The 144,179-nt window shown below is 31.3% G+C and overlaps 7 protein-coding genes, 1 long non-coding RNA gene and 2 pseudogenes across 12 annotated transcripts; 3 read left to right on the top strand and 7 right to left on the bottom strand.

Annotated features, from left to right (window-relative positions):
• Positions 1-2,175: 2,175 nt before the first annotated feature.
• On the top strand, positions 2,176-5,657 carry LOC129310952 (uncharacterized). The gene is made up of 5 exons (XM_054952887.1): positions 2,176-2,587; positions 2,677-2,732; positions 4,444-4,567; positions 4,664-4,771; positions 4,862-5,657. Exons 1-5 carry the CDS (start codon positions 2,191-2,193, stop codon positions 5,506-5,508), a joined length of 1,332 nt encoding a protein of 443 aa, XP_054808862.1. The 5' UTR covers positions 2,176-2,190; the 3' UTR covers positions 5,509-5,657.
• Positions 5,658-6,391: 734 nt separating this feature from the next.
• On the bottom strand, positions 6,392-8,917 carry LOC129310860 (wax ester synthase/diacylglycerol acyltransferase 4-like). The gene is given in 7 exon segments (XM_054952792.1): positions 6,392-6,752; positions 6,845-6,982; positions 7,105-7,158; positions 7,160-7,459; positions 7,614-8,180; positions 8,565-8,813; positions 8,901-8,917. Coding segments are annotated over 6 exon segments (1,443 nt in total). The 5' UTR covers positions 8,787-8,813; positions 8,901-8,917; the 3' UTR covers positions 6,392-6,590.
• A 28,815-nt stretch (positions 8,918-37,732) lies between these two features.
• On the bottom strand, positions 37,733-41,282 carry LOC129318743 (wax ester synthase/diacylglycerol acyltransferase 4-like). Its single transcript, XM_054963714.1, has 5 exons — positions 41,035-41,282; positions 40,075-40,641; positions 39,569-39,922; positions 38,173-38,310; positions 37,733-38,059 (listed from the first exon to the last, which is right to left on the bottom strand). The coding sequence occupies exons 1-5, from the start codon at positions 41,236-41,238 to the stop codon at positions 37,898-37,900; spliced, it is 1,425 nt and encodes a 474-aa protein (XP_054819689.1). The 5' UTR covers positions 41,239-41,282; the 3' UTR covers positions 37,733-37,897.
• Positions 41,283-46,556: 5,274 nt separating this feature from the next.
• LOC129310671 (wax ester synthase/diacylglycerol acyltransferase 4-like) lies at positions 46,557-48,811 on the bottom strand (annotated as a pseudogene).
• Positions 48,812-69,127: 20,316 nt separating this feature from the next.
• Positions 69,128-70,166, bottom strand: LOC129301726 (glycosyl hydrolase 5 family protein-like; annotated as a pseudogene).
• Positions 70,167-83,977: 13,811 nt separating this feature from the next.
• On the bottom strand, positions 83,978-94,139 carry LOC129301717 (receptor-like cytoplasmic kinase 176). The gene is made up of 7 exons (XM_054940311.1): positions 94,028-94,139; positions 89,018-89,212; positions 87,343-87,617; positions 87,044-87,179; positions 86,755-86,891; positions 86,542-86,665; positions 83,978-84,450 (listed from the first exon to the last, which is right to left on the bottom strand). The coding sequence occupies exons 1-7, from the start codon at positions 94,137-94,139 to the stop codon at positions 83,978-83,980; spliced, it is 1,452 nt and encodes a 483-aa protein (XP_054796286.1).
• An 855-nt stretch (positions 94,140-94,994) lies between these two features.
• On the bottom strand, positions 94,995-97,137 carry LOC129291033 (homeobox-leucine zipper protein HAT7-like). Its single transcript, XM_054928138.1, is given in 4 exon segments — positions 94,995-95,596; positions 96,304-96,367; positions 96,369-96,675; positions 96,765-97,137. Coding segments are annotated over 3 exon segments (585 nt in total). The 5' UTR covers positions 96,551-96,675; positions 96,765-97,137; the 3' UTR covers positions 94,995-95,257.
• An 11,666-nt stretch (positions 97,138-108,803) lies between these two features.
• On the top strand, positions 108,804-110,645 carry LOC129293027 (uncharacterized protein At5g39865-like). Its single transcript, XM_054930827.1, has 2 exons — positions 108,804-108,885; positions 109,180-110,645. Exon 2 carries the CDS (start codon positions 109,208-109,210, stop codon positions 110,408-110,410), a length of 1,203 nt encoding a protein of 400 aa, XP_054786802.1. The 5' UTR covers positions 108,804-108,885; positions 109,180-109,207; the 3' UTR covers positions 110,411-110,645.
• Positions 110,646-120,309: 9,664 nt separating this feature from the next.
• LOC129293789 (transcription factor PRE6-like) lies at positions 120,310-122,174 on the bottom strand. Its single transcript, XM_054931900.1, has 2 exons — positions 121,714-122,174; positions 120,310-120,918 (listed from the first exon to the last, which is right to left on the bottom strand). The coding sequence occupies exons 1-2, from the start codon at positions 121,843-121,845 to the stop codon at positions 120,763-120,765; spliced, it is 288 nt and encodes a 95-aa protein (XP_054787875.1). The 5' UTR covers positions 121,846-122,174; the 3' UTR covers positions 120,310-120,762.
• Positions 122,175-141,428: 19,254 nt separating this feature from the next.
• Positions 141,429-143,703, top strand: LOC129290363 (uncharacterized). 5 transcript variants are annotated; one of them, XR_008588330.1, is made up of 5 exons: positions 141,429-142,150; positions 142,247-142,402; positions 142,803-142,954; positions 143,157-143,502; positions 143,590-143,703. It is a non-coding gene; the product is annotated as an uncharacterized LOC129290363 (long non-coding RNA). The 5 variants fall into 5 exon arrangements; XR_008588334.1 differs by having other exon boundaries at positions 141,429-141,600; positions 141,723-142,150; positions 143,157-143,601; XR_008588338.1 differs by having other exon boundaries at positions 141,429-141,750; positions 142,059-142,150; positions 143,157-143,601.
• Positions 143,704-144,179: the final 476 nt, after the last annotated feature.

Genomic DNA, 144,179 nt, shown 5'->3' with positions numbered 1-144,179 from the left:
TCTCAGAACACCACTTTGACTAGACTACAAATCCGCTTTCTTCTCCTTTGGGCACACAAGTGTAGACTATTCCTCATAGACAAATCCGTAGTCTAGTTTCCAACCTCGTCCCGCTAGTTGCTTCGTGTCTGTGGCAATCTCACATCACATTTCGCTTTTGAAACGGATTTGGGAGATTTTTTAAAAATCAAAAGCCTTTTGGCTTGAAAAAAACCCTCCCAAGCTCATTTCAGACAGCATATTCAATAAATCCTAAAATAAAATATTAAAAAATAATTTTTATAATTTTATCATGTTTTACTTTTAATTTTTATAATTTTCTTGTAATATTTTCAATCTTTATAGAAAGTAAAAACATTACAAAATGAAAATTATAAGACCTGAAAAATAAAGATCACAATTTTTTTTAAATTATAAAGATTAAAAAATATTTTAAAAAAAACTATAAAGAGTAAAAATAAAATTTGATAAAACTGTAATTACCCATTATTGTATTTTCCCTAAAATATTTAAAAGTCTATCACTTGAAAGTGACTTTCATCCACTTCTTGAATTTCTGACACCACATTCATTCGTGTATCTCCATCCTCAATTTCAAGTGCAGTGTCATAGATGAAAAAACTGAACAATTGGTCATGTTTTATTTTTATTTTTAATCCATATGCAATTATTTATATAATGAGGCAAAAAAATGTTGTTTACATAATTTTTTCAACATATAAATATGTTATTTTTTTTTTTTATTATTCAATATATAAAATTTATTATATTTAATATTTTTAACACACACATATATGCAAAACATGTCAAATATATATATATATATTATATTATATGTATAACAAAACTTGTATATGATAAAATCAATGCTTTTTGAACTATTATAATTTAAAAGTACTTTTTATCCTTTATCAACCGAACAAAATTTAGTTTGCCAAATTAATTTTTCAAATAAAATATCCAGACACAGACACTGTTATAATGACTGCCTTTAGCCAAATTAATTATTGTTACAAAGATTCTTACAAGCAAATTTTCAACAAACGAAAAAACAAACTAGTACTAAATATTAATAGTAGTCACAGGATGACACGAAAAATGGTAAAACTCACTTTCAAGTTTTTTTTTTGCCCCTTTTATGAGACGCATTTTGATAAATACGTGGTTCCAAATATGAGGAAAAATTACGAAACACCCACAAAGCATTGAGACTCTCGGTTTGGAGCATACATTTTGAGATTTTCCAATTAATTAATCCGTTTTTCTTAAAACACTGCACTGGCGTTTACGAATTATTGCTGTCCCAATAATAATTGCTTCAATTGTCAAACAAACATCACATGCTCTTGGCCACCCAACCCCACCTCTTTCTTTTTGCCAAAAGTTATGACCATTTTTTATTTAATTACTTGGCGAAAATGTTTAGATTCTTCTTGTCTGTGGCATTAAATTAATAACGTATTCATTCGAAGAAGTAAACTTCCAAAATTAAAAGAATAGGCAGTAACGAAACCCATGGGAAAGAGTACTACTTAGTAAACGCAGATCCTCTCAGTGCAGCACTAAACAGTTTAGTAACAACGACGTTTATGTTGAATGACATACAGTTTAGTGAAGTTAATTACCTCTTGAAGTTTATAACCCCAACCCCCTCCCCCCCCCCCCCAAAAAAAGGAATGTTAAAAATGAAATGAACTTAATTCTTACGGAGTTGGGGGACTTGGATTGTAAATACTAAATACTAAATCAGCCTCAAAACATATTTCGGTCGATTTTTATTAATTTGAAAAATCTAAAGCGATGGACCCAGGACTACTAAAAGCAGACCCTCTATCGTTGACTTGGATTATAAAATTTAGCCTAACATTGTTTAAAAAAAAAATCAATCAATAATTCGATATCAATATATCTATATATATAAATTATAATATTCATGAGTTCAATACAACTCCAGCTTCTATAATTTCTCAAAACTGAACATATTAAAGTGAAATAATTTATCAACTCAATGATTTTGGGTTTAGGGTCACGCTGGTGCATAGATATTTAAAAGGGTTTAACAGTATTTGAATCCAAAATGGATTTTTAAAACATAAAAAAGGCAGTCCAGTTCAATTTAGTTAGGACCACATATAGGGAAAAAAAAACAAATAAATAAATAGATTAATAAATAACTAAATAAATAAACGTATGCCAAATGTGGCGTTAGGCCCCTCCATTATAATACAAGCACATCGCCTTCAATCCACAAAGAGTAGAACCTTGCACATTTGCACTCTGTTCCATTTCCAACTTCCCTTTCCCTTTGCTATTCTCTTCAGAAATCTTAATAACCCCTTGAGCTGCATTCAGATAATACTCGGCCACCATAACCTTCTCTGGTTTTTCTTGCCTGCTATGATGTTACCGCATCAGAAAATGGCCAAGACCTTTCTGCTCCTGTGTTTTCTCTTCTTGGCTGCTTTTGGGTTTGTGTTTGGCTATGACAAGGAGGAGCGAGTTGGAGTATTTGAGCTCAAGAAAGGTGACATTTCCTTGAAGGTCTCCAACTGGGGTGCTTCAATAATTTCTCTGGTTCTTCCGATAAGAATGGTATAATGACATCACTCTACTTACTGTTATTCTTGTTCTGGATATTTCTCTGAATCTTGAATCGGTATGTGAATAATTTGGTTTGATCAGGAAAGATGGGCGATGTTGTTCTGGGATATGATTCAATCAAGGATTACTTTGTGAGTCCTCTGTACTCCTATTGAGTTGATAATAGTTAATTTTCCCAGATATCTGACAAATCTGCTTCTGCTTTGTTTTCTCAACTCGGCCTGGTTCATACTTCACACTACTTTCTCTCTCTATGGCGGAAGAACGAGACTTAGGACAAACATGTTACTGCTAAGATTAGATGACAATTTTGCCGTTCCCTGTTATATTTGTGTTTGTTTTTTCAAATGATTTGACTAGTATCACTCCCCACTTGCGTCCTAGGATCTGCATCTTCTCAATAATTTAATCTTAATTTCTTAGCAATATTAGAGTCGTGGATCCAGATGGGATATGAGGATAGCTTTGAAGTTTTATGGAAAATTGAATGTGAAAAGGATAGCTTTGACGTTTCGTCCTAATAAAAATAGTAGGGAGGGGAATAGATAAACCAGAGATGTTTAAATTAGCTTTGAACTTGGACGCTCGGAATTTGATAATTTTTTCAAAGCACGTGTCTAACTTGGAGGCTTCCGCTTTGACATGTCTGTTGACGTGACTTGCTTAACTAAAATTAAAGCAAGTGATGTTAAATTGTTTACTTTTCAGCGCGACTGGCTCGCTTTGAAGTTAGGAGAATTACGGTTGGATCCATAGTGCTGAATTCACGACAATTAAATCTTTAATAAAATTTATTAAAAAATAAATAAAAAATATCAATTTTGGTAATTATAAATTCCGTTTTAATTATAAATAAATATTTAAATTTAAAAATTAAATATAACTTTTAGATTATAACATAAGTGTCTGTTTGTAATTATTTAAATTGATATTTATAATTTATTTGTAAAAAATTTTGTTAGGAATCTAACCGTTATTAATTTATTTTTTTGAGATCTAATTGTTATTATCCATTAAATTTAAGGTGTACTTAAACTTTGATTACATTCAAAATACAATCCGGACTGATCATTGGATTTGGTTAAAAATTAATAGTTAATCGTAAATAAACAATGATCAAATTGATCATAAATAAATATTTTATTAAGCTAATTAAAATATTTAACAGTTTATCAGTTTAATCAGGGTGATATTGCCAGTCTATAATTACATTGCAACCAGGCATGGGTTGATTTACTTAATTAATTACGCAGTCATTTCCATCAAGGGGAGCTATATTTCACCACGAATAGGAACTGGGGAGGTAATAAGTAAGTATCTCAAAACTGTAGGCACGCCTCCTCAGGACCTTCAGGGGAATCATTCTTTGCAATGATGACAGTTTACTTCCCCACCCCCCACCCACTCCGGCAAATGGGAGTGATGTTTGTTCGAGTTTGTCAGCTTGATGTATTTTTTTTTTAGATCCTTTTTGAAGTAATAAATTATGTTATATGTAATTTAATTAAAATTTTCAATTTAAAATTTACCCAAAAAAATGTCAATTCAAATACCTTTTATAAATTTGAAAAAAAAAACTCAAAAATTGAAAAGGAGTTTTGAAGTCAAAATTTTAAAATAAAAGTAAAATGTACGAGTAATAAATAATAAGAAAAATTGTGGAAAAGGACCCAATAAGCAAATAAACTGAAGAAAAGGGCTAGATCTAAAATCTGTGATTTATTCAATTAATTTATTTAATAGGTTATTTCTGATATATGTTGGATATGACAAAGTTTTTCTTTTTCCTTTTTTTTTTTTTCTTTTTGGACAAATGGATATAACTCAGTTGTACATTGGCAGAATGATTCAACATACTTCGGTGCCACAGTTGGTCGTGTTGCTAATAGAATTGGAGGGGCTCAGTTCACTCTCAACGGAATCCATTACAAATTGGTTGCAAATGAAGGAAACAACACACTTCACGGTACACTTACATTATCCGATTATAGTTCCTCAACAAAACCCACACTTTCTACCTTAAAATTCCCTTACTCTGCCAGCCACATTGTTTGATTATTAGGTGGATCCAGAGGATTCAGTGATGTTGTTTGGAAGGTCAGAAGTTACCAAAAAGACGGTCACCATCCCCATATCATCTTCACTTACAGAAGCTTCGATGGTGAACAAGGTAAAGTAATAACAACATTCATAGTTCAAATTAACCTGTTCTAAATTCCTGAGAAGCTGTTAAATGGAACTAGCATGATGTGTTCTTCAGGTTTTCCCGGTGACCTCGTAGTCACAGTGAGTTACAATCTAGTTGGGAAAAACGAGTTGGCTGTAATCATGAAAGCAAAAGCTCTGAACAAGCCCACTCCTGTGAACTTAGCCAACCACGCATACTGGAACCTTGGTGGTCACAACAGTGGTAATATTCTGAGCGAGGTGGTTCAGATCTTCGGATCCAAGATCACGCCTGTTAATTCCCAACTCATTCCCACCGGAAAATTTCAATCAGTCAGAGGAACCCCATATGATTTCCTTAGACCCCATACTGTCGGAAGCAGAATCAAGCAGCTTCCTCGAACCAATGGCTATGACATCAACTACGCGCTTGATGGTGAATATGGAAAGAAATTGAAGCTTGCAGCAATAGTACAGGATCACAAGTCTGGCAGAGTTTTGGAGCTGTCAACGAATGCTCCTGGGTTGCAGTTTTATACTGGGAATTATGTGAAGGATGTGAAGGGCAAACGTGGGTGTGTGTATGAGCCTCATGCAGGGCTGTGTTTGGAGACTCAGGCCTTCCCTGACTCTGTGAATCATCCCAATTTCCCTTCAACCATTGTCACCCCAGAAAAGCCTTACAGACATTATATGCTCCTTAAGTTTTCCACGAAAGCTCCGTACGGTTCTGAGGGTTAAGGTTTTGTCTTTCCGTCTCTCTCGATGTACTTTACGTTGTTGTATTGTTCTCTCAGGCATTTCACTACCCCTGGGTTATGTCAAACTCTGGTTCAGCAAAATAAAGAGGGAAGAGAAAAGATAATAACAGGGACTTTGTTGTTGCTCTAGATTGGCATTAATTTGTTAATTAAGGGTTTTAATTAAAGAGGGTGTTTTATTTGTGGCCACAATAAAAAGACACAGTCGGTGGCATATTGGGTAGTAAACATACATTTTTAACAACAAATTCACTTATTCCCTAACAATTATTGCCTGGCTTTAGATTGTGTGCACAGTGATTTATATATGATCTTCACATGCCAATCACCAAGCACAATGTGCCATAAAGAACTCGTTCATTTGAGTGCAGTTTAAGGAAATTATTTTATTTAACCAGGGCTTAATTAAAGAGAGTCAGATTGTATGATGATCTTGGCAATTGATTCCGAATTAGATTTGAGGGCAAAAGGCTGGCTGGCTGGCTGGCTGACAAATGCACATGCATTATATATCCAGCCTACATCATGATGGCACTTGTGCAATCATTCAGCAATACGGCCTTCGAAACTGTCTTCTTAAATAAAGAAATGGAGGCACTTGTGCAATCATAGGTTTTGTCCTCACGCAATTGTTTGCGATTGGTTAAAGAACATGCCTTATGCCCAATTATTGTGAATTAAAAATTACTGGGCTAGAGATGATCACGGGAAGGCACATCCTGCAGAATTTTTGTCCTCGATATGGTCCTCGTCAAGGGGCTAAAATTAACTTTTTCGTCCCTTTGAGTTAATCTACGGTTCTATTCCTGTGTTTTATAATTTTTTTTTTTGCCCTTAAAAGACTCTTTTTGTTCTCTTTCCCAAAAGCTCACAATCTAGGACTCAGATTCTTATTTAACAAGTTAACATTTCTTTACACATATATGAGAGATGATGAGGAATCGACAAATAAAAAGGACTTCCTTGTTAAAATTTTACATGCAAACATACAACAATGATAAAGACTGGAAAAACCTGAAAAATTATTATTTTTCCTGTAGGAGGATTTGCGGCAGGAAGCTTCTAAGTTTTGGCTTGCTGAGAAAATTCCAGAGCTGCGTCGAATATTGTCTCGAAAGCACATTTGATGCGGGAATTCAGTTTGTGTTCGTCAATGAAATATTTTTCTGCCTTGAGTGTCACTCTTAGCACTCCCATGTAGCTCATTACTGATATCACAAGGCTCTGTCACCCATCAAAATTTAAATGGCGGTCAGCAATATAATGCCAAACTAAATAATGTAATACCACAGAAATCAACAAGAAAAATAAAATACCTCAGGACCTCCAGCAAGGGTGAAATACAAGCCTTTCACAGGATGGTTAGCCAAAGACATTGGTTGCGTCGGTCCAATCAAGTTTGTGATTACCGTACTTGATTTTGACAGCGTCCCATGAATGTGCTTAGCCACTGCCTGCAACCACAACAATATTCCACACAAATCATATTTAACACTTTAAACAAATCCCGTTTTTGAGAAAATTTAAAAGGGATGTTTTGTGATATTATTTTATGCTACACACACACCCCCCCTACCTCATGTCCTCTGAATTTACCCTCCATCTCTAGAAGAATACCGGTGATGGGGACAGCTAAAGATTTTTTTCTTCCTCTTGATTATATTGTGTGCTTCCCAGATAAATTCTAGTGGATTTGAAATCCTGTCATGTTCTAACTTTGGAATCGGCACATGTAAGAAGGAAATTCGATTCCCCCATGGTCCTTTAGCCTTAGAATTCAACATTTCATCGATGGATTGATAACCTTCGGTGTTCCTCGTTTTTAGCAGAACCAACGCCGTGGAGTTTGCAGAGCTTGACTTCTTATTTATGTCTTGCATGTACAATCGAGTCCCATAAAAGATAATCCCAGTGATCACATCATTTATTGTCTGTACTTAAATGGGCCAAAAAAAAAAAAAAGAATACAAGAGTAGGTCACCTACTATATATATTTGCGAGTTGTTTTGAGAAGTCAAAAGTCAAAACTATAAAATGAATTTTCAACCAACCATAGAAAATGAGAGCTGAGTTGTTATTAATTACCACTCCAAGCCTTGATTTGATTAATTTGATTTGGTCAATGGAAAAGGTCATGGTTGATATGGTGAGTGGGCGCACTTCTGTACCTTCAAAACCTGACCTGATTGGTGTCTTATCATCTTCAATGATGGTACTCTTCAACATGCTCCAGTAGAAATCTACCACAGTATTGTAAGCTGAGGACATGACCAAAGAAAACGTACTAAAAAAGTTTTTGTTGGCAGATTTTGATGGTTTGAGGGAAGGGAAAGACAAAGGAAGAGAGGGATCGTCGGCTCTTTGAAGACAAGAGAGAAGAGCACCCATGAGAGAGTATCCATCTCCAAGGGCATGATGGAGTTTGAATATGAGGCTACTTGCTGCACCGCTTGTAGGGTAATTCACGACGTGAATTTCCCATAATGGTCTGTTTTCCGGAAGCTTCTCTATTGCTATTCTCGACAGATAATCAGTGAAATACTTATCATATGGTTTCATTGAATTGAATTCAGGAAATAAGGGAATGTTGACATGATCTTTCAAGTTTACATCAACTTTCTTCCATCGTTTGTCCCCACTGCTGTCTTCAACCTGCTCTCAAAGAATATCATTGCCTGTAAATTATATGTTACGTACACTAAAAATGAAATGCAAACAAATTCTGAAAGTTGTAATACGGTTGGTGATTTAAGTGAAGAACCTAAAGATACATATAAGTAGTGATGCAACTCTTAGATGCTTTCGCTCTCCAGTACATGTCAGGCTACTATATCTATCTGACATTTTTATAGTTATATTTGTGATGATAGTCTCTGTTGGACAGCAAATGTAGTGGCACAATTCTTCAGTTTCTTATGTTTATGTATCACATGAAGCGCAATTTTGTGAAACTAAAAAAAAATGAAGAATAATGTAACTTAGATATAAATGTAGAAATAAGAGAGAGAGAAGCAAAGGAAGGAGAAGGAGGGTGACCATGATGGAGGAGAAACGAGGGTTGATGGGAAGGAAGAGACGTTGGAGGAGAGGAATTGCTTGCGATTCATCCAAAGGAACTTGGAACTCTAAAACGCCAATAATGTAAATGCAAAGCGCTGAGCTGTTGAAGTATTGTCCCACAGGACTCACCGGTACCGCTTCTTCGTCGTTGTCTTCTTCTTGGTGCTGATTCGTCATCCTCCACTGTTGATCAGCCATATTAGGGATCACTATTATATTGCGGGGCTGCAAAAGCAATCAGAAACAGAAAGCATGGGAATGTGAGGAGAGGCTGGCATAGTTATATAAGTAAAGGGAGAGGAAGAGGCGTACAATAGACGTGGTGGCAGACAACCTATATGGGAACTAAATGGTTTCTGGTTCATCCGTAATTCTCCAAAACTTAAGCTTATAGCTTTCAAATGGAATCACTAATCTAAATTGATGAAGCCAAGACATGGCAGGAGCCACAGAGTTCATTGTCGTTCGATTATTTAGATCTAATTTTTATAGCCTAAGTTTACAGTTTTTCAACTGACGTTTTTTGAATTAAAAAATAATTTTTTTAAAAAAAATTGACAGTTAAAAGATTGCCATTAGTTTATATTCTATATTTATTAAAATAATTTTTTTAAAAAATAAAAGTAAAAAATTATAAATTTGAACCGTTCAAATTAAATTTGAATAGTTTAGAGGCAATGAACTTTTAGAGTGTTTTTGGTTGAAAGTTTTTGAAGAAAAAAAAAGAAAAATTACCCCTCTCTTTCCCTTGTTTAGCTAGTAATTAGTAAAGGAAGGAAAAGGAAACACCTTATTTAATTAAAAAAATTAAAGGACAGAGGAGGGGAGCAACTCCCTTCTTAACCCTCCCTTTCAATTTGGAGTTTTTTGGAGGGGAGGGGAGGGAGAAAATAATTAAAACAACTGATACATTTATTTTAAAAATTTTAAATTATTTTTGATATTAAAAGATTATGTATTATCTCTCTCTTTTTTATAATAAAATAAATTTTATCACCCTACAAAAATTAATATATAATTTTTTAATGTATAAAATTTTAATATTTTTTATTAGACTCACTGATAAAATATAATTTGTTCTTCAAATTTTTTTTATTAATATAAGTTCATATTCCTAAAATAAAAATTAATAAATTTTGATATAACAATTTTTTTTCAAAAAAATAAAAATTTAAGTTAAATTTGATAAAAAAATTATTAACTTATTTTTAATTTGCCTCCCTTCTCCTCCCATCATAAACCAAACAAAAGTTTATTAAACTGCTCCCCTCCCCTCCCCTCCCCTTCTCTCCCTTCCCTCCCCTCGAACTAGAGTGTTTATTTTTATGATGAGTACTTAAATTGATTCTAGGCATGGCAATAACTTTTTCTATGGATCACACTACCCCAATTATTTAGTAATTTACTTTTGGATAAATAGATTTGAATTTAAATTTTAGATTTAATACATTTAGAATTCATATATTAAAAGTCTTTTGTTTGTTTGGATATTTTTAAAAAATTTCAAATGGAGAGCAAAGTTGAGTTGAAATTCAAAAGAAAAACAAAAAATTGAAAGTGATGAGTTTACTTATATTTTTTAATTGACGAGAGATAAAAGATTAATAATTAAACAGGAAGAGAATATGGTGTTTAAATTGATTATAATTTCAAATGATTAGGATATAAGAGGAATTTAAAATTACAAAGGAAATGTAATGAAAGATGCAAGGGATTTGGTTCAATTCAAATCTAAATCTAAATCTACATTAATCCAATCACACCATAAGAGTATTTGGAAAGTTAAATATTGTCACTTTTTTTTAGTACTTCATCAATCTCAAATTATAAGATATTTTTAGACAAAATTATATATATCAATAAAGCTCATTAAATATACTTTATAACTTTTTTTTTCAAAATAAGAAATATTATAAAATTTTAGAAATATCATTCATTTATGAAAGAGTATTAAAGGGAGAGAATATAATAGAAAGGGTAATATTGAAAAAACATTATTAATGAAATTTTATTTTTGTCAAATTATTTTATATTTTGGACATCATATCTCTTTAAAAATATCTTATAACTTGGGATAGATAGAGTATTATAGAGCATTTTTAATTAACAAGCTCATGTAAATTAATGCAATTAGTTAATGGTATTAAAATATATTTTGATTCTTTTTAAATACATATACCTTTCGTTAAATATATTTGACTCTCTACAATGAGCCAAAATATATGGGGTCAAGTGCAGTTTTTATTTGTCAATAGTATTTTAAAGAAACATTAATTACTCTTGTAAATATTTTGCAAAATGCCTTCTAAGGACTCCCTCCAATCGTTGTTATAGTAAACCTTTTAAAATATTTTTTTATCCTTAATATAAATTACAATATAAGGTACTAATTAATTTTTTAATATTATTTAAACTATGAGAAAGATAATTGAATTGCAAATATAAGATTTTTTTTTTCATTTAAATAGGTGTCTTATCCTTAAAGCACTCGAGAATGACTATTTCCATTTTCCAGCATTTATGAAATGAAATTGAAAAACAAAAGTAATATTTTTTATACTATTTTAATCACTTGCTTAATAAAAAAGAGTTATTTGCTATTTTAAAATTGTCATTTACTTTCAAGATTCAATATTTACAAAATTGATAAAAAGAAAATAATTATTTCCTATATTATTTCAATCACTCGTTTAATGAAAGTAGTTATTTATTACTTTGAAATTGTCAATTCATCTTTAAGGGTACTATGATCATTTCATAGAAATTTTATTATAATGTCAGATAATGAAGTTCCAATAAGCTTCAAAATAGTAAGCCTAGAATACATATGACTTTCCTAAACCTTAGGTTAATTGTATATAACCTCTCTAATCTCAAGAACTTGATAAAAAATTCTCTTAAACCTTTTACCTTTGAACACATAAAATTACCTTCCCTGAGTAACTCTGTTAAATCATCAACAGAAAAAAAAAAAAATGATTCATCAGATTTCACTTAATATATGTGGCAACTTACATAGCTTTATTGATACTTAAATTATTTTCTTTTAAGACCAAAACGCAGATCATGGCGTAAAATAAGGAGTGAAATGTCATTTTCCTATTAAAATTAAACATCATCTCAACAAGGCAGACTCCCATGACCCATCCATATTCGTTGCTTTGGTAGGTGTGGTGTGTGGATATGGCAATGACGATCTTCGGGGCACGGCCTGACGCACAGGGACTTGAAGCCGTATTCCGTACGCGTTTTTCAAAACATAATAATTAATATCCTAGAAAAAGTAAAAGATGCACTTATCAAATTGTCATCTTTTATATGTACCTTAAAAGAATATTAAATATATAAGATAAGCCATATCAGATAACCCCGTGATCTCATTAAAATCTTCGGAGATTCAAAACATAATCTGAGAGATATTATCCAACTGAAATCTCAAGCAAATTTCCTGAATGCAGGCACAAAGAATAATGGAAAAAGAAAGTCACTGAGAGAAAACTGCGTCCAGGGCCACCCTCCATGCACGCTGAAGCATCTGTAGGACGTCGTGAAGCAATTCATTGTCCGGATGCGTCACCAGAGAAAACTCCTAAACGACAACGAAACTCCTCACCCTCGCGTACGGCACCTTCAATAGAACAAGTTTGCCGCATTTTCCAACGGATCCAAGAAGGAATTGCCCAACAAAATGATACTTAAATTTAAATCAGTGCATCATAACATTCAATACTGTACTCCCTTCATTTAATAATATAAAATATTTTTTTAAAATGTTAAATATTAAAAAATATAAAGTATTTTTAATGTTTTAAAGTATAATTAATGTACTTTTTAAAAAAGTGTCCATAATAAATAAATAAATTTATATTTATTTTAAAATATGGCACTCTATTAAATAAGAGTAATTATAAAAAATTAGTATTAATTTAAAAATAATTAATTACTTTATTAAGGGAAAATTTGATTAAATTTTTTTAAATTTTTTAATAGTATCACTCCTTCCGTCTTCAAATAACCAAATTTATACAGTTTAAGAAAATTAGTTAAGTTGAATAATTGTAAATTACGTATGAAGTTAAGTAATTTGGACTAAATTATCCTTATAACTAATGAAATAAGTTTTCTAATGAAAATAAACATTGACTTTATGAGGGGCAAATTAGAAAAAAATGTGATAAATATTTCTTGATATTTATAATTTTGTTTATAAATAATTAAAAAAAAGATATACGGTGGTTCTCTTAAATTTAAAAATAGAGGGAGTATACTGATCAAAACTCGGATATAACACGATTGAACGAGCATGGTAACTCAAGTGATGAAGTTGACCAGCAAGATCATACGTCGGCAACGGTGAACCTTGATAGTATTATAGGCGAAGGAGAACGAGGTCCGGCAATGATAGTTAGCCGCAATTTTTGTGAAAATATTACTGCATCACAATCAAATGGATCAGAAGGAAGATCGACACTGAAATCTCAGTCCTTCCAAACCAAGGATAACGTGATGAAAAATCTGCATGGCAAGAATAATGGTAGGGATAGCATCAAGGGAACACGTGGCAAGGATATCTGGCGGGTGAAGGACGGGGATAGAGTTGGTGTTATGAGCCATGATACACGTGGATTCGGGAAAGATATTCAAAATAAAAAATATGATTAGGTGTTAGTTGGAGAGAAAAGGAAAAGCTCCTCTAAGCCCAAAACTCGAGGGAAAGAGAACAAATTGCTCGTTGGAGTAAGGCCTAATAGATTGGTCACTAGGGATCAATTTGTTAACCTGCTTTTAACTCTAAACTACTTCAAAGCTCTAAACGACCTGTCTTCTTCTACAATTAATGCAAACTTGGGTAGTAATTATGTCAAAGGAGGGGAAGACAGTTACACTATTGACTCGATGCTGGTGGAGGAGAATACGGTTACTGTTCATAAGGCTGATACAGAATGTGTTGCTCACATATCCTAGGAAACTAAAGATAATACAAGGACTACGGATCAACAACCTTCCAACATGGAGGCTGTGACTCGTGATGAAGACAGCGGTATAATGGTGGGTTTGAGAGAGGCTAACTCCCATAATGACTCGACCAGGTCTTGATGATAATACAAATTTGGAATTCCAGAGGTACCGGGAGCAAAAGCTTCAAACCTTTGGTTTATGAAATGAAGCATCATTATAAGATTGACTTTCTAGCGATCTTGGAAACTCATTGCAATACCAAAGGAGTATAAAAGAAGATTGCTTCATTGGGCTTCTAGTTTAACATGACTGTCGATACGGATGGCTATAGGTGTTATTTGGTGCTTATGGAATGATAAAGGGTGGAAGATCAGGGCGGTGGAAACTAATTTCCAATTCTTACACCTTTGTATCGAAATGAACAATGGGAGTTGCTAGTTTCTTACTGTGATATATGGTAGTTCGAATCCTACGATTTGTCGTAGTCTGTGGCACGAGTTAACTAAGATTCAAGAAAATACTCTTGGCCTTTGGATTCTTGGTGGTGACTTCAATGCCACCCTTTATGACTTTGAGAGAAAGTCCTAGGTGCGACACAGCCTCTCTAATGACAAGGACTTTATTTCTTAGTTTGACAAAAACCAACTCTTTGACCTGGGATACTATGGTCCTACTTTTACATGGATTCGAGGTAGCACTACAGTGAGAATTGATCGCTTTATCTGTAATGCTCAGTGGTATAATTCTTTCCCTAATGCCACGGTGACTCATCTACCTTTCTTTAAATCTGATCACCAACCAATTATGCTCAAGCTATGTTCGAAGGAACCTTATACCAGACTTAATTACCTCTTTCGATTTATTGCTTCCTAGGCTTTACATGAGGGGTTCGACGACTTTGTACGCAAAGAATGGCATGAAGAGCTCGGATAGGCTATGAATATTTCTAAATTTTCTAAAGCTTTCTCTCATTAGAATCGTCAGTCTTTTAGGCATATAGGAAGGCAAAAACATCAATTGTTATGAAGACTTGATGGCATTACGAGGGCAGTAGCGAGAGGAGGAGATACTAGGTTCTTGGAAGACCTACAACTTTCTTTGTGGTAGGAGCTTGAAAGTATTATCCTTCAAGAATCTCTTCTTTGGGCTCAGAAAGCACAATTAGAAAGGAATATTCATGGTAATCGCAACATAAAATTATTTCATTCCCATGTAAATAAGAGATGGAAAATGAATCGCATCAACACCATCCGTAATGATAAAGGACATGGTTATATGATCAAAATTCTATTAAAAAAAAAGCTACATACTTCTTTGCCAACCTCTTTATGGATGACATTTTGTGTAGACAATCCCTTGTCTGTCTTGTTTCTTTTCCCCTATGGAGACACAGCTGCTGGATTTTTGCGAAAGGGAAGTGAATGAGATGGAAATTAAAGAAGCCCTATTTAGCATAGGGGCGCTCAAATCACCAGGCTCGGATGGCTTTAATGCTTTTTCCTTCCAAAACTAATGGAACACGGTGAAGGGGTCTATCATCCACTTTGTCAAATGAGCTTTTGAGAACCCTCATTATATCCGAGATATTAATAAGACTCTGCTGGTCCTTATTCCTAAGAAGGATCCCCCGAAGTCTTTCAAAGACCTTCGCCTGATCAGCCTTTGTAATGTGTTCTATAAGATTATCACGAAGATTGCTGCTAACCGGATTAAGAGATTCTTCCCTCAAGTTATTTCTCCTAACTAGTGCAGTTTTATTCCTAGCAGGCATAGTGCAAATAATATTTTTGTGGCTCAAAAAGTTATTCACTCTATAAGGAAAATGAAAACGAAGAAGGGCTTTATGGCTATCAAAATTGATCTGGAGAAGGCTTATGATAGGGTAAACTAGGGATTTCTTATGAACTGTTTGAGAGAATTGAATCTCCCGGCCCAGTTCATTAATCTCATTCACTATTGTGTATCTATTACTAAGATACAATTACTTTGGAATGGCGAACAAGCTGAGGAATTTGATATATTTCTTTTAAGGATGACATTATGATATTCACAGAAGCTTCCTCCCAACAAGTCGATGTGATTAAAAGATGTTTGAATGAATTTTGCGCTTGCTCGGGGATGAAGGTGAATAATGCTAAGACAAGAGTCTTCTTTTCTAGTAATGTCAGTCCCAGCCGAAGAAATGACTTAAGTGCATCTTCAGGATTTATGCTAACTGGTGATCTTGGGAAGTATCTTTGAGTTCCATTATATTACCAATGTATTTCAAAGGATACCTTTAAGAGTGTTGTGGATAAGGTCAAGGAAAAACTAAATAGCTGGAAGACTAACTTTATATCTCTTGCTGGTCAGGTAATTATGCAGGGTATATCATGCCAACTACTTCTCTTCCTTCTAGTAATTGTGCAGAGTTGGATAGATATAATCGAAACTTTTGTTGGGGAGGATCTGAGAATTCTCGAAAAATACATCTAGTAGCTTGGGAGTCCATTTGCAAACCAAAGGCAAAAGGAGGTTTGGTTCTCCACCAAGTTGCTTTGCATAATAAAGCCTTACTAATGAAACTAGGCTAGAGTCTAACTAAAAGATGAGAAGATTTTTCGGTGCAAGTCGTTCGAAACAAATATAGCTGTGGTAATAATTTAATTCTAATTATTGATTGTAAAAGACCCGACTCTAATCTTTGGTCTGGCATTAAGAAAACCTGGAAGAAGGTTAAAGAAGGGCTAGAAGTAGTCTAAAGAGGGGACACAATTCATTGGCAATGGGAGAAAAATGGGAACTTCTCTGTAAAGTCTGCATATACCCAACTCCATTAATACTAGAACAGACCCGTTATGGTCAAAAATTGGGAAGTTGAAGATTCCTTACTAGTCCCAAACTTTTCTCTGGCTTGCATATAATAGTAGTCTGCTCACTAATATGGCTTGTAAGAAGAGGGGCCTCTGTGATGACGAGACCTGTACCCTATGCAATAGTATGGAATCTCTCCTTCATGTACTCAGGGATTGCAAACTTACTAAACAGCTTTGGAAGGCTCTTGTTCCACCTGACATGTGGAACGTATTCTTCAGTTTGAAACTTCAACCTTGGATTCACTGGAACTTATCTTCGAGGCAAAATAAGAAAGACGATGACTGGAGTACTCTGTTTGTTGTGATCTGCTGGTGGACTTGGAAGCACAGGAATTTGTGTATCTTCGAAAACATTAATATCAGCAATGATACAATATGTCTGAATGCTAAGGAAACACTATCTAGCCTCCACTATGCACGTACGAAGCTATCCACTCACGCCAATCACGTTTAGCTTCCCTAGGAACAACACCGCTGGAATCCACCAGAGGCTAGTTGGATTAAATGTAACGTTGATGGCGCCTTTTCAAATCTATATCAAATAGCTGCTTGTGGGGGCCTTCTTAGAGACTTCCAAGGAACCTTTCTTTGTGGCTTTACATGCAGACTAAAAAGCGGTGATCCATTGGTAGCTGAATTATGGGGCTGTATTCATAGTTTGAAAATGGCATGAGATGCTGGTTACCATAAAATCGTGTTGGAAATGGATGCCATGGAAGTCTTTGAGCTGTTAACAAATGGCTGTAATCCTAAACATGAAGATTATGATACCTGTACACTCATCCAATCGTTATTGAAGCAGGAGTGGGAGGTTAGACTTAAGCATATCCACAGATGCTGTAATGCTAGTGCGGATCACTTAGCCAAAGTTGGTCTCAACATTCTATCGGGTATTTCCTTCATTATGCAAGCTCCTGAGGAGCTACTTGCTGTGTTGGCTAGTGATTGTGATCCTGGTGATGGGGGTTAGCCTAAGTGGGCTTGGTTTCGTCGTTTGTATAAAAAAAATAGAGGGAGTATACTGAAATTATTTGTGGTGCATGGATTTTCTTTGTTCCAAGCTATTACTATTGGGTGTTTGATGATCATCTCAAAGGATGCTTTTTAAGCGTAAATCTAAGATCCCACATAATATAATAGAATTGTCAGGCTTCGGAAGCATTGTTTGAATATTTGTGGAGTCAAGTCTAAGTATGGTGAACTACCTTCAGAAACGCTTTGAATTAGCCATTGGACAAACCATTTACCATTTCATTCAACCATTTTAATTTTACATTGGCAACAACTTTTGACGACTTGGCGTTGATCCATCTGCATTTTTATTGGGTCTCATGGATGCTCTTCTTTTCTTTTTCCTTTTCTTGGACCATCGATTTGAGTAGCTCTTAAGTTTGCAAGTCATCATTTACCCACAGCTTCGAGGTCATCTTAAGACAAGTTCAATCAAGATGGTTCAAATTATTGATGGTGAGCACTGTACCTGCAAGTTCACCATGAAATTAAATGTGACTTCATCAATATATACAAAGATTAAGAAAATTATATTAAAACAAGTCAATGTTATTGAGTTTTAAAAAATTATCTCATTTTTTCAAAATTACCATTGTAATCATTGTATAAAAATTCTTTAATTTATATCCATGTCTTGATTTACAAGTGACATTTGTTTATTTATAAAGGAAAAAGAATATTTTTTTAAAAAAATGATAATAAAATCCATTGAATTTTATAAATGGCCTTTTGATTTCTTAAAATTTCATAATTTTTTTAAAATCCCTATGAATTTTTTTATCATTAAGGAATTAGTGTAAATGATCAAATTGCTTTTAATTCAAATTTGTGAATTATTATTGAATTCTTGTGACTTTAAAAAAAAGTTGTAAATTTTAAAACAAAATTTATAAATGACAATTGATATTTATAACATTTGAGAAATATCAAGATTTTAAATGCAAACTTATGAATTGCTATTGAATTCTTATGATTTAAAAAATAAAAGTTGTGAATCTTAAAATAAAATTTATAAATGTTAATTGATATTTGAATTAATGGTAATTTGATCATTTATATTAATTTTTTAATGACAAAAAAGTCTTTAAAAATTTTAATAGAATTATGGCATTTTGAGAAATTAAAATATCACTTACATAATTTAAAGAAATTTTATTTTCATTTCCTTATTTTTCATGACTTTTAGTAGCTTTATACTCATATTTTTAGTCTTAGCTTACAAGTTAATATGCGAGTGACATGCGCATCCCATTTGGATTTTACATATCCATACTGGCGGCCGTATGATTGTATGCATTTAATTCGCACTATGTCACGTCCTAATTCAAAGGTACGTTTTGCCGTTTTTGTAGTAGACAAGGCATTCAACAAATAGTGGCATCCCCCAAATAGCGTTTGAGGCATTAATTGGCTTTGCTATGCGACACGGCACTTTTTGAGACATATATATATTTTTTAAATTTAAATATAAAGTATTTTGATTTTTATGAATTTAATGAAGTTTTTTTAAAAAAATGCACTTAATAAATATTTAAAATTAATGAGATTTTCATATTTATGGAAAATTAATAAAATTTAAAAAAAAGATGCTCTTAATAAATATTTAAAATTAATGAGATTTTCATATTTATTTGTGATTAGGTAATTTTTAGTGATATTAATAGTTTTCTTGGACATTTTTTGAGTGGAAAGGGGGAATTCATTGATTAAAAATGTACAGGAACAAAATGGCAAAAGCCAATTATATCAAAGACTTAAAAGTTGGAAAGACTTTAAGAGTATGGTCAACTAGAATTCTAATATTTACAAGAAAAGTATCCCCAGAATATTGTTCACCAGCAAAAATCCAATGGTTACGTGCTTCCCATAATTTCCAGCATATAATGCTGATTCCCACTTTCCAAGAAATATCCATTCTTCTGAATCAAAGGATGTTGCACAGCCATGATTCAATATTATCCTTGCGAAATTCACGTACATATCAGCTGGTAATATCTTCCACAGCATCCATACTAAGAGAACATTGCATATCATCAGCCATCTTTCTTCGTACTCGCTCGGAATTAATCAGAAGTAGTTTTCTCGGACATTGGAAGTTAGTTAAAACGATCATATAGTTTTGAACGCTATTTACCTTTGATGGATCAGTTAATATTTGATTTTACAAAAGAAACTCATACGCGCGGTCTTTTAATGAAGTTTTGTGCAGAAAAATTAAAGAAAACATGGACGTGAAAGAAAGCACAAATCTTTGAAATTTTGTTAACTTGCTTAATTAGAAATTCAACTAAGAAGAGCAGTACACCTAAAAAAAAAACAAATCATGTACAGCCTTCAGATTATTGCAGAATCCATCAAGGTGGAACAATTAATTATTATCTGTGGATAGAAGAGTAAGGAAAGGAAAACATGAAGATCAAGGCCTAATACATGCATAATACCCCATCCACCCCATTTTATAAGAATGCATGAGTATAATCTCAGAGGCACTTTTGATGCAGTATTCCAGTTTTCGTTCATCTATGAAATATTTTGTTGTCTGCACTCTGCTGTGCCACTCTCAGAACGCCCATGTAGCTCATTATTCCCATCTGAAGGCTCTGCAACCCATAAAACTTAATTAGTGGCATTAGCAACGTAAAAAATAAATTTAAAATTATCAATTAGGGTATTCATTCAGAAATTCATATTGGCATGTTTTGGCCTTGGAGACGACAATTTTCCTGTGACGACAGCATCAGATATTTAATTAAGCTGATCAGTCCATCAAACATGCTAGCTAACAGTAAATTAATATATTATTATAAAAAAATATTCTTGGATTTAGATCTCTCACTCAATTAGTATCTCATGCGTCATGATAACAACCGTTCAATTTAATTAATGACCGTAAAATTTTTTGTTATACAATATTTAAAAAGTATGAAATCTCAAATTTTCGGAGAAAACATTTGTGAGGAGTACTTTGATAGTAAGAATTATTTTGAATTTTTTAAGAAAAATATATTTTGATAATTTTTAAATATGGGTGAAATCCAATGACTATGATTGAGATTTGAAATCATGTTCAAGTTGTTTTAGCAAGTTAAAATTGCTTGGTTTACTTTTCAATCCACCCTTATATTTTGTGTTGGCAAGTTGAGCACCTTGAGCAGTGGTGTCAACTTGAGGGGAATGCTGGATTAGTTAGAGTGGTTAGTATTGATCACTTAATTGTTGATGAGCATAAAATTTATATGAAGGACGTCACATTTCATTAGAGGTTAAGAGGGTTGTATCCAATCTTAAGAAGAATGTTAAGAAAGTTATTAATTTTATGGTTAGTCCCTAAATGGGGATTGTTCATTGCCGATTTTGGGTTGATTAGTTTTGTAATCCTTCAATTAAAGGAATGTTCTGTAATCATTGTTGTTGATTAATACAAGGTTTTCATCAACTTTATTGTTAATATTCTCTTCATCAATATTCTCAACAGAGAGGAATAAATAAAATACCTGAGAAACACCAGCCACTGCGTAATACATGCCTAACACCATGGTTTGCCAAAGATACCTTGCTGTGATGGTCCGATCATGTTTGAAATTGCCGCACTCGATTTTGACAGCGTCCCGTAGATGTGTTTAGCCACTGACTGCAACAAGCAATTAATGCTTATGCCTTATCATCGCTAATCAGTATATATTTGATGCATAGTAAAACAAAACATTTCTTTTTTATTTTTATAAAGAAAAAGATGATTTGTTACATGCTTATATGTAAATGTGACCTAAGTGGTCCCTACATAATTTAATTAGATTTACCTATACAAACCTCATAGCCTTGACATTTTCTCTAAATATCAAGCAGCTTCCCGGAAGTAGGACGGCCAAAGATTGTTTCTTCCTCTCGATTATATCGTGTGCTTCGCAAATAAATAAATGTAACATAAGTTGATCAGAAGCAGAAAACTTTTTATTACCACTCCAAGCTTGGACTTGATGAGTTTGATTTGGTCAAGGGAGATTTCCAAGGTTGATACAGTGATTGAAGGAATTTCAGTACCCTCTATTCTAGACGTGATTGGTGTTTACGTCATCTTCAAAACGACACTGCTCTTCAATGTGCTCCCCCAAAAAATCAGCTAAAGCATTGTAGCTAGGCTGACGACATGACCAAAGAAAACCTGTTGAAGAATCCTATGTTGTCGGATTTTGAAGGTGTGAGGAAAGGAAAAGACAAGGGAAGAGAGGGATTATCGGCTCTCAGGCAACAAGAAAGAAGAGCGCCCCATGAGAGAATAACCATCTCAGAGAGCATGATGGAGTTTGAATACAAGGCTTCTTGGTGCGTTGCTTGCAGTGTAATTGACGATGTGAATTATTTCTGGTAATGGCCTGCTTTCTGGAAGCTTCTCTGGTGCTATTTCGGACATGTAATCAGCAAAATACTTGTCACATACTTATATATCAGTTCGCATTCAGGGAACATGGGGATGTTAATGTGATCTTTCAAGTCGACTACCACTTTCTTCCATTGTTTCTTCCCTCTTTTGTCTTCAACCTGCTCTCGAAGAATATTGTTGCTGGTTAAGTATATGTTTTAGTAATAAAACGTAAACAATTTTTTACGTGCAAGAGGGAGAGATCAGAGACAGAGAAAAGGAGCAAGACCATGATGTGTTCATTGAGGAGAGATATGGGTTGAGATTCATCCAGAGGAACTTTGGAACTCTAAGCGCCAATATTAATATAAGTGCAAAAGCACTGAGTTCTTGATACTGCTTCCTCGCCATCCTTTCACTTTTCTGCCATTTTCGCCATCCAACTGAATTGTGGGGTTGCAAAAGCACTTATAAACTCTGAAGCATGAGCACATGAGGACAGCCAGGTTAATCTTGGGTGCTCATCACCCTGATGAGCAGTAGGGTGATGTGATAGTCCAGAGTTAGAATTATTTTATATTTATATTTTATATTTATTAAAATAAAAATTTTATAAAAATTATAAAAAAAATTAATAAATCTTTTTATCATTAATTGGGTCTTGATTTAATTTGAAACGTTTAATTTAATATTAATTTTTTTTATAATTTTTATATATTGACTATCTAGACATACTCTACACAATTTAATTTAATATTATAATTTTTATAATTTTATATTTTGACTACTCAATTGTACTTTGCACAATCTAAATTTAATAAAAATATAAAATTATTTTTAAAAAAATTACAAGTTAAAAATTTTAAAATTTGACTATGCAAAATAAATTTAGATAGTTAATGTATAAAAATTTTAATATTAAATTAAAATTTTTAAATTAAATATAGATTCAATTGATGAATACCCAAGATGAACGGTGGACAGCCTCATGGGAAAGAAAATGATATTTTGGGCTTACATAAATTTGAAATTTTTATGCAACGCCATATGATTGATGTGACAATGTGTTTTGATGTGAAAATTTTACAATATCTCTTATATAAAAGATACTCCCTCCAACCTCATTTATAAATAATATTTTAAAAGGTTCATTTAGTTTTATTTATAAGTCATAATATGATTTTTAAGTAATATTATTTTTAAAGTTATCATTCATGAAATAGAGAAAATGATGATATAACATTATTTTTTGAATGTGTTACATAAAACATATTTAAAATTTTAAATACTTTTATTCTTTGTATTTTTTTTACATTCGTATTGACGAAGATGATAAAAATAACTTATCTCTAAAGGCTTGAACAATTATTATGACCTTCATGGCTAGTTGGATTTGATTTAGTTTTGTTTAAATTATAAGTATAAAAGAAAAAAAATGTAGTTTTCTACTTCCATACTAAAAGAAATTGGATCATATTGAGATTTGAATTTGTAGCATCAAAAAGAATATTTTTAAGCATAACCTATGTTAAATATTATAGAGAAAATTACAAATTATTAGGACTTTGAATTGCAAATAATTAATCAGAACCATGAAATTATGAAATTACATTTTAAGACAATAGTACTTTTTGTAGTTTTAAAAATAATATTTTGACCAAAACGCCTCTTTTTGAAATCTCAACTTAAATTTGGTGCAAATCACTTTTAATTGGGTTAGAATTTTAGTTGAAAGGAGATATGGAATCATTTTAATTGAGTTATGTTAAAAACAATTTTACTCGTAGATCTTGCAATTGGCCATCTTAAAATTCGTTAGTGCTAGTGGAATCACTATAAATGGGTTGAAAATTTAATTGAAGAGAGTTATAAAAATCACTTTATTTGAGTTGGAAATTTTTTTAGTCCTAGACTTATAAAATTGATCACTACACTTGTAAATAACTAACTTAAAATTTCTTAGTGTTAAAATCCTTTTAATTGGGTTAAAAATTGAGTTGAAAGGAGTTATGAAATTACTTTATTTGAGTTGGAAAAGGTTTTACTTCATACTTGCAATTCACCAACTTAAAATTTGTTAATGCTAAATTCACTTCAATTGCATTCAAAATTTAGTTGAAGGGAATTATGAAATAACTTTATTTAAGTTGAAAATATTCTTACTTCCAAACATGCAATGGCCAACTTAAAATTTGGTAACATTGAAATCACTTTAACTGGGGTTTGAAATTTAGTTTAAGGAGTTACAAAATCATGTTATTATTTTAGTCAAATTATTATTTTTAAAACTACAAAAAAGGCCCATGGTCCTAAGCTCAATTTTATAATTTCGTGATCCTGATTAGTTATTCGCAATATTAGAAAGTCTTTATGTTATGATTTTCTCAGGATTATGTTTGCTTGTAAAATTTGGTAGGAGAGAGGAGTTTGATTGATATTTACTTCTTTTGGTTTTATTTGTAAGTTATTTTCAACAAAATCAATGAAAGCCTAAAATCTCATTAACTTTCTAAAAAATTCAATAAGTTTTTAACTTGACATCTATTAAATATGCATATACTTTAAAAATAAAATAGAAAAAATAATAAAAAAATCTCTCTAAATTATATAAATAAAAATTTAATCCTTCAAAATGTTATAACAATGAAGTTTCTAGAAACATCTGTGTCAATAAATTTTAAAATAAAAAAATTATTTCACCATTGCTAAAAATAACAAGTTACAATCATAACTTTTATTTAAATAATTACAATTTTTATTTTATAAATTAAAAGAGTTAAATAAAAAATTATAATTTTTCAAATATAATTTTTATTATTGAAAAACAAGTCTCAATAATAATTTTTGCTTAAGAAATAATAAATTTTATTTTATAACTTGTAAAAGTTGAACAAAAAATTATAATTTTTTAAGTGTAATTTTTATTATTGAAAAATAAGTTCTCAAAATAATAAATCCTATTCACAACTTTTATTTAAAAAATTACAAGTTTTATTTCAAGAATAACAAGAATTGAACAAAAAATTATAACATGTGAATAAGGGTAAAATGATATTTTTAATTTAAATTGATTGACAAAGAGGTTTCTAAAGATTTTAATAAAATTATGTTATTTTGAGGGATTATATCATCATTTATATAATTTAGAGAAATTTTATTGTCACTTTTTTAATAAAACACTCTAGCATTTAATAAACTTTTCAACATTTAATAGGGACAAAATTATTAACATGGACCAAGTGATCATTGATGTGTTGTATAAATAAAATTAAAATAAATATTATCTTTTTTTCTATCCTATAAATAGAATTAGAGAAGTAATAAAGAGGAGCAACTCTCCTTCAATTTGGAATTTTTTGAAAGAGAAAAGAGAGATAAAATATTTATGAACTAAATTACCATTTTTTTTATTTTTGAAATCAAGAATACTATATCTCTGGTGTTAAAAAAAAATGCACGCTCAGCTCTCCTATGATAAAATAACTTTATCAACTTCTAAAATTTAATGTGTAATTTTTAAATAAAATTTTAGCATTTGTTATATTTTATATACTTAAAATTATCTATTATTTTTATATAATATTAAGTTAAAAATTAATTTATAATTTTTAAAAATACTATTACTAAATAATTATAAAAACAATATAGATTACATAAAAAATATCAAAAAATATTGCTTGACAAGGTAAGATTTAACCCAATCCAAACGGGAGCAGAACCATCCTCCTGCTCCCATCTTAAATTTTGAAAAATCTTGCCGTCACAAAGAACAAGAGGAGGAAGCAGGAGAGAATCTGCTCCGATCCATCCAGCCTGTTGCGGTGTTGCCTAGCCTTATTGAAGGGCACTGGGATTAGAAAAATTACGAGACAAGAGCAAAAGATTGTTGTTCCCATTCCCCCTGATTCCTTTCGAGAGAATATCAATTTAAATTCCTTGGTCAAATACAATGAGAAAGAAAAATTTTTTTAAAGTCTGAAATTTTATTGCAAATTAAGGACAGTGTGTAACGTTTTAACTTTTAATTTTTTTTTAAGATTTAAGTAATATGTGGATGAGAGTCCATTGTATTTGGAATTCACCGTGTAACTAATTCGAGTAAAGATAACTTATTTAAAAAGATATTAAAGACATAATTTTTAGGGAGAAAAAAGATATAAAATTAGGTGGGATTAAATAAGCATTTGATGTTTTTGGGTTAATTTTGAGGCTTTAAAAATTTGGTAAGTCTTCTAGCTCCCACTCTCACTTTCTTTTTTGATGTTTTTGGGTTTTGATTAGAGAAAGAAATTTAGAGATAGATATTTTTTAAATTTCTAGGTGTCCCCAATTAATTATTGGATTGTTAAAAGAGCTAAAAAAATTAGTTTAAGAGTCTATATGTAATAGTTTTGCCCAAATCATTAATTTTGAAAACTCGAGTGGTTGTTAATGTTCTAAAAGAGTTAAGATGAATAAATACTGATTTTTGTGATCCAATCGGTTAGAAAAATTTCTCTAAAGATTAAATTTACTCATAAATAAGTTGAATGTAAGGATTAGAGTTGAACATATGAAATTGGGAAATTGGATGATAAACTTTGGAGGTAGAATTTGAGTCTTTTTGGAAATTTGAATATAAGGAGTTTTTATTAAATTTATAGAGTTAAAAAATGGACAAAATTTATAGAAATTAATTTAAAGAATAAAATTATTTAGAGATTAAATGGGAACATTGGGAACAGTTAGAGTTAACTTTTGGATAAAAATAAATTATTGAGACTTATTAAATAATTATATTTATTATTATTAATTTTTATAAACTAGTGTTTGTATTGGTGGTTTTTTGAATGTTTTGAAATGCATAATTTTAGCATCAAGAAGAGGTAATAATAGTTATTCTTTTTATACTGGAAAATTTATTTTATACTATTAGACACATATAAATTATTATGAAAATATTGTGCCCCGCAAGGGCTTGTTTGATTGATTTTGGACTAGAAATATACATTTTGAACTATTTAGCATGCTTGTACGATATTTAAAAATATATAATTACTTTATTCTTTTCAAGCATGATAGTTTTTGTTGAATGATGATTGAATTATAGAAATAATTTCTTATGATAGTTTAATTTTATCAAGCATGCTTAATTGCTTAAGAAATTGAAAAATATGATTTAAACTTTTCAAGCATGCTTGTGTATTTGGAACTGTTTGAATGTGATGCATCTATAGAAAGTATAAGGAAGGATATATTTGTAGTGGATGTATTGGAGATTTATTATTATTTTAGCCACATGATAAGTTATCACTAAGGATCCAATGATTGGTATTTCTTGTCAGGGCCCTTTCCTTTGCTTTGGGATTGTAGGACATTAGGCACCTCCTTTTTAAAGAGAGAAGTTTAGTTTTGCAAGCAATGCACTTTTGGTTAGATGTATCTTCAAGCTAAACTCCGACTAGCAGGATAATGCGAATGGGAGGTAGAAAGGAGGGTCAAGGATGGCATCACATATTTGTATGATTTTTCTAATATATTTTTGTTCCGTGAAAACAATATTTCCCTTGGTTATGAACTTATTTGTGAGCTAATGTTGCCAAAGATATCATGTATGTAAATAAATAATGTGAAATAAGATTTTAAATTGGTTTGCTAGTATATTTAGAATTCCGATATGTTATTGAGACAATTAATCTCATATGTTACCTCTTACATTTTTTCAAGTGACAAGGCGCCAGATAATTGAGCTTGTAGGCTTCATTTGGTGGTTTGGCACATGTCATTTGTTTGTTATTATCTTGCCACAATCTAAGAGTATTTTAATATGACTTGGATTTGAATAACTTTTATGTTATATTTGGATACATATAAATTTAGATTTGAGCTAAATTCATCATTTGGATCTATAGGAATTTATGGATTTAGGTTTAAATCCAAATCTATATTTGAGTATAATGCCTTTGTAATTTCAAATTTATTTTACAAACTAAGAATTTCAAATTTCAATTCACCTTTAATCACCATTCGCTGCTACTTGGTGTCGCTTCGCCACCACCACCATCTAGTATCAGTCCATTATCATCATCTAGTGTTAAGCTACCATTGCCACTTGAGATCAATATGTGATCACCATCTATGATCCTTTCGCCTTTATCACCCAACACCAAATGTTGCTATTAACTAAGAATTGTCTAGTGTCATTATCCAAGACTAATCCACAACTCTTGGTTTGCAGTTGTCATCTCGTGCTAATTCATCAGCATTGTTCAAGGCTCACTTGTCACTATTGTCTGAGGCCTGTTCACTGCTGCCACCCAAGACTGGATTGCTATCGTTGACTAAGACCAAACTTTGATGTCAAATGTGACTAAACCTCTATTAGCAGGATCGACCACTGACATTGACTAAGCCCTATTGACGTTGACTAGAACCAGACACCGACGTCGTCTAAATTACTTTTAAATTTAAACATAAAATTTAAAATTTTACTTAAAATTCAAATAAATAATTTTAATATTATAATTTAAAATATATATATATATATATATCTAATCCAAACAAAGGATTTAGAATCTATAAACTTCAAATGTGATATTTCACATTCAAATTCTCAATTCATAGCCACCCATTCAAACACAACATTAAGCAATTGGAATTATGCTTTTAATTTATTTATGCAATTTCGTTCCATCTCAAGGATTTAAATTAAATAGTAGTTGAAGTATGGGTTAAGCTCTTATATAAATCAATTTTTTTTTCAAATAATTTGTTACATTATTTGACTTATTGTGTGAGGATAGTTTGGGTGTTGAATGCCCTAGACCCCGTTTGTTTATATCTGGAAAATCTCAATATTTAATCATGAAAGATTTTCATGCTAATAATTTAAGAGACATTCTTTTTACATGAGGGTCTTACATAGTGAAATGAAATTAAAATGTTGAAGGAATGATAAAATTAACCCTCTTTTGAATTATCGTGAAAGGATTTAGACGAAGATGAAGCATTCAAAGATGGATTAGCGAGTGGAATATCAAACATTTTCTCTAGCTCATCCAACTTATTAATATCGCCGCCGGTATAGGGGATGGCACGTGACGCCATTGTAGGCTATCGCTCCTTGGGCTACTTAGGTGGGCGTGAGACATAGAGCCCACCACTAAGCTTATGTGAAGGGATTTGAGTCCCCTTTAGAGAGAGAAAAGCAATTGTAACAGTGGCAAAGTATGGAGCTTCCTTTACTCTCTCATTTATGGTTTGCTCAATGAGTGGAGAAGGTAAATGTGAGTGTGTGTGAAGAGCAACGAGTTTTAATGGAATGGCAAAAATGAGTTTGAGCTTTGTTATAATAACACTTATATCCTCTAAAATCCTCGACGCCAACATTGAGGAATTGGAGGAAAACTAACCACTTTAATATAAAAATTTACTATTATTTTTACCATGACGATAACACTAAGAGTAAAATCAAGTGAAAAAGCTATGCTCACAAATAAATCCTACACAAAATTTAAACACTTCAGTATATAAATAAATAATTTTAGTATAGGAAATGTGAAACTATTTTTACCATGATAACAGTACCAAAAACAAAATCAAGTGAAGCTCTATACACAAACATTATTGTAGGAGAATTAACCACTTCAGTATGAAAAATGAATATCTATGGTATGTGAATTTTGCAACTCTTTTTATCATGATAACAATATTAACAATAAAATCAAATGAAATTATGCGCACAAACAACTCCCGCAGAAAACCACGTCATTATGGGAAATGAATAATTATAGTGTGGGGAATTTGCAATTCTTTTTACCATAAAAAAAGCACTAAAAAAATCAACTGAAGTTATGTACACAAACAACTCCTATAGAAAAAATGACCACTTCAGTATAGGTAATGAACAACTATAGCATGAAAAATTTGCAACTCTTTTACCATGAAAATAGCATAAAAATAAAATCTATTAAAGCTATGCGCATAAACAACTCCTATAAAAAAATGACCATTTCAGTATGCGTAATGAACAAATATAGCATGGAAAATTTGTAACTCTTTTTACCATGAAATAGCATTAAGAATAAATTTAAGTGAAGCTACACATATAAACAACTTCGATAGGAAATAGTATGAGAAATGAACAACTTCTGTGAGGGGCATTTGCAACTATTTTTACATAATAATGATGCTAAGAATAAAATCAAGTTAAAAAGCTATGCGCATAAATAACTTTAGTAGAAAAATTAATCACTTTAGCATGAGAAATGAAAACTTCAGTATGAAGAATTTACAAATGTCTTTTTATAGGTTTAAGTTAATAGGGACAACGAGATAATTTTAGTTTGCATTTTAATTTTATTTCACTATCTTTGATTTGCAATGAAATTTTAATATTCAAGGGGCTCTCTTTTTTCATTATGTTTGATTAAAAAGTCTGGATTGAAAATTTTCCATTCCTTTCTCTCTCCTTGGCTTCCTGGCTTTTGGAATTGTATAAACATTTATGTTAAATTTTATTCCTGACAAATTTAATAGAAGGGGGAAAATGACACTAAAACCTTAAAAAGAAATTAATGATAATTAAATTCTTGATATTACAAAAATAGTTTCAAATATTAATTTAAATAATTATAAATTCAAAAATTTTAATTATAAATAAAATATTTAAATTTTAAACATAATTTTTAATTTATGACTAAAATATTTGTTGGTAACTTTATGAATCAACACTAGTCAGGATATATACGTCGGGGTGTTTATGCTTGTCTCTATCCTAGTCTATCCAATTTTATTCAAATCATGTCGGGACAGGACTTTGCAAGATAGGACGAAATTATGTTCGGAATGTGATGAGACTTGGAATCACCATCGAGGTCCTGTCTTGAATATATTATTATTTATTATTAATATTTAATGCTTTATTTATTTAAGTAGTGTGATAATATATGCTTTTTGTTTATCTTTTTTTTTAATATAGTCATCTACTCACTTAAGTTGTGTAATTAAATCATTATGTTGTTATTGTTGTCATCATTTGTGGTTGTTGTATATTTGATTTTAAATTGTGATTAAAATGATTATGTTCTTTCACTTTAAATTGTAATTCAATAATTAAATTTACATATTTATGTTGTTTTGTCTTGTATTAAATAATTTAATATATGTTTTACGCAATTTTTTATTTTATGTTAATTCATCTATTTTATCAAGATGTCTCTGTCTTAATCTTGTCTAGTCCCAATCTTGATCCCAAACTAAATGGGATAGGACACAGAATAAAAATTAAATTTTATTTTATTTTTCAATGAAACACGAGATGGAAGTATTGGGTGATGAACATGTTTGTATAAATGTATTAAACATTCTTGGAAAAATTAATCTTTTAATCTTTTAACTTTTAACTCATTGTTACTCAATCCCTCAATTATGACTCACTATGACTTAATCGCTTAACTATAACTCGCTATCACTCAATCTATCAACTTTTGACTCACTTATAATTTGATCTTTATTTTTCAAATATTTTTTAAAAAATTATCCTTATCAAATAAGATGGATAAAAAAATGTTCATATCTTACTTTAAAATATCCTCCTTTTACTCTTTGACATGGGATCTAAGTTAATATAAAAAAAAGTTAAGAAATTAATTGACAAATGAGTTAAAAATTAAAAGATTAAGTTATAAATAAATTAAAAATTAAAAAATTAAGTTATAACTTAATTAAAAATTGAAGGATTACTTTTCATAACATTCTCTGTATCTCCAATTGCAAGAGTTTCGTATCCATTTTTGATTTTACACTTTGGTCCTCATCGTGGTCACGTCACGTTTCAATAGGACGTTTCGTAGTTAATGCACTAGCGGAGAATCAAGGGAAAACTGAGGGAAGCGGAATGAAATAGCGTCACAACACGAATGGTATATGGATCTTCTCTATATTTTACTTTAAAATAAATTATCAACTTATTGTTCCTATCTGCAGCAACCTGTATGTGAGAATATCCAAGTTTGTTCTCTTTGTCTCGTAACATTTAAGTGGCGGTTTGTATCAAAATTACTGTGAAAACTGATCCCTGTATCATACAAATGTATCATAATCACATTTTGGATTGGAGAGGGAAGAAGTTAGAGAGGAGCGTTAGAGTTCCTTTTCATCCTCAACTAGTCAACTGTGAAAACTACCTCCAACTCCTCCTTTTCAAATAAATGTCAATTCCCTCATTTTTAAATTTGGACTAATTGTGATGTTCTTTTAATTAAACCGATTATCAACTTAATTGGGCCGTTTTTAAACCATGTAGCTCATTAAATTTGCGGTCCATAAATCCACTACGTGCACAGTTTCATGTGATCAATCACGACCAGAAGTTATTGCCCAATGGGTCTAGCTTCAGCGCAAAGCAACTTAAAGGAGCCTATCAGTGTTTCACTGAATAGAAAAAAATCAGAACTGTTGATCTTAAATTTAGATGATCTAAATTTAAAATTTTAATTTACAATTATATATCTTAAATAAATAAAAATATATAAAACTTTTTAATAAACCCTGGTTAGCATCTATCTTAAATATATTTAATTTGAATTGTTAGATTTAATATTATAAATATTTATAACTTTTATAAATTACCTAGGCAAATGTACCATCGATAGTCCATATTTAATATTAAGTTTTTTATAATTTTTTATTTTAATAAATATCATATTAAAATAAAGATAAATTTTTGATTGAAAATTTTCAAAAAAATTTTAAAAAATTACAATATAAAAATTTTAAATTATAAATCTAAACAGTTAATTTATAAAAATATTTACTATTATATTAGACTATTTAAATTAAATCTCTCTCTTTAATTAAAAAAATCTCCATTGTCAAAAGTATAATGAATAATATTTATTTTAAAAAATTTATAAATTATTATTTTAATAAATATAAAATAAAAATTTTAAATTTGGGAGCCAAGATCTTTTTTATTTAATGAAATGATCAGGGTGCCTCCCACCAGCTAAACTCTGGTCCGAGTCTGCTTCTCTTCGAAAGTGACTGAACCTGACAAGATGAGCAAAGCCATGATACTTGACAAGCAGCGAGCCAGCTACCGAGAGACACAGTGACACACAGACACTAGTAATTCTTTTGAATCAACTGCCGCCTTAAATGCATGCATACATTGAAATTTTTATTCTATTTATAAATTATATTTAGTATATTTTTTTATTTAAAAATATAAAATATTTTTAATTAAATCTCATTTTTAATAAAATATTTTTTATTTTTAATTATTTTTTATATTTATTTTTATTAAACATCTTATAATAAATATAAAATAATTATTAATATGAGCACTTAAAAAAATAATGATTATACTTCGAAAAAATAAAAATACTTTATATTTGTGAACATCTAATTTCTCAAAAAATATCTTATATTTTTTAATAGAGGGAGTATTGTATATTATGATCAGTTTATTATGTTTATCAATAATATACCACTATATATCAATGACAAACCTCTTGTGAATTTTTAAATTTTCAATGATACACCATTTATATATTAATAATAAAATTTTTTGTATATCAATATAAATTCATCATATTCTTAAATTTTTTAAATTTGATCTCTATTTTTTGAACACAATATTTTTTGGGCCAGTGGGCTAATTTATCAAAAGAAAAGTATATTATTAAAATATATATTAAATAAAGGTAAAATTGAGTAATTTTAATAAAATATATTAAAAGTGACTTATAAATAAAATTAGAAGAGTATGTTAAAAAATACATACTTTCAGTGTTATAATTTTCTTTTAATTAATTCATATTTTTAATAATTTGGTTAATAAAATTTAAAATTATACATTTTTTTATATTTACCTTTACTTTATATAAATATATGATATCTCAATTAAAATAATTATTAATTTATATTCAAAGATATAAATTTTTTTTATTAATTATGTCTTAAAATACATAAAAATATCTTATTTTTTTAATATAATAATAAAAAATGGCTTATATTATTTTTTTTGGTAGGAAAAATGGCTTATATTAATTTACTACTCCACATTTATAAGGATGGATAAATATGGGCCAATGACATGGTTCGATATTCAACGCCAGTCACCGTGTAAATAAAACATTTTTTTTAAAATAAAATACCCATTATAAAGGGGCGAATTTACATGTCGAATTTGATATGGATGCAATTTCCAAATCCCTGACGGCAGGACCCAAAAAAGTATATTTTTACAGATCAATTAAATCTCATTATTATTTTTAATATACTCTCTTCTATCTTTATTATAAGTCACCTATAACTAATTCACAAGAATTAAAAAAGTTATTCATATAATTGAAATTGTTTAAAAATGGCTTTGATTTCCATTTTTATATGCAATTATTATCATAAATTTTAAAAACAAATATGTTTTATCTCCTGATTAAAAATTGAGAAGAATAACATATTTAAAATAAATTAATTAATACACATACTCTTACAAAATAATTTATATCTAAAACTATAATTTTTTTTTAAAAAAGATAACTTAATCCCTCCGGTCCCTATATTATAAGAAGCCTTTTAGAAGAATTAATTGGTCTTAGTATAAAGTACTTGATGTGGTATTAATTATTATTTTCTAATATTAATTCTGTTTAAACTCATTATTTAAATATAAGCAAAATTGAAAGTATATTATATCTTTAGAAAAAATTAAAAACTTAATTATCATTCCTTAATTGTGATAAGGTAATTAGAAATACCTTAAAACAATAATAAGAGAATATATTATATCAAACTAGAGAGAATATATATTAAAAGAAGAAGAGGGAAAGTAGTTAAAATCCACATGTTTAGATTTTGGAATGAGAAAGGATACCGTTGATGATTCATTCACTCATTTGTCAAATTGCGCAGAACTACGTGTTTATCAGGTTGTGCACCATTTTTTTTTTTGGGGAATTGCACAAAAATCCGGTTTTGAACAGTTCGGATATAAATATATTAATTTATATTCTTATTTTAACTTTATAATTATTAAAATAAATTTTTTAATAAATATGTTCACCATCCACAATACATATTCAATTTAAATGATGAATTTAATATTAATTTTTTATAAAACTTATAAATTAACTATTGACATGTGCTTTTGATTGTCTACATTTAATTATAAATTTTATTTTGAAAAATATAAGATTAAAAATAAAGATAATATCTTGCCTGGAATTTTTTTTAAAAAATATTTCTCAAAAAAGATGTAAGTTAAAATTTTTAAATCTAGACCATATAAAATAAATCTAGATAGTTAATCTATTATAAAAATTATTAATATTATATTTGAATCATCCAAATTTTAAGTATGTTCCTAGTAGTGATACGTAAATTCATCAAAAAATTATAATTTTTATATTAATAAATATCAGATAAAAATATAAATTAAACACTTTAAATTTGAATTATCCATATTTCATCAGTGGTGATGAGCACCATCCTTTTATGATCATTGAAGTTAAAGCATGGTTAGACGCTAATGTGAGTATTTCTATCAAAAAAGAATTTAAATCTTAGTTCATCATGTTATAAGAGATTAATTCCTTCTACTAGATCTAATTTCATTAGTAGATAAAGTGATACCATTTAATATCAAACAAAGGTTGTTTGGATAAGGAGAAAACTAACAACAGCACAACAAAAACAAAACCCAAAAAAAAAAATGAAAACAAAAGTAAAGATGAACAAAAAAAATGAAACAATTATATACAAGTCTCATAATAAAAAATTAATTATCACAAAATTTATTAACAACTGAACTGAAAAACCTTAATTCAGTTATTAATAGATATTATAATAATTAAATTTTTTGTGTGAAATTTTAACATAATTCTCTCAAAAAAAAAAATCACAACATCAAAACAAAACCCAATCAATAAATGAGCGCATCTCTAAAACAGCTGCTGTTACAAACCAAACAGCCCATCAATAACTACAATAAAAAAGAAATATTTATAAATTATTTACTATTAATTATGTACTTTTAACAGGGTATACTCCCTTAGGACCACAATATAGATAGCGTTCTAGAAAATTTGCTTGGGTAGGTGTTATATATATATATATATATATATTCCAATCACACTCTTACATTATTAAGTAATTAATGAAAGTGTTTTGAATAATTAAATATTATATTTATTACACTTAAGAGCATGATTGAAAAAAATATAAAATTTTTTCAAAAAAACATATTTTAAATAATTTTTTTAAAAATATAAATTAGTTAACAATGATGAATTGACACTCAACTAGGTTATTGGTGCTCTTAGAGCTCGTTTAGTTTCTATTCTCATTTTTTATTTTTAAAAATGATTTTGTAGTACAGTTTTTGAAATTATTTTTAAAACAAAATAAAATAAAAATCTGTTTAGTTATGTCAATTAGAAAATAATTTGAAAATTTAAAATAGACTGATAGTGATAGTTATAAGCAGTTAATGATAATGACTAATAATAAAAATTAATCAAGGTAAGTATAATTTCTAATAATCAAATATAATATATTATAAAAATAAGAAAAATTAAAATGAAAACAACCTAAAGTTGTTTCTATTTTTTTGATTTTAACAACAAAAAATGAAAATAATTTTAAAAATAATTAAATGAAAAACACTTATTTAAACAAAATTTTAAATTTTTCTATTTTTGAAAACAAAAAGTAATTTTTAAAAACAGAAAACAAACAAACCCTTACTCTTCAGGGATTGAAAATTATGTATAGTTCCTAGATAAAAACCATATTTATAAATAAGTTTTACAAATTTGTGAAGATACGGCACGTGTGTGTGAAAATATTACACTTCCCTAGCTTTAGACATATCCAATTAGAAATTACGAGATTTTACTTTCAATTTGTAAATTACAATATTCCAGTTGTAAATTTGTGAGAACTAGTTGCAAATATGAGAGAAAGATGTCATTGTAGGCTTATGTTTTTAACTAGTTTTCACGAATTTACAGTTCACAAATCATAATTTACAACCAAAATTTTGTTATTTACAATATAGCATGTCCGAAGTTGGGCAGTGCGATTTTTACACATTCATGACAATTTTTTTTTTTTACCAGCATCATGACAAATTAAATGAGGTGATTTGAAGGAACTTGATTGTATTTTTACATATTTGCAAGAATTTTTTTTATAAATAAATCGCTTATTTAGAATTTATACATAATTTTCCCTACTTTTTATTACTTGAAAGCACACTTATATAATCATGGGTCTAATTAAATATTTTAGTTTATATATCAAGCCTCTATAGAAGCAGGTTAGATTTGTCCCCCTCCATATAATCCACCGGTTCAGTTGGGCGTTCTACTTAACCTTTTTTATTTATTTATTTTTAAACTCTGCCTGTCTTAGCCGCAACATTAGGTGATTTTTATAAGAGGTTTTCTAGAAATTTTTTGGTCCATAATATAAAGTAGGGTTAAAGTTTAATTATGTCACTGAACATTTTCCAGGCATTAATAAAAAAAAAAAATTTCCATGCACATTGTTGAGCAATCTAAAATTAAGGGCGATGCAAATGTTGCCTTTCCACTACAAGTTTATTAATTATAGATTAGATATCAAAAAATTATAAATAAGTACCTTGTAAAAAATTAATACTGATTATTTTTTCAAAATTACGAATAAATTCTAATAGATCAATATTATATATTTCTAATAATTAATGTAAAAGACTAAAATATCATTTTAACCATTAACTAGTTATTGAATAATAATCAAATTACCATTGCGTTACTAGTGAGTAATTAAAAATATTATACTTATTTTCACAATATCTTATTAAAATCTTAATATTTTACTATTTTATAATTTAAATATTACTATTTACAAAATTTTATTGAAATTTGTCCCCACCCTTCCTGTCCTATTCTGCCTCTGGTTGAGGCAGACAACAAAATTCAGAGAGCATATTATCGAACACACAGAACTAGAGATTTGTTTTGCCAAGCAGTGAGAACAGCCCACGGTAGAAAATAATGATAACATGAAGACATGCTACAAATAATAAATAAAATGCATAAATCTGAGAACTTATGGCTTAAATAGGAGAGGCTGATGAATTTCAGCAGGAGCTTCTAACTTCTGGTCTGCTGGGGAATCTCCATAGCTGCCTTGAGTATCATCTCAAGGGCAGTTTTGAGGCAGGAACTCAGCTTGTCTTCGTTTATGAAATGCTTTTCTGTCTTGAGCGTCACTCTTAGCACTCCCATGTAGCTTATTATTGATATCACAAGGCTCTGTCACCCATAAAATTCTCAGTGTTGTTAGCTCTGTCAAACTTACTCTTTCTTTTAGATCGGTAATTTACTAACTCTTTGATTGCCAGAAATTTAATGGAAAAATGAAATACCTCAGGACCTCCAGCCAGTGTGAAATACAAGCCTTTCACAGGATAATTGGCCAAAGACATTGGTTGTGATGGTCCAATCAAGTTTGTAATTACCATACTTGATCTTGACAGTGTCCCATGAATGCGTTTAGCCACTGCCTGCAACGACACCACATGCACCAAACAAACACCATTTCAATGATCGAGAAGCTTCACAAAGAAAGTGTGGTTTATAAGTTTAAGAGACTTCATCTAATTGTTTAGTCTCTTGGAATGAATTTTCCCTTTGAATTTACTTTTCTCTTAAAAGTTTGAAGGGCTCTCTCATTTAAAGACTAGTCTTTTGAAATTGGTTCTTATTTTGGGCTTAATGTCACGAATGATATCTTCGTGACCGTGTAAAGACTAATGTAATAAACGATCCGCTGGTTAGCCTCGCACAATATGGGTAAAGGGGGTGACATTGGCATTGGGTGCGTTCTGCTTTAGTTTTCGGGCTAAGTGCACAACTGGTCGGGGGCTAGTGCCGCCTCCCTGATGAGCCCATGGCAGGGTGAAACTAGTGTGATCCGTATATAGTAGGCTTGTCTCGGAGATTATGGGGTCTTCACGACGCCGCACGGGCGCCGTGTGCTGCACCAGACTCTCAGCCCGTGACAGAGTAGTATTAGAGGGGGATGTACTTTATTGCTGTGTGCCTGTGGAGTCTCACATTGTGACTAGTCGATTTCGACACCGCTCCAGAAGGCCTGCGTGGTGTAGATGGGTCTAAAAATAGGGACTCGGGCGGGAAGGTTGGCCGTGGTCGACTCCACTCCTGATGGCTCGCGGGTGCAAGTGGGTCCGAAGAGTGCAGGACTCGGGTGGCCATTCAGCAGTGAGCTGACGTGTGTGTGGCAGTATTATACGTGCGATCTTTGGGCAGAGTCTTTCTCCCCTAGCACGAGGGCATACTAGATTGGGTGTGGGAGAATGTCACGAATGATATCTTCGTGACCGTGTAAAGACCAATGTAATGAACGATCCACTGGTTAGCCTCGCACAATATGGTTAAAGGGGGCGACATTGGCATTGGGTGCGTTCTGCTTTAGTCTTCGGGCTAAGTGCACAACTGGTCGGGGGCTAGTACCGCCTCCCTGATGAGCTCATGGCAGGGCGAAACCAGTGTGATCGGTATGTGATAAGGTTTGTCTCAGGGATTATGGGGTTTTCGAGACGTCGCACGGGCGCTGTATGCTGCGCCAGACTTTCAGCCCGTGACATTAAGCTCTTAATATTGTGCTACTTTGGTTTCTAAGAAAAGTGATGTTTTGTGATATTTTAAGATTTGTATTTTCCATTGAAGTTGCAACTGCTAGTCATCTAACTAAGGGACACACTATTTAATTTAACCAGATAGATATGTCTACACACGTACCTCGTGGCCTTTTATTTTTCTCTCTATATCCAGAAGCATCCCAGTGAGGGGAACAACCAAAGATTGTTTCTTCCTCTTGATTATACTATGTGCTTCCCAAACAAATTCGAGTGGATTTGAAATTCTTCCATTTTCTAACTTCGGAACTGGAACATGCAAAAACGATATGTGATTCCCCCATGGCCCTCTGGCCTTAGCATTAAGCATGTCATCCACCGACTGGTAACCTTCAACATCTCTTGTATTCAAAAGTACTAACGCAGTGCAGTTTGCAACCCTTGATTCATTATTAATTTCTTGCATATACAATCGAATCCCGCAAAAGAAAATTCCTGTGATTACATCGTTTATTGTCTGTATTTAAATGAAAGCAAAAAAGATAAGTGTAGGAAAACCAATAGAATTGTAAGTCGTTGAAAAGTCAAAAACTGTATAAAAAAAAAAAAACAAATCAACAAGTGTGTTTATTCCACTGGGTGGGACTCTAAGCGAGAATGAGAGCTTACCACTCCAAGCCTAGACTTGATGAGTTTGATTTGCTCAAGTGAGAATTCAGTGGTTGATATGGTGACCGGGCGAGTTTCCATTCCTTTGAATCCAGATCTGATTGGCGTCTCATCATCTTCGGTGACACTACTCTTCATTATGCCCCACCAGAAATCTTCTATGGTATTGTAGGCTAGCGACAGGATTGTAGAGAATTTGCTGAAGAAGCTTTTATTGACAGATTTTGATGGTTTCACGGAAGGGAAAGACAAAGAAAGAGAGGGATCATCGGCTCTCTGAAGACAAGAAAGAAGAGCGCCCATGAGAGAGTATCCATCTCCAAGGGCATGGTGGAGTTTGAATATGAGGCTACTTGCCGCATTGCTTGTAGGATAATTCACGATGTGAATTTCCCATAATGGTCTTTTTTCTGGAAGCTTCTCTAATGCTATTCTCGACAAGTAATCAGCGAAATACTTATCATATGATTTCACTGAATTGAATTCAGGAAATAAGGGAATGTTGATATGATCTTTCAAGTTTACGTCAACTTTCTTCCATCGTTTGTCCCCACTTCTGTCTTCAACCTGCTCTCAAAGGATATCATTATATTGCCTGTAAATTATATGTTACGTACACTAAAAATGAAATGCAAACAAATACTGAAAGTTGTTATGCGGTTGGTGATTTAAGTGAGGAACCTAAAAGTACTTGTAAGTAGTGATGCAACTCTTAGATGCTTTCGCTCTCCAGTACATGTCAGGCTACTATATATATCTGACATTTTTATAGTTATGTTTGTGATGATAGACTCTGTTGGACAGCAGTACAAGTGGCACAATTCTTCAGCTTCTAATGTTTATGTATCATATGAAGCGTAATTTTGTGAAACTTAAAAATAAATGAAGAATAATGTAAATTAGACATAAATGTATAAATAAGAGAGAAAGAAGCAAAGGGAGAAGGAGAAGGAGGGCGACCATGATGGAGGAGAAGCGAGGGTTGATGGGAAGGAAGAGACGTTGGAGGAGAGGAATTGCTTGAGATTCATCCAAAGGAACTTGGAACTCTAAAACGCCAATAATGTAAATGCAAAGCGCTGAGCTGTTGAAGTATTGTCCCACAGGACTCACTGGCACTTCTTCTTGGTACTGATTCGTCATGCTCCACTGTTGATCGGTCATATTAGCGAGATTATTTTAAGTTATTGCGGGGCTCCAAAAGCACTCTGAAGGTATGGGCACCTGAGGAGATCGATCAGATGCTGACATATATAGTTACATGGAATAATGAAAATGAGGAAGAGGACAGAAGAAATATGACAGGAAACGCTCCATAGACACATGGCAGGCAACTTGTGGTGGCTTCTTGTTCATCTGTAATTCTCAATACACATGCTCATTGATTTTCAGATGGAATCACTGGCCTGTATTTGGCGATGACTATACATTACTCTACAAGGCGCGCTTCAATAATCTGAGACTTTCACTACTCATGTGCATCGCACATCATGAACTATTTAGTTATTTATGTTCAAATTTTAATTATTTTCAAGGATAGAAGTAAACTGTGGGAGGTTGGGGCAATCCTTGTTCGTTTGCTTCTCTCTCTCTTTTTAAATGTGTATAATTAAAAAAAAAATCGGTTCACTTCTTCACAGTCGTAACTAATTCGGACGGGTCAATGGGTCATGAGTACACAAGTAGTGTTTTTTTTTTTTAACCTTTTTAACATCTGTTCTTTATATTTTACTCCTTCTGTTACTGTGTTATTGCTTTGTCCTTAATTTGTGTGGCTTTATAATATAATATAATATAACCATGTTCACATGAATCAAGAAAAGTTAATTATATATATTATTGAAATTGTTTAAAACTAAAATTGCTTTGATTTTTATTTTTACCTTGATAAATATCATAAATTTTAAAAATAAACGTTCTGTATCTCTTTAATTATTGGAAATTAAGAAGAATTGTATATTTGAAATAAAGCAATTATTCATGCTCGAATTTATATTTAGCATCACAAAATTCCTCTAGAAGATAACTTATACTCCCTCCAATTTTTAATATAAGATGAAGTTAACAAATTTCGTGGTTGTAAGAAATGATAATTATAAGATTAAAAGGCTAAAATATACCTTTAACCCATTAACTTTATACAAAATTTCATTTTGATCCTTTAGTTTTATAAAGTATTTTTAAGTCATTTAATTCTAACACCTTAATTTAATCACAAAATTTTTTATATTAAATTTTTAAATATTGATAAAATATTCTCAAATGTTGACATATTAAATTTAATTTTTTACAATAATAATGATCGATACAAAAAAAATTATTTAAAACTAATGGTGTTAGGATTTTATGACTGAAAAGATAGTTTATAAAATTAAGGGATCAAATATAAATTTTATATAAAGTTAGAGGATTAAAATTATACTTTAGCCAAAATTAAAATTTTAAGAAATATGTAACTTTTCAATTTTACCTTTCTTTGTAATTAATGATTAAAATAAATTATTGTTTAGGAGTTCAAATGACAATAAATATACAAAGGATAAACTTGAAAAAAAATTATTACTCTAACTTCTTATATTCAGGATTAAAAAAACTTTTAAACTTCATCTTATATTAAAGGCCAGAGTAATATATAACATTAAAAAAAAGTAGTACTAATAGATTAGAGTCTCACTTGAAGTGAGAAAAATATAGAAATTGCATTTTCTCCCACATTGTTGCTGGAGGGTACTGACTCTAACGTTGTTTGTAGTTTTGATTTGTGGCATAATTTATTAGTATGGTCCTGCATATAAATGCATGGGAGAGGGATAGCACAAGGACTGATGCAGTTCCAATTAATTGCATTTCTCTTTCTCTCGTATTAATTGTAGTTATATAATTGATTGGGCGTTGGGACCCTTTGTAATTTATATCTTTCTCGCATATTAAAAAATCGATCGATTAGTTTAATATGAAAAATGTAATGACTCAGGTTCTTTTGTAAGTCGCCTTTTAGAACATTGTTTGGTTCCTTAATATTAATATCAGTGGCTCACTCTCTTTCTGAGCAATTTTTTAAAGGATGTTTCCAAAAATGCTCTCCTGTCTTTTCCCAAAAGAAGATGAAAATCAAGCTGTTCAAAGATGTTTCAGTTTTAATTCGAAGAAATTCTACACACATCTCCAATCACTTTTATTCTTTTGTTTTGGATTCCCCCATTTCCAGTCTCTCTTCTTCTCATCATGAACGCGCCAATGCTTGAAAAGTGTCGTGGATGCATGGCATGGAAAATAGAAGGACTTGAAAAGGCAAAAGAAAAAATGACGTTATCGTTACCTATATATAAGATGCTAACTTATATAACTAGTTATGTTTAAGAGTAAACTTGAAAAAATGATTTATTTTTAAAATATTTTTATTAGTCTAACTAATTCACCTTAATTCTGGTGAATTAGTTAAAAGCAACATACAAAATGGAAAGACTGACGGAGTAAGTACAAAGAATATTCCACACAAATTTTGTAATTGATCGATTAGTTTAATTTTAAAAAGTACTCTCTTCGGTTTTATTTGCTAGTCACATTCTAGAATGTTTAATTTATTGGTTCTTTACATAAGTCATTTGACTTTTTTTTTTCTCTAATCTTTGATGTACAATGCTAAAAATACCTTCCAACAAATTTTAAAAAGTGCAATATTTTAATTTTTAAGAAAACTTTTCTCACATATCAGATCATTCTTTTTTAAAAAAAATTAGGACAAAATTGGAAATTAATTTACTTTCAAGATGATTTTATTATCCTTACTTGGAGTAACTTACTCTTTTTGAATCATAATATAAGTCATTTCTTATAAACTCTTTAACTTAGTTAAAAATATAGGGTATTGGATAAGTATTATGTATTTTTTTAATTATAACCTTATTTTATTGAGTAATAAATGAGAGTGTTTTGAATAAGTTAAATATTATATTTATTGCAATCAATGGCATGATTAAAAAGATGTGCAATTTTTTAGAAAATCAATACCTTAACGTTTTTTTAAAAAATGTAAATTGGTTAATAATAATTTTGGAAGAATGTTTAGTAGTTCGCGGTTGTCGGATAACCGTCCAATTAATGTGATCGGTCATGAGTGCCCCGAATTATAGTCTCTGTTTCTCTTTGAAAGTGGTCGATATTTATTTGCTGATGGTAGTCGTTATCAAATATTATGTTTTTAAATCAAAAGATACTCACATATCATTAAACTGAAGGCCAACGTACCAGAGGCAATGCAACATGAAATAACCAAATAAAGGAAGAACACAAACAATTCAAAACCAAACAACACCAAGAATATCAGACGTAAAAATAGCTGCAGATCGATGAATTTATCATCTTCCGCACATGAGGTTAATTGGAATGGTAGACAAAGAAAGCGGTGGTGCCAACACACATGGCAAGGGGCACGTTATTTCCTTAAAAGCATCTGCTGCAAGGAAATCAACTGCTCAATTACGCCTTCTCGGAAAGAGCAACGACACAATCACGAATGACACATCCAATCATATAAATCAGGCTTATTGAGGGATATCAGACGAGTTTTGATAGTAGCAGACAGACAGTTTCAAAAATAATCTTATCGCAACCAACATCATTGGCGCTTTCAACTATCAATGCTTAATTTAATTAGGGATGGTAGTTTTTCACGTTTACACAAGATTTTTATATGTGTGTGTTTTTTTGTGTGTGTCTTGGAAAAGTACACATTGGCACAACATTAATATACTTCAAGAGATATAAACAAAATAAAAGATAGTCAATGGACAAAGATAAAATTGTACCCCCTTTATTTTAAATTATAAAATACTTTTAAATAAAATCTTATATATCAATAAACTTATTAAATACACTTTACAACTTTATTTTTTCAAGACAATAAAAATATAAACTTTAAAAAATATCTTTTATTTAATGCTTCATTGAAGAGAGAGAATATATGAGAATGATAATATTAAAAAGCATCATTAATGAAATTTTATTTTGGAAAAAATGATCTTTTAGCCTTCAATTTTTAATTCACTTGTAATTTAGTCTCTCAACTATGACTCGTCTATGACTCAGTCCCTCAACTTTTAAATCACTTACAAATTAGTCCTTGAACTTTTATTAATTTTTTTTATGTTAACTTATATCTCACATCAATGAGTAAGAGGAGGGTATTTTAGAATAATATATGAGCATTTTTGTATCCCTCTTATTTGATAAAATTTTTTTAAAAAAAATTAAAAAATAAGGACCGAATTATAAGTGAATCAAAAGTTGAGGAATTGAGTCACAATGAGTTATAGTTGAAAGACTGAGTCTCAACGAGTCATAATTGGGGGACTGAGTTACAAGTAAGTTAAAAGTTGATGGATTAAAAGATTAATTTTTCCTTCTATTTTTATCAAAGTGTCTTATGTTTTGATATATTAAAAAATATTTTATAATTTAAAACACAGGAAATATTTAATATTTTTGAAGATTACCATGCAACGAACTCTCTCTACTTCCAGATTGTTCCTCCACCGCCACATGTCATCTAAAACTTTTCTATTTTTTTCACTTCTGCATTCAATTAATGCTTTCTCTTAATTCACTTTATTCGAGGTGGACCCAGTTTTTTCCTTCTTGATTGAGTAGGGGTATTTAAAAAAAAAGATTAATAATTCCTAAAATTTTGAAAATTATCTTATGTATATGTGTGTATGTATATAAACACTATACCCTCCCAAATTTTATGTCATGTTTAATAAGTGTTTTAAAAGTCAAACCGAATTGCAAATCAGAAAAGTCAATAATTCACAATATATGGCTTAATCGGTTAAACGGACAGTCAAAATAATTAAATAAAAATAATATTGTATACATATATAACAATATAAATATAAAAAATAAATGTGAAATTGTTAAAAACTGTGCAAACAAGAATTAGCACCTGTCATATGAATTATTTAAAAAATATACTGATTGACAATTTACAATTATTGGTTCAGGTTCAGCCCGCCCAACGTTATCATTTAATTTTGGAATTTAGATTCATCTTTTTCGAAAAAGCTTTAGACCCATTTGATCCGGCGGTTCTCAATTCTTTAATTACTCGATTTGACCCGACTCAACTCGGCTTAACCTTTTGATTTTTGAAAAATTCGAGCCGTTATGCCATCTGGCCAATTGATGATCCAACTGGTCAGTCTCTTCAATCTGGTCCAGTTTTTAAAATTCTGTGACATTATTTGCCAATACTGGCCGCTATCAATGCTTGCGTGACTGCGTATCCCTTGGGTAAAATTGGATGTATGATCGATTAAATATTTCAACTTGTTGGCAAAGAAAAAAAAAATCAAATTTCAACTTTCGGCCTTGGCCTTTCTTCCTGTCAACCTTTTATTTGTGGAGCCGCAAGTGATACGGAGCAATAAATAATGGGTTTTCTTATATCGGCAATATTGATAAATAAGTAATTTCCATTTTCTTTTTGGCATACAAAATGAGAAGATTATAACAACATTCGACAAATCAACGTAGCTTTGTTATTTAGACTCGACATGCAGACATACAAACAAATTAAATAATATCATAAATAGACAAATATGAAATATATATATATATATATATAGCTTCATATGTAGCACGCTCCGATCTGGACTTTAAGACTACGTTTAGTACAAGCTCCTAACTTCTGGTTTCATTAAGGAATTTCCATAGCTGCCTTGAGCACAATGTCAAAGGCACTTTTGATGCGAGATTTCAGTTTGTATTCGTCAATGAAATATTTTTCTGTCTTGAGTGTCACTCTTAGAACTCCCATGTAGCTCATCATTGATATCACGAGGCTCTGTCACCCATTAAAATTCAAATGGTGGTCAGCAACGTCAAACATAAATTTTATATAAACTAGCTTTTATATTGCTCGTCATTGACTGGAAAATTAAAGTACCTCAGGACCTCCAGCAATTGTGAAATACAAGCCTTTTACCGGATGGTTGGCCAAAGACATTCGTTCTGATGGTCCGATCAAATTTGTAATTACCGTACTTGACTTTTTCACCGTGCCATGAATGTGCCTAGCCACAGACTGCAACAACAGCAAACATATACGCAAAACAAATGTTAGGTTATATTATAAGCAATTAAATACTTATCAGTACTACTCGTTAATTAAGGGGATACTAAAGGGTTTAAAAGCCACATGCGCCCATACAAATACCTCATAGCCTTTGAATTTACTCTCCATTTCCAGAAGCATCCCGGTGAGAGGAACAGCCAAAGATTGTTTCTTTCTCTTGATTATATTATGTGCTTCCCAAATAAATTCCAGTGGATCTGAAATTCTTTCATTTTCTAACTTCGGAATCGGCACATGCAAGAAGGAAATACGATTCCCCCATGGCCCTTTGGCCTTCGCATTAAGCATGTCATCGATAGATTGGTAACCTTCAGTGTTTCTCGTATTCAGCAGCACCAACGCTGTGGAGTTTGAAGCCCTTGATTTGTTATTCATATCTTGCATGTACAATCGGGTCCCATAGAAAACAATTCCTGTTATGACATCATTTATTGTCTGTATTTGAAGGGGAAAGAAAGAAATATTAGAGCAGGTAACTTACTATACATGAGTTGTTGAAACTTACGTAAAAAACCACTAAGAAAAATTGAGGGCTTACCACTCCAAGTCTAGACTTGATTCGTTTGATTTGGTCAAGAGAGAATTCCATAGTAGATATAGTGATTGGACGAGTCTTCACTCCTTCAAATCCAGATCTAATAGGTGTCTCATCATCTTCAATGACGTTACTCTTCAATATGCCCCACCACAAATCAGTTAGAGTATTCCAGGCCAAGGACATCACCATGAAATTTTGTTGAACAAGCTCTGGTTGACGGACATTATCGATGGTTTGAGGGAAGGGAAAGACAAAGGAAGAGAGGGATCATCAGCTCTCTTAAGACAAGAGAGAAGAGCACCCATGAGGGAGTATCCATCGCCGAGGGCATGGTGGAGTTTGAATATGAGAGTGCTTGATGCACTACTTGTCGGGTAACTCACGATGTGAATTTCCCATAATGGCCTGCTTTGAGGAAGCTTCTCTATTGCTATTCTTGACAAGTAATCAGCAAAATACTTGTCATATGATTCCTTTGACTTGCATTTGGGGAATATAGGGATGTTAATATGATCTTTCAAGTTTACTTCCACTTTCTTCCATTGTTTCTCTCCACTTTCATCTTGCACCTGCTCTGGCAGAATTTTATTTCTCATTAATTTACAAGGATACCCAAATAATAAAATGGAAACAAAATTTAAAACAAGTCGTAGGAGTTTGACGATGAAACCTAACAATACAAATAATTACTAATGCAGTTTCCAGCAGATACTGTCATTCGGTGAAACTAATTAAATAAATGAAGAATGTACAAAAATATATAGAATTAATAAAATAATAATTAAGAAGCAAGAGGGAGAGGAGGAGGGTGACCATGATGGAAGAGAAGCGAGGGTTGATAGGAAGGAAGAGACGTTTGAGGAGAGGAATTGCTAGAGATTCATCAAAAGGAACTTGGAACTCTAAAACTCCAATAATGTAAATGCAAAGCACAGAACTGTTGAAGTATTGTCCCATGGGACTCACTGGGACTGCTTCTTCTTCTTCTTGTTGATACTGCTTCATCGTCCTGCGTACTGTTTTTCTGCAATATTATGTTAGCGATCACAAGTGTATTATGCTACTGCCAAAGGCCTCTAGAGTATATGAGAATGCGAAGAGAGGCTGATATAGTTTATATATAATACATAAGATGACGACGAGACGTGCCAGGCAATTGCCTGCCTTACGCACGTGGAAGATGGTTTCTTGCTCATCCGTAATTCGCCAAATTTTCAAATAGATGAACTGATGGGCTATAGCTTATGACAGTAATCGTCAGTTTTTTTTTTTTTTTTGAAATAGTCTCTCATGCGTGGGCTACCTCCTGCAATGAAGCTCTTTTTTAAAGTGATAAAGTTAAACAAATCTCCCACATAATATTAAAAACATGCATGAACGAGTTCAGAAATATTATGGGTGGAGTCAAAAGCTGTTGCGATATATATATATATATATTATATTAGGAAACACGGATAGGGTGTGGTGAACCACCTTCAACGCTTTGACCCATTTTACATAAGCAAGAAATTGGTAGTTGTATCCACATTTATTATGACCATTATGTGACACATCAATTTGACAATACTTGTGTATAATGAATACCTAAAAATATCATCAACGAAGTTAATTTTGTAGGGCTTGTGAATAAATAACATGAAAAGCGACAATGTATACTTATCATGAATGAATACCTAAAAATATACGATTATTATGTAAAATATGATCAACCAATGCCAAAATTATTGGATCTACGTGTCTCTGAAAGTAATTGGACCTGACCCGTTTAAATTAAATATGGGATCTTTATTTGAATTGTATCCATCCTCATCCACATAGCTTCAGCTGGGTTCTCTGGTAATAATTAACACATTAATGAAATTAATTACTCCCTCCTGGCCCCTTCCTCGTTATAAGAGACAGTATTTCTGTAATGGTGTAATTGCAAGTAAGAGGATTTGTAATTTTGAATTTTCTCTAAACTCTAATTATTTGAAATTCTACATACTCTAACTTTCTTATTTTCTTTACATTTTCACTATTAATGCCTTTGTTAGTCTCTCACTCTTCTTATTTCTCATGCTCGCTGACTAATTAAACAATGGGCATAAATTTGTCACTTCCAATTTTCATTCTGCTTCAAATTTAAGCTCATTTCTTTTTTACTTTAAATTTTTTTACATTACCCAAGCAACAAGTTTTAAATACTTGAATTTTGACTGAGATTGTAATTCAACCTAGTAATCCATACACTACCTATAAAGTTTTTACTTTTATTATAGGGTTAAGGTGTATTTTTATCTTTGAATTTTTTTTTATGAGCAATAAGCATCCTGTATTGATAAGTTAGACAATTTTTCTCCTGAACTATTTTTTCAAGGTGTAAAAAATGTTTTCTACTAGTTAGCAATTAACCTTGCTGTTTTTTTGCTAACGTGGCATGTGATGGATAGCGACAAACATTTAAAAAATGGGTCATTTGGGCCTTTTACATGGTAAGAAATAATATTTATATCCTATTATTTATACGTAATTTAGAAGACTTAATTAATATTAATTTTTATATGGTCCTTTTATGTAATTTTGAATGGTTTTTTTTACAATTTTAAATTTTTAAAGTTAACTTTTTTAATGGTAAAGTACTCAGTGAACCACTTTTAAAAATTAAAAAAAATTGTATCACACAAAAGTTTAGAATACCAAAAAGTGAGACAAAAATGTCCTTTGACTCTTCTTTTTTTAATAAACAAAATGGAGTAAGTTGTGAATTAATTATTCATACTTGAGTGTCGAATTTCAGAAGATCATTGTTAAATCCCTGCACGTATGAGGAAGGCAAGGTTTTCAATTGTTCTAAGTTAAATGTGGCAGCATAAGTTTAATTTGATGCCACTTGTTTCAATAAAAAAAAATACAAATAATATTTTTTAAATTTTATATTAGTTATTAATGATAACTTTATTTGACTTTTTATGTTGATTTAAATCGGCTTACATTTAGATAAATCAACAATGGATTCACATTTGAATAAACTAATAATTTTTCTCTCAAGTGTGATTTTATCATAAGTTCCTCATATGAAAAATGCCCTCAAACAATGTGCAAATGGGCTTTTTTAGGTTTGGAACAAATTCTAACTCTAATATCATTTGTTGGAAATAGTGTGCAACCATTTGGAAAAGAATGAAAGGACAGACAAGCAAGAGTAGTGAAAGAATATCATATTTTAATTTAAAAAAGAGTTTGAGTCTTTTTTAATTTTATATTATTTATTAAACTCAATTTTATTTGGTATGAAAATCCCACATTAACTTAAGTTTATTTACAATTGAACAACTTACCAATATATTTTAACTCTAAAAAATATAATAAAGATTTTGTGAAAATTTTATAACATAAATTTTGCTAGTCCGTGGCAAAAATTTTAGTGACGCCTCTATTTGTGAGCAATTCGCAGCTAGATAAATTAGGGACGGTTTTTAATGTCAAATTGTCAATACATGTTCCCCTAATAGTATTGTGATATTTGTAATTAAAAATATGGACAGAGACCGTATTGTATTTAAATATTTAAATTCTGATTCCCATGTTTCAACTTCAAGCGGACCCATACAGCCTTTTCGTTATTATGGAGTTGCGCCTTGGGGCCATATTTCAAAGTATTAGTATGTAATTTAAATATTAAATTAGAAGTTCAGAAGTAATTTAAATATTAAATTTTAATCTGATATATTATGAATTTTAAATTTTTAAAATTTATATAATTTTATTTTTATTGTTAAATTAAAGCAAACCCTCGTTATTTATTTTAGGAAAAATTAATTTCCCAGTCCTTATACCTTTACCTAACTTTAATTAGGTCTTTGCAATTTTTTTATATTTTTTTATCGGTTCCTCATAATTTCTTTAGTTATTACAATTGATCCCTTGGCCCATGATCTGTTAATTTGCAAACTAACAGCATTGGTATCTGGTGAGGTGGCAATAATATAGCTTTGACTGTGTGTTCACATGTATTACTCTTGCCACATAGACAATGCAAAAATTAGTAAAAGAATAAAACTAAATTAAAAATACAGTCTGTTCTTTTTCCTTGTTCCATCACATCTGCAAAATTTAAAATAAACTAAACCCAAGTAACGTGATTTGAGCAAAAGCTAGCAGATTCAAGCACGAAGAACGTGATTTTGATAAGGAGAAAGGCTGAGCAAAACAAGACAGTGCTAGTGGAAACTTGGCGAACTCCCGCCATAGTCGCGACCCTCAATAGCTGTCACACGAGCTTTCGCCGATCCTTTTTCGGCCCTTTGCAGCTTGATATTGCAACCACTTTATGTATCGCCTTTGTCAATGCGCAAAATTTCGTCGTCTTGATTCTATCGCTCAATCATATCACTCTTCTAGATTGAATCGGCAAGACAGACATGATGCTTCACTGGCTAAGCTCAAGATGAGAAAGAAATCAACTAGATTTATTGATTCAGTCATCGTTTTCATATTTTGAAAGTTCACAGATGCAGCACAAAATTTGTCTTCATTGTCATTCAGTCATCGTTTTCATATTTTGAAAGTTCACAGGTGCAGCACAAAATTTGTCTTCATTGTCATTCAGTCATCGTTTTCATATTTTGAAAGTTCACAGGTGCAGCACAAAATTTGTCTTCATTGTCCTTTTCCAGATCCACGCCTCAAACTTTTTTTTGGTTTTGTTTTGTTATTGTTCATATTTTTTAAAAAAAATTCTCATATTTTAACTTAGCTTGGTCATCGTACATGTCAGCCGTAATTAACAGAGTGTGAGTATATGGAGCAACCTCTATAACTGAGTAAACTATAAGGATCCAATAAAATATAAAAAAATTAGAAGGACTTGCTAAATTAAAAATCATATAAAACTATAAGGACTAGAGTATTAGTTTTCCCTTTATTTTAAAAATGGGATCTAATGTGTGATTTTTATCGAATTTCACTCTCCCTATCTCTCCTCCCCTCCTTTGAGAAAAATTACACATTAAACTCTATTTTTTAAAAAAATAACAAATGTTTGCTTTAATTTAATAGTGGAGCAAAATTACACCAACTTTAATTATTTAGGATTTAAAATATACTAAATAAAAGTTTAATATTCAAATCGGCTATGAACTTATAGTTTAAAATTTAAATTACATATTAATTCTAAATAAATTTGTAATGGGCCTCATAAATGAATAACATGAAAAGCCTTGTTTGCTTGTGGGTTTAAAACCTATGATTTTTTTAGGAAAATTGCATCATAGGCATATGAATAAATTTATTTACAGACAAGGATTAATAATAAATTATCATTTAAAAAATTGACTTTATATTTCCATTTTAACAATGATACTTTTATATTAATCTTTGTCTGTGAATAAATTTCTTCACATGTTGTTAGTACGATATTTTTCCATTTTTATATAATTTTCATTAATAAAAATATGATATTTTTTGTGTTTTCTAATTTTATATAAAAACATAAAAAAGATGTTTTAGTTTTTATTTTTTCAGAAAAATTTATATTTTCACAACATTTAATAGAAAATACATTTCCCAACAATTTTTTATTTTTTATTTGTTAAAAAAAGCTATTCAAAAAAAAATCAAACATGTCTTTATATTCCCTCTAGTCCTTCTTAGAAGGCAATTACTAGGACGGTTAGTTGCTTTTTAAAATCACCTCATGAGATATTTATTAAATTTTTCCCATGTGGTGCCAGTTAAAAGACTGTCAGAAAATGTGAAAGAATGTAATAATTTCATTATATTTTTAATGCATGTATTTAAATATAAAAGAAATTAATATTTTTTAATTTTTAAATAAAGATAATAGTTTAACCGTCTATCCTTACTTTTAATAAAACGATAAAAATTACTACTTTCATTATAAGTTATGAGAAAACTTTGGAGGTATTTTATTGTATCAAAACATAAGATAATTTGGTCAAAATAATGTTTCAATAATGATGGTTTTCCAAAATTATCATTCAAAGAGGAAAGGGAATTGAAATGATTATCGTGTAATGATTGAGTGTGCACATGGATCTAAAGTTATACTCCCTCCGTTCTAAATTATAGGATGCTTTTAAAGAAGTTTCTCCATTTCAAAATATAAGACATTTTAAGTATATTAAGATTTTATTAAATACACCAATTTTAATATTATCCTTTCTCTCTATAATTAATTTTTGTCCCTTCTCTTTTCAATGTATTAAATGATAGGTATTTTTAAAAGTTTATATTTTTAATTATTTTGAAAAGATAAGATTGTTAAGTATATTTAATAAGGTTTATTAGTATATAAGATTTTATCTAAAAGTATCTTATAATTTAGGATGGAGAAAGTATTAAACGAAGAACATTCTTGAAAGCTTATATCGTTGTTTTGAAAAAAAAAATTGTAAAGTTTATTATTGAGTTTTATTTTTTTTGAACAAAAATTATTGAATTTTATTGATATGCGTAATCTTATCTTTAATTATCTTATAATTTGATATGAAAGAAGTACTTTAACTTATAAAAACAAGTGGAGAAAGTTACTTCCTTTCTTATGTAAGGTGTTTCAAACATTTTTCACCTAGATTAAGCAACATTGTGAGATTGCTTTATTTGTTAGAAAACATTATAATATTTCAATTAATTAAGAGAACATCATCATATTATCTTTCTCAAATTACAATAAAGCTATTAACATTATGGAGATGCAAACGGGGTATCATTTGATATTTTAACTACCGACTAGACACTTTATAATTTACATCGTTTTTTTTTTTTTTGAGAAGCAAGTAATTACATAAAGACCAAAGGAACCAAGGGGCGTTTAGAAGCTGAATAGAGTATGTACTTTTTTTATTCTTATTATAAGATATTTTTTAGAAGAGATGGATTATGAGTTACTTATATCAAGTATTAATTAAATTTTTTGAGAAAGCACAAGTAGGTCCCTAGACTTTAATTGTGTTTTGTTTTTAGTTCCTATAATTTTATTTTGTTGTTTCCAATCCCTTTAGTTTAATTTGATGAATGTGCAACATTAGTTACAATAATTTTAAATATATATATATATATATATATGAATCTTGAGCTAGTACTGATAGAAGTAATTTAATTTGCTGTAACTCTACTAACCCATTTAATTACTAGAGTGTGGTAAAAATATGTTGATAACATGGAAATAAATTGATCAGGTATGATTAAAAATGAAAGGTGAATAGGAAAAAAATTTCTTTTATAACAGAAGGTGGAGATGAAGAGAGGGTTAAATACACATCAGCAAGTATGTTAACAAAGTTAAGTATATGTCATCAAAATTAATTTTGTTGGTGCCAGCTCATGATTCTTATATGCATTTTTAAATTATAATGATCAACATTGCAGACAAATTAAACTAAAGAGACTGAGAACAACAAAATAAGATTATATGTACTAAAAGCAAAACACAGTCAAAATAAAATGGCCTATTGTAATTTTGTAAGTTTTCCCCAAAATTATCCCTCTCCAAAGCTATTAACTACGATAAAGAATATAATTTAAATATGAATTTTTTATTTAAATATGAATAAAATCATTGATTTATTTCATTTTCAAATAAAATTAATGACTCATCCATATTTTTTATTCCGTCAAAGTTGTAAGAGAGATTGGAATGGGGAGCTAGTGGTACAGTTAGCACCATCTGGACCATAATATAATATAGAAGTCCCACTTGATCTAAAGCATAGAACATTGAGTAGGTATATATATTTTTGAGAAAATGATAATAAAATTATTTAAATTATATAAATGATATTTTGATCTCTCACAATATCATAAATTTTCTGAAGTCCCTTGAAATTTTTTTGTCATTACGGAATTACCATAAATGATCAAACTACCCTTAATTCAAATTTATAAATTACTGTTAAATTCTTGTGATTTAAAAAAAAAATTGTGAATCTTAAAACAAAAATTGTGAATGGCAATTGATATTTGAATTAAGGGTAATTTGATGATTTATGTTAATTTTTTAATGATAAAAAAGTCTTTAAAACTTCTGAAAAATTATGACATTTCAATGGACTAAAATGTCATTTGTATAATTCAACAAGATTTTCTTGTCATCTTTCCTATATTTTTTTACATTATACCCTTACTTTATTATATTTTACTCAGGTAATTAATTAGGATATTTTGAAAAATTCTAATAGAATATAATTAAAAAGATGTGAGAATTCTAAAATTAAGATTTTAATCAGCTTTTTTGAAAACATAATTTAAGTAATAATAATTTATATTCTCCATCGTGGTGAGGAGAGAATAGGGACGAACCAAATATAATGTGTGTAGCTGTTCTAATGGCGGTACTTGCCCGGGAAGGTTGATAATTAATGAGTTAATCGATGCCAAAACTTATTGTACCTGACTTCCAGCTTTCGCTGAAAGTAACTGAAAAACGACGCGTTTGAATTTGAGGATTTTTCTGGGAACAGGAGGCGCCACTCTCTCATTGTTTGTATCAACTTCTTGGCAATGACATGGATTGGTCAAACTCATGTTCCCATTGGAACTGATTTTTCTACTCATCCCAAGGATGAACATCACAATTTAAAATGAGATTTGGATCATTCTCATTTTTAATTAGAGTAATCCAAATTTAAAATATTATTATTATATTATTATATATTATATTATTAAAATAAAAATTTATAAAATTTATAAAATAATTTTAATAAATTGTTTATTTTTAATTTATTCTAAATTTAATTTAGAGAGTTCAATTTAATATTAATTTTTTATAATTGATGTATATTAATTATTCAGATTTATTTTGCATAGTTCAGGACTGTGCAAGGCACATCTAAATAATCAATATATATTAATTATAAAATTTTAATATTGAATTGAACCCGCTAAATTAAATCTAGACTAGATTAAAAATAAAAAATTTATTAAAATTATTTATAATTTTTATAATTTTTTAATAAATATAATATATAATCATATATTAAATTTAGATCATTCATATTAAAATTTAAATGGTCTAGACCTCATTTCAAGGAGGGATGAGCATAGAAACTAAACCCTTTCTCTATAGGCGTTGCTTTCCTCCCAACGCCATGTCAATAAATACAGCATAAACAATGCTCCTTTCATTTCTTTTCACAAGAGAATTTTGAGAGTATACTTATAAGTCTAATTAAAGAGGGAGTCAAGGAGGGAGGCATTTGCAAGATATCAGAGTAAGGAAGTAAAGAAAAAAAAAGAATGTGCCGAATCACTCTAATCTTATCAATCTCAATCAATCATCTAATTACAATTGATCATTGTGTAGAGCTTTAGCTCTAAACAACTCTTAATGACTTGAAACAAAACTAAACAGAACCAGATAGACTCAAGAGAGAGGATGGTGTGTTGGGCCTTAATTAGATAGATACATGTTCTAACTTCCAACAACATTCATTATTAAACAATAAATAGACATATGTGATTTCACAGTCAATAGTGCAAGTTGATAGATAAATAAAGGAAATTTGGCATTTTGGGGGACCATTTCTTGTGTGAGCTTCTTTCTAGTTGTTGAAATTTAAGTAAGGGAACAACCAAATAATTGGTGCAAGGCTTGGACAAGGAAAGAGGGATTTCACTCAAAGAAAAATTTCTATTGTAAGCTGTCTCAACAATTTACACACTCCTTTAACTTTTTCAACTCTTATTCTCATTTTCTCATTCACGTGACATACTCATATACTAACATACATACTTCTTTTCTCTATCATATCAGCACACACTTCACTCAACTCACTTACTTCTCTTTCTTGCTTCTTTACTTTAATTGCTTCTTCTCTTCACACATTCACAAATACATCCACACATATTTATAGTTCGTGAGTAGTAATAGATACATTAGATCTATATCTTTTTTAATATTTTTTAATTTTCACTGCCTTTGACATTGCTTCCTTTGTAAGAAGTATTTGGATAAATCTTGAATACTAAATTTGGATATTAAAGCATCTGGATGGAAGCTTGGCGGTGTGAGAGAGAAGGTTTAAGAGAGAGAAAATTGAGAGAAGGAGAGAAAGAAAGTCAATGATCTTATTTTTAACACTTTCCCTCAACAACTACTCTCTTAATCTCTTCATTATTCTGAATTGCTTTATGAAATCTTCAATCTTGGCTTCTTTAAGTGATTTGTAAATATGTCTGCAATTTAATTTTTGGTATTAACTACTTTCACCTTGATCTCGCCTTTGAGCACCTTCTCTTTGATGTAATGGTAGTACATCTTTATATACTTGGTATGAACATGCAGCATCAAATTTTTTACAAGTCGAATGGTAGACTGGTTGTCATAGTGTAGCTTCATTGAATAATCTATCTCTTGATGCAAGTCTTTTATCAACTACATTAATGAACTACTTTTTTATGCTACTATTGCTATTGCTCTATATTTTGCTTTCATATTTGACAGCAAAACAGTTGGTTGTATCTTGCTTAACTAAGAAATAGCTCTAGATCCAATATTAAAGACATTCCTAATTGTCAAATACTTTGTATCACAATCTTTAGTATAGTTGGCATCATAATATCCTTTTAGTTGCATGCAACACCTTTCTTATATAAGATTCCATAATCAATAATTCCTTTCACATACCTTAGTATTCATCGCATTGCTTCTAGATATGGTTTCTTAAGCTACTACATGAATTGGCTGATTACTCCAACTACATAGGATATATCAAGCCTTATTAGAGTAAGGTAAATGAGACTACCTACTAGTTGCTTGTACATAGTTGCATCTTCCAGTTTCTTGCCTTTGTATGCACATAGGCTTGCATTAGGCTCCAGCAGCATTGAGATAAGCTTGCATTCAAGCATGCTAAATTTGTATAATAGGTCTTTTACATACTTGTGTTGGCACAAGAATAGCCCTTTCTTGGTATAATCTACTTCAAGTCTTAAGAAATGCCTTAACTTACCAAGCTCATTCATCTGGAAGCAGAATAATACATTCAATTTTGTCCAATTAATCTCTTCTTTGTCATCTTTGATGATGTGATCAAATCATCCACATATATTGGCCCTATAGCTAGCCTTCCATCTCAGTCTTTCACAAATAAGCTTGAATCTGTCGAAGCTACTAATAACCACTTTTTATTAAAACTTTTACGATTTTACCATACAATACTTATGATACTTGCTTCAACCTATACAGAGCCTTCTCTAATTTGCAGACATAATTTGGATGGTCTTTTCTCTTAAAGTCTTCTGGTTGATCCATGTATATCTCCCTATCTAATTCTCCATGCAAGAATACATTATTTACATCCATTTATCAAAGCTTTCAGGATGGACTTATAGCAAGTGTAAATAGAACTCTTACTATTGTGGCCTTTGCCACTGAGCTAAAAGTCCCATCATAATCAAGTCCATATTCTTGAGAGAACTCACACGCCACTAGTCTTGCTTTGTATTTTATCAATTGATTCAACAAGCTTTATCTTCAACTTGTAAACCTATTGGTATGATTTAGGTTTTATACCCTTCATCTTGGGCTTAAATCCCACATTTCATTTTTGCTTAAGTACATAGATCTCTTCTTCCATGGCTTGCCTCTATTCCTTATACTATGTAACCTCTTCGGATGAACTAGGCTTTTTACTATCTTCAACTAGAGCTGTATTAGAATATTTAGGATTTGGTTTACATACCTGTGTTGATCTTCATAATAGCTGTGTGTGTTGATCTTCTTCCTCTACTTCTTCACCTTCTTTAGGTTGACTCATCCTATCATTCTCTGAGGATGAATGTCATAAGCTTATATGCCATAAGTTCTTAGCTTTTGATCAATTGGAGGACTTCAATCTTCCCCTAGAGATTGCTGACTTTGATTCTCTTATTGTTCTTGTTCCTTCTCTTATATCTTCTCTTTTAGTTCTTAAGTGTCAGGCAAATAAACCTATTATAATGAACACTATGAGAATGCTTCATCAAACACCACATTGTGTGAGATGTGACAATGCCCTATTATTATATCATAAAACCTCTTTCCTTTCTATTCATTATCATAGCCCATAAATATGCAGCGTATGACCTTCTCCTCGAACTTGCTTCACTGTTATTCAAGAACGAAAACATAACACACACATCCAAATACTCAAAATGACTTACTATGGGCTTAGTCTTCCATCTCATATGGTGACATGAATCTAAGACTTGCTTGAGGTAGTCTATCAGTGACATAGATAGCTATCTTCATGCACTCGACCTAAAATCTTAGAGGTACATTCTTAAATGAAGTATACACCTGCACATCTCTACCATATGTTGATTCTTCCTTTTAGCAACTCCATTTTGTTATGGTGTATATAGACACATTAACTAATGTTGTATCTTATTTTCCCTTAGAAAATTACATAATCATATGAGGTATACTCTCCTTCATTATCAATTCATAGGCATTGAACTTTCTATCCCATCTTACTTTCTACCATTATCTTAATTTCTTTAAACTTTTCTAAAACTTTATATTTTTCTTTGATAAAGAGAGCCCAAACATATCTAGAATAATCATCGATGAAGGTAATCATGTAACGATAACCTCTTATTGATGTTTGACTTATAGGTTTGAATACGTCGGAGTGAACCAATTGGAGGGGTATTTTTGATTGAAATTTAAAATCTTATAAGGTAGTTCATCTACCTCACCATACTAACAACAAGCACAAACAATGTCATCTCATACTTCTAAGTAAGGGAGACCTTTTAACAATGACTTATTCATCATTACCTTAAGCTTCCTAAAGCTTATGTGTCTTAATCATGCATGCTACAAGTCAGCAGTCAGCAGTCTCATTCTTCCTTGTCTTGTCCATGAACCCAGTCTTTGTTGACATTACATATGCTGACTCAAGCCTTAGGCCTTCCATAATCAGTGTCCCAATCACCTTCAAGCTTTTATAAATCTTTACATCTTTAGGCTCGAACAGTACATAGTTCCCTGACTAAGCAAGCTGAGATATGGATAGCAAATTCTTCTTTATACTTAACACAGGGTATACATTATCTAACTATATTGATTGAGAATTATAGCAAGGAACTATCTCAGTCTTGCCAACATATATGATTGGTAGCTTGGCATTATCAACGGTTACCACCTCTCTTTTCCCTTTGTACTCCATTGTATTTAGTAATTTTCTCTAATCTTCAGTCATATGATTCGAGCATCTTGAATCTATTATCCAATCATTCTCATAAGTAATTAATTTATTGCTTACCATAATAAGGTTCTTCTTATTTGGCTCTATGATACTAGTAGTGGCTATTTCTTCATTTCTAAGGGAATCTTCCATAATATCTCTTTTATAATTGCACAAGATGCTTGAAAACCCCATTCTTCTTCACTATCATTTTTGTTAAAGGTGATCGTATTTCTTGCAGCTCTTTTATGCGAGCAATATCTTACAAAGTAGCCAACTTTCTTGCAATTATAGCATTGGTCTTTCTTTTTGTAATTTTTCTTTTCATCACACCTATCTTGGTCTCAGCGTGCTCCCCCTTGCTGTGAAGTTCCTTTCTCCTATCTCTATTGCTAGTTATTTAGTCACTTTTTTTATTCCTTGGAGGTCAAGATTTTGAAGGACAACGACCTTTATTGTAAGAACCTTTCTTTCTCACATAGGGGTTTTTTATTATTCTTGATGCTAACACTTGCTATCTGTTTAGCTAATTCTTCTTGATGGCTAAAATATTCTCAAACTCTACTAGAGTTGGTTCTATAACCTATCCACTAAAAATTACAATGAGAGAATTATATTCAAGCCTTAAGCCGTGAATTATTATCCGTCTCATTCTCTTTTCAGTGATTTTATCTTTCAAACTTAATTTTAAAATCTCATCATATAGGGCTTTTACTTTTCTAAAATACTGGCTTATTGTCATGTCTCCCTAAATGATTGATAATAATTCATTCTCTAGTCTTTAAAGCTTTACATTATTTTCCCTAGTGAAGCGTGTTATGACTGTGTTCCAAGCCTCTTTCAGCGTCTTTGCATCTTGTACATGTTAAAGAAGATTATCCTTAACGGTCACTAACAAGACGTACATTGCCTTCCTGGCCTTCATTTTCCATTTGCTAAGTTCTTTAGGAGTTGTTGGTGGTGATATTATTACCACCAACAATATCCAAAGATCTTGCCCAAGTAAATAAAACCTAATGCGAGTAGACCAAGTCTTATTATAATTATTTTTTCAACGACTGTGGTCAGTAAAAATCTATCTCTACTGTAATGACTTGAAATGCCTAACCCTTTTTCAAGTAAGTTAAACCCCTGACTAGATGACTTCATAGTTTTGACTATGCACTGGAAGAACTTCAAGATATTCTTGACTTCAATGCCAAGCATTAAAGTACTCGATTAATAACAACTACTCCTGAGCAACCCAGCTACTCCTTGATAGCTTGCTCTAACCTTGCTTTAATACAGTGTGAGGCTTGGAGAAGGAAGGAGGAACTTCACTGAAAGAAAATTTCTATTGCAAACTCTCTCAACAATTTACACACTTCACTCACTTGTCTTCACACATTCACATATACATCCACACATATTTATAGTTGGTGAGTAGTGGTGGATACTTTAGTCTAGATCCTTCTTTATATTTTTATTTTCACTACCTTTGATAGTGTTTCCTTTGCAATAAGTATCTAAACAAATCTTGAACATTAAAATTTAGATATTAAAGCATTTAGACCAAAGCTTGGTAGTGAGACAAAGAAGCTTATAGAGAGAGAAAAATCTAGAGGAGGGAGAGAGGAAGAGTCAATGATCTTATTTTAACATTAGTATGTTTATATGTGTTGGTTGAGATTTCCTTGAGTATTATCTTAAAAGCACACTTCGTGAAATATTTATCTACAAGGTACTGAAAATTGGATCAGTCATTGCATCAACCAAAATCAAGGGCTAAGGGTCAAGGGTTAAACTAAAATCAATCGATCATAATGATAAAATAATATAATTTAAATAAAAGGACATTGATTCTTTTTTTTAACCTTCAAGAGAACATTAATTCTTAAAACATTCATCTACATTAATGTTTCTGAAACTATTTCGCTCATTATTAATATTAATTCATCAAGAACTTAATTTTTCCTCTCACTTTTTCCACTTATTTTTGTTATTTTCAACTTTGCAATTAAAAATACATATAAATATTGGTAAAAATTGGTAAATATATTATTTAAATTGAATATATAAATACAATACAATACTTTTGTTCCTTAGTCCTATGTTCTGGCTGACCAAAAAAAGTACACTATGTGGTTATTGATCTACCTAAAGAAGTTAAAATGTTTATTTCTTGTGAAAGTCTATTATCCATTAGATCATGGATATATTTGTGGTGTATACAATAAATCTATCTATTAATTTGTAATTTTTTATTATATTTTAAACCATCTCTCATTTGATTTCACATTATATGACTTTTCTTTTAAGTTTTTTATTGTCCCACTATGATCCATGCCTTGCCTTGGTCTTCTCTCCTTCCTTTAATTCACGCTTTCATATTCTTCTTTCCTCCTTCTATTCTTCCAGCTTATGGCTAGTCGATGATGAGTGCTACCAAAGGTTAAAGATGAGACCCATAGACCCAGAGAGATCATAAACGAGAACCCATCGAGAAAGCCAAGAAGGTTGAAGCTTGAAGAGAGCTTAATGCTCGGGGACAACAGATGAGAGCTAATCAGGGAAGAGAGGCGAGACCAAGAAAGTAATTGCACGAATGCAGGGAGAGGATCTAATGATTTAGCCATTTAAAGGTTTTTGCATTTTTAAAATGTTTTTAAAGCAACTCGCCTAACTCATGGGGTTGGATAAGTTAATTCAGGTTAACTGGTGCCATCTCAAAACACAAAACTAGACCGAACACATGGATGAGTTGCCAGTTCATTGGTTCAACAGGCTGATCCAATTTGACTTTACAAATAATGTTTATCTATCTTGAGTATCACGCTTAGAACTCCCATATAGCTCATTGGATTCAGTTTCAATGCTCAACACCAAAGCACTAGTTTTCCTATGGTCGTGTTGATTATAATTTGCAAGTAGAAGTATGAAGTTCAAGTGATTTCCCATGGTCGTGTTGATTATAATTTGCAAGCTTACTTTATTGGTGCAAGGTGCTATCGATCAAGCTTGCTTAATTACGCTTATAGATTCACCCTGACTTTTTTTATATTTGTAAAAAAAAATCCCTGAATCTTCGCTCCCATTGTATTTTTGCTAACAATCACATCCCAGAATTTATTAAATATGTTTCAACATGCCATCACTAAGGATGATGAGAGAGAATTTAGTCAATTTACAAATAGAAAAAATACCTTGATTGATTAAATAAAAATTATCTGAATCATTAAATGCTAAATTGGCCTACTGGCTAAAAAATGTTGTGCAAAGAAAATATGAACCAAGTTTTTAAAAATTTGCAAGTGTAACTAGTTTATATTGATGTACAAGAAATTGATTATTAATATATAAAAGATTTATTATTAAAAATTTAAAAATTTATAAGAAATTTATCATTGATATACAATAGTATATCGTTGACAAATATAATAAACCGACCATAATATAAAATATAATAAATGTTGGGTTATTTACTTGATTTTATCATATATATATATATAACATGGGCTATATCTACAAAATCCTCTTCATTAAATTTAATCTCTTTTTTATTATTTTTTCCACAATTAAATTTCATTTTAAAACCTTCTTATTTCTATGATAATTAAGTGTAATTAATTAGATCTTTGCGCTGCTGCAACCCATGCAAGTTTTAGTCTTAAGAAAATAACCTCTACGTGGAAGTTTATAACATTAATTAAAAATTTAGCAAAGTTTTTCCTAACCATAAGGAATAATATTTTTTTGATTATATTTTATTTTTATATAACGAGTTGGAACCTTAGGTTGAGTGTTCATACCACTCCCACCTCCTCTAGCTTTGATTATCCAACAGGACTCTGGTTCTTTTACATCTTCTTTTGGCCAGTTTGTGTTGGAAGCAGACCGGGATGGGATTAGTTAATAATCTTGCTGCTTTGTTTGTTTGTTTGATTTCTGTTTTTTCTTTTTTACTTGTTTAGGTTCTTTTTTTGGTTGTTTGAATTTTGGAGCATTGCCTCCCTTTCTGTTTTTGAATGAACATGTATTTTCTGGCGCGCGCACGCACACACACACAAAAACTCTAATCACAGATTGCTGCCATAACTAAACTATTTTTTTGTGAGTATATATAATTGTAAAGAGTAGAGACTCCGTTGATAGCAGGAATTTCTCCTCCATAATATTGAGGGCAAAAAGTAGATCCTTCCCAATTTAGTTGCTATATATATCTGTATATGTATATAAGAATTGAGATTTGAACTAATGACCATTTATTTGATAAACTATTATTATCTTCAATAAGTTGGAAATCAAAATTATTAACAAGTGCGCAAATCGATAGATGATATAATATTCATGCAGGTTGAATGCCTTCTTTCTTTTTTCTTTTTTGGTAATAATAAGTTGAATGCCTTATTTCCAATTGTACGAAAGGATGTTATAAAAGCGGAATTGAAACCGTATATGTGCAAAAGCTAGTGCTTTTCGCAGGAATATTTTTTGTATCCATAAATGCTAAATTCTGTTAAACTCTTAAAATTAATAAAATCTCAAGAAAAATGGCAAAAGTAGGGATAATAAGATATTTACAAATATTACTTGACCTTTGCTTTCACTTTTTTGTGTGCTAATTATGATATGGGAAATTTATAAAAAATTGTTTGAAAATATCACTGTTTATTCATTCAAAAAATAATATCTTGATTTATTAAATGAAAATCTAGATAGTTAGTATTTTTTTGGATTGTATTAATTTTTTAGATTTTATTGTTTACGAGAATCTAACTATCTCTCCCAGATGCATATTTCTCATTTTAAAATATTAAATTTTGGTAAATTACTGTAACTAATAATAACATCTCTCAGTATATGGCAATTTTAGAAATAATTAGATATTTACGCATATTAATTATTGTAAGATATATATTTTAATAAATAACTTTAAATGGTAACATGAATATATCCATTAATCATTTTCTAAACTGTTCAAAAGAACTAAGAAATTTAATTAATTTAGGATGTTACTTTTATCAACCACGTTGATAGTTGTTTTTCAGAATTACCCTAAATTTGGGTAACTTCTTTCCACCTAATTAATGTATTTTTTTTCATTTTTTTTTGAATACTTAACAAAAATTCTTGTAAGAAAATTTGTATCATCAACCACTTTTTTTTTTATATTGATGTTTTCTATTTCTTTTCTCCTTATTTTCCTTTTTACATTTATGGAATATTCAAACTATGAAATATTTCAAAACGTGCGATATGAATACAGAGGTACATTTTTTAAAGTTTTTATGAGTATTTTTAATGATTTTTACCTGCTTCTTTCCATTAGCTCTCTTTTCCTCTATATCAATTGAAAAATATCTCCACACCCATTCAATTCGTTTGCAATTTTCTTTAAGTTTGTAAATATATTAAACTTGAACATGATTGTTGGAAAACTTTTTAACTAATTTATATTTTGAATTATTTGTGATTTATAATGTGTTATTATACAAGTAAATATGGATTTTAATTTTTATTAGTGGGCCACGAAATTTCTCAAATCTAATTATAACTTCATTTTTCTCTTGTCGCTAATAACTACAAATGTGATAAATGTAGCTTTTTAAAATATCATGCTAAAAATATAAAATATTTTGAATCTTTTTTAGTACAGTTAATAATTTTTTTCCTAAAATACCACCAATTAAATGGTTTAATTAATTTTATTTTCTAATAAGAGTAAACAAAAAAGTGTGTAATTTTAAAGTAATTAACTAATTCATTCAAAATATAATTTGATCAAAAGTTGAATGTGGGTAGCATCCCACAAAAGAATTATATCCCTTTTTCAAAAAGTAAAAGGAATACAAATGAAAAATAAAATTTTTTATAGTTTAAATAAATTTTTTTAAATAAAAAAATCACTTAATATATTAATAATTAAATAATTGTCTTTAATTTAGATTATACTTCTGTAAAAAGATTTTCTTTTTGGCCAAGTAAAGATTAAACTATTTAAGTTATAAATATAAAATTATATCAAATATAGGCGGTCCAACCTTGAGATTATATCAAGGAAAAATGATAATAAAATCTTTCTGAAATATAAAAATAACAATTTGATCCTTCAAAATGTCATAATTTCTCTGAAGTCTTTAGAGACTTTTCTATCATTAATAAATTTATATAAATTACTAAATTACTCTTATTGAAAATAAATGATTGACAATTTTTCTTTGTATATTTACCATAATGAACAGCAAATAAGGAATTTAACATGCAAAGTTGTGATTCGTTGTTGTATTATTATAAATTTAAGAAGAAAAGTTGCGAATATAAGAAGAAAAGTTGTGAATTATTTATTTTCAACAAAGGTAATTTGATAATTTATATAAATTTATTAATGATAAAAAAGTCTCTAAAGATTTAAAGGGAATTATCACATTTAAAAGACTAAATTATTATTTATATATTTTAGAGAAATTTATCATTTTTTATTACCGTCCAATCTTGATCTCAATTCTCAACTGTCCAAATTTGGTACTATTCAACATTTGAGTAAGGAAACAGTCACGGATTAATGGTGACCCTAACATAAAAGTGTGTTTATTTTTGGACCATAAAACAAGTGCCGAATTAACTAGATCACTCACTTCAGGCTCTGTTTTGCATTAAATGTTATTATTTTTTCATAGGTACGTAAGCTAAGATGACCCACGTCTGAGAATATTGGCCCAACCTAACTTTTGATGGGCCATAGATCACTGTAATGAAAATAATGTTTTATCCGTGAAAATAACAGAACCTACATCTGTTTGTTTATCGTTCAATAAGTTCAAAATATTCAATAATCAAACAAATAAATAACATTTTTAGTTGAGAAATGAAAATTCACATGGATACTATCATTCAATAAATCAATTGCATTTTTATAGCAGATGTAAATAGTGTTCTTTTTCCAATTCTACAACCCTACTGTCACGGGCTAGAGTCATTCAATAAATTAATTATTGTTTGTAATTTTAATTCAATTGTAATTCAGTTCTTATAATTTTAATTTATTTATAATTTAATATAGAGATTAATTTTTTAAATTGTTAAAATTATAAGAGTTAAGTTTAAGAGTCAAAGTTAAGAACTGAATTACAATTGAGTCAAATTATAAAAATCAAGTTATAATAAATCAAAATTCAAAATATTTAATTATAATTAAATTAAAATTATAAAGATCAAATAAGTAATTTCTTTCTATAATTTTCATCTTCCAACGAGAACAATTTCCGCATGAGATGCTTTTGGAATTAGTTCAAACACGGAAACAAATGTTAGGCTTAACAATTGGAAATCAATTATATGAAAATTAGCATTGCCATAGCCAAGCCCCCAGTCCTCTAGCAAGAAATTAATCAAGATCTTAACTAATTCCAATGCATTATTATTAAACTGAATTCGATCACTAAACATTGGTGAAACAAAATTGAAAACCACTGGCTCGGAGGTTGTCCATACTGAAGGATTAGAATCTGCACAAAGCATTTGGCGGTAAAGATTGTGGACGAGCTGTTATCTTTTTGCAAGCACAATCGGTTGCCCTGTGCATCCACGATAGCCCAGTGCATTCCAGACTCTGTTATAGCTTTCCATGAAGTTTGGTTCGTATTGAAGCAATCTGTTGTGAGCTCCACTGGTTGTCCTTCCCCATTCGCCTTCAAACACTTCACTTCACTTTCGTCCATTCAACAATTTGATCTGTGTTCCTCCAGACTCCACCCGCTCACCCCGTTACATTCATGCACTTCCACTTGATCATCATGCTTTCCTCTCTTTCACGCATAGACCAGTTTGTGGATGATACATATGCTTGACATGTCTACTACCTTCGAGCTTGGATCTTTGCCCAAAAAAAAAAACAACAACATGTTGGTAACAAATTAAACTAAATAAGAATAATTAGCTTCGCTTCAAGTCGAAGTTATGTGTATACGAACACACACACACACCTTGGAGTGTTTTGAGTACTAGCTGGAATCTGTGAGGAAACTCGGGGTAACTGAGTTTTTGCCACTGGAAGTCCAACATACCATAGGACTCTCCTTGGTTGACGTGGCCTTCTCTCAAATAATAACTGCCTTGGAATCCCCACCAACCCCAACCCAAGTCATTGGTAGCAAGGTACGCTAAATATACAAGTCAACCATCGTTCATCAGGTTCCGTTCTTGGTGACAATGGAATCCCATATTCAGTCATCAAAAAGGAGCTGGATTGGAGCCTGTGGTGAGGAACCCAGCATGGGAATTTAACTCATTATTAACTTTCCCGCAAAGATAGTTTGCCGATTGCTTCCTCCAGTCCTTGTGCTCTCCAGACATGGTGTAAGCATGTACCTCATACGCTAACTTATCTTTAAACGTAATGTTCATAGGCCTGTCCCTCAAAAAGCTCAGATCGTTGTCATTGTACAGACCCGAAATAAGGACACCACATTTGGATTCTCTCGGTGAACTGTTTGTGCTCCTAGGGTCATATTCACATACCAGGCGTCAATGTTTTGGAGTGGACCACGTAGCTCATTTCGCAAAGCTCATTGCCACCACCTAAATTTACAAAATCTACACGATTTAGGAATATTCATGATTGATTCATGATGCGTATAGACGTACGCACCACTGCACACAAAACACATAGGGATTAATTAATAACTCACATTGGATTTTCCCTTTAATAACTGAGCTGCCATGGAAAGTCCTTGAAGCCATTCTTTGGTATCAAAATTCTTATCCCCGAAGAAAGCATTACCGTCATCGGGAGCACAACACCACTTGGGCTCACTGATGTGGTTATCAGAAATGATCATTATGTTTTGAGCAGCAAGTTGATCCACCACATAAGCATAGGCTTGAATGTGCGTCATAGGGAGGACAATACGGTTGTGCTTGGTGATGCCGGCTTTAGCGTCAACCAAACCCAGAGAATCAAGTGTTTGCTGAACAGTGTGGTTGGAGTAGCGAGTGAACATGAAGGTGGACCACGTGAGACGCACGCAATTCAACCCAAATGGTGGAATTGAAATATAATGTGCCTTAGGGATTGCTTGTCCAGCCCTTCTGCCAGCATCACGCTCATGTGAGATGGCCAATTCGCACACAGTAACTTCACGCGTTGTCCTGTGCGAGAATCCACGATCCATCTATTGCTTGTAGAGAGTGGAAGGCAATGTATTTGGGAGACAAACAGAGCAAATAGAGCGATTGAAAGGAGAAGCATCAATTGCGAGTGATTTCTCATCCTCGAGTTATACTCAATAATATCTCTTTCCACCCCTTTTTATATTTTATTTTTGGGTGATTTCCCATTAAGCATCAGTTTGTAATGATGATATATATGTACATTTTAAGGTTGAGCTGGAAGCCCAGAATTAGGAAAAAAACATCCAAGCTGAAGGGGAACATAATGTGAGAATAAATGGAAATTAAGGAAAGAGAAAAGCTAACTCACCAAAGAGGGAAAACAGCCATTGGAAATAATGATCATTTATCCAATAGTTTTAATAAATTAGCCAGAATGGATAAGAGTCTAGTCATCAAGCAATGACTAATTAAGGGGGGAAAATTGCCAGATTTTGTATAGAATTTGATTCTTTATTAAGTTTTTGGATGTTCTGGCAAAAAATAAATTTTTGGATGCTTATGAGACAATAAATTCCAGGAATAGCCATTGGAAATAATGATCATTTATCCAATAGTTTTAATAAATTAGCCAGAATGGATAAGAGTCTAGTCATCAGCAATGACTATTAAGGGGGGGGAAAATTGCCAGATTTTGTATAGAATTTGATTCTTTAATTAAGTTTTTGGATGTTCTGGCAAAAAATAAATTTTTGGATGCTTATGAGACAATAAATTCCAGGAATTTTATATTATAACCTTTTTTTCTATTGCTCTTTCTTAATTGGTGCCTTTTTGTTTCCTTTCCTCTCTCCCTAACAGCCCTATTCTGAATTAAGTGAATTTTCCATGTATATATTAATTATAGTATGGAAATCAATGCCAACTCACCAGATTGAATCGATAATAAATTATTAAAGTAATATATAATCAATTTAATAAAATATTTTGTTTATTATTAATTTAGTCACAATTTAATTATGATTTTAATTATTAACATTTGAACCATAATACCTTTATCGATTCAAAAACTAGTAATAGTTTTTAATTCCTTGGTGTTAATGAAGTGTATGGATTTGACTACTTTCTCGTACACTGGTGCACATAAATAACGAAAAACAATAAAAAAAAATGTAACCGAATCAGGAAAAATGACAAAAGAGCAACAAACATTCATTTAAATATTTAATTTTGATTCGGTTACCTTTTTATTTTCTCATACCTTTCATGTATTAATACCTTGAGAGTTAAGATTTCAAATTTAAATGCTTGTACTAATAATATGCTGAAGTTATTTACATTTACAAATTGACATCTGAGTTCACATACACACGTACATAAAAGAACAAGTAAATTCTAAAGTTTTTTTTAAAAAAAAGTTAAAATATATAAAACTTTCTGAACTTTAAAATAGTTACATATGACCCTCTTCACCTTTAAATCTTTAAAATTAACTTTCATAGCCTTTAATTTTATTTTTCAAAGCCCTTACTATTAATTATATTATTTTTCATAAGGGTAAAAATGTCATTTAACTAAAACATGCTATTAAACAAGACATTATATTGTAGAACTATGGTTAATCAATTTTTATATTTTTTGGATAGTTGAGGCATTGATAGCTAAAAAAAATTGTTATTATCACCATCTAAAATTTTAAACATTTACTTTTGTATTAGTTTTATCCATTTTGTTGTTATTAATGGTGCATATTTTCTTAGATATAGTAAAGGACAAATTAATCTAACTTAGTAATATTTAAACTTTTAAATATTTTAGCCATGTGCATTACATTAATCTAATCTGAAAATATAAATAAAAATTTATCATTTAAAATAATAAAACTATGTATCATTGATAACAAAAAAAAACCATGGATAAAAATAATATAAACCTAAATATTTAAAATTTATATAATAATAATAATAAGATTTCTTGGGCTATCAATGCCTCAACTGTTTTTAAAATATAAGAATTTGATTATAAATAGTTCTACAATATAATATTTTTTATTTAACACTATTTTTTAGTTAAATGATATTTCAACCCTTACGAAAAAATATTTTTTAGTTAAATGATATTTCAACCCTTATGAAAAAATAATATAATTGATAGATAGGGGTTTTGAAACATAAAATTAAAGATTAAGGGGATTAATTTTAAACTTCTAAAGATGAGGAAAGTTATATATAACTACTTCAAAGTTTAAGAAGGTTTATTTTAGCCTTAAAAAATTTCATAATATTACTATTTGGTTTCAAAAATTACATTGGCTTGAATCATAACATTTGGATATCTAATGGTGATGCAGGCCCCCACAGAAAAAATAAGATATATAATGGTGAAAATTTTAGAATGTCAAATTTATTATTTATGTTAGACAAAACAATTGGGGCTGATGTATCAATCTGCTAATTTTTGTTGATATGAATTTTTCCCAATATATCGTCAACGTGGCTTAATTATAATGTTTTCAAGCTAGATTTCATTCCTTCTATTTAGGGATAATGAAATTTATAATCCCTCAAGATAATTTTTATAACAGCAACTTAGATTCATAGCCCTGTTTAAAAAAAACTTAAATTCATATATCAATTAAATCTACTTAAACTCCACCACACCTGTTGCACATATATGATACGTGAATCAGATACGATATCTATATACTCGATACATCAATACTTCTATTTTTAAAAAATACAGTATACAATACGTATCCAAACCTGCATTATGTATTTATAAAAAAAATGCATAAAAAGACATTAAAATATAAGGGTTAAATGGCAATATGGACCTTCAATTATATATCCATGAATGATTTGAATTCTGTACTCATATTTGGTATATTTTAATCCTAAATAATTAAGCCTGTTGAGACAAACCAATTCTTATTATTAATTTAAGCCAACGTTCATTTTATAAGACCCAAAATTTCTCTCCCCCCCTCTCTTTGTCTTCTTCTTTGCTTGTTTCATCCTCCTTTCCTCTTCCCATTCGTCCCTCTTCCTCCTCCTCCTCCTCCTCCTCTTCCCTTTCTTTCAAATCCCATATGGCTCCTTTTGCTTTTGCCACTTCTGTTGCCCTTCCTCTTCTTCCCTCTCCTTTTATGCTCTAGAAAAAGAAATGGTCTTTGGTCGAGTTCTGTGAAGCAAGACAAGTTCTTGTGTGCCAATTTAGGAGACGGAAGACCAACTTTGGTAGGGAAGAGGATGGCAACCCAATGGCCAAACCACAGCCTCTATTACGTCTTTCGAGCACAAGGTCTCAAGATCCAGATCTGTTGGGTGTGGCAACAGAAGCTTCTCCTGTGACTTCTTCAAGAGTATCAACCAGATTGCACTATTCGAAGGATTTGTAATTTTGTTAGTCCTTCCCCATAAGTATGGCATATTTTTTAGACATGGATATTCCATGTTTTGTATGCCTTACTTTATAGTTTGCCTTTTTTATCCTCTAGACCAAAAGGAGTTGGCCCCTACCTTGGTTCCCATTGATTTTAGCGTACTTATTCCATCCAAGGTTGAGGTTGAAAGGTTTGCAAGGGATTATACTCCTCCACAATATTTGACTTTGCCAAAGTGAGAGAAGAGGGATGGGGAGAGAGGGGGGAGAGAGGCAAAGGGATGGAGGGAGAGAATTTTTGGGCCCTACATAATAAACATTGGCTTAAAGTAAATGATAGCGGTTAGATTGTCTCAAATTTAATTGTTTAGATTTCAAAATACACTAAATACAAGTTTGGGTTCAAATCACTCTTAGGCCTCTAATTTATGGTCCATAAATAAAATAGAGTACTTTATAGCAATACTAAATAAAACATAATCATTAATTATACTTTTATTCTATTTATACCTAATTACTTACCATCCAATCCTTACTGATAGGTCTTTACTATGATTTACAAGCTAAAAGATTACATTTCTACTTATAATTAAAAAATATAATCTTATACTTTTATTATCTCTGAAAACTTATTTTCTAGATGTATTAGGAATAAAAAGGTTAATATCGCAATATTTAACAAAATTAAGTTTATTAAAACTAACCTTAAAGTATTAGCTTTGAAGTATCGGCTCACAATTGAGAAGTATTAGATACCTATTGAAAATTAAAATTTTTAAATTAATAGATTATATTATAATACTTTATGTAAAATCTCCTAATTATTCTACAAACTTAATCATATTAAATACAATTTACCATGATAATTAGGGAATGACTTATCCCTAAGTAACTGTCCATGGAAAATTCTTTAAATACAAGTATTAAAAGAACTAATCATAGTATAAAGGAAAAGATTTGATTCAAAAGTCCGCTGTGACTAATTAAAATTGAACTTATTCAAATTATGCACCAAATGATCCCTAGCATGGTAGAATAGCTTTAATCAAGTAACTTTACCTCTTAAAATAAAAGAGATTAAAACTCCTTTGCTAATAAAATGTTGGGTTAAGGGTTATTTTTATCCTTGAATTGTACATAAAAGGTTATAAATGACCTAAAACTCAAATATGGGCTAATTCTGTTTCTCAACTTTAATAATTTCCTGCCTTATCACCCTATCATTTTTTTATCGTTAGTTGATCATTACCAGGCCCTACATTATATTTTAATATTTTTATTATAATATATTTTAATTGAGAGGCAAAATGATCCTTCGAATGGAAGTTAAGGGGCCAAAATTACCTTTAACTTGATAAAAAATATTAAAAAATAGTGGGATCTATTGATGACTAATGGACGTTAAGTGTTTTTAATGTTGGGGTAATGATGGAAGAAATTTTTAAAGTCAAGGGACAAAATTGTCCCATAATTGAGTTTAGAATTATTATGACCTTTCTATATAGTTTAGGAACAAAATGACCAAAGCTCTAAAATATTCTTTAATAAAAACACTTAGTCAATGGGATCATAAGTTTCAATATGACTAAACCTTTTTCAATCAAGATAATAATTAAATATCAAACTTCATAACTATTTGAAAGCAATAGATACCAACTAACTAGAAATCTTTGAAAAACATAATTAAAAGTTAAACTTTAACAAACATAGTTGTCTACTGCAACTAAGAAAGGATGAGCCATGGCCAACAATATTCTATGACATGCACTGTCACATAGGTAATATTTGCCACAATGCATTGCATAGTTCATACAGACACTTGTTGTCAAATTACAGATTCAAGGGCTGAACATTCAACACGTCCTAATCTCCATCCGACATCTAATTGAAGTGATCTTAATATCCATAAGAAGCTTATTCAAACAGCTAGCTAATGGAATTGATTTCATTTTCAAATTAGATCATATCACAAAATTAGACACTCGGAATCAAAATAATAACATTTTCACATTTTTAACCCCGCAAGGTGTTACAACCCAACCAAAGTGCCAAAAGCTTAGGATAACTTATACAATGCATCACATTAATCACATTCAACATGGAACACATCCATTCATGTACCCATAATCTAACGAGCCCGGACACAATTTACCTTAGCAAATCATAGGCCTTGAACATAACAACTGTAAGTAATATGCATTTGATGTAAGTATGATTAAACTCAATCTAGTAGGCAATATCATATTAAACTACATATATATAAACTTAAATGTTAAATAAGGCATTACAATAGGATTCACATCTCAAGCCTCAAATCTTCCCCTTTTACTAAAGCTAATGCTTGTAAAATATTAGATGAAGAGTGAATACAAACACTTAATAACTAAGGTATATCTGATATATACAAATGTAGACTAACCAATCATAGCAATACAAGCGACGTAGTTTGAAACATATTTATAATCATAATAGTCAACAAACAACCGCATTCACAATATTAGTAACCATATGTCTAGAAGAAATAACACATATAATGTTACAATAATAACAACCATATGACTATGAGATGACATAACATGCAAAGGCCATAGTAACAACATCCATGTGACCATGAAGATGACATGTATGATCAACTCCATATTTATCTCCTTCTTCTAATATCTCCAACTTCATGGAATATATAATCAAAGGGTTTATCCATATGAATAGACAACCCAAGCTTTCCAATTATGAAGAGCCGCTCAGCTAATGATACTACACTTACTCTTGGATGACATTTTTTCTACATCATATACTATGGGGTGTGATGTCCCTAAGCTAGCCTTCTCATTGAACAAATGAAAACTAATTGCGTTCGAGTCCCTCAATAAATCATTGGATAATCCCTCATAGAAAAGTGGGACAATAATTAATTAGCATGCCATCAAGCTCTAATGGTGACCTTATCATGTGAATTTAATTCTCTAATCCTCTCCCTAGACGAACTTCAACCTTATATGATTATGCAATACAACACATGCTTACTCATAGCATGCACATTCTCAATCATCATATATTTTGTATGCAAATCTCAATCATCATGTGCATAGCATACAATTTCTCAAATTATCAACTCATCACTTCTTAAGCATATACACTTTCTTAAGGTAATTTATCAAATTATAATAATAACTTAAAGATTTCATTTAGCACCTCAACATCATCACACTTCACGTTTCTCTTACATTTTCTCATAACCATGCTCAACATTACATTAGTCATATTATCACACAATTAAATTCATTTTTTTCAATAACCACTTAAACCGTCAATTTCATGGCACACTTGCGTTTTGCATATATTTCAAAAGCATATTCACATATTTTAAAACAAATCATAGACATATATAATTAACTGAACAAGTAAAAGTGTAAATTAGATTTTCTCTAATTATCTTAAACTTTTAAGGGATCAAAGGTTATCCCTCACTAAACTTGCTTCTCAATCTTACAATCAAGCTCAAATGTGCGCCATATGATTAATCTATAATTCATAACAATAATCATCACTAATAATCAATAAACATACCACTTTCAACTCTCAATTACACACTTTAAATACCAAAATTGTAACACGCATATGCTAACTCAAATCCAACGAGTTATTAGCTCTTAACTCCATTAAATTTGCAACAACTTAAATGATGACAATTTATAATACTCTACATCTAAATTTTTTCATTAAAGAGTCTCGAGTTTGCCTAAACCAAATAAATTTTGATCCAATGACCAAACCCCCAATACTCATTATTCTAAGAGCAAAAATGAACTACCAACAACTCCATTCTACCCATTTAATTCAACCATGGTTAGACAAAGCTCAAAAATTCCACCAAGAATTGAAATCATGAGAGGAATTATAAACCTTAACCTCAAAGGTAGCTAGTATGAAAGAAAAGAATGGGAAGACTACCTTAAGTGATTCGTAGTCCAAAAATGTCCTAAATCATCAAGTAGAGCTCCACCATCTCCTTTGACTTCCTTCTCTATTTCTCTATTCTTTTTTCATTTTTCGTGCATTTAAAATGCTATTGTGATGTTAATTCCATATACAATCATGCATGTCTAAAAACACAACCATTTGAGGTTGTAGCCAATAATAGGATTTGCGCTTGCCATTCAAAATTGTGGATGATTTTGTCTAGTGTAAAACATAATTGTAGACAGTTTTGATTAGAGAGCATGCTTTACTCCAGGGGTGCTTAGCCGTGACCAATCATCACTAACAAAGGAGTCAATTGCGGATGGTTTTGATCAAAAATTCCATTCCTTCCTCAAAACTAAATTTGAAGCCCCAATCTCACACTACAATATTCCTCATTATTTTTTACTTTAATGTTCTTAATAGAAATTTTAGGATGTTACACTTTACTAATATGTAATGAAGAAGTATAGGTAACGAATACAATGCATGAGATCATTTGAAATATCAGTACTTTTTATAGCACCAGACACACCGCATCTAAACATCAAGTGACTAATTTACCTTAAAACTTTTAACTTTTGCCAAATATATCATTGATTTTTCTGTAATATTTTGATGTGTTCAAACTTTAAGTCCCTAAATATTTAAATTATTTAATTTTCTTAAAATATGCATTAGTTCACATGCTTACTCTTTCTTGGGTCGTTTTACATAAAAGATATTCAAAATTTACTTGTATATATATTTGAATTATGTTCATATTCAATAGTAGGACTTTTATGAGTAAGAAAAACATAAATGTGCATATGTGATAAGTTCCAATGATTAATAGGATTTAAATATCAAATTAAATTAAATTAAAAGGAATAATTAAATAAAAGGGTAAATGAAGGCTTGCAGCTCTCTTTCCCATCTTCTAGCTAGCCATAACTGCGGTCAAGTAAAGAGAAGAGGATCTAAGGATTAAGCAGTGGCAAGTGGAGGAATAGAGTTGGTTTAGCATGAGGGACTACGTTCATGCTCTGGAGGAGGAGGATAGATTTGTTGTTGGCCATTGATGGCGGAATCTGGCAACAGTTAAACAGGAAGGCGATTAGAACATGGAGGAGGGAGTGCATTAAATGGTCAAATGAAATTCAAGTGGCAAGCTACATAAGTTGACATCAGTATTATCAAAGTCAGTGTTGACAAGCTTGTTATCAGTGACAATGAACCCCTTGCCGAAAATGTCAAGCGAATCAATGTCATCAATGTCCATGACCATCGTCGATCCTTGCTCATCCGTCTCTCCGAACAAATCCATTGGGATCGGTCTTATCAAACGACTTTCTCGCCTATTCTCGAAGATTACTCTGCCTTCAAACATGCCTATCAACTGCACTTCCGTTGATTGAAATAAAGAAGCCCGAGATATATAGATATATATATATATTATATATATAGTACTAAATCAACGGTCACATGAAGATAGATGGGCCCACATGAATGTCCCGTTAGTGAAAAATAAATGAAAGATGGTAGATGCTTCATTTTTTATGTAGTTTTAATTATTTATTCTATACTATCACATGATATAGGCTGCCTAATAGTTTTCAGAAAATAATTAATGATTAAATTTGAACATTTATCCATAAATGAATACTCAAAATGGTCTGGGTCAAAAACATGGAAAGCGGAGCTTATAGCAAAAAAAGTTAAAAGAAAAATAGAGACAGATTTAGTAGTGGTTTAAAAATTGAATATAGCAACAATTTTTATTTACTGCACTACGCCGCTACCTTTTTCTTTTGAGTATATCTTATCTTCAAGTCTTGGTTATCTCAACTATACTCCTAACCCATATATATATATATATATATAATCTCTGCCTATATATATAAGAGGTTTTAAATTTTTTTATCTTAAATATAAAAAGTTGTTATTATATTTTTTAATAAATGAATTATTATACTTTTATTAATTAAAAAAAGAAAAAGATAAATATTTTTATTAATTTATTTTGAAAAAAAATTTATTTTTATTTATAATTAAAAATAAATTTTAAATGTTGTTGTGCTTTTAACTAAATAATTAATTTTTAATTAAAAATATTTTATATATAACGAAGTCAGTTGCTGTTAACTGTTATAGAGAAGTAATTAATGTAGCTCCACAATTTACTCTAGTTACGAGGTGTGAGAAAAAGGAGCAGCAGTGAAAACCGAATAGATTCATCGCAGAATTCTAATCCTTCCAACTGCAATTAAAAACTTGGGACATTGTAATTAATAGTCCATCTCAGCCATGGCAAACATAAATTTAAATTTAGCCGAAACATATTCATTCTAACCTTAAAGAATTTTTTTTCTCCATATTTAAAACATATTACGTCAATACAAGTATAGTCTCCATTTAAAAAAATGCAAAAAATAAATTCAAAATATCTTTTACAACATGAAAAATCCAATTGTTGAATTAGTAAGGAATATAGTTATAGCCAAATAATATTTTAAATCACTTGGTTGAAATATTCAATCAATAAATATATTAATTATAGATTTTATTTTAATGTTAGCGCAGACTAATTAATTTTTTAAAATATGATATAATAGTATAAATTTTATACAATTGGTTCATAAATCACGTATTGATATTAACAAAAATTGTTTCATTTAAAATATAAAAAGTTGAAAAAAAATTTATTATACTATTATATCATATTTTAAAAAATTAAGTAGTCTGATTTATATTATATTATCATACAATTGGTTCTAAATTTTTATTTTAGATTGATTTATGTGTTTTGAAAATATCAAAAATTTAATAAAAAAATTATTTCAACACTTTAGGTTGGAAAACCCATTTCAACTCTTATAATTAAAAAAAATACATATACACGACACACGTTGATTATTTTTTCTTCTTCATTACTTTATACTATATTTCAAAGTTTTTAGAGTCCCAGACTACAATCTATAAGTTAGGGGCTCGGTTTCAATGCTCATCTAAGATGAGTACCGTGGTGCTCAGCAGTTTTTTTTTTTTCTTTTGCCTTTTTTAAACCTCAAATTTATTCTAATAATAAATTATTATTATAAAAATTATTATTTTAATATTTAATAAACTAAATATTAATATGTTAAAATTGAATCAATAATTTAAATAAAAAATTTTGGTCTGAACATTGAGAACTGTATTTAAAAAAATAAAAATGATCTGAATAATTTAAAATAGGAGTTGAGTATAGCAAAATGAACCATTTTCTTACACCGTAATAAATTAATGTTTGAATTTTTATTAAGAGAAGTACCTATATTTAATACCTGACTATACCTGAATGATATTATTTCTCATAGATAAACAACTGTGCAAAATCAATAAAATAAAAAATATTTTTATTTATAATTTTAATTTTTTCAATACAGTTTTAAATTGTTCAGACCAAAATTTATATATGAATTGTTCAAATTAAATTTTAATGAGTTAATCTGTTGATATTTAATTTTAACATTTTAATATTTATTTATTTATTAAATGTTAAAATAATAATTTTATAATATTTATTTATTATTAGTATAATAAATTTGTGGTTTAAAAAAGTAAAAAAAAAAAATACACTGCCCGGTGCTCACCGAAACCGATTCCCTATAAGTTGGCTTTATTGGATGGCCTCTCTCTCTCTCTCCCCCCCTCTCTCTTTGGTTTTGGAAAATAGCAAAAGGGCCGAGCGGCCAGTAAGGGCACATGGCCAGCTGTTGTTGGGCTCTTACTTCCGATCCTGAGGATTCTTTTGAAATTGTCCGGGTCACTTGAAGCTGGTGCTTCAGGTAGGCATATATTTTTGGCAGCCTATAAAACAATTAAAGTTTGTAACTGTTTCATATTTAAATTGTAAATCCAAATTTTAATGACACACTAAATGGATCCTTCTTGATGGGTTAGACTCAACATATATATATATATATATATATATTGATGGCCTCGTTGATAAAGAAGTGAAGTGATCTGTGTGGTGGTTTTCTTCAAATGAAAATGGCAATTGGACCACGGGTTTCACTAAATTAAGATATAGGAAAGAGGAGATTATAGCTAAGTCAAGGCCACATGTTTCAGAATTACAGTATAGCTAGCTAGGCCTACTTTCACTAAATTAATTCACCTCACAAAATCAACCATGTTGCCATGGAGTACGTCTCCCCAATGGCCACATTGAGGTGAGGTGGTGAATCCGCCCTCAGTTTTATGGGAAAAAAATTATAAATTTGATGCATATATTTTAATTTTTTGAAGTACTTACTTTCAACTTTTAACATTTTACTCTCCACTATTGAATTTTAAAGTTAGGTTAAAGTAAAAATTTACCCCTTGAAGTTTTTAGCTAAGAACACCTTATATCTTTAATTATTTTTTGACCCAATTTTGCTACAACGTTTTTTATTTGGGTACAATGTTGCCCTTTGTCACTCTTTGACCGTTAAGTTTGATCTTAAATGCTTGTTGGCGTCAACTTGACACATTTTAAAAATAAAAAATAAAAAAAAAACCACCTCAACCTTTCCCCTTCCCCATATTTGTTGTCTTCTACATTTCCTTGTCTCCTTTGCTTCTTCTTCCTTTGGTCATCTCCAAATCAAATTGAACTAGTCCCCCTCACCTCTTCCTCATCTTCCAAGCCTCCTGCTTCCTCTGCCAATATTGAACCCACCGTGTGGGAGGCTAAGGATTATGCTGAGAGACATGATGGGATTTTGTTCATTAGATCTGGGTTGCTTAGAAGCCTCTTTGGGTTCAAAGCCACCGTATTTCTTCTTCACGTCCCATGCCGTTGTCAAAGGGATGTATCTTAGAGGGAAAGGTGGTACACCACCTTGGAGGAAATCAATCATGTGTCTTAGTCTTGGATCTCAGTCTTCTCTCTTTTCTCTTCATCAGTCTTAGTTTCAGTCACGTTGTTCGCTCTTCCTCTCAGATTATCAGTGAACCCATCTAGTTTTTGAAACCTAGAATTGCATGTGGATACTCCCTTATGCCCAATTCATTCCTGTGGCTTGCCACGGTGGTTTAGTGAATGAGATTATATAGAAAAGAACAGGGGTCATTGAATGGAATCATTTGTCTCGACGGGCAAGCGTGAATAACTGAGATTCTTCAATTGCTCTACCTCTTTTTAATTTTTGATATCTGAGATCAGTTTCAACATTGTCACTGCATTTTTGGGTTTGATCGATAGCGATTTCTAGGTTCGATCGATGCTGATGTTTTTTATTTTTGATGTAATTGATTTATGGGTTCTAACTTTGATCCAGATCTCCTTTGCATTTGTATTGATCGTAGATATGAGATTGTTGATTATGATTTGTCTTAGATGAGATTTTTGGTTTCGATTCTGATTTTTGGTTTTTTGAGTGAATCCGATTCTTAAATTAGATTGTTGATTATGTTTTTGTGCTTGCCTTGAGATTGTTGTCGCCATTCTTTAATATGCTTTGCAGAATAGATTCAAGATGGCGTTAAAATCTTCCCTTACTTGTTGAATGGACAACATAAATTTCACATCCTGTGTGGAACAAGAGGTGGCAGTCCAAGAAGGCAGAAAACAATCAAAATTCTAGAGATAATGGTCAAATCAGTCAAAGGGTAATAGCAGGGTAACATTGTACCTGAATAAAAAATGTTGGGAGTGAAATTGCACAAAAAAAAAAAACTTTAGTATGAAGGATGCACTTGGTTGGAAACTTTAAGGGTAGATTTGTAGCTTAACCCTTTAAAATTTTGCATCCCCTTGTTTAAGGTTTTGACTTCATGTAAGATCTCAAATTCTTACCTTTTGAGTTAATATTAAATTAATAATAGTTTAAGAGAGATTTTAAGAGTATTTATATACATTGAAAAATAATTTTATAATCAACTAGGACATTTAAGAAGATAAAAAATGAGCTATCTTAATTATTAAAGATTGTCAAAGGAAAAATGATAATATTTTTTAATAATTCTTTGTGCATTAAAGAGTAATTAATGTCTCAAGTTTTTTATAGAATTCTAATTCATAATTTTTGAAAATGTGTGAAATTAATTATGAATTTTTAAAATTAGACCAATGAAACTGTACTATTGGCCACGATAAGAAATATTCTGTATGTATTTCTTTTTTTTAAAATGAACAATAAAATCTAGAACACCTCCAAATACTTGCTCATCTAGCCATGTTTAGAAGATTGAAAACAATGGCTTCTAGTGAGCTTTAAACTGGACTTGTCTTTTTCTATAATCTAGTCTGGCGCTCATCTTCATGAAGGAGCATTAATATACGTTTTTCATAATGTCATTTGTAATGCTACACTTTTCCAACTTCTTTGTTTTTTTGACTTTTGCCTTCAACATATAACAAGAGACATTTTGATATCTTAAAATCTCAAATGATAGAGTTATGTATTTTTTTTTATTTTTTTCAAGAAAAATATCAAAATCACACATTTCTATCTTTGAAAAATCTCAAAACGTCTAAAACTCTACATTTTAAGATTTTAAGATATCAAAAGGTCTCTTGTTTTATGTAGAAGCAAGCTTTATAAACTATATTAAAGAATGGTAAATTAGAATCCTTATCCCTGCAAAACAGAAAATAAGCGCCCTAGCGATCGATCTATGTCATGGGATATTTCCCTTGGGACTGGGATAGGGAAGCGGATAGTGTGGGCGAAATGGCGAGTTGGGTAAGCTCCTGGAGGACGAGCCAGGCTGTGACGGCCCACGAGCTTGCATCCTAGAACTAGAAGCCATGGACTGGAAGGAGGTTGAAGAGAGGGCCATGTCGTTGAGATCAAGCAAAGGCTCCAAGATTCCGACAACCTCGGACATGATGGGTCTAGCTTTGGGGTGACGGGCAACGCAGCGAGCAGCGACCTGGATCGCCGTCTGAGCACCTCTCATCGAGTAATGACCTTGAAGCCGAGGATCTATCAGCCTGTAGAATCTCCTCCTGTCCGCAAAGCTGGGCCTCGCCCACTCCACCAAGCTGTGCTCGCCTCGAGGCCGATTCTTGTCCATGGCCTTTCGCCCTGTCAGCAACTCCAGCAGAACCACCCCGAAACTGTACACATCACTCTTGATAGTAAGGTGTCCTGCAACAAGATTCATCAGGTTAATTATTGGGGCAATCCACTTCTTAAGAACTCACAAGTGCCTCAAATAATGCCTCAAACAGAAAGTGACATTATGATAAACATGTCTGTATTGAAGGCATCTAAATGAAGGTGAATGTTTTGCAAAGAAGCGTTAATGACAATGATTTCTCCTGTATATATAGTGCAAAACGTAAAATAAACCTACAATTAAACCAGGCATTTATGATGTCGCAGGGTTATTGCCATTTTCCCATCCACTTTTGATCAAGGGCTTCCGTAGAACACACACTAGTGTATACTCACGAGGAGGCACCCTCTTAACTGTCTATTGGAAGGTGTCTTGAATTTAAATGCAGACTTGCTTCCGACAGTATATCTTGCAAGCAGCAAAAGAATACGCGGAAATAAGAATCTACTTACGTTGAGTACGTTTTTAATGCAGCTGCTGCTTCTGAAATACTCTACTTCCATGTATTAAAATTTTTGGGATTTCTTTAGTTACAATTACCTTAATTAACCTTCCATTTTGAATTTCGAAAACTTGCTTGCTATTGCACTTGCATTGAAGTTTTGAAGAACTGACTGTAAATTTATGACTTGTTCTCTCTCTGTTCAGTGTGATCTACCAGACTCCGTCAAGTCTCTAGCTAACAAAAGTTATGGGGGGAAAACTGATTCTCAATGTCTAGACAGATCTTGTCCATGTGTCAGTTCTGGTGCTTGAAGATAAGAATATGCCCAAGAATGATAAAACATAAACCCGACATTGTTGCTTATCATAACTATGAATTCGAACCACATGTGTAGAGTCTTATTAACTTGCTTCAGCCAACCTAAATTTATTTTCACTTCCTAAATAATCTTTATTGAAAAAAAACATTGAATATCAACCTTAAGCAGGATTGTCTCTGTTGTAGCTGAAGTCACTCCTACTGTATGGGACTAGCAAGAGACAGATCACACAGCAACTACAAGAAAGTGTGTGCTTAGGGGACACACAGGCAGAAGTTTAGCCAATGAGAGAGGAATATCTATACGATGGTCAATATTATCTAAATTAAATGAAAGAAAGTAGGAAAAATAATAATAAAATTCTTTTGAATTATATAAATGACATTTTAATTTTTTGAAATGCTATAATTCTCTGAAGTTCTTGGAGACTTTTTTTTATTAAAAAATTAATGTAAATAATTAAATTATCCTTAATTTAAATTTACGAATTGCTATTAAATTCTTGTAATTTAAAAAAAAAATTGTGAATTTTAGATAAAAAAATTTATAAATGATAATTGATATTTTCATCATTTGAGGAATCTCAGGATTTCAAATGTGAATTTAAAAATTATTGTTACATTCTTACAATTTTAAGAAAAAAAATTACAAATTTTAAAATAAAAATTGTGAATGACAATTGATATTTGAATGAAGGACAATTTGATCATTTACATTAATTTTTTAATGACAGAAAATTTTCTAAAGATTTCAGAAGAATTATAATATTTTAAAAAATTAAAGTTTTATTTATATAATTTAAAGAGATTTTATTATCATTTTTTTAAAAAAAATCCTCCTTTTGGCCAAAAAAACACAAATGAGGGGTGATTTGATGTACAGGTAAATGGTGACTGACAGGACGCCCATAGAACTTGTGATCATGCATTGGTGGTTGACATGACAGTTGACACTGAAATACCACACGACATTGTTATTATACAAAATATATGACTGAACTGCCATTTATTCTGAAGATCAATGGCGTCGTGTACATGGGCATGGAGGTAGAAAATGGAAATAGGTATAACAACATGATTTGGACAACGATCGTAAGTTCGTTTTAAAAGTTAACAATGTAAACAACATATCAGATTGTTCACTGAAGGTGAGAACATTTGAGGCGATTTTGAAAGATAAAGCATGGTTCTCGTTTAGCTTCTAAAAGTAAAGCGAGACGCGTGAAAGTTAAAGAAATAGAGATGTCCACATTCCAATGGAGTAGAAGATATTTTTATTCAAGGGATTGCAGGACAATTACAACATATACATACACGCATCGAAGTTAAGGATAAGTTTGCGTCGGAGTAAACTGACCAGTCATGACGTATTCAGGAGCTGCATAGCCAAATGTTCCCATCACCCGAGTAGACACATGAGTTGAGTCACCCTCGGGACCATCTTTGGCCAGTCCGAAATCAGAAAGTTTTGCATTATAATCCTGAAACAGAAAGAAAATGATGGACATATATAGAAGAACAATATATTGAAATTAAAGAAGCATAAGTCGAAAACATCAGTATCACATACTGCATCCAACAAGATATTAGATGTTTTCAAGTCCCTAAAGATCACTGTCCTGTCAGCTTCTTCATGCAGAAACGCGAGGCCCTTCGCAGCGCCAACTACAATCTTCAATCTGATCGACCACGGAAGGGGCGTAGTCCCTGATTAAAAAAAAAAAAAAAGCTTCTGAATACACAATTCTAAGGTTGAAGAGCGCAAATCTGAAATGCCACATAGATTAACCGATGTATTCCTTCTGAATTCTTGGGTGATTGCATAAATCTCTATGAATTAAATAAGTTCAGAGACATACTTCTAAACAGATGGTTGTCTAAGCTGCCTCGGGGCATAAACTCGTACACTAGCAACCTTTTTTCTTGCTCAATGCAGTAACCTATTAATTTAACTAGATTCGGATGCTGGAGTGCGCCAAGATAATTAATTTCAGTCTGCCACAGTGAAATAATAGCAAGATGTATTATTTTAACTGAATCGTACAAGGTAGACAAGTGAATGTAAACTTAAAAAATTCTCCACGAAAGGAAGAAGTAAAATATATAGCTAGCTTGTACGTAAAGAAAGATAATTAGGGTAAACGAGTTCTCATCATACAAGCCATTCTTTGTGGCCTTGAAGTCCTGCATGGTTAAGAATCTTCACTGCAACTGGAATCGCTTCCGAGCCAGTTGTTCTTGCTTGTTTGATAAAACCTTTAAAAACACATCCAAAACCCCCCTGGCCAAGAATATTGCTGGGCCTAAAATTACTTGCAATTTCCTTGAGCTCATCAAAAGAAAACCTTCGAAGATTGGAAGAAAATTTTATTTCCTCAAAGTGCGGCAAGGATGGTGAAGCTCCTGGATCGGATTTTTTGGTAGAGTCGCTTTCTATGAACAACAGGAAAATGGCATCAAATCAAATTTAACAGAACAAAAATGCTTGTTTGCAGTTGACATACTCACAAATTTGAGATGAATTAGGATTAATAATGTACTTGTACAGAGTTGGCAGATACAAAATAATTGTTGAGATTTAGAATTTTCTTACAACAATACGAAGTCCCAAAAAAAATGTAAAATGAAAGATCCCTTCAAATGAACAGTAAAATAATTGTTTTATTCTATTTTCATATAATGTATAATATATTGGTTAAACAACATATTTCATGAGGATCAATGCATGTTTATAACTAATAATACTCATTTAACCACACTTCACAGGTACAACCATTTTGACAACATAGGACTCTCTAGCTAGACGGACCAAATGACCATACAGATATTAAAAAAGAAGGCGTATGATAAAGAAAAAATCCACAGAAAATCTAAATGCAAGACACACAAGGAACTCATCCGTGGTGCAGCATATTCTTTAGTCACAGTCCTTTCTACCATTTTCCATGTACAAATGAAAATCTTTTGCCCAACGACTTTTAGCTCTATTTGCAAAACAAAATCACGAAGAATATCCCTTGACACGGAATTAGATGAAATGGACGATATCCAGAAAGCACATCCATCATGAACCCATTCAGTTGAAACTTAAACACAAATCTTTGGCAGCCATAGGAGAAGTAGATGTTAGTTTTGATTGAAAGCAGGGAAAAGTTAAGTGACTGCCTGTGCTTAGTGTTGACACCAAATGAGATTTATGAGATCAGAAGGCAAAAATTCTGCTCATATATCTTCAAGTTAGTTTGTCTATTCAAGTTTGGTTTTTCTTGAAGAATAGAGTTGATAATCCTGAATAAGGGCCACACTGAATTTCATTGACTCGTCTGACTCTCCAACGACAGTAAAAAACTACTGTGCTGATTTTGAAACATTGAGTGTCCTTTCAACTTTCAAGGACCGACCTATAAGCTATTTGCACAGAAGTTCGATAATGAAAACCTGAAACTGTGGCTCCAAAATATGAACGTCATAACGATTTACAAGTTCTTTGCACTTCATAACCAAGGAAACACCACTATGGGGCCGTCATTTCCGCTGGAAATGCCACAAGAGAACACTTGGTAATGGCAAAAGAGAAATGATATATAACATGAGGATAGATGAAGCTGAAAATTTGATTCTGCAGTAGAAGAAATCAGCACGCCAATCTTATTACAGATAATTCTCAAGATGAATGTATCACACAGAATTACGACAACGTAACGTCAATCATACTTAGATTTGTGATGTCTACTAAGGAAGAGTAAATCATCTGTTAGTAGTTTTGGAAGTCGATAACAAAGATTCAAAAATGATTTAAACTCGAACAATAATGCTGAAACAAGATGGAACACCATTCTGCAGACTAATACCAGAGCCGTCCTCTTTGGGCTTCAAAAATAAGCAGCTTCCGACGAAGAAACCCAGTTTCATCCACCATTTCTGACTTCTACCAGCTTCAACGTCTTCTTTCTTCCTTCTTTTTGACTTTCCGAGGTCCAAAGCACCAGCCATTTCTTCAGAACCCAACACGAGCCGCACGCATTCACCTGCAAAGTTCCATTGATACACCGTCGAGAAAACTTCAGCGCATATTCATCGAAAAAAAACAACGGGAAATGTACCGAAGAACAGAAACAACAAATGCAGAGAGAGATGCATGAAAACTACAAAATCTAAAGTAAACCGGGGGAGAAAGCAAAATCCAGAAAAGCCCTTGATCATGAAACATGAATAGAGAAAATGCATAGCTCGCATGAAAAATGGGGCTCGAAAAAAGAATCTATTTGCTAAGACGGTCACATGAAGGCGATAAAAAAGACATGCAAAACAAGAAGAAAAACATCACCGGAGTGTAGTTGCGCCGAAGAGAAGGGAGGAAAGTCGCGAATTGAGATATGGGCAAAGAGGGGGCAGGTGGCAAAGAGAAACGCTTGTGTTGAACGTCAAGAAAGAGCAGTTTATATAGTAGCGGCACTGTGAGTGAGGCGCACAGATGTCAGAGTCAGTAAGATACAAAGATGCGAGGCCGTATGTCGATGGGAGAGAGCATAAAGAAGCGAGGAAGAGAATAGAGAGAAACGTGCGTTACGAAGCAAGAGGGGGGGGAGGGACAAAAATCGGTAGAAGATGTTTGTTACTCATTGAATGCAAAACTGATAATTAAGAAAGGCAAATAAATTTCAAATGGAAATTTATATCAGAAAAGGAAAAAAGCATCAAATGTTCATTTCACAGGAATTCACTATGGAGAAGAAGAGGAACAAACCTCGTGTAAGAACCCACCGTAAAATTATAACGCATATTATTACATTCACGGATAAGACATTGTAAATTTAAATTATTTAGGAGAGCTAGATCGAGGTGCAAGAATTTTTTTATACAAAACTAACCCGATTATAACATAGTTTAGGTTTAAAACTTTCATCACCTACTTCAAATTAAATCCTATCACTTTACTCTCTTTGGACCATAATATAAAACATCTTTTAAAATTTTTATTTAATTCAAAATATAAAGTATTAGATAATTTTTATATTTATTTTTCAACTATACTCCTATTTCAATTATTATTCTTTTTGAAAAACTATGCATTAAAATTATTATTATTATTAAGGCTCTTACATAAGGTATTTAAAAAGAGTATAAATTAAAAGATGTGAATATTTTTAAAAATTTAACATTTTAACTAATGTTATTTGTAAATTGTGAATTCATTACATATGACTTATATATATTGTAATTCGAATGGAGTATTATTTAATAAATCTGTATTTTCAGGAGATTTTTTCACTGTTTATACTTTTTTTTCCTTTTTTTCCCAACTTGAGATATAATTATTTTATAATTTGCTCACCGCCGGAAAGGATTAAGATTTGTAAAAGTGATTTTTTCATAGTATATAATTATCAGGTGAAAAGAGAGATAGAAAGTGGGAAAACAAAAGAAAGAAAGAAAATGGAGTTAGAATAAGGGCAAATAACAATTAGGAACCCCAAAAACTAATGACAATTATAAATCATGAATTATTAAAATTTTAATAGCAAATCAAATTCTTACTTGTAATTAAAAAAATATAAATAATCAGTTAAAAAATACATTAAATACACTTGAAATTATTTATAATATCAAGTTAAAAATTGTGAAAATCAAATGTGAATCTTAATTTTTGGTTGTTAAAATACAGATAAACCACTTAAAAAATCAAACAAATATGCTTGCACATGATTTTTTTTATTGTCAATATATAGATAAATTATTTTAAAAACCTTTTAAATATATTTGAGATTATTGATAATATTAATTAAAAATTTATGAAAATCAATTATAAATCATAAGCTAATCACTTGTGATTTTTAATATTGTTTAGGAAATTAACAAAAAATAATTAACAATCTTTGTAAGGTTAGTTGAAAATTTACTAAACTCTGTTATAAATATCAAATCAATTAATAAAAAATAATTTATTACAAATAACAACTATGGTTTTTGTTTTGAAATTTTAATAATTTATGATTAATAATTATCATTAAAATTTTTATAGGTACTTGATTGTTTTCTCCCCCAGAGAATTATTGAAACTGGTGAAAATCACTTATTAGGTGGGCCCGGTCATTGTATCTACAGCTCCTCTGGCAGAAGAGGTTAAAATGGATAATAAAAGTTTTAATTCCTCAAAGTTTGACTCATTTGTGAATTTGGCTTCTTAAATTTAATTTTTTATTAATTTAATTTTTTTTGTATTTTTTAAAATTGTCACATCAATCATTAAACAAAAATTAATTTTTAGATTAACTTAATGTGTAAAGTATGTTGATTGATCACTTGAAATATAATATATATATAATATATAATTAAATGATTTTTAATTAGTCTCCCAAATTAATTTAATTTTTATTCATCTAATTCCTTACATAAGGATAGTGTTTGTTATTTTTTTAAAATTTTTGAGTTTATTTTTTTATTTAAATAATTATACTTATTTTCATTAATTAACATGTATGGCTGACGTCAATATTCATTTATCTATATTACCAAATTTTTAGTAGTATTATTTTCTTTTTAAATAAGTGGGGTCTAATAAAAAAGTCTAATCTCTCACAACATGACGAATAAAATTCAAATTCTTGCTAGAAGATATGCCAATAGAAAAAGGCATGTGAGCAGTCAAAAAGATTATAAAGATAGAATTAATAATTGAGACAAATTTAAGAAATTAAATTGATAGCTCAAGTAAATTTGATAGAGTAAAAATTTCATAATCTCATAAAAAATTACTACAATTTATATTTTCATTTTTTAAACTATCATTCAGCCTTCCTAGTAATTGTAAATTTTTAATTAATCTTATTGATGAACAATTATGTATGATTCTGGATTATTTTTGAAATTTTTATATAATACATGTCAAATATAAAATAAGATAATCAATCCACACTCCCATCTTTCTGTCATTTAAAAGCTCTCGTCTCTTCATCATTCTTACAATTATATTCTATCAGTACATGATTTGATTTAAATGTATTTAATTCTTTACCAATAGATTTCATTTCATTATATTTCTTTCTAACAACTAAATAAGCACTAGAAAATAAATTATATATATATATATATATAACACATGAGTCTATGTATATATAGAGAGAGAAAGAGAGTGAGTTGTATTCTTTACGTTTTCAGGACATATGGTTATTTGAAATTAAGCCATCAATGTACCCATACGAAATATAATTACCATACATACAGAGATTATGCTGTATTGATTACACATGTCAAAATAATCGCGACTCATCGTAAATTTTATATAAATTCAAGGAACCTTTTTAGTTAATAAAAAAAAAAATCAAAGTTAGGGAACATGTCGAAGGATAATATGCATAACTAGCCTACAGAATTTGAATTACTTAGAGAAAGTATATAGTAATTAATTAAACTGAGTGCGACACGCAGCTTAGTATATTTTTTTTTTCTTTAAATCCAGCTTAAGATAAACGCGGGCCTCGCATATTGCATTAGTACACACTAAAATCGATTAAGGTTACCAAACATGCCTTGCGGAAGCGTGTTCATTCTTCTTCTTTGTTAATTGTTTGGGAAGAAGCAGGAGATCTTACCCAAAGAGAAGAACAGTGGATTGGGATCCAAGTTCTGAGCAGCAAAGCAGAAAAAATTTGATTCGGGCATTAATGAAATCAGATTTAATCTATTGAATATTTAACATAGTTGACTTTATCCCATAATCAAATGTGTTTTCTATTTTATTTCTTCTTCCTGGGAAATCATGTGCTTTATCTTTTTATTTCCTTTTTAAATTTCATTGGCATCAGCCCGTATCAGCCATTTGGCACTGTAGTAGCATGATGACATTTCTCGCAGGTCAAGTGGCTTTAATTTATTTATTTTTGAGATCAAGATTTTTGTTTTCCTGAGCAAAACAAGAAATTGCAAAATTAACATTTAGGACCTTTGGTCCTTAATTATCATGGGTTGCGAATTATCACAATATATTCAGTGTCAAATCTGAGAAGGTAATCAAATCCTTACGCTTGGACTTGCTCTAAATGATTTTCTTTCTTTTAAATGTTTTCCAAATCAGTTTAGTTATGTGATTGTAAAATTCCACACCTAGATTACTCAAGGACCACAGGTCTAAACTAAACTGAAATGTAAATTCCCCCATCTATATTGCCAAAACCATATTTCCCCCTCAAGTATTAATATTCAAAACCATATTAAATTCAAATTCAGCATACACATTGCATATTCAATATCTATAATAAAACACACCCAATTAATTAACAATGCTTTTTGTGTAAAATTGATTAATTATATTTTAATTTCCTAACTGCAACATTTTGTATTTTAAACAATTAAAAATTGTTTTTTAATGTTCATGTCATATTATTATATGTTGTTTATAGAATTTTTGGACAATATAAGTATAGATTACTAAACATTGTCATAATGATATAAATTAATTGTAAAAATATTATTTTTATTGGTCGGTGCCTATTTTTGTCCTTTGCTTTATCCTGATGGCACATATGGAAGGTTACTTGTGGATATCATCTATTTTATTTTATCTAATTAAGCAAGATTTATCCACTACCCTCACAACCTAGAGAATGATTAGTGAGATCAATCTCATCAGTTTTCATACTCTCATTCACATTTATCTTCAAAAATGCTTTTAATTAAGATGCCCCAGGGAGAGCCTAAGTGAACCAAAAAAAAATCGAGTTCATTTTTAATGTCTCGATCTCTTGGCAACATGATGCGAACCCTTAAAGCGAGTTTATTGGAGCAGTGAGATATGCGACGTATTCATTAAATTGGGGTAGCTTTGTAGTTAGCACTGACCATACCTGTTAAGACACTTTGGTGAAAAGTGTCCTTCAAAACAGAGACAACTCTTTTTCCACCTGTACCGCGTCTTTGCCATCTAAAGCGTCCCTTGATGTTTATTGAACGTAACATCGTACTCCGTAGTGTTTTTCATGGCAGGGGAATCCATCCCTACTCTATTCATTTCTAATATAATCCCTTTACTGCAACCTATGCCAGATACGTACATAGATACGTAGCTACTAATAAACCTTGAGAGGAGAAAGAGAGAGGGAGAGGGAGGGAGAGTGTTTTGCTTTGGCAGTATGTCACATGGATTTCCGATCATAACTCAGTTAAATACTATAACACCATTATTTCCCAACTCATCTTTACATATAAATTAAATTCTGCTGCATGAGGGAACTCGATGTTCTAAAAATACTGAATTCTTTATAATAAAATCGGCTTAAAGTTTTGTGTTTTGTGTATACTAATAAAAAGACAGATTTAACTTCTCAAAAAAGCAAAACGAAAGAAAGAAAGAAAAAAATCATAACGTGGTCTTGGATCTATATATAATAATATATATATTTCTCTCTTTCTCTTTTTCTCATCTGTCATGGGATTGTGTGCACAGAATCCCCCAAAACCCCACGTCTTCTACTTCTCTGTGCCATGCATCTTGCTTGCTTTTTAAACTCCCAACTAGATTGGGCTCTTGTCCCTAAGGAGGGGAGATGGATGGCCCTCTCACCCTTAAAAAGTCAGTCGCTGATTCAGATCAGGTGAACTTTCTTCAAACAGCTTTCATGATATCATCTCATGATTCCAAAGCACCCAGCACCAAATAAAATATGTATTGTAATCACACAATGCAAACAGGGAATCCTATTTCTTTACATGGCCCCATACTTGCATGCCAGAGCTGGAACTCCACTTAGGGGCACATGTACTTTAACCCAGTATTAATAATTTATTACCTTTTTTTATCGCAAACCTAACCAATATATTTATATATAGGATATATCTATGAGATAATTGCAATACTTTAAAGTGTCTATGGAAAGAAGGTGCACTACTTAAAGCCCACCGTTTCCTCACTCTTGAAAGTAGATTTGCTCAAATAAATTTATATACACCAATCTATATCACAAGCATAAACTGAAACTTATAATTAACCAGGGAAATAAATTAAGTGTGGCTGTAACTAATAAGCTCAAGATCCTTCTGAATTCTTCAGTGATGTCCGAATTGTGATCATCAGCGCTTCAATGAAACTGGTGGTGCTCCGGCCAGGGCCAGATATTCTGGTGCTCTTCCACGCCGTTAAACATGTTGGAGAAGCTTTCATCTTGAAGTTCTGATGATCTCGATGAGCACTGGAGGAGCTGGGTTATGCTGGTCGGCTTAAGGGCATTAGAGGGAAGAAGGTTTTTCCCATTCTGTACTGAAGTTACAGTACGGTTTATAAATTGTGATCTTGAGAGATCCAAGTTAATGTCCGAGCTATTCTCAGTACTCCCATTGCTCCAACAAACCTCAGGTTCTTTCTTAAGGTTCCTGGTTCCGCCTTCTTCACGGCAATCCGTTCCCTTTAGAGCTTGTAACTGCAGTTCACATCATACATATATGGTAAAACCAACATGCCTTTGGTTATATATCCATTAATAACTTCATGTGTCTTCCTAGTGGAAATTCAAAATTCAATGAACTAGAATGCAACTTCACGGCAACTAGGAATATCTAAATTCAGAAAACAGAGAAGAAACGAAAAACTTTACAATTGGCTAATATTTAAATGTACTTCGATGCTGAGTTCTGAAGCTCTGACACTGTGCCACTGACTCTTGACAAGAACGATCAAGGAACCAAGCAGAAAGCTGATGAGGGAATCGATGTCCTTTTTATAGTCATTAATACACAAAGAATCGATCTATATCTATTCAGGCAGGGAAATGGAGACTTTCACAGTTTACACATCAAACACACACACAGAACCGAAACTCGAGCCCCAAAAAATCCGTCGTTCTAACCAGCAGAGTCAATTGAATTTCAGAAGGTTATCAAGACGGAGAAGATAAAAAGTAGCGAAATAGAAACAAGAAAATAACTATGAAGAAGCAATATGCCAAAATCCGAGTATATATGTATACATATATATATATATATATATATTGAAAACGTAGGGGTAGAGACTAGCTAGAGCCGCAATCAAATACATAGCTGTTGTATAAATGGAAAGAAAAATACCGACCCTAGACCTAGATGGATTCTGAGTTCAAGTTTTCCCTTTTCCAAGAGTATAGATATGTACCTCGGCGTGTAATTTGTGGTTATGGGCCTTAAGAGCATCGTTGTCAGCCTTAAGAGCTTCAAACTTTCTTGAGAGCTTCATATTCCTTCTCGAGCTGTTTGGTTTTCCATCTGGCCCTCCTATTCTGGAACCAAATAGCGATCTGCCTCGGCTGAAGGCCTAGAGCCTTGGCCAGCTGCATTTTGCGTTCAGGCTCCAGCTTGTTCCCTAACTCGAAGCTCTTTTCCAGTGCCCTCACTTGTTCCATGTTCAGTCTCTTCTTTCTTCTCCCCCATCAGCTGAGATCCATCATCAGACAGTTCTTCATCTTCATGCTTGCTCTCGATCCCTGAAAATGACACGGATCTCTTCAACATCAAGGTACTGCACCCCCTGCGTAAGATCGGAATAGCTTATTACAGCACGTTTATTACTAATAAATAAATGAACACTATGAGAGAGAGAGAGAGACAGAGTACGACCTTCGAAGAGTCTGGGTGTCAAGGAGGGGTAGGCGTTGATGGAGGTAGAAGGGAGGTGATCGGGATCTTTCGTGGGTCTGGAACAGGAAGGTGTGTGGAGGGAAGGCCATTGTAGTAGCAGATGATGACAGTATCATTAACTCATGCAAGTGAAGCGATGAAGAGAACGGAACCGGTTTTTTTTTTTTTTTTTAGGGGGGGAGGTTATGGAGGGTCTTTAGCTATATACCAATGGAAGGGAGGTGACGATCGCAGGGCTTGGCTCTCACTCTCATGGTGACAGGGTTTCCAGACATGGAGATGATGATGGGGACAGACTCTGAAAGACAGCGATTTTTAGGTTGAAAGAGAGAGAGTGAGGATGCCAAAAGATAGGCATATTAGTAAATGGTGTAATTCATCAGAGATATTCTCCGTTCTTGTATATTAATCACTAAAAATATAATTTATTTTATTTATTAAATTATTAATTAATGAAGTTATTTTTTTAAATTAAAATTCTTAAATTATCCTAGAAAAATAAGAGAGAAAAAGATAAAAAATAATATTATATTATTTTTTATTTTTTTTATTTTTTACTTGAGAGTTATATTTAAAATTTCATTTACTTTTTTTTGTTGTACTTTTATTATCTTAATATTGATAAAATTAATGAAAATGACTCACCAATAAGACTAAGGAGAGTACGAGCATTGGTGAACCCATTGATTTATATGGATCCTGTCACTTTCTGTATCTCTTTCTATCTCTACTACAGTATGTGTTGCAATTTTGCATTGGATTCATGCTATGTTTAGATATATATGATTTGGATTTGAATTTAAGCTAAATTCATTATTTGGATAATTAAAAATGTATGACCCAAATTCAAATCCTAGTTTCACCATAATCTCTTTGTATTTGAAATCATTTTTAAACCCTTACTATTTCAAATTCTAACTCAATCACTTTTATAATTTGGCCAAATCCATGAAAGCTTGATCGACTCCCCAACGATAATTGGATTGGATCATCAAAGTTAATGGAAATAAATTGCCACGATTGACCAAGACTAGACGTTGGGCTTCCAACAGGACGAAACCAAGGACAACCATTAGGATTGGACAACCAAGTTCCACAGGATCGAACCAACCACAATGATTGAGATCGAACAGCCGACTTACACCAAGACCGAAAAGACTACCAGGATTGGACGACTGACTTACACTAAGATAGGACTGATGGCTACGACCAAGATCGGATAGCAGGCTTTTACCGAGACTAGACAACTGACTTTCACCTGGATCAGATCGACGATGATGATGGGGATCAGATGACCGAATTCAATTGGGATCGAACGACTGACTTTCACAAGACTAGACCAACAACGACGATTAGGACCAGATGGCCCATTTCCACAAGACGGAGCTGCTGACTTCCACTGAGATTGTTCGATGGTGACAATGGGGATCTGACATCCAACTTCCACTGGGATAGGACCTATGGCAACGATAGGGACTTGATAATTGACTTCCACTAAGTCCAATCTCAATAGAAGTCGATCGCCTAGTCTTGATTGTTGCCGTCGATCTGATCCCAATAGAAGTCATCTGTCCGGTCTCGATTAAAGTTGGTCGCTCAATTTTGCATTGGATTCATGCTATGTTTAGAGTATATATGGGTTGGGATTTGAATTTAAGCTAAATTTATTATTTGGATAATAAAAATGTATGACCCAAATTCAAATCCTAGTTTCACCATAATCCTCTTTGTAATTTGAAATCATTTTTAACCCCTTACTATTTCAAATTCTAACTCAATCACTTTTAATAATTTGGCCAAATCCATGAAAGCTTGATCGACTCCCCAACGATAAATTGGATTGGATCATCAAAGGTTAATGGAAATAAATTGCCACAGTTGACCAAGACTAGACGATGGGCTTCCAATAGGATGAAACCAAGGACAACCATTAGGATTGGACAACCAGTTCCACCAGGATCGAACCAACCACAATGATCGAGATCGAACAGCCGACTACACCAAGACTGAAAAGACTACCAGGATTGGACGGCTGACTTACACTAAGATAGGACTGATGGCTAAGACCAAGATCGGATAGCAGGCTTTCACCGACACTAGACAACTGACTTCCACCTGGATCAGATCGACGATGATGATGGGGATCATATGACTGAATTCAATTGGGATCGAACGACGGACTTTCACAAGACCAGACCAACAACGACGATTAGGACCGGGTGGCCCATTTCCACAAGACAGAGCTGCTGACTTCCACTAAGATTGTCGATGGTGACAATGGGGATTTGACATCCAACTTCCACTGGGATAGGACTTATGGCAACGATAGGGACTTGATAATTGACTTCCACTGGGTCCAATCTCAATAGAAGTCAATCGCCTAGTCTTGATTGTTGCCGTCGATCTGATCCCAATAGAAGTCATCTGTCCGGTCTCGATTAAAGTTTGGTCGCTCAATCTCTGTCATCGCTGTTAGTCCTATCCTAATGAAAGTTGGCCATTCAATCCCAATTGTTAGGTTAGTTCGATCTTGATGAAAGTTAACTGTTTAGTCCTCGTTGTTGGGTTAGTCTAGTCTTGGATGAAGTCAGCTATCTTGTCTCGATTGTTGCTGGTGCTACAGTCTCAATCGACTTTGACTGTTTGATCCTGATGGAAGTTGGCCATTTGAACTGTCGACTTTGACCAGTCGTCTAAATTTCTTTTAAATTCAAATATAAAATATAAAATATAAAATATAAAATTTTATTTTAGATCTAAACAAAAGATTTTAATATTATAATTTAAAATTTTTTATACCATCCAAATAAATAATTTAGAATATATGAATTTTAAATGTGAGACTTTAAATTGAAATTCTCAACTTAAATTCACTCATCCAAACACAACTTAAAAAATTTGAACTATTTTGTCATTTTATTTTTTTTTCAAAAAAAGTATGCATTGCATTAAAGATTAGTTCAAACTCAATAATTCGAGAATTTAGCTCACGGGGAAACAAAATAACATGATTGTGCGATGTCAGTTTTGGAATTAATTTGTTATTTAAAAGGATTTTATTAAACTAATTTAATGTATGATTTAAATCAACAAAATATTACCATAGCTTGTATGACAAGTGATATGCGTTGTGCAATAATAAAAATAAAAAGTATCGAATATATATGAATATTTTGCTGTTTAATTATATTGGTCAATCAAAGTTTGATGAATCAAACAGTTCCGATCTTGTCAATTCCCGGTCCGCCCCAAAAGAATCACTCGATAATCAAAACCGGAGGACAAAACAAGACGTCGGTTTTGTGGGGATCGACGTTGCTTGCTGAATTAATATAATAATTGCTTGTTCAATGTGTTCGGAAGACGGGTAATTAAAGTCAACATAGAGAGAAAAGAGATCATTACATAGCATTTTTTGTTGAAATGATACATGGAGACGAGCAAATATTTGACGTATAGATGGGATGGGATGATAAAATTAAAAAGACGGCAACATGGAAATTAAACAACAAGGGGCTCGAAGTCTTGCTAATTATTGAAGATGCAGGTTGCGGTGATACTAACAGGCTTGTGAGGTCAAGCGTACGTGTGAAGCGTTGGAGGAGACACGTGGCAGCATGAAAAATTCAAGAATCCTGCAAGAGAGATACAAAATACTCTGCCTCGACTACAATTTAAAACATTCTTTTAAAAGCTTTGTTTGAAAAAAAAAATAACATACTAAAATTTTAATTATTATTATCAAAACATTAAGATGAGAGTAAAATTTAAAAATATTCTTTTAATCTTATTTATGAGTTACTTTCAACATATTTACCAATATTAAAGAAAGCCTTAAAATTTATTAACTCTGTTTTAAAATTTAAAAAGTTCTCAACTTTATCTTTATTAGACATACACATTTTAATAAAATATTTTTCTCTCCAATATTTAATGGAAGATAAAAAAATTTATGATAAAAATTTAATGACGTGATTTATAAATAGAATTAAAAAAATTTCTCTCTCCACCCTACAAATGAGACCAAAAGGAGTAAAATTTTTTAATAAATTAAAATTTCAAATAATATTTTTAAAATTATAAATTAATTATCAATACCTTATATTTTAATCGAGATAAGGTAGGAAACAATGAAGTAATGAAAAGGTGGCTACTTAGGCAATATATATATATATATGCATGTACTATGTAGCATGGAAATTAGGCCAAGCTACTAAATTTAACTAATAAACTGTTAAACTAATATTTTAATTGGTTTAATAAAAAAATTTCATGGCCAGTTTTAATTATTTTTTATTAAGATTTGATCATTAACTTTTAAATTAATATTAACCTTATCAATGCAGTGATTTTAGAAGACTAGAGCGATATAATGATGGGACCTGAATAGGGAATGAATTAATTAGCTATCGAGGAGTCTGGCACCGCCTGGACGCATGTTTATCTCGTGGCTAAGAAAGTAATTAGCATGGACGATAGCATAGAATAATTATCGAGGAGTACGGGCATATGGGGACGAGGGTGCGCTGCTAGGACGACCAATGAATGAAGTGGAGAGGGAAGCTAAGAGCATGCTTAAAACTATTTTTAATTTATTATTTTAAAAGTTAATATTTTATAGAATATTTTTTTCATTCTTCTTTATTCTGCAAAACAATAATTTTAAAATATATAAAAGTTATTTTTATTTTTTTTATTCCTCATAACAATATTTTTATTTTTTATTCTTTAAAATATTTTTTAAAAATACATTACTAAATAAATTTTTAATTCATTTTTAAATAAAAATTTATTTTTAGAATAGGTTGTCAATCAAGTTCAAGGATTTTCCTCCCCTTCCCCCACCAAATATATAATACTCTTTCTGTTAAAAAATATAAAATATTTTTTAAGAGTTAGATATTTAAAATATTGTATCAAATATATCTTAATTTATATAAGCAAGTAAAGTAATGCATGCGTACCTGAAAAATCCATGAGCGCTTGAGAAATCTCGATTACCTCAAGTGTAGACAGATACATAATTCACAAATTTCCTAAAACCTTCAGAGAGTTCAGAGATAATAGAGTAGAAGAAAATGAGTCGTGTGTTTGCGGTTATTGACTGATCGACTTATATTATCAGATGTGTAACTGCCTTATCAAATAATTAAATAATTATATTATCGATTATCTCTGACTCAATCAGTTAAGATACAAGAAATAACTGATGACTACTGGGCTGTGGGTTAGGCCGCTATTTATTGGGTTCAATTGTGTGATTCACCTATCACGATCCACACAAGATCATAAGGACCAATCTATTTGGGGCTCATCAATTAATGTTAATTCATAATAAAATTCTAACATAAAAATATAAAGCATTTTTTTTGAGGAGTTGAACGTTAAAAAATGTAAAATATTTTTAATTTTGTAAGGTGTAATTATTATTATTTTTAAAATATCTCTATTAATAATAATTTTATATTTATTATAAGATATTTAATATGAGTAAATATAAAAAATAAAATTAATTTAAAAATAAATAATTATTTTATTAAAGAGTGCGATTTAATTAAAAATATTTTTTATATTTAAACTAATGAAATATTATATTAATATTAAATATAGGGGGTGGTTTCACCCACTTTCAATGCTAATCGGATCTATCTGCACTGGGGGTAGGCTGAGGCTGAGTGTGCAGGTAGGGGGGAGTAGGTAGCATTCACGGTGGTTCCCACTGGAGGCTGCCCCACCACAGAGCTTTCCATACATATCCATATACCATGCATACACATTTTTCTATTTAATACATTTTTTAATATTTAAATTATGTTTATTAAAATTATATACAAATATTAAAATTATTAAATACCCATAAAAAATATAAATAAAATTAAATAAAAAATAAACTATAAAAGGTTAAAAAAATTATATACTTGAAGCTTTTGGAAACCCCCCGGGGGAGTTGCCACCTTCAGCTCCTTAATCATCTCTATCCGAAATACATAAAAATATTGTTATTATTGGAAGTTCTCTGAATCTTCTCCACATGCCCTCCTTCTCCCCATGTGCTTTTGCTTCCTTTCCATCTCCCTCCTCTCTCTCTCTCTCTCTCTCTCTCTCCTGTAAACGCTTGCCTCCTCCAATAATCACATTCTCCATTTGCACTTTTCTTCACAATCCCCATGTAATTAACCAGTTCTTTTAATTATAAACTAACTCTATATATAATACAATTTAAAAAAAAAAAGATTTAACAGCATGACAGAAACTAAGTACAAAGAAATAAATCTGGTAATCAGTTTCATTTTTTATTACTTTCAAACACATACGGCTATTAATTACTTTGAAACGTCTAAAGGATTATTTAATTTTGATTACTGTAAAATGACAAATAAAAAATTGTAATCATATTCCTGTGATTTTTAATTTAATCCTTGTGGTCATATTTATGTTGAGAGTTTATGATATTTGCGAGTAAATCTAATTTTACTGATGATATTCCTAATCTGTTTTACTAGTCATTATATACATATCTAAAATATTAAAAGATGTATTTACTATTTAATAATATGTATAAGGTGGAAGGAATGCTAGCACAATCATTATATTTTATTTGTGGAATTTTTTTTTTCGCCAGAATATTTTATTTGTGAAAATTAAATTAAAGAATATGCATAATTTTAGACGTTGTTCCGCACCCTGGTTGGTTCTCGTACATTGTTCTGTCATAAGTAGCCTACCCGCCGCAACAGGCTCACAGCCGAGCAATCTATCGAGAATGATCAGGGGCCAATGATTAAGCTATTGTGTTTGTTATTTGTATTCTTTTGAAAGAAGCATGATCGTAATTCTTAAGTAACAATGTAATGGAATTTCCCTCTCGTGCAGTTTAGGTTAGGTGTATTAAAATATATTCTCTCCAACCCCATTTATAAAATATATTTTAAAAAATTTATTTAATTTTATTTATAAATAATAGTGCAGCTTTTTAAATAATATTTAAAAAATATTTTTAAAATTATCTTCATTGAAAAGAAAAAGTAATATTTTTAAATTTATTATATATGAATATATATAAAATTTATACATTTTTACTCTTTTTATTTTTTTTAAAATTAATATTAAAAAATTAATAAAATAATTTATAAAGAGAATTTGTGGAATAACATGTAAATGAGGTTGAGGAGCATCGAAATATCATAGAATAGTCGAAAGCTATTCCTAAAATATAAATATACGGACGCATCATGTGGGTGTCTTTATGTTCAATTTTCAAACTTTTAACTCACATAGCATACATATAGCTGCCCTTTTATAGAGTAGAGTCCTATAAAACTGCGGGCCCCTCCATGGCACCCAAAATGCCACATCATTCCTTTTCTTTGATAGAAAAGTTATGCCTCCCCCTTGTGCCTGCTTTTATCCTACCATGTAGATGCTCCAAAATTAAAGCACGACCTAGATACCTCACAATACAAGCTATTATTTTTTTATTGTTAAAAATAAGGAACAACGAACATAATAGGGGAAAAAAATAAGTAAGATTAGTATAAAATATTATATCTTAATTTAAAACTTTAAAATTTAAATTTATGAATCTTTTTTTTATTATTTGTTAGTTATTAAGTTTAATTTCATTCGATGTACTATTTATCAAATTTTTATTATCCTAATTTTGCAAGTTTCAAATGGCATGATGCACATAATTCCTTATTAAAGTCAAGGCTAATCTTATTTTGTAACTCAAACATGGATACAATAATAGGATCATATGGTCTTGTGTGAAATCTAATTCTAATACTACCGGAACAACCTAACACATAGTATTACAACGTTGTCAAGCCTGCATAAAAATAATCCTCTCAGCATTCTTTTGTGCATCATATCAACCATGACATTTTAAATAATTTTTTGCACCATAGAAAAAGAAAATTCTATGGTAAGAAGTAAGGGTGTTCAATCTTGTACAATTGCACTTGTCCCAATCAGCTCGAATCTATCTTGATTATATTGACACGGGTCTTTCCGGACTCAAAAAAAATTAGGATAGAACTTTGCTAAAGAAGATGAGAAAGGGGTTTAAGACACAAGATTATCATCGGAACGTCTCATCCTTCAATATTATATATATTTATATATTAATTATATTAATATGACTTATTTTTATATCTATCTATTTAATAATTTTTGTTTATGTTGTTTTTCTTACTTTATTTTCTAAAAAGTTACTAGTTTAACATATTTCAACCAAAGAAGAAAAACAATTACTCAAGGTACGTAAAATCGGACCGGTCATTGAACCGGTTATAGCACTGGGTCACGGGTTAGTGGTTTAATTAGGGTTGAATCAGGGGTTGAACCGGTGGCAAACTGATCATGATTAAAATAATATAATTTAAATAAAAAGACATTAATTATACAAATATTCAACTAAATTCAACCACTCAAGTCTAACAGTAATAAAATACAACATTTTAAATATCTATCATTACACTTACAACTCTTCAATCTCAAAAGTCTAGAGAAGAGATGGAAATAGAGTTGGAGAAGAGACGAAGATTGAGCTAGAAAAAAGACGAAGAGTCAGAGACTAAGCTGGAGAAGAGATGAAGATAGCAAAGATAGAGATAGAGCTGGAGAGGAGATGGAGATAGAGCTGGAGCCTGAAGAAGAGACGGAGACTAAGCTAGAGAAGAGACGCTGATTAGGTTAGGGTGAAAGAGGAGAGACACAGATGAAAGGCCGAACTAAATGCTGTCTGAAAATCTGAATTGGACTTAGCGTGCTCTCTCCCTAATTTTTTATTTTTTGACTTTAGTTTTACTTTTTTTTTGTTATCTTATTTCTAAATTCAGCACTCTGAAAAATAAAAAATTAAAAAAATTCTAAAAAAAATAACCCGGTTAACCCAGTCAACCCACCGGGCTATACCGGGTTGAACCCGGGTTGACCGAGTTGCACCGGTTTAGGAGTAAACCCAGACCGGACAAGGGATCGGGTCATCAGTTTCCGGGTTGACCCGGCCGATCTGGTCCGGGTTTCAATACCATGCAATTACTTGATATTGTGCCGACTTGTCTGTGGTTGTTTGCTCTTACGGCTTAAGGATCACTAATAATTACTATCATAATATATTTGTTTCATGTATGCTTAACTTTAAGTTGTACACTTGTGGTTGTGATTAATATAGTTCAATAATTAACTTTAAATTGTTGTGGTTTATGTACTCGTGTTGTTTTATTTTTAAATTTAATAAGTTATGTGATTTAAAATTTTAATAAATATTATTATCTAATCTTTTTTATCATATTGTTAGCTTTTATTAGGACACCATGATGTCCTGATCTCATTCTAATCCCGTCTTGATTTCTAATAAGACGAGATGACTTTTGAAATGAGATGCGATAAAAGATAAAAATTTAGTCTCAATTATTTTTCGGGATGAGACAGGGAATTGAGGTATCTTAATTCTGTTCCAACCTGGAGGCACCAGGAAGAAATAAGTTTAAGGGTGTGGTTAACATGTTTGGTAGCATTGAATAATTACCATGGTTTGAGGGAGGTGTGAAAAAGTTATTGAAGGGTCACATTGGCCAGCGATTGAGTGACCCAGTTTTATTAATTTAAACTACTTTAAGGGAGACAAAATTTCTATTTCTTATTAGCAAGAGGTATTTTATAAAGAAGAGAGAAGAGAAGAGAAATTGGAGAAATGATGTTTGTGGATATGAAGGCGGTGGATGTGAAATAGAGGGTTTTTTTTTTTTTTTTAATGAGATGTGAGATAGAGATAGATGTTTGTTAAGTGTTGTAAGAGGAGGGACAACAAGCAAAAATGAAATGGGCAACACCAAGAAAGGCTAACATGTAATATACGGATAAAGGGCGACCGGAAGGGGTTGGATGCCGGAGGATATATTGGATATATTATTTAGAGGATAAGGTTTATATATTTAAAATAGTTTTATCAAATTAAATCAAGATAGTAAATTTTAACGTATTAATAATATGAATAATAAGAATTTATTATAAAATAACTAATCTATAAAATATTGAATGCTTGATTTAATAGGAAACAAATACCTTAAATATAAGACTAAATATGAAAGTTTTTCTTCACTTGAACCCTATTATCTCCGCATGCCTTATTTAACATGTAAACTCATTCAGGATTATCATTTCTTTCAATCATATCACCTCTCCTATACTAATTGCTTAATAAGAAAGTGATTAAAAGATATATAGAAAATTTTTAAAAAATGACGAGAAATGAAATGAAACTGCTTTGTTGGCATAACAAATAAAAAAATTGAAACTGATTTGAAATGTTCCATGCGGGTCAATTCAACAATACGATTACGAGTTCTTCTAGTTCCGGTTCAACTGGGTTCAGTGAACTGTTAATTCAAACATAACAGAGAAACCATGAAAAGATTGTGAGGTAGACATCGCACCATTCCATATTGTAATTGTTCTCCCCTCATGGGATCCTAATGAGAGAAACGAGTCATCATTATTTATAATTTAATGAATTTATTATAAATTAATATTCATATATTGGTGGGCACACTTCTCCTCATGACCCCCTTCTCGAGGCTGCTCAAGCTACAAGTTTCTTCGCCTGCGCTATTGGTCAGCTCCGAATATTTAGGATGCGGGGTTTTGTGTCCCCCGATATACAAACATGCCAAGCCCAGGTAGGTGTTGACCCGAGCTCTCTTGGCCCAGAATTGATCTATCTTGCCTTTCCAGGCCAACATTATTAATTGGGCTCGCATTGTGCCTCTTATTTAAGAAGGCCAGAATTACCCGGGAGTCATTTAAATCCCAAATGACAAGGAAAGGCACACAAAAAAGTGCGAAGAAGCTTGATTGTGAAAAATCACCATGTTGGCCCTTCAAATCAATACATTAGGGTTGATTTTGAACGAGGAGAGCCATGAAATCAACATGCGCGCGCGTGCATCTGTGTGTATTGGAGATGTGTGAGCCACTTAGGAACGAGGGAGCACGGGTGGTCTCTTCTAGTGGGAATTTAAATTTTAATTCAAAAAATGAGTTCCTTCATTAGTTCTCAAATTCTTTCTTAAATCCAAAAATTATACTCCACCCAATTATTAAACTTTTACCTTTTAATTCTCAGTAGTTCACAATTGAAGCCAAATTTTCTATATGATTCATCAAATAAATTAATGTATTCAAATAATTTGCTGACTTCAAATATTATACTTATTAACTTGAAAAGAGCAACGTGGTGAAAAGGAATTAATTTTAATACGTATTTATAGATTGGAAGAAGAATTGTTTCATCAGCCAAAAAGGTTTGAATTCATAATTTATGAATACTCCATCTTATCCTTATTATATAAGCTGGTTTCAAGAATCTGAAAGGAAGAACTATTGTACATATGAAGGATCAGACATGAATGTGATATATTATAAAGGATTAAGTAGGTGTTGATTTTTTTTTAAAATAAATACACATATTTTGTGACCTAACAAATAAAATAAGTGTATTTAAATAATTAAAATACGTTATATCTGAACAAAATTAAAAGAGAGAAATCACATTGGTTTAAAATAGGTTTACGTTTAAACAAGTGGTGTTGCTGAAATAATGATGAGCCTTTTCATGACAAAACGTATTAAATCATGCTTACTTGCTTTATAAAGTTGATGGAATCTCCTTGATGACTTTTCTTCTCTCATCTTGTTTCTTTATAATTTGTCACTAATTACTATATTATTTGTATCAAGTATCTGAATCAACAAGTCGATTAACCCTTCTCTTTTCTGTTTTTTTTTTTTTTTTGGCCAGCAACCCTCCCCCTTTCTGTTTAATCTAAAATTGTTTCATGGGGAAAACGACAACATGGTTTTTACTCAGAATGATTAATATAAAAAAGAAAAAAAAAGGAGAAATGATAAAAGGAAAAGATGGAGAAAAAGGTGATTACTGGTACAGACTCCAGGGGATCGAGGTGCCTCCCCGTATAGGTGCAGTCATAATTGGTGCAACAAGCTAAGGGCGGCTTGCGAAATCTGGAAAGGAACATTGTCCACGTGCCCTCACCTGCTTCTCTCTCCGCCCTCCAAACTCTCACTCATTTCTTCGGTGAGCTTAATTATATGTATAAACCTCTAGTTCCGCTCTCATCAATTCTCATCCTCCTCCTTCTCATGCTTATTTTGCGAGCTTAATCTCTGCCAACAACCTTGCACTCACCAATTACAGTAGTATCAGTTTTCATCTACACTTTACTTCACATGCTTCTTCAATTATGCAACTTAACTGGGCGTGACTGTCTCCTGCTTGCGTTATGCTAATCAATATTCTTCTTGCGGGTTTCGCTGTTTCCCTACGTTTGTGTCTTTGTTGCATTTAATAAACCTCCCGGTTACTTTACAGGCCGAGAGAAATTCTGATTTTTGTGATCATGGGTTGTGCTAGTTCCAAGGAAAGCCGATGTCGCCATTGCAACGCGCCTTATTCCCCTGTTCCGAGAAGCTACTCAGTGCACGTCCATCACCCACCTCAATCCAAAGACGATAGCTATCATCTCGTGGGGCTGACCTCCACCACGTTTGGTTCGCTCAAGCTCGATTTGAGCCACAAGGCTTTTGATCACGGTCACCAGAATGGTATCGGGTTTTCCAATGGCGATTTGCAGGAGAGCGAGAACAATATCAGAGAATTATCGAAGGGGTTAATTGAGGCCAGGACATGGTCTGATAGCATGGATCAGAAAATATCACAAGTTGTTCCCAAGACTCCAGCAGAAACGCCTGCCGGAGAACCAGAGATGATCAATACATGGGAATTAATGGAAGGCCTTGAAGACACGAGCCCTTTCCGATCGCCCAATCGCTTCCGAAGCTTCTCTTTCGATGTCCATTCCCATCCCGTTCCTGCTCGTGATGGTGAGCACAAGCCCATGTACATGTGGCTTCAAAGAACAGAGGATGAGCCGAGCCTCAAGTCCAACACATCAGATTTTGCCCCTCAAGCGATTTCCTCGTCCAACAAGTCATCGAAACTAGTGTCTCCGGATATCCCATTTCACCGTCGCACACTGGATAGAAATAACTTATCCTTTGATTTCACTGAAGAAACCAAAATCAATGGTGATGTTATTGATTTTGAGCCTCTGTCGTGGAGGAAGGACAGGTTGGTCCTGTATTTCACGAGCCTGCGCGGGATAAGAAAGACGTACGAGGATTGCTGCCATGTGAGGGTCATTCTGAAAGGATTGGGTGTTCGAGTGGACGAGCGTGATGTATCCATGCATTCTGGGTTCAAGGAGGAGCTCAAAGAGCTATTAGGCGATAGATTTAACCGGGGAGGATTGCCGAGGGTGTTTATTGGAAACAATTACATAGGTGGAGTTGAGGAAATTGGGAGATTGCATGAGGATGGACACCTCGAGAAATTACTTGATAGTTGTGAGAAGATCAATAAGGGTGAAGGAGTCTGCGAGGGTTGTGGAGATACAAGGTTTGTGCTCTGTGAAACCTGTTCAGGAAGCTGTAAAGTCTATTATGAAGGTGAAGAAGAAGACGGTGAAGTGGCAGACTATGGATTCCAGCGTTGTCCTGATTGTAACGAAAATGGACTAATCCGCTGCCCAATCTGCTGCTAATAATTCACACTTTTTACTTCCCATTGATGATATCTGAGAGAGTTATTCAATCCAATATTCGTGTTTAGTCTTCCGGGTTTTTCCCCCTTTGTTCTGTGAGTTTTTGTTGTACAGTGAACCTTTGAAATGCTGGATTCTAATCAGTATCTTATGAAAAAGAGGCTTGTATATTATTTACTTTAATTTCTTGCAAAACTAAGAACTAGAGAGTACAATTGTACTAGCTTCACACTCACACTCTTGCAATTCATAATTTTTTCTTCTTCCTCTCTTCAATGCCTGTTTTTTTTTTTTTTCCGAGTCTTGAGTTGATCCTACTCTCGGCTAGCAATTACAGAGTACACTCTGGGAGGTGGTGGGGTTTCTGAGCTCAATGCAACCACATTGTCTGTCTATCTTTTCGCTACAAAGTGCTGGCCTATACTCATTAAAGATAAAAGTTATCAGCTCACCTTTTTTCCAACCCCTATTACTATATTGGATTACAATCAGCAGGGTGCAGATGAATGGATGCAAATTTTATTAAAACATTTTTCAAATGACTTTTGTTTTTATCAGAAAAAGTGTTTGCTTAGTTATTTTGTTGACTGAACTCATTTTCTTCTGGAGCCTACAAAACAGTCGCAGAAGATCTATTTTATTTTTAGTGCTTAACAAGTTTCACAAGGAAGCGGCCACAGTTCTTTATTATTTCCATGAGGATTCATTCTTTGGATGTTTCTTTTCACCGTTCTCCGCAGCCGTTTTCGTTTAGGCCAATAGAGATTGAGTCCATGGACATGGGATTGGTGATGATGTAAACAAGGGAACTGAACCATCACAAGCGGATGCTTCTGGACTTGAACGATACAAATCAGAGAGCCCGAGAAACACTTTCATAAATCTATCATGAGAAACTAACTGAATTATGTGGAATAATTGATGAAATAATGGATTTGAATTTCAAGTGGTGCCATTTGCAAAAGGACGTAGTCACTAAGCAACACCAAAATGATACAGATAAAGAGTTCCAAACAAGCTAACTCAGATCTTACCCACTTGTGCCCCATTTTTCATCATGGTAACATATGGGGCCTGTGAAGGCGGATAAAATCTCAACACATGCTACGTGCATTCTTGCAATCTAATCAAAATCATGATAGGTTTGCAAGTGCTTCATAGATTAGATAATTACTGGCACTAATTATTGAAGTGTGGTGATTTGTGACGCTATATTTGAACAACCCTGGGTGGATATGTCATGGCCCGTTATTAATATCCCTGATTGAAAATCCGATAATATATGCAATTAAATCATTAAGTGTTCCGTCTTTCTAAGATTGAGAGTTATATCAGATAGGCGTGCTTGTATTTTGTCGTTGCCCTGATCAAGGCAGATGAAATAATGAAATGGTCAAGTAAGTGTAACTTTCTCATACATACCAGACCTTGGCCGGCAGCGGCAAAGCCGAAACATAAAACATTAAAACAATAATAAATAGTTTAGGATAACTTAAGTTGGCCCATATGCCTTTAATAAAAGAGTGGATAGGTTAATTACGATTGGCATATTAACATCAAATAGTTCTGATTGTGATGATCCATTTAAAATGAGGTGGCGAAATCAAAGTCCAGTGAGTTTGGTTGAAGCCACAACAAATCCGGGTCATTACAGTCTTCCATAATAGTAATACTCAGATTAGTCAGAGTTAATTACCTATACTTTCTCCGATTACTATTATATAAAACAAAATATAATAAACTTCTTGTATCTTTCCTAGCTTTGTTAATCTCTAGTTCTTGTCTCGAAGTAAACCCCTTGCTTGTAATGTTATCCTGATTGGAATAATATTCACCTTTCTTCTCAGAAATGTAATAAACTTATAATTTTCTCTCTATTTAAATAAAAAAAATTTAAACTTGTGTTATATTCTTTTACATAATTAATGAGTTTAAATATGAATAATATTATAAAAACATAACCACTACCCATCAAATGACTGATAACAAGGACTAAGAAATCAATTTAGAAGGCAACCTATAATAAAAATTGGAGGAAGTATGCATCGAGAAAAGCTGTTAAATATAGTTTAGTTTATTAAACTCGTGCCAAAATTGTAATTATTATTTTCAAGACAATTGCCCCTATAAATGGTTTACCTTCTGACATAAATTTATTTATTCTTAATCTCCCTCTAATTAATAAGGAGTATTTATTGAAAAAAAATGTTTGATGATCTAATCATTCTAACACATGACTTGTTTAGAAACCATGTATGAAAACTTTTTATATTTTAAATAAATTATTATTTTTAATGAATACAAGATTTAAAATAAAAATAATCTGAAAATTGTCATTCTATTAAAAAATTTATATAAAAACACAAGTTAAAAATTCTAAATTTACACTGTTAAAATTAATTTGAAATGGCTCATATTTCATCATCAAGTTGAGCAGCACTGAAACTCGTATCATTCAAATGTCCCATAAGAAGAAGTACAGGTGTGACTTCTAAGATTGTGTTTACTAAAAATTTATTTTCCTTTCTCATCTACTTCCTCTATCAGTAGCTTCCTGGTGCGTCGGTTCACAACCAACCAGGACGATTCAGGTTCGAGAGATAAGAGTACTCCTCAGGGACCTCGCTTGATTTACTCAACTATGAGGTACTTTAAGGTGCCTTCGTTTTGGGCCACAGATTTTAGCCTTTGAGACCTTGGTCATTCTTTTTTTTTTTTTAAATAGTATAAGACTCCACGGGTGCTAAAAGTCATATCCTTTAAAATATTAAGAGTAAATGATAGACTTTTTTTTTTTAAACTAAATTTATACATACTTAGACACGCGATTATATGTACTTGCATTTTACTTCCCTTTCCTCCACACACGATTACACACATGTATGCATACAATTTAAAATATAAAATAAATTTGTCAAATGGATTAATATATATGTAGCACATATATGTAATTATTTTACCTTTTGCATGAATTTTCGAACACAATTAAAAATTTTAGTCATATGATCAAGGGTAACAAAATTGATATAATGACAAGAAATTATAAACTTACTATTTTATTATTAAAAAATGTCACGTGCCAATTATATTTTTATTTATTACCTCCAATACAAAAATATAAATTCCTAGATAAACTTTTCTTTACCTCAACCCCTGCGTAACTATTTCATATCGGAAGAAGATCAGCTTATCATCTAGTTTTGTTACCCTGCCCGCTTTATTGTTTTATTTATATTTTTTCGCTCAGAGAAGGGTTTCTTTAATCGAGATATAAAAAATATATATATATATATATATATATATTTTTATGATGCATGGATTAGGCATATGCCTTTCATTTATCACACGAAGTCTTAGAAATGAGTTACAGTAATTTGTCATTGTTGACTTATTGACCACCCATTAAAGGAAAAAAATAACAAGAAGACAAATTAACTCTCATTTGGCTTTAATTCTGCTTTTAAAATGTTTTTATTACTGGTTCAATTAATTAAAAAAAATGTGTATATGTTAGGAACAAGTCAGTCAAAGGCAAGCGATGGGAAGACGAGCTTAGCATCGATAAGGGATACAACTTACAAAGCATGGCACTTGTTTGATCAATCAGTTATTCGCCGGACAGAGTTAACGCCGTGAATGCGTTTTGAATTGGAGTTAGTCGTCAAATGTCAGCTGGTTGGTTCACGTGCGACCAAAAATGGTCCAATGGTTTTATACGTTTTCTTCTGTATCAAACATCACTGCTTTCTGCTGCGGCCTTCTGGTGTGAAAGCTATTTCATCACTAGAACGTTGCGGTTTCGAGACGCAGTGGGGAAATGACATTAGAAGGACCCTGAAGTAGATTATTATGAGGTACTTTAAAATACCTCTCTCTTTTACGTGGGACGGTTACTTATTCTCTGTTGTTTTTTTCAGGCCTCTTAATGGAGCTGATAGTTCAAATGAGTCGAATTTATTTAAATTGGGCTCTGCCACTCCCTTTTTTGAATCAAAAATGTTGCCCGCTAACCATTACCACACTGAGTGATGTTGTCTCAGCATAAAGATGTTAAAAGGTCTGATAATGTTTTTATTTAAGTGAATCATTGTGAGAGTAAAGGAAATTAGATTTTTTTTATAAGAAAAATATAATTATTGATCTTTTAATGTATTTTGGTATAGGTCCTTATATATATATTTTTTGTTTCAAATCCCTCTTGTTTATTCTATTGCAAGGTTAATCTTTATATGTCTATAAAGATCATTTGATGATGTTGATGATGTTAAATATGTTGACGTGTGATTAATGCTTTTAATATGAGCTGATATGAAATTATAGTTCAGTAGATTAACAGTGTTGTTTACTTTGTTTTGTGTTTCATATTTCAATTTATTGAATCATAACTCCCCCTCAATGTAACACATCAAATTTTTTTTTTAAATAATTTAACTCAATCATAGTTGGGTTACAACCACCCAACACATTTTTATATCAATAATTTTAATATAAAATATTTTATAATTGACTTCAACTCACACACTATAACATTTTAAATAAATTTTTACCTTCAACATGTCATTAGGCTAAATCACATTTGTCCATCCTTATATTCCCAACAAGTAAACTAAATCACATTTGTCCATCCTTATACTCCCAACAAGTAAAATAAGCAATTTAGTCAATTTTCAACACAAGCCAGTTATTTGGCCTTATAATCATGCCATTTTAACCAATCCAAAGTAAACCAAATATTAAAATTACAGTCATCCAAATTGTACCAAAAATAGAAATAGTTTGAAAGGCATGATTATATTTATATATTCATATAATTGACAATAAACAAAAAGCCCTAATATTGGCAATATAACACATTATAAATCATAAATTAAATACCCAAAAGAGACAGTGGATCTATACCACTAAGCCTCTGGGACTCCTCCACGTGTCACTCGTGGCTCTTCTCCTGAAAATTGTTAACCACATAATGAGACTCAAAAGTCCCAGTAACCAAAGCCAATTTATAATAGTGTATACAAACAGTTAAGTGCATGCTTACTAAGTGAGAATTAAAAATAATATAATTTCAATAAATATAAGAAATATTACAATACACACAAACAACCATCCTTATATCTCTCCATTAACCTCGAGCCGTAGCCCTCACTCGGTGCTAAATTACCCGGCCAAAGGTAGATTAACCCGAGCCCTTACAAACCACCTATTGAGCTCCAATAGGGGCGTACCACGTGGCATATAAATACAACAACAATAGCAAGTCTCCCAACACCTCCCACAATAATCAAACAAATTCATAATAATATTGCACAATACACAATATTAAAAAAATTCATAATTTTCTCAATAATCACCCAATTAACATGAAGTAACACTAATCATAAATTAAAAGCATGGTTACCTTGTGGCTTTTTCAATAAATTATTCCTTAAAATTTCTCTCTCACCACAATCTTTACCAGTAATACAATCTACAAATAACATATTATTTATAAATATTAGTTTCAATTTTTGAAACTAATAAAATAATTCTAATAATGGAATTAAAAATATAACATAATTCTTAATATCAATCTTAATATAAATCTAGAGTTAATACTATTAAGTAAAATTTTTTAACTCCTCTTTTAATTATCAATAAACATTAATAATCTAAAAATCAACTTCTAAACTAATTTCTATTATCAAAATTTTCTTTTTATTTCATAAATTCATACCTAAAATACTCAAAAATTAAAAAATTGAGTCTCTAGCTTAGAATCATAATCCTATAATCATAATAATTCATTTCTCATCCCAATTAACCATCTAAACAACATATATTTTCAGATCTAGTTTAGAATTTGATCCATAAGCCACAAATTTAAAGATCATCAATAAATTTATACTCTAGAACATTTATTATACTACTGACAATCTCAAAAACCATATTTATTCAACATAAATTCATCCCTCTTTCAGATTTTAAATTTTCTACCACTACAAACTCAGAAACCAAAGAAGAAAGATAACTAAGAAAAATTTTTAGAACACTTACTTAGTCTTGAAAAGCTTAAAATCACACCCTAAATATCCTATTAAAAACTCTTAACTTAAAAATTTAGATATTTCGCACCGGCGACTCGCGTTCTCTCCACCTCAGCTCTCGCACAGGAAAAGAATTGAAGAAACGAAAGGAAACGGGTGAGTTTTTATAAAAATTTAGTGAGTCCCACATATTTTTTTTTATTATTTCTTCTTTCCTCTCTTCTTCTTCTTCTTCTTTTTTTATTATTTATACACATGCATGTGGCGGCCGAAAGTCTTTTGTTCTCCTCTTCTCTCTTTTTTTTTATTCATACCTTTTCTCTTTTTTTTATAATAGTAATAATAATTTAATAATATTATTTTTTAATTAATTAATTAATAATTTTTTTCAAAAATTTTAATTTAGAATTATATCTTAAGTTAGATTTAATAATTATTTTCTACTAATTTGCTTACCTCTAAATATTTTTCAAAATTTCTATTAACCCAAATCAATTATTAAAATTTAAATTGGGATGTTACACTCAACATAAAAATTAATAGTGTTAGTTACATATCAACATATTTAATATTATTAGTAACACTTTATCATTACTTTAAAACATATTCAAAAATAAAATAACTAACATTACAGATAGGATAAATCAGAGAAATATGAAAAAATTGTAAATAACTATATCAAAAATATTAAAATTACAGGGATTAATGATTGTATCTTTCTTTCTTTTTTTTTTTTACATATCAAGGATTTAAATGTTAAAAAGAAAATCTCATGTTGAGAAAGTTACTTTTTGTTATATTCAATAAAACTTGAATTAAATTAAGAACACTAAATAGTGTCCAGTTTTGAATGCGAAAAATTAGAGGAATTTTTTTTTTTTTACCCCCTTCACCTCAAAGGAAAGTAACTCTTATTTAAGAATGAGAAAAGTTCAAATTTGTCAGAGTAAAAAGTAAATGATAGCATCGGCGTTTGTGAAGTGGCATACAACCCGTCATGTTTTCATATATAATGCTATATCTGCTGATACCAGTCTCACCTTCGGCTTTCAGGGCATGTTCGTCCTTAACATTCCATGATGTCGCGGGTTCTAGACTGCGTATTCGCAGATATATACATATACACACATATGGGATGCTTCGCATCCTCCATGAGGTACTTTAAAGTATCTCTCTTTTGGGCCAGCAGACAGTGAGTCCATGGGCCATGACCCTCCTAAAACTTTTCTTTCCTTTGTTTGTTTTTGCTTTTTTATAAATCAAGATGCTTTTCGCCTTTTCCTTCATTCATATGGCATCTAATATAAAAACAATTCTGCACATTTCCTAGATGGATATATACGTGAAAGTGGTTGAATTTTTATTAGCTTTTCCCATTTTCTTGGTCAAAATACAATGAACGCGTAGTTTTCCGAATTAATGAAAGTTAACTCCTGTAAATAAAATGCCTCACAATAAAAGTAACAAAAAGAAAAATGGGCTAGGGATTTGGGTGGGGAGGGTGTGGCCCATGTGAAAGTGGCCTTGGAACAGTGAGGGCCATGGGGTTGTGGAGACCACAAAGAGGTGTAGTCATTTTCCTGTTGGAGAGGGCTTTTATTTTTCTTTTTTATTTTTATTTTTATACAGGCATTTTTTTATTAAAAGTGATTCTGTTTAAGGCATATTCGAGCATTGAATGTGAATATCTCTTTTAACAAGTATTCAAATATTAATTCACAATATTATGAAGATATAAGAGTTTAACTCTTTTCACTATATTTAACTCGTTGGTAACAAAAGCTTTATTATAATAATAAATGAATTTGTACAACTTGCTTTTTAAATATCTCATGGTGCGGATAACATTTCAAGTACAACATCCAACAATTCTTCCCCTCATATCAACTACCAACATATCTTGTGGCAACCCTCGCATACACACATCAGTGACTAGGTAACGTAATTAATTGTGTGAATGGAACAAGGAGGCCCAACATGGTTGAGGAACATTTCATGCCATTCAGATGAGATAAGATATTTGAAATTATGTGCCAAAAAATTGAAATTAAATTGCCTCGGAATTCTTTAAGAGATATCAATTTGATATTTCTCAACAACAAAAGCTACGGCGTTGAATTTACAAGGTTAATTAGATCTCGCATTGGAGGTAGATATACTAATTAGCGTACGTACAGATGATGTGTAGATCGTTTGATTTTTATTTTTCTGTTTTTTGTTTTTGGGAGCCTCTGGTACCCCGTTAGACTGTTCGAACCCAGAAACGTATGAAGCATTTGAATTTCCATACTACATTAGCTATAATTACGCTGTGTCAATTGGCAGCCGATTAGCTGGGACAAAACAAGTAAAAAACTTAACGTCCGTAAAACGCATTTCTTTTACTACAAATCTTTTTTTACTTTACCCATAAAAACTGAACGCATTTATTTTTCAATTTCTTGTTTCGCAATTTATTTTTTTAATTCTTTCATTATTTATTCTTAATTATTATTTTATCTTTATTTTTTAAAACAATTTTGAATTATTTTTTATAATTTTCTATTTCCTTTTATATATATATATATATATATATATTTTTTTTTTCAACTTTCACAATCAATTTGTTATGTAATTTTTTATTTCCTTTATATTTTATATTATTTTTTAAAAAAAATTATGTATAGGTCTTGTGGAGCATACTTATTTACAGATAAGTTTTGCAAAATTTAAAAACCATAACTTAATTCTTTGAGACCTAACTGTGATTTGAGGTACAAAGAAAATAACACCCCTATTAAAACTAATGAACTTACAATTGTAAATTATTAATGATATGGTTGTAAACAATTAGCATTAAATTTTTGTTAGTAATACATGATTGGTTTAACTAGTAGACATGTGAAGTTATAATTGTAAAATGTTAAAGTAATAGTTATAAATTATTTATGAGGTAGTTGTATATAATTAGTATTCAACTTGTGATGCATGACTATTTTAACTATTGGATATGTAAATTTACAATTGTAAAAAGTTGAAATGATGATTATAAATTATTGATAAAATAGTTGTAACTTATTTAATTGATGTAATATATTTTTAATATGGCATTATTATTTGTGCATCCCAATTTTAAATTACACTGAAGTTTAAGAAACTTGCTATAATTTTTGAATTTTACGGGTTTTATTTATAAATAAGTTTTTTCTACAAGCCATCTACATAATTTTCCCTTTTTTTTCCATATATACAGGTCTTTTCTATTTCATTATTTTGAATCTGTTTCATTATTTTGGTCCTTAATCAAGTTGTTTGTTCAAATCTCATTGTTAATACAATTGGATCTTATTGATAAACAATTTATAACTATTTTTATAAGATGTTTTTGAACTCAAAGGGCATTAGTCTTAATGAGTTTTAGAAATCCAACTGACTTGAACTTTTATCTTTATATATATCCAAAAAATGGTAATGTTAAATAATTAATTTATAAAAATGATTATTAAAATTTACACCACCCAAATTATTTCTACTGTTGAAATAAAATAGTGCATTTATTACTAATTAAAGTTGGCACAAGTGATAAGGATTTTTGTCATTTAAATAAGTGATTGGGAGTTTAAAACTCAGCCTTTGTGTAACTTGGTTGGGAGATGTCTGTCCGTATTTATAATATCTTTGAGAGAGATTTTTTGCCGTCGGTGAAGAATACCATCGTTGTTTACCTGTCCCTCTCGAAATATAAACGAAGAATATTGGTGTCCGATGTTTTCTGGCGAACCATTTAACATTTAAATCAAATCACAATCTTGCCAACACTTTCCGTCTAAGCTTTTCCGTTAACATTGTGAAAAACTTGAGCCCGACTTTGCCGACAAAATCTCAAGTAAACACATCTACAAAATACCATATATCTCAAATTATCTAATAGTCTGCCAAACAATCAATAATCTACATACATAAGCGAAAACTCTCGATAATTATATATATAATTATTACCATCAGTTACACATGCATGTCTTTTGCAATTCTGACACATACCCACTCCTCTAAGTACATTCGCTAATTAAAGCAGATCACTGGGAAAGCTTGATAAAAAGGAAACTCTACGTTTGGGTCATATATTATGTCCACAGAAATATATGACAGGCACAGATCAGTCATAGATAGAGCTAATACCAAATGCCCTAATTTTTATAATAATGAAACAAGTTTTTTACGTGCCATACGTACACCCCTCCACACTGAACTCAAAGATATCCCCAACTAAAATGGGAAGTACACATGCTTATATATGTGTTATATATATATATATATTCTTAAATAAATAGCGAGACATTACATGTTTAATTACGGATTAATGAGGCTCCTAATGATGGCAGCCTCGGCACTATCAGCATCGATTGTGGCCAACAACTGAGAGAGTCGCTGGCTCAAGTCGTCCACTTCTCTGTTTAAGCTTCTGATGTAGTTGCAGGTCTCTTGTAGGACCTTTGAAGCAGATACCTGCACCGCAAATTAATTAATGTCACTCCTATATCCTGTGTCCTTTCTTATTTCTGAAGCAATATATATTCCCAGTCCTCAGTTTCTGAGAAAAAATGAGATGTGTACTGATACATGCGTTGTGCTAGGACGACAAAGGAAGTTTCATTTCACGAAGGTCAAAACTACGGGCTGACACGGTACAGATCTTTTCTGAGGCCCTTCCCTTCCGGTTTTTGCGTTAGTTTTGTGCGCGCGCCCTTTTCATATTATATACATGAAAATTTTATTATTTCAAACTACTGAAAATTTATTTATAAAAAAAATATATTATTTGGGACAGATACAAGATGGACATTAAGTTTCCAAGTGCGAGATGAAATTTTCCACAACTAGACAGATGGCTAAATCGATGCCATGTACAGCAATGAATGGCAGTCAATGTGAACCCTCCTTTGACGTGTATCGAGATCTCTGCATATATTTATATTTTGCAATTGAATGGCAAAGTACGTCCTTAGAATAATATATAAATGGGCCAATTTTGGACCATCCGTAGGCATAAGCACATTTAATATATATATATATATATAGTTTAAAATAGAGAGTATTTATACAGGGCTCGCCATTATTCTTATTAGCTAGTTTCTGCGGCAGCACACAGTAGCACAGAATAACAGCATTTGATGCTCGTCTCTCTTCTCCTTGTTTGTATACAGTATGCAGTATGTAATTATTGTGTGCACGAATCAGCTAGCTATGAAGAATACTTTCATGACCTGTCAAGGAGACGAGAGGGAGAGGGCAAGGGAGTACCTTGTTAGAGCGACGAGTATCGCGAATCTCAGGAACAAGTTGACGCAACTTGGAGACAAGCTGGATGATTTGGTCATCGGAGATGGGTGAAGACCCTGATGACGATTGCTGCCTGGACCTTCTGCTAGACATTTCACTTTAGCTAAGAATGAGATTGCCTTTTATATATGGATATTCCAAGACCTTGAAGCCTCGCTGGCTGAGTCAGGCTAAGGCAGGCGAGACTAGGGCAAGATATATAGTAAGCTAGAGAGTAGGAGCTGTGGGAACGCAGAAAATGAAGAAAAGTGGAAAAGAGGAGAGAAATCAAAGGGCCACAAAAGAAGGGAAGAGAAGAGAGAGTCACGAGGCACAGTACAATTACAGAGACAGCGTTGTTGGATGTGAGGAAAACAATTGCAGTAGAGAGGGCAGAGAAAAGGACTAGGTGTGAGAGATAGCCATAGGCTTCTTCTTCTCTGTTTGTGTGTGTGAGTGTTCCCATATCGGGGTCTTATTTCAAGTGGATTTGTAGGAGCGTGCTTGTTTTTTACCTAACAATGTGGGCCTTTCCTGGACATGTCTCTACACCACACCATGTGATCATATTTTTGACATAAACATACATGCCAAACCACTTCCTCCATTTCACACAGTGTTCATATATGTGTGTATTGTATGTATAAAAAAAAAGTATGTCTAAGGTTTGTGCTTATTTTCTTCTAATCTCATAATTTCACGTCACGGACTTAAAGCTGCTTTATATTTAATAATTTAGCTTCCTTCACAGAATTCATGGCTAGCTCTCCTATTTGTGTAATTATACCTCATCACTCGAGAGTGATAAATTACATGGTAAACAGTACATTAGTCCCTCACAAGATGGGAGAGAAAGGTAGTAGTCTCACATTGACTTAGATGCATGCTTCTTTCTGACTTTAATATCCTGCACAATCATTATATTCTATATATATTCAAGTCACTTGGAACGAGATTAGCTGAGGAAGTCTTGAATTGAAGTAGCGACAAAGTAAATTAAGTGTTACTCAATGTTCATGCAACCTTTTCTGGCATATACATTAAAATATAGTGCAAGTTTAACTTAGCGTAACTGCGCGAGAGGAATCCTAGTTTAGGTCTCTTCTTGCTGTGGCGTGTGAGGCGTGAGGCCAGAGGTCACATGCTGCTTCCCTGGTTCACAAGGCACGCCACGTGGCATGTCTCGAGCCTCAGTACGAATTTATAATGTAATGGGAAGAAGAAATAATGGATTGAAATTGCATGGTTTTCCAAAACATGATCACGTGCAGGGTGCAGCTATATATGAGCTTGCGGGGACCTCTTTCATATATATTATTATTAATTAGATTTTAGCCCCTCCATTGTCCCCCAATCCCTCTTTCCAAAACCAACTAGTTAATTCAAGTTTGAGCTCATGTATAGATACAGCGTGGCACATATTTGCAGTTCTTTGAGTGGCAACTGTATCGATTACTCATGCAGCACCATTTGACATGGCACAGCTACTCGAAGCAGTGTGCTTATGCTAACGCAAATCATAAGGTGTTTGATATCCAGCACCGCTGCGTGGACTGGTCTAAGATAATATCCAAAAGCAGTCTCTCACCTATGCTAGATGCCCAAGGGCCCCGCTTATTTATTATATGTCTAAAGTACTTTTAAATTCTTGTTATCTATAAACACACAAATACACACACACACACACAAAGGTGGGGGTGGGGGTGTTATTGAGATTTGAATCTAAATCTTATTGGTTACTGAAGTGGTTCTAATATTATTGAAGAGGGAACATTAATGGTTCAAAATATTTCAAATAATCATAAGTTTTACTGTATAACAGGCAAGAATCAACGTCTTCTAGGAGACTCAACCTTGGAGACAACGAAAATGAAACCTAGATACATTTTTCTGGATAAGAATCTTGGGGAGATTTAAGGTTGAGAGGGACAGAACGTGCGAATCGAAAAGGAACAAAATGCACTGAAAATTATTTTTAATCACTTCGTGAAACACTAAAATTTAGTATCCAAGAAAAGGCTGTCAAGGTTGTTTCCTGCTTATTCCAGTAAACTTATTCAATGAGAAGTTTCAATCATCTTTTTCTCTGTTGAGGTCAGAAAAGGTTTCCTGCTTGCGATCCTAGAGTGTAGACTTGTTGAAACCCGACAAGAAGTTATTGGTTGTTAGAATTCAGCTGGAATTGATGGTGATGAATCACAAGTCCATAAAGTCATAATCGAAATCGAGTGAAAATTAAAAACCACTTTAAAAACTGTCTCGTCTCCTCATGGCAATGCATGCGCAGCTAATTAATTCCCTAATTAATTACTTCCTGTTTGGGCGATGAACACTTTCTTTAATTTTATTTATAAGTCACTTTCAGTATATTTTATTAAAATTAAAAAAATTTTAAACTTCATTAATTTTATCTTAAAATTTAACAAATTTTTACCTTTACTTCTAATAAATATTCTTAAATCTTATTACTAGTATTTTTATTTAAAACATTTAATAAGGGCAAAAATGTAAAAAAGAGTATTACAAATTGACAAATACTTTATAAATAGGATTAAATTTTTTCTTTTTTTCCCACCCTATAAATAGGACCAAAGGAGTAACTTAAATTAAATTTCAAGAAATTTTCAATCGAAATCCATAGGGAAGGTACTGATGCAGTATATATTGCCACGCTTAAGTGCTTTTGATCATTAACAGGCCTAACAATAATTCCTCTAATTAATTTCCCTCTTTATTGAAGACTAAAATTAAATACGACGGAAAAGAGCACTTGAATCGCCGACAATTAGTTAAAATTTGGTTTTGGAATATGCATGCGTCGTCAACTTTTTTCTTTAGTCTAATATAAATGCGTCTTTTTATGTTAATCATAGCATTGATCCAACTTTCTCGGCCTCCTGAGGATTTGATATTTAGTTGGTAAGTCTAACGGATTTTGAGGAACTCTTTGTGGCACTGACCACCATTATTTTGATAAAAAATCATTGCTTCATCGACCCAACGATTCTTAATTTTCACCAACCACCCTCGAGTCGTTATACCTACATACTTCCTTTGTTCTTGTATATAAAATATTTTTAAGTAAATTACACAAATTAATAAAAGTTGATTATCTAATTAAAAGAACAGTAATATTTTAATTTTATCTCTAATTATTATAAATAAAATATGAATCTCTTTTTACAAAGTAAATTAACGAGAGTATTCATATTTTTTTCTTTTTAATTTAATAAGAATATAATAATTCATTTATTAAAAAAATGCTAATAAAATCTTATATTTAAAAATTTTTTTTAAAAAACCTCTTATTTATAAGGACGGAGGGAGTGTTAGATTTATTATATTAAGTATGCTTAATGATAGTATACTCTATCAAAATAGCTTAAATCATTTAATTAGATATTTCTTAAGCTTTATATATCATGATCCATTTTCTAATCTTTTTAGATGTAGGACTTCTTTTTATACTCTAATATTCTTTCTACTACTTTTTTTCTCTTTGTCTTTTTAATTTTTTTCTTCTTCTTGCCAGGGCTTATACTTTTTTAGTCTCAGAGGCCTTAGATCTGTTCAATTTCTTTTCCTTTTTTCTTCTTCTTCTCTCTTTTCTTTTTCTTTTTTTTAACTTCTTGTATTTTTTTCATCTTTCGTTTCTTTCAATTTTTTCCTTTCTTTCTTTCTTTTTTTGTCCCCCAATCGAATGACTCATGATACCATGTTAGATTTATTATATTAAGTATGCTTAACGATAGTATACTCTACCAAAATAATTTAAGCCATCTGATTAGATACTTCCTAAACTTTATATATCATGATTCATTTTCTAATTTCTTTAGATGTAAGATTTTTTTTACACTCTGATAGGGAGCAGGTACTCTTGCTCATGGACTTTGTGGATAAAGAGGAGGGGGGGGGAGAAGGATTGAGGGGCATGCAAGATTTTCAGATGTTTCTTTCTTCCTCTAAAAGCTGATGAACTTGGAAATCAATTAATCAATTCAAGGAAGAGTTTTGTTTCCCCCTAGGGAGAGGACTAACTTTAATTTCAAACACAAATTAAAAAATGGAGGCATTCTGATTTCAAAACAAATAGTGGAATTCCGTTATTATACAAGGTGTGGAAGTGGAACCAATTTAATTTCCGACCATTTTTCCATGATCATGCATGATGACCTTAAACCTTATTATGGCATCAGGACATTTGATTTGAAATTTGCCAGTGGAAATTACTGTTGAGGTTGTCATTTTTGGAGTCCTATTCAATGAAAGATATTATGCTGTATTAGTCAGTTTCAACTCATTGGGTTTCGTTAATTATTTTTAATCAAAGTCAACCCTCGTGCATGATTTATGTAAACTGTTCGGTGAGTAACTCACGATTAATCATAATAATATTGTAAATAGTGACTTCTTAAATCTTATCCTTTCACCACTTAACAAACTTTTTTTTTTTTGGTAAAGACCACTTAACTAACTAACGTAGTGTGCTACTATATAGTTAAAATTACATGAATAGAAGATACCCTAGGTTGGTCCAATTAGAAAACTGAAAAGATATAAGCCAAAACGAAATAGGACAGCTGGTCTATAAAACGTATACGTGCACTGCATAAATAAATATATTATAATATTTATATACCCTCCTACTTCTTGGTATAAGACACTTTCTAGAAGTTTTATTTGGTCATAGATGTAAAACACCTTATAAATTTTTTTTTAGTCAAATAGACACCTTATAAAATTTGATGAAGCATTAATTAATAAGTTATTTCTCAAAATCTCTGCAATCCAACTAGTTCATTTGAGTTGCATGTTTAACTTTAAAATTTAAAAGTAAAGTTAAAAATTTTAAGGGTTAATGAGCATATTGAATTATAAATTATTATTTGAATAGCATCCTGAACTTTGAACTCTTAAAATGAGCATCCTAGACCATGCCGTTAATTTATATATAATTGCCATTACTTTTGACTCTATGAGGCCAGATCAAAAGTTAATATGGCACTAATCTCCTCTTGACACATGGCATGCTAGTTGGGTTACATAATAGTTAACATTGTATTGATAAACATTGAGGGTAATTTGCTCATAATTTACAAGTTGATGAGAGTTTTTGCTCGTATTAAGAGTTTAGGATAACCCTAATTTTAATTAAGGGTAATTTTGAATTTTTGTAGAAATTTTTGAAAAAACCAAGATATATTTTTAACTAATTTTAACAATCTTTCTTCATCCATATGATTTGATTTGAAATTTTTTTATAGATAAGACTAGACAGAGTATACACAGTTTTTTTTTTGGGTTAAATATAAGGATTAGGCTTTGTCAACAGTTGAGAATATCTCCCTGAGGTACTAAGAGCAATGATATGGGTAGACTTTTTATACAACACTGAGGTACTCCCTCCAGTCCTATTTATACGACATTTTTTAGGAGTAATTTTTAATTCAAAATACAAGATACCTTATAATAATAATTCACTTTTTTAATTTTACCCCTTTTTTAATTAGCGTGAATGTATTTAATGTAATTATATTATTATTTAAAGTTAAGGGTAAAAATGAAATTACTTTTCACTTTTTTATGATATATAAAAAACTAACTTATTCTTAATATGCATGAAATAGTTGGAAGTATTCTATTATAAAAATTAGATTCCAGTCTAAATTATAAGACATTTTTTCTAGCACATATTGGTTCAAAATATAAGACACATAGTAGGTTTTGAAATTTTTCCTTATTTTACCCTTATATTTATTAACTTGGTTTGTTGCGTAACTTGATTAGAATTTATTACATTTTTCTCACTCTTCATGATAGCTAAAATTTTATTGGTCTGCAAGGAGGATCACACTTCTCATGTTATAGTACTTCATTACAAAAATATTATCTCTCTCCTTTAATTTATTATTGACAATTGGAAAAAAAGGTAGAAAGAAAAACTTATAATATTTTTAAATAAAAACAAGGATGTAACTAAATTTTATTGGTATGCGAATTATAATTAAAAATGTCTTATATTTTGGATCAAATAGAGTATATAGTACCCTTTTTGGTTCTAATTATGAGGCAAAACTAACTAACTTCACAGTTTTTAAGGAATTATAATAATTAATAATCTTAAATTATAAAAAATATTTGAATTTCCAATTTTGTCCTTCACTGAAATTAGTTACCACAATAAAATGTCTCTAGTAATGATTTATAATATTAGAGAATAAAATCAACTATCACTTTTTTTTTCTATATTTAAGATCAAATAAAACTTTATCCTATAATTAAGATTATTGGAGAAAGTATATAGTTGAAGTCATGCATTCAAGGAATGAAAGGGTAAGGAGGGAGCAATCTGCGTTGCAAGATAGAGACTTTATTTGATGTCATGCCGGAGACATTGAAAAGGGAAGGGTTAGTGGGGGGTAATTACGAGGGTGTTGATTTGTGTGGTAAGTTAGGTATTTCATAACACAAACATTATTAATGTGTCCTTGTTCAAAGGAGTCCATCCCCACTCAAATTTTGATGATGCTCCTAAAGTAATATTATTATTAATTGTATTCTTCTTCACGTAAACCATCATGATAGAAAATGTTGTCCCCCAAAATCTAGAGCTCTGAAAATGGCTTTTCACCTTCACTTGCTTTTCCTGAACCCACATTGCATCAATTGCTTCTCCTTTTCAGCAGCCTATGATTAAAGTTAAATAAAGTTCAACCTCTAGCCATACCTCCTCCTTTCAGGAATCACTTTTTTTCTTCTACCTGCTTTTCCATTCCAAACATTTCTTGACTCCGCGTTATATTCCTTTAATTTGCTTATAATAAGTCGGTACTTGACATATGAAACACTAATGAACGCAATATCAATAATAACTGGACAGGCTTTAATTTATTTTGTAAGTTGTAACGAAAAATGAAAGGACGCCTGATTTTAATTGCCTGAATACTACATAACTTGTTTTTCCATTCATTTTCATATTTCCTGTAAATGTGGAGCATATTTAAAATGTTAGATAGAATATTCTCCAAATATTCTATCATTATTGTATATATATCTCAGCCATTATTAAGAGATATTATTTGATATTATTATATAATTATTAATTAATATTAAATTGTCTATTTCTTAATATATATAATATATCCTTCACCTCAATGACTAACACACAAGACGTTTTTATAATTACCTTGCTTGTTTTATGACACTAGAGCCCCACTTTTCTTGGAAAATTCTTGTATTCTTGCCCACACACCCCTGCCACTCACGGTAATTTGAGCCACTCAAAACCTCGCCTCACATGGTCAAAGAAGATGTGTTGACGTGAAGGCCAAGGATAATGCTTTTCTTTCCTTTTTTTTAGTCCGCCGCTCCTTGAGACAACTTTCGCACAAGCGCGTCTCTTTTCACCTTCCTATTGCACGTTTGTTCTCTGCACCTTCGAGGAAATAATTTTTTTTTGGGAAAAATTACAAGTAGTACTTTCTTAAAAAAAAATTAATCATAATAATGATTAATAACAAGTCTAATTTAAAAAAAGACAAATCATGTTTCATATTCTAACAACAATCCATTCTACATTAGTCCTTATCTATAATTAATTCCCATGAGAGAGGGCTAACTATGATTCTCCAATTTCCCTCTCATTATTTTCTTTTGAACCATCTATCAATTTGTATTTTATTTTTTTTCCCTTCGGATAGTCTTTGGCTATTTCTTTAATGGAAAAATTAAATTTGTGATTGCCCAACTCATTTCTATTTTGTTAATTGGTTCTAACTATCACGTATAAAGGGAAAGTATGCGTGGTTTTTTGAAAGGTAAAAAACTTTAGCGATACATTATCGGAGATGTTGCACTTCCTATTAAATTCTCTACTGAAAATGACCAAAACTTTATTTATTGATTGGATGATTGGGATAGTAAAATTAATCATATTATAGCGTGGTTTTAGAATACTTCTATTGCTAGTATATTCATCAGCAATGCAAGCGCTTTGAGACTGCTAAGGAGGTGTGGGATCACCTTGGTAATACCAACCGCAAAAGGACTTGGTTGTTTTAAAAATGAAAAGGTCTGCTTGAGTTTTTTTTTTCCAAGATGGAGGCTATATGGGATTAACTAGCTTATTCTTAGCCTACCTTTAAAAATAAAGAGGATGCTAAAGCTTTTTTCAAATGGTGAGATCAACTTTAACTTATACAATTTTGATGGCCTTTATTGATGATTTTGAATCTATTCGTGCCTTTCTATTTCATTAGAGCCTACTTCTGACTCTTAAAGATGCTCTTCAACTGGCCAGGTCACACCTCACGATTAGTAACCTTAGGTAGTCCAATCACACGGATGGAGCCTTATTTAATGTTATAGCACACGATTTCAATCAGAGAAAATGAGGAGGGTATAAGATTGGTTGATCATTGCTTATGTAAATATATGATGTGTCACACTTGTTGAGTTGTGGTAAGTTGCATGGATATCGAGTCATGGTCACAAGCCTGTGTGTCTTGTGACAAGTACCTAGTGCATGTGAGATGAAGATGATTTAAAATAAGTAATGATAAGTTATTATGTGTGTGTAAGCATGTTTCAAGAATTTGGTTTCATATGTACATGTTTGATTAATAATTGATTTATAACTGCATAAGATAGATTTTACCTTGATTACTGAATGGCTAAACTCACCCCTATCATTTAACACTTTATAGACTCTAGCTCTAGTATGGAGAGGGAGAAGGCTCAAGAGGCCAGGAATTAGTTCATTCCTACTGTATACCTAGAGTTTATATTTATTTTGTGTAATAGAATATTGTTGGCAATTCTAGGTTGCATATCATTACACTTGCATTACTTTGTTGTTGCGATTCACTGAATTGTATTTTGAGCCTTGAGTAATTGTGTATGACGAGATAGATTTGTTGATAAGGCCAAAATACTAGTGTAAGTGTAGAAATGGTGTTTTGAATATGTCATGATTGATTTATGAGTAAATGCAATAAAATTTCCTCCCCCTTCTATTTTTGGTGAAAAAGGGGTTAATGAGTGATTTTGTATTATACAGATATTTAGGTGCATGTGACATGTTGTATTGATAGTCCTAGGTTCAATGAATATGGTTTAGATATTAAGAATAGCTTTAGGCACTTGTTATAGGTTTTAGACACCCTTTTTATGTGAAAGTTGTAAATAGTGGTAAAAATGTGGTTGAGTGTCTAACTTCTTAGTGTGACTTATTTTAGAAGTAAAACCTATCCCATTAGCTAGTTCATGAGAAGAGAATTCTATAGACACATAAATTATGTTATTCGAACGTCGAACGGAGAATCAAGACATGAACCATGCAGCGGTGCATTGGCACCTGAGCCGCAGTGCGTAGTACAAAAAGTAACACGTCGTAGCGCAGCATGCACAAGCCACGGCAAATTACCCTGTCTTACAGCAAACATATTATTTTTCAATTGATTTTAATTTCTTTCACTCCTCAAATGTATCTCATGCTTCCGTAACTTATTTTTACTCTAATATAAAAGATTATAATTGATTTAAACTTATTTTGACTATGAAAATTAAAACTTGGTAATCTTCTTAAAGGATTAATCCTTTAATTACCATGATTTAATTGGTTTATTATATTTAGTAGTGAGGTTATTACATGGCTTATGCACCATACACCGTGGAGCATGTATCAAGTTTTACTATTATGGCAGATTTCTAATATGAATTTTCGCCACTCGCCATCTTCACATTCAATATTAGATTGGAGTAATTTAAGCTCATACACGAAGCTCATAACATAATTTATCTAATAAGATAAGTTTGGACATGATCCAATAGTTGATCTTAAACTAGACACTTAAGTATGAAAAGTTACTTTTCTTTAAAATTCAGCACCCTAAGTGTTCAATTCTCATATCTTATCCCAGTAGACCACTTTAAGCCTTGAACCAAGTCTAAAAAGACCAAATATACCTAATTAGCACATTGTATCACATACATCACATCATATGCACAATTTGATCTCTCAATGCCTTACTACACACTTGTGATCTTTTATGAGACATAACACATAACCATACAAACATAAACTCACTTGTTCTATTTTCAACCATCCGACTTCCATATATAGAGTTAAGCCTCACCATATGGTCAAAAATCACAATCCACTTAACTTACTTATAAATGGGGCTAAGCTTTACCGTTTAGTCAATTTTTACATAAATACATATTTTCACACAACAATTTCACATTCATTACAAATGAAACAAGTTACACAGCATAACATACATTTGCTTGTATAGCATTTAAATCTACCCACGTATCCACCACTGTGATACACTTGGCAAGATGCAATACAAGGTATATAAGCAAGTTCTCAAACAACACCATCATATATATACATTCACATACACTTATGCATCTTAATTGACAACTCAACATTTAACAATATTATTATACATTCATTATACTAAGGGTAGTCATACTGCTACTGAAAAGAAGCTAATCCTTCCTCACTTCCTTTCTTGAACTTCTTGTGCTATCTCCACCTGTTTTATGTAACTTAGATAAACCCTAAATATCGATTAGTAAGAAAAATCATAAGATAAAGTAGCATCATTTTTAATAAATAAAACAGGACCCACCATCCATTATGCTCATATACTCCTGGCTCCTACTAGCGGAGCAAGCTCAACGTTCCAACCAAGACTTTCAACCTTACATAAAACAGGACCCACCAAACCACTGTCTCAGACTAGGTATCATTAATATGGGTGATCTCCTGAGTCCTCACTAGTAAAGCATACTCAATGCTTGGATTATCAAGATTTTCTAGCCTTACACAATGTAAAGTCATAACCCCCTATTCTAGTTTAGGGTACACTCATGGATGCCTTTACCCTAGTCTAAGGTACACTCGTTGATATAAATACACATGCTTCTTCATATACATTTCAAACATTACTTACACACCCGCATGCATTTTTTTTTTGCAATACTGCTACTTTATTATTTCATAAAACACAATGCATGTAATTCATATAAAATATTTATAAATCATTTCACAAACTAATAGATAAAAAGGTTACTCTAGTTACCTTTTATCCTTATTACCAAGGGTTACTGTTCACACTAAACTTCTCAAGTCAGTTTAACTCATATAAGTAGTCCTTTAATGTTCAATCTACATAACAAACATCCTTTACTCAATCTTCAACATCTACACAGGATATTAATTTAGTTAAGTCAAATCCCTCAACACATAAAACAGTTCAACTAACCCAATTTGAGTTCACATAACCCACTCTTTATAGTCATTTGCCTTTTAGACTACCCAAATAATCAAGACATTCCTCTTCTTCATTTGTTTATCAATTTTCTCATTTTCAACCTAACAACTTAGGTTAATTTAAGCCTTTATCCCTAAAGTTCAACCATTAAACTTCAGACCAGTTGCAAAATTTTAGTTTCATACCTGAGACTCCTTGTTAAACCTATTTCTTAGATTTTAACTCATTAATACTTCCTAATTTAATTTTTTTTACTAACCAAACTTAAATAAATTAGGGTAGAAACACAGTACAGGGTGACATGAAACTTACCTGTAAGTCATTGGCCAAAGCAAGCTCCCAAACTCCCAATAAATGATGCCTTAGCAGAGAAACCTTCTTTTTCTCCTCTCTCACACATTTTCTTCATTTTTCTTTTGATTTCATGAGCTGAGTATGTCAGCTTTATTAAAATTATGTGCCATACATCACAACACATGTAGCATATATTGCAGCGCATGGCTTAGTCAAATCTCACTAGTACTCGACGTTAAGTCTTAAATTAAAATTCTACCATTTAATCCTATTAACACATCAGCCACACAACACAAAATACCAATCCATCATCCAAAATCACAATTAATAAACTAATTACTAATTTACTTCTTAAGTAGCAATTAGTTTTTTGGATTGAAATTTAAGATATTACAGTAGATAGAAAGAATATCTTTTAGAAGTCAAACTTTTGAGTTTCCTTTAGTGTTTAGACCTTAGGAACTAACAATGCAGATCGGCTTTCTCTATCATTATTTACACAAATAGCTTTCAATATGAACAGCGTGCTAGCGCTCCAAATATCTGTTCGCCTTTTAAATGTTGAACTTCTCTATTTCTCTAGGGTATATTCGTGACTCTCATTGTGTTTTACTGTCAGGACTCTTTCTGACTCTCTCTTCTCTTAGGAAGCACATCCTTCATTTGTAGATTAGGTTTTTTTCTTCTTTATGAATTTTAAAAATAATCATAATTATTTTGAAAATTAAATCTCAAGCCAATAAAATTAAATTTAATTTATGACATAAATTAAATCTGTGATATTATATCTTATTTGAATTTATCTCATAAATTTAAATTATAGAAATGATATAATATCATCTCATATTATGTTATTTATTAAATTTAATTTATTATGTAGAAATAAATTTAAAACTAATATAATATAATATAACATAATATAATATATACATATATTAGATACACACACAAAAAATATATATATTTCAAAAAAATGTAAAATATTATATTTTAAATTTTATATTTCATATACATAGATATATAAATATTTATTAGATAAATATTTAAACAAACACACACACACACACACACACATAATTCGTTCACCCTAGATAAATCATTACATTCATTGAATTTAGACACATTTTAGATTCAATGAACTTGGACATTATAGCTCGAGTTAGGTTGCTCTTCTATACTACCTTGTAGGCTCATATAAAATTGAAAGTAGGCCAATAATGCTACTAGCCCATAAGTCACAGGTGACCTCTAACAAGACAATATGACTACCCAATTCATATAGGATTGATGATCTGATGTAACCTATCATATAATCGTATCACATCCTTTTTGTCACATGATATTTTAATTAAGTGTGAAACAAAATTATCATTCTCCTTTACTTAACTATTGCTTTTTCAATCTCTGAGTAGACTAACTATAGTAATAGAAAAATCTTTTTCATTGTAGTATGGTCATAGATTTTCTCAGTTTTCCTCATTGAGGAGCCCAGCAATATCTCTTAATTAATGTGAAGGATAAATTTCATCTTGATCACTCATATTTTTTTTTGCATGAATATCATTAAGCTCAATAATAACCTTCATGATCACCCGATTAAAGGTGACTTTTAATTAGGTCAAAATTTAGTAGTCATCATGTAGGGATCCATAATGATCTCAGGTCAAAGAGCTTAATGACATGGTTACTTATGAGATAAGTTTATGATTTATACCATGCAGCTTTCTCACAGAGAGTCAATCTAGTATCCAAAACCTTTTTAAGTGCCTACAACTTTAATTTATATTTTATAATTAATTAAAGTCATACTAGTCTTGTTTTATCTCTGATCCCTCATAGATGACCGACCAAGAATATTAAAAAAATCACTATAGTTTATTCAAAGATACCATCATCACAGTGAACTTGCAATTAATATAATAACAAAAAGATAAATTCATTAAATAATAATGTTTATAGTACAATGATTGGTCCTAAAGCACAATTTCTAACACTAGAACCTAACTAGTCTTTACCGATTCATGAGGAGGATAGATTAAGGGTACGACACCCTACAGTTATAGTATTGAAAAAAACTACAGTACACAAGTGAGTGAGTTAACCTTGATTCGGTAGCTCTTCATAAGTAAAATGATAGATTAGTTCGAGTTACAGATGTAGCCATGAATAGCCACCAATTTTATGTCGGAGATAACAAGAGAGTATAAGGTTAGCATTGATTATACATTCTATTCACAACCACATGGTTGTTAATATTATCGTCCAGCATGTCGTTAAGGGGTGCTGATTATTGTTTTTATGACCTTAAGATTTGTATAATTGAGACATATTTGATTATATGTGTTGTACGCCCGATCACATTATTGTTATTTGTGGTGAGGCTATATTTGATACATGCATATGATGATTGTTTATTGCCATTTGCATCCATAATTAATTGATATACAATTGTATAGGCTAAGTTGACTTTGGTTACTAAGTGGTTGTACTCACCTATTATTCTTTAATATTTTAAGGCCTAAATCATTAGATCAATATTGGGAAAACGACCGGAGGCATAGGATTCTAAGTAAACCTACTTACAGGCCTCCTAGTTTTAATTATGTGTATTTTAACATTGTTAACTTACCAACTAGGAGTTCATACCCTTCTTTTGACCACTTGCATTATTAATAAAACATATCTTGTGTATTTTGTATCATGAGCTAGTTTTATGTGATTGTAAAGCTTAAGTTAAGGCCAAAATATTAATGTAAGTAGGGTAAAGTGTATTTGGTTGTCATTGGATGAATATTTGATATTTTATGCATGACTGACTCCTCCTTATGTTTTATGGATTGAGGGCTGAGTGTTGAAATTTTGATATTTGTGTATTGAAATGGATGTAGTGTGTTGCATAAGTCCTAAATGGTCTTTTGAGTGTGGGTTTACGAGTTGGTGCAAGCTTTTAGCACTTGAATTATGGTTTGGGCACCCTAATTGTGAGCTTTTGTGAAAAAAGAGTGAGAATTGAAAAGGGTATCTAATTTTTGATAGAAAAATAATTTGGTTATGAGGCTTGTGCTATCAACTAGAATTAGAAGAAATATTTTATAAACATCTAGATCACATTAATTGGACATCGGATGGAGATTTCGGATGCATAGAAAATTCAGCCTGGGTGCTATCATTGACAACAAACTTACTATCAAACTCGTATAATGTACCATGATGCATAGGGCCTATGCCATATGAATGGCATAGACCTGATGAGTCGTGGCATATCACCTATTTGGAGAAAATTATGATTTTTTTATTCCTTTTGCAAATTTTTTTATTCTTTTGGATTCTCATGCTTCCGCACATATTTTAAAATTTAATTTTGGAATGTTGAAAATGCATGGGAGTATTTTAAATTGTGAAAACTTGGGATCCCCATTCACGTATTTACAAACTTGATAATTATCGTTAATTTGGGATTTAGGGGTGGATTAGCAAGAGCAATGGATAATCTTATCGGTCTCACCTAGATTTTACAAAGATTACTCACAATGATTTTTTCATGAGTGGACCAATATATTGAGATTGGACTGTCACTTTACTCAACAGCATATTTTTTCGAGGTACCATATGACTTATTCCAATTCAAACCAAGCATTAGCCGGTAGATTTGTTGACGATGTCCTTTCATTTAAGAAACTTTCATTTCTTGATAGATTACTTAAGTTGCTCTTTGTTAAATCACCTTGAATTTGAGGGGAGATTTTATATATATATATATATATAATATTGCCATTATTGTATATATATTTCAATCATTATTAGGAGATATTATTTGATATTATTATGTAATTGTAGTCATTATTGAGTTGTTTATTTTTTTAGTGTATATAATGTATCTTCAATAATACAAGAATTTTTCATTTTTCTCTTGCTTGTTTCATAAATAGTTCAGTGAAAACAATAATGCTATAGTAGCTAGGTATAAGCAATTACGTATGAGCAGCACACATGGTCCCAACGTGATCATTCTAGAGATTTATCAGACCCACCTTCATAAAAATGCTTGAATTTCGAGCTTCTTCGAGATAAGGCGGCAGTGTTTACTACTATAAGTGTTCTGCATATATTAATTGCCTTTTTAATTATTTCATCGTTTCGGAGTGGGAGGAATTTTTTTTTATTGAGGGGCATTATGATTTTCATTTGTTATTTTAGTTGATTATTAGAATATAAACAAAAATTTACCAATTCTTTTATACCAAATATTGATTGCAATAAACATTGCATTACATCCACTTGCACTTCATTATCTTTATCTAGGTATCGAACTAAATGGGACCTAATAAGCGTTAAGCACCGGCTTATAAACTTTGTTTAGATTTTAACACACGCTTCTTGACAACGGCATTTATCAATTCAATGTGTTCTTCTTTGACCGGCATTCAATACATGTGTCCATTTAAATTGTTTTTTTTAACTTCTAACTTGACACTTCAGATAATTGCGATGCATACATAATTATTCCCTCCGTCTCATCACTTTTAGATAAAATTTTATATATTAATAAAGCTCATTAAATATACTTTACAATCTTATTTTTTTAAGATAAAAATATAAATTTTTAAAAATATCCTTCATTTAATACTCCATTAATAAAATATATTGAAAAAAGAGAATAATGATAAGGATAATATTAAAAAATATTTTTATCAAAGTATCTTATATTTTAAAATTTAAATCCTGTGCAAACAGGTTGCGAGTCAGCCCGTACAAGTTAGCATGTTAGTGGGTTAGGTGGGCCAACCCACCAAGATAAATGGGCTAAAAAGCCTAACCTAACCTGTTCATTGGTGGGCAAGTGAGCCCGAGCCCAGCCCGCAAAATGCAATTTTATTTTTTAAAATGATTTAAAATTTATAATTAATATATTATATATATATATAGACAATAATTTTTTCATATTATTTTTTAAAATAATTTAAATATAAGCTCATATATTTTTTTTCTCAACAAATTTATATTCATGATTTCAATTAATAAATTTTATGAGATTAACAAATAATATATATTTAAAATATTTCTATAAAAATTAATAATATTTTTATTTACAAACTGTAACAAAAATTTAATTTGTAAATTGTAAGAAAGATTTACATTGTCGTTCAAATTTAAAGAACATATTTAAGACTCATAAATTATAAATTTAAAAAAATTATCATTATTGTAAATTTATAAAATGATATATTATAATTGGAAAAATAAATTATTTTTTAAAAAAATTAGGCTAGCCCGTGTAACAGGTCATTTTTAGTGATTGGGCTAGTTCAACTCATTTTAAAAATAGGTCAATTCTTTCAACCCTACCCATTAAAATTGACGGGTTGAACGGGCTAACTCGTGGGCTCAACTTATTTTTCTGACTTTATTTGAAACGTTAAATTTTTCTTAAAAGTGTCTTATAATTTGGGATAGAGGGAGTATATTAAAAAAAAGTATCATTCAACAACATATACACTATATGAAGCAACACTGTTTTTATAACATTAATAATAAATTAATACTTCTTCGTTAAAAATATAAAAGCATTATTAATTGAATCTCACCTTCTAATAAAATAATTACCTACTTTTAAACTAATTATATGTTTTTCATATTTATCCCTATTAACTATCCTATAATAAATATAAAATCATTATTAATAAGTGTATCTTAAAAAAATGCAATAATATATCTTGAAAGATTAAAAATGCTTCATATTTTTAATATTTAACTCCTCAAAAAATATATTATATTTTTAAATGAAGGAAGTAACAATATACGGTGCCTTCATTCTTAGACTCTAAATATGAATACACTAGTCCATATCTATTTTATAAAATCCTGAAATATGTATTATTAAAATATATGTAGTAATATGTGCATGGGATCCGACATGCGATGGAACAAAATGTCGCCAACATTATCTTGACACGAGATCTTTCTCAAAACTGATGTCCCAAAAAGTCATACCGTGATAGCATAATGCATTTATTAATATGAGGTAACCGATAAAATGGTGATTTTTTTTTTTCCGATTCTTATTTACTGACGTTAGTTTTATAATTGTTTTTACTGTTGTGTTTTATTCTGGGGATAAAAATAGTCACGGTTCCATCATGAATTTGTCCGTGAATAGTGAATACAAGACAATGTATTACATTACGCCCCATATTTTTTGTCCATTTACGTCAAAATCAACAGCCATGTTCCTCTATGCGAGATGCTTCCATCAATAATTGCTTCGTTCATGAAAATTATTTTGTCCTGTAAAGAAGTTGTTGAATAGACAACAGAAAGTTTTTTAAGAAAAGAAATAATTGGATGGCAAGGCAAATAGGTTTGGAATGGGTTGACAGAAACTGGCTTGGATGTTGGGTTGTGGGCCCATAGTCAGTCGATGCTGTCCGTAATCTTCAGCCCTCTGGGCTCCTGTCCCTCCACGAGCTTCATTTTTCAAAGCTTGACACACCCTACTTTTTATTATGAAACATAAAATCACCTCAAAAAAAAAAAAAATCTTATAATGAATAGAAACAAAGGGAGTAAACAATGATTTATTAATGAATTTATTCCAAAGGTACCCTTCATTAATTAAGCATGTGTTGATTAAGGTTTATTGTTAAATGAAGGGCATTTTTAGAAATTTATTTTTTTCTAAAAAAATTAAGGTTTCTAATGGTTTAAATGAGATATTCATTGTTCATTGCAATTTGCTCCAAAAACATCTTATAAATTGAAATGAAGGGAGTGTATGTTTTTTATGGTTTTGGCATGTTTTTTGCCCCCTCAGCTGCCCCCTCTAATGCTCAAAAAGTCAAAATCTTAACCCTTTATCTCAAATCTCAATTAATGATTAGATAAATTTCATCTCATTTTCTTGAATGGATGACTATGATTTTGGGTATTAGAGGGGGTAACGGAGAAAGCAGGAAATACCCCAAATCTACTCCCTCTGTTTTTATTTCTAAAAGAAAAATAAACTGTATCATATGGTTTAAAAAATTAGTTAACTATATTAATTATGTTTGAAAATAAAAAATTGAACTACAATATCCTTTATTGGTTATGTTAATCAATCATTTGTTAATTGTTTCTTCTGGTTACGAATGATAAAATTATAAGGGATAATTTAAAAAATTTGTAATAAATGTCTATTGAAAAATGTGATTTTATTTATATAAAAAAAAAAAGCTAAAAGTGATAGTTTCTTCCATAAATAAAAGAGAAAGGAGTATGTTTTTATATCCTTATTATAATTAAGTATTAGGCCAACAATGATTGGTTTAGTTAACAACAATTTGTCAATAATTTATAAAATCGCAAGGTCAAATATTTTTATTAATATAATTTTTAATTGATGGATGATATATAAAAATATTTTTGTAAATATTTTTTGAAGTATTTGAAGGTATATGCTAACCTTGGACCAAATTCTTGTGTTTATTAAAAAAAATTGATAGGGAGGGAGAGGGAGGCTTCAATTTTGGGGGGAGGTTTTGGAGCTTGTGGAGAGGCTTTCTTTTTTTTCTTTTTGATAAAAAAGGAGCGGAGAAAAATTTTTAATGAATTTTTTTTCCTCTCCCTCCTGATAGGTAGTGTGTGTCTGTGGGAGACATATTCAATATTATCGTGCCTTCCCGTCAATCAATCAACTATATTTTATTTTATATTTACAATCACGTTGAAGCATCTCATTGGCTAAAATTACAAATCACGTTGAAGCATTCTCATTGGCTAAAAAAAATATTCAATCTGATTCATCCATGGACTTAGGTCTCACATTGTCTATTCATTAATTACATGTGCAAATATTGGGGTTCGTTATCTGTGCCTCAGCTTTTCAAATTTCAAAAGTTGTTAGCGTTTTTAGCGGAGGGTAAACGGTTTCCTCCTCCTTTTTCATTTATGATTATTGTCTCCTCCGTTTCCTCCATGGACTCAGGTCTCACATTGTCTTTCATTAATTACATGTGCAAATATTGGGGTTCGTTATCTGTGCCTCAGCTTTTCAAATTTCAAAAGTTGTTGGCGTTTTTAGCGGAGGGTAAACGGTTTCCTCCTTTTTTCATTTATGATTATTCTCCTCCGTTTCCCCATGTTTATTCAATTTCTCTTTCTCACGTTCTCTCACCGGTTCAATTCTTTCATTTGTTTCTATTCATTTCAGTGGCCGTACCATTCTGTTCGTTTACACCCACAGGGGAGAGACCTCTGCGCTTCAAATGATATCAATTCTTTTTTCGGATTCCTCCATTGTTGCACCATTGATCAGGTTGTATATATATACACATGTATATCCTTTCTTCCGTTTTGTTTTATTACTTCACACACTTTCAACTATTTGCTTCAAATTATTCCATTTATTAAGTTCTATGCGCTCATCGACGATTGCAGTTCTTTGCCGTTTGATATCAATCCAGCGGTCAGTTTTCTTTATCAATCAAGTTAATCAAGTTGTTTTCCGTTTAGACTACTAATCATGCGCTCATCCCAAGTTGCAGTCACGTCAGTTAACAGGGGATTTAAATACTTATTTGCATAATACCCTTAGACTGAACGAATGCCCTCTTCCATGTTTTTTATGATGTTCTTCTCGATATAAGCAATTGCTTTTCTGTGTGATGTAATCTGCGGTTGAAGTTTCAGAAGGTTTGTTTGAAACGCTTAATTGGATCATGTCTGACTTATTATTTTATTTTCTTTTACTCTGAATTTACCTTTTATTTAAAGTCACTCAAGAAAAGAAGGTGCTAGAGGTGCATGTCGAGAAAGGGATGCAACAGGATCGCAAGATTGTGCTTGAAAGGCAAGCTGATCAAGCTGTAAGCAACAAAATTTGGCAATGTATTTTGTAAATTATATTTAGATGGCTTGAACTTGTAGACATCAGTTTAATTGCGTACGTTTTCCTGCTACAGCCTGGCACAATTGCAGGAGACATTGGTTTCATCCGACAAGTAAAGGAGCACCCCAAGTTCAGGAGGAAGCACTTTGTGGTTTCCAGTTTGTCATTACCCATGCGGATGGGAGGCAACTCCTGATGAAATCAAACCCAGGGGAAGCCGTCAAGCCAGGTACTAATTAATCAATCTTATGAATACTCTTTGCTGTAATTTCATTCATGTAATATATTCTTTACTGGTCATTGTTAATTTTGTTTTGTATGTCAATATAAAGCGATAGATGATGAGGGGATACTGCATCATAACAGGCCATTCATGATGGGATATTAGACGTGAGAAAGATGTATTTGAATATGAAAGGATAGTGGTTCTTGTTTTGTACATGTATATTATGAACATATACCTTTGATCAGTAGATGCTTAAAAGTAGGTAACATTTTAAAGGAATAACCAAATATTGTTCTCAAGATTGGATTACAACTTATTTGATTTTTACACTCAGTTTATTTGTGCAATTACTTCAGCAAACCTTAATATCTTATTCATTTTATAGATTTCTCTCCACTTGCAGGCATTTTCAGCTACAGGAATTTGGCTCAAATCATGTTTAAGTGCCGGAATGTAGTGTGTGAACTTTGTGGCACCTGACCTGTTTGATGAAAATGGAAACCCAAGTTGCAGCCTGCTATTTGACCTTTCTCAAAAAATTATCTTGCTGATGGGGTGAGATTTCCATTTTTGCATATTTAGTTTCTAATATGGTTATTTTATTTTCATAATTTCGACCTCATCTCTCTTATGCAGTATGGATAATGTTCTTCATTTTTTGTTAGTTTGTTGATTTGTTTTTTTGAATTTGTTTTGAATTCCGCACCTTCCATAAGCATTCCTTCAGATCTTCCCTCTTTCGTTTTCTTTTCTACAGAAGCCTATGTTTTCTGAATCTGGTGAACTGGTATGTATATCGCTTCCTTCATCTTCATAGAAATAGTCATCTGAAAATACAATGTATTTTTGCATGTGTTTTCCTCTGTATGAAGGCCGCTGTTTCTACTGAGTCAGAAGTAAGTCGACAAGTCTTTCCCGACAGAATAATTTTGTTGATCTTTACAAGTAATGAGAAAAAATGTAACTTCTGTCAAATGATAGTTTTTATCCAAAATGGAGGGGCAGCAGATTTTGCAGAACACAGATGAGTTAAAAGAAGATTAAATAAATGCATGTAGTGCAAATCTGTTCTCCTTAGGAATGGAGAGTTCTCAAGTGACATGGTATGAAATCACAGTGCTTTTTCAATATTACTTCCATGAATGAATTAGTTTTCTGAAAGGTTTAAAGGAGTTGGTTACATTTGGCAGGGATTTTATGGACATGTGGATTTGAATAATTTAGTTTTCCAGTTCCAAGTAATTTGCAGCCCTAATTCCCTGGTGTGGATTGACAATTTTTCTGAAAATAAGCTATAAACATGAAATTACAGTAACAAATGTAATTCTGCTGAAAATATTGCAAAAAACACAAAAAAGGATATTGTTCCCATTTTCAGGCATCAATTTTTTTTTTTTTTGCATAAATGATTCTGAATGTTCATGAGCTTATTTTCGAAGTTACATTAATATTTTAGTTGAAATATTTTAAATGTTGATATCTAATACACTTCACTTAATTGTTTCATGTATAATCCGTGCAATGTACGAGAACATTCTAGTTTATATTTAAAAACTTGTGATTAAAGCTACATCAAGAAAAATTATACTAATTTACAACTTAACTTGGATATGTGTTAATTAATTTGTGTATTTCATATTTCTCTTGGTGTGGGTGTGACTACGCTATCGCATACACCTCACTAAAATAGTACTAAAATTAAACTTGAATATTATAGAGGGTTAACTTAGGTTATCTCCCTAATGAGTGGCTAAAATTTAATTGTGAGGTTAACTATAGT

The sequence above is a fragment of the Prosopis cineraria genome, unplaced genomic scaffold, assembly GCF_029017545.1.
Source record: "Prosopis cineraria cultivar Desert tree isolate PC_DT_omini unplaced genomic scaffold, ASM2901754v1 PC1, whole genome shotgun sequence".
Lineage (NCBI taxonomy): Eukaryota > Viridiplantae > Streptophyta > Magnoliopsida > Fabales > Fabaceae > Prosopis > Prosopis cineraria.
Note: the sequence above shows the minus strand (reverse complement) of the source record. Positions and strands in the feature narration are given on the sequence as shown.

Coding starts and splice junctions, on each gene's coding strand:
- LOC129310952 (XM_054952887.1), top strand. CDS start 2,191: ATGCCAAATGTGGCGTTAGGCCCCTCCATTATAATACAAGCACATCGC. Junction 2,733..4,443: donor ATTCAATCAAGGATTACTTT/GTGAGTCCTCTG, acceptor GTACATTGGCAG/AATGATTCAACATACTTCGG. Junction 4,772..4,861: donor AAGCTTCGATGGTGAACAAG/GTAAAGTAATAA, acceptor TGTGTTCTTCAG/GTTTTCCCGGTGACCTCGTA.
- LOC129301717 (XM_054940311.1), bottom strand. CDS start 94,139: ATGTTACGTTCAATAAACATCAAGGGACGCTTTAGATGGCAAAGACGC. Junction 87,618..89,017: donor TGGTATTAGTCTGCAGAATG/GTGTTCCATCTT, acceptor TGTTGTTCATAG/AAAGCGACTCTACCAAAAAA. Junction 86,666..86,754: donor CTAATATCTTGTTGGATGCA/GTATGTGATACT, acceptor TTTCTGTTTCAG/GATTATAATGCAAAACTTTC.
- LOC129293789 (XM_054931900.1), bottom strand. CDS start 121,845: ATGTCTAGCAGAAGGTCCAGGCAGCAATCGTCATCAGGGTCTTCACCC. Junction 120,919..121,713: donor ATACTCGTCGCTCTAACAAG/GTACTCCCTTGC, acceptor TTTGCGGTGCAG/GTATCTGCTTCAAAGGTCCT.
- LOC129318743 (XM_054963714.1), bottom strand. CDS start 41,238: ATGACCGATCAACAGTGGAGCATGACGAATCAGTACCAAGAAGAAGTG. Junction 38,311..39,568: donor GAAAAATAAAAGGCCACGAG/GTACGTGTGTAG, acceptor GTGTCGTTGCAG/GCAGTGGCTAAACGCATTCA. Junction 38,060..38,172: donor CACTGGCTGGAGGTCCTGAG/GTATTTCATTTT, acceptor TATGGGTGACAG/AGCCTTGTGATATCAATAAT.
- LOC129293027 (XM_054930827.1), top strand. CDS start 109,208: ATGGGTTGTGCTAGTTCCAAGGAAAGCCGATGTCGCCATTGCAACGCG.